The sequence below is a fragment of the Poromitra crassiceps genome, assembly GCF_964638095.1.
Source record: "Poromitra crassiceps genome assembly, chromosome: 7".
NCBI lineage: Eukaryota > Metazoa > Chordata > Actinopteri > Beryciformes > Melamphaidae > Poromitra > Poromitra crassiceps.
The window spans coordinates 47475307-47619485 of NC_139628.1; the positions used below are offsets into that span (position 1 = coordinate 47475307).

The window sequence follows — 144179 nt, forward strand, 5'->3', positions numbered from 1 at the left end:
ACAGTTTTACTAGTACAAACCTGTCAAATGAAAAACCATGTGAAATGACATGCATTACTTTACAATGTCATGAAAAGCCAGCCCCTCCCCTCCCCTCATGTCTGTTGGTCCAGCATGATTTCACAGGTCCGTCCTAGTTCTCCCAGTTTGACCTTGGCATACTCTGCTCTGTTCAGTGCCATCTGACAGTCCTTCCTGGCTGAGTATGTGGAGCCTTCATGAGGCTGACCAGTAGCCACCTGTGGAGAAGACAAGAAACGTATCAACTCATAGACCGAGTTTCATGTGTAGGATGTGTTTACTGTCAGTGTGTAGGATATGTGTGTGTGTGTGTTTTATTGTCTTTGACCTGTGTGAGGTAGCGGATCTGGCCGCTCAGCTCGTTCTCCACTCTGTTGACAGAGCTCTGGAACTGGACCATCTGTCTGTCCAGGAAGCTGGCGTTGTGCTTGTCTTTGGAAAGCTCCAGAACAATATTACCTGCAGGACAGGCATGGTACAGTACATCCTAATTCAATATACTGTATTTCAAAAAGGGGTAACACTTCATTTGGATAGTCTGCCTACAGAGAGTCTATATAGAGTATTTGTAACATTTAAAGTATTTGTTGACATTCAAGAATTCAACTGTTTACCTAGAGTAGGCCTACTGATAATGAATGAAAATACCTACATAAACTAGGTGCAGGTGTGTGGAACGGGAAGCAAACCATTTGTTGAATCTCAACTAATAATCTGTTCTACAAAGACAAACAGTTAAATTGTTGAATGTCAACAATGCCCCACCCCCACTGTAGACAGACACAACAAAATATGAGCCCCCGCAAGTCTCCCCCCACTGTTGCCACGTTAGGGATAGATAGATAGATAGATAGATAGATAGATAGATAGATAGATAGATAGATAGATAGATAGATAGATAGATAGATAGATAGATAGAGACACATACAGAGTCTGTTGTTAGCTATGAAAACGGGTCGTCCCAATGTGTTAAAAGCTCACCGGCACACTGGAGGGTCGTCGCTATCTCCTTCTCCACCTCCTCCAGAGCTCGGAGTCGCTCGTTAGCCATCACAAGTCAGAGAAGACAGCTAACGTTAGCATCTGCTACACACACGTTCCTGCTTTATAAATTATAATGCTATGCATTAACACATGGGTAACAGGTAATTATGTCTATCTGACTGAGGTCGTTCAAGACGCATAACAAAGCGCACCAGTTACCAGCATGGATCTGTCATATTAACGGTTACCACATGAAAACTGCAATATAATAACAAGCTCACAAATATACTGTCATCCCGTCGCGGCGCGCACTGATGACGTTCAGATGGTGCTGGGGGCGTGATTTCTAACCCCACATAGGATAAGCAATAACCACGCCCTGTGGCGCCGGGATTGGCCAGGAGCAACACTGGAGGGCACGCAGCCCAGCGATTTCATAAACAAACTGAATAGCTCTTGAGAACAGACAGCGATATTGAGAGCGGACATTGAAATGAATTATGGTCACCTACCTTCCTTAGCATAGTAATAATAATAATAAGCATAATAATTGTAATCTACACAACGCCAGTTTAGGTAGATACTTATCAATGAATCACAAAACGCAACTGTGTGCAGCAGTAACTGTGTTTAGTGAAAGACGAACACGGAGGGAATACAGACAGGCAAAATGGCCGACCAACAACTTAGACACATGGCACTGACGTTCACGTCACATGGTTGTCATAACAACCAACAACAACATTCCTGGCGCTACCCTCTTTTCTCCAAAATAAACTCCCCCTCCCCAACCCTTTAGCAAACCACACACAATGACCAGGGCAATGCAATACCGTCCCACCACCAAACATCAATCCAATAATGCACAATGTCCAACACATGTATGTCACCCCCACAAAACATCTGTCTAATAAAGTTCAAACCCCTCCAGTCTCTTCGACAACTGCCGGTGGCGCCCTGAGCGCCGAGGAGTAGCACCTGGGGCAGGGGCAGGGACAAGCGAGCCGTGGGACTCTTCCCCCGGCCCAGCGGGAGGCACCGCCCCACTCGCCAGGTCCATATCAGCATAAGACGGGCTCGGCATCGGAGGCGGCTCACATATGGCTGGTGGTATGTCAGGACCATGTGGACGAGAGTCGTCCGGGTCCTCATCAGACGCATGGCAATCGTCGAGCGGATCCGAGCCAGCAGGGGGACCCTCCACCTTGTAGCAGTCACTCAATCTGACCCTGTAGGAGGTGCGACGAAGTTGAGTACCCGTGAACTTCCGGATATTGCACCAGGCTCCCTCGACAGCAGTGACCAAGTATCTGTCACGAGCTCTTGACTTGTTCCGGTCCCCATAAAGGTACACAAGGTCACCAGGGTGGAGGTCGGGTGGCACAGCTGCACGACCAGAGGGCACCTTTGACCTTACACTGTGTGGGTGATTAGCGACACGTTGTGAGTGCTGCCTCATTATGAGATCTTGGTCGTCAACGGGCAACTGCCTGTGGGAGAATTGGTCACGCTGAATCAGCATCTCACGGGCAGACAACCCACGTGACCTCACGCGGCTGTTCAAGCGGGCCGTGGCGACGGAGAGCAGCAGGGGGGTCACAGCTCTGCAATTCGGCTCGAGACGAAGAATCTCACTTTGCAGCTCCTGAACAGCCTTTTCAGCAACTGGGTTCTTATTGACATTTTTGGCATTCCCCACCTCGACAGCCAGCCTATGTCTCGCGAGGGCCTCATTCCCCGCCAGTGCAGCAAACCCGGGGGCTGGATCAGTCCTGATCACTGCAAACGGGCCATCGAGGGGGCACAGGCCCAGGCATAGACGGATCAAAGTGTCTCTGAGTGTCTCACGGCGCTCGTCCTCGATGAGAGAAGACAGTGTGAATGACGTAACACACTCACGAACAACCAGGATGCACTGGCGGTCCCGCCTGAACACATCAGCGGCAAAAGCGGCCCCAACCACTTCCGGCGGATCGCCCGTAGACTGGTCACTCACGAACACAGGGGCCTTCCTCAAAGCTGCACACTGATGGCAGCCATTGGTGACACGCTGAATGGCAGCATCCATGTCTAGCGCATAGAAGTAGCGCTGCACAACAGTCTTCAACTGGGTGACAGTAGGATGGTCAAGTTTGATATGAAGGGAGGTGAGCAGGCCATCAAGGGAGAACCTAGGTACCACAATGCAGTCCGTTGAGGCTGCGAGCGGGGTGTGGCGACGCACGACCAGGAGGCCGTCCCTGGCCACCGTGGTGACGTTCAGGTAACGCTTCACATCACGAATGTTAGTCAGTCTTTTGGACGGGCGAGTGCCTTGGCGGAGATGAGCACAGGTCCGCCTGAGATCAGAGCACTCTGACTGTAGAGCCAGCCACGCAGCCCTGCTAGTGAAGGGTAACTTCTGGGCCCCGGACATAACATCTGCGGCAGTAACCTGGCGTACAACTGAGTCAGCGGTGATGCGGATGAAGGTACAGACCTGGCAGGTCGGGTTGTCACACTCTGGTGCGTTGCGGCTAGCAAAGTCAGATGGCAGGATAGCCGCCCCCGCCACATGACGGATTAGCACCTGGAACCGGCTGGCTGTAGACAAGAAGGAGGTGACACGAGGGCTTGCCGAAAATTCTCCCCTGCACAGCTTCTCAAAGGCCTGGACGCAGGGCTTGCTGTCCGTCAAAACACAAGCCCTCTGAGAAGATTGGATTATGTAGGGAGCAAAGTGTTTCACCGCCGCTGCTATAGACAACGCCTCGACCTCACAGGGCAGCCATGAGTTCTGGTTCTTGCGCAACTTCGCGCTGAAGTAGCTAGCCACCTTCACTGTGTCCTTGCAGGTGATGTACAGTGTTGCTCCCAAGCCAGGCTCTCTGACTGCACCATCGGTAACAATCCACAGCTGGTCCGCAGGCCGTGGCAAGGTGACAGCATGAGTTGATGACAAGGCCCTCTGAGCACAACTGAAGGCACCCAGTAGCTCGTCTGACCACTGGATCATGTCCTTCGACTCGCGCCCAGCAACCACATCGTCAAGCGGGGCAAGCATGGTAGCACAGTTCTTGAGTACACGAGCTAGCACCTTGTACGCACCGATGAATGAGCGCAGACCAGTCACAGTTTTCGGAGGGGGACATGCAGCCAGAACAGACACACGGTGAGGGCTGGCCTGGATGGTTCCTTGACGCCAGACCCAGCCCAATATAGAGGTCTGCACAGGAGCTATGGTGGTTTTTGTGGCAGAGAGGTTCAAGCTGCAGCGCTGCAGTGCAGAGAGAACCCTCCTCCAGACAGCTAGCAGCTCCTCCAGAGTGTCAGCTCTGCAGTATAGATCGTCTGCTACCTTCGCCACGTGGCCCTGCTCAAGAAGATCTCCAAACACCCTGCATGTCATCTCCTCCAATGCAGTCTCGGACCCCGGCATGCCCATAGCACTCCGCACGTACACACGAACACCCTTGAAAGGCGTGACAACCCCACAGTATTTCCATGAGTCTCTGGACAGGGGTATCTGGTAAAAGGCTTTGGTGAGGTCCGTAGCGACGACATATTTCCACTGAGCTATCAAGCGCAGGGTGGAGTCGACGTCGGGCATCAGGGAGGGTTGAGGCTTACTATAACGGCCAACATCTGCAAACGCCGTGACAAGGCGGAAGCCACCTGTGGGCTTTTTTATAAGGAATGAAGGATTGACGTATTCCACTGAGACGCCTACATCTTCAGGCTTCCTGAAGACGCCCATCCCCTCCAAGATGTCAAACTGTGCCTGGAGTTCCTGTAACTGACCTCTGGAGTACTGTGGGACCCTGCCCTTGCGCTGTGGGGGTTGGACAGGCCCCATATTTACCTTGGCTTGAAATGGGCCCATAGCACCATTATAACCCTTAAACTGGGGGTCAAACACCTCATCAAACTCTCTGTGCAGGGCACGAAACTTGTCCTTGATGTCAGATGGCATTATGTTGTCAGGGTCCAAGGTCACAAGGTCTGAGGGAAGGGCAGACTTAATTGTAGGGGCAGGCTTGGGCGGATCTGCCGACAGTGTGTCGTCAGTGTGTGTGGGGACATACGTGGCACGGACACGACACAAATGATGACTCTTCTGGACCAGTTGCGGCCCATCCGTAAGATTAGGAACACGGATCTTTCCTGCCACGCCCCGTAGCAAGGCCGGAGCAGGCCATTGGTGGGCGCCTGCCTGGTCACATAAGGCATCAACATGTGGCTCAACGGCCAGCTCACTGTCCATTTCACACAGTTCTGGTGGCAAATCCAGCTCAATGTATTCTCCCGGCCACACAATAGATTTAGTTGGTGCGCGAAGCACATGTGCACGTCGCACTGCATGTCTGTCCATAGGTGTGCAGTAGGTGCCGTAGCGGTAGACGTCTTCCCCCAAGCAGACCTGGTGTTTGGCTGGCCTGATGGAGACGTCATTCTTTTCCATAAACGGAATCCCAGCGAGAATGTCAGAATCGAGATCCTCCACGACAAGCCCCTCAAAGTAGAGCTTGTGACCATCTCTTTGAAAATATGTCCGTGTCTCTCCCAATACCTTCAACAGGGATGAGCCATCTGCCTGATGAGCCGACTGTGTGCTGCCTGTAATGGTGATACCCAGTCGGGTTGCGTATGAGGCCTTCATCATGTTCCCCGTTGCACCACTGTCAATGGTGAGCCGCACAGGAAGGTGATCGTGGAAGGCATCGAGGTATGGGGACTGTTTAATGAGCACACGCTGTACTGCAGTGGACACCGTTGCTTCACCGGCAGCGCCATCATCTGACTCGCTGTCTGCCTCGCCGTGCTCACCCACCACCTGGCGTGTCTTTGCCAGATACATTCTGTCTTGGGGGGGCAGGAATGAGCATTTACTGAGGAAGTGATCATCTGACCTCCCAGCTCCCTTACAGAGGGGGCACGACTTCCTCGTCCGGGCGGGATACGCCTGCCGGGCGGGATACGCTTGCTTTGACTTAGGGAGCACAGACACGGCTGCACGCATAGCCCTGGCATCCTCTGAGGTCTGCAGTTCATCCAGTAACGATCCAAGAGCCTGTGAGATTTCCGGCTTAATGGATGCTAACGTGCGGGACCGCAGCTCCGTGCCGTATCGCTGTTTGATGAGTTTTGGTAACTCAGCATGTATGAGGCGGAGCCACGTGAGCACAACAAAGTTCTCCAAAGAGGGTGTTAACTCCTCATCCTCAGTCACAGTTGCTCCCATGTGGCTGATGCCAGCATCTTTGCTCAGTAAATTGTCCTCCATGAAGGCCATTAGACGCTGATACAAATCCTCCGGTCTCTTATTAGGCTCCAACTTAATAGCAGCAAAGTCAATGAAATGGGCACCTGTGCACTGAAAGCCATAGTGCAGGCGGATAGACTGCCATATAATGTCAATGGATGTGGAGTTTCTCACTATGCTGTGACGGGAGATCACGGGACAATAATTGGCTATTTGTCCCAGCATTAGCTCCAACATGCTCACCTTCTGTTCCCTTGTGCGGCGCCGTGCAGCGGCGACGGCCTCACCATCATTAGTGAAGCCCCTGTGTGGAGATGCTCTAGACTTCTTCTCCCAAACCACACCGTCAATCAGGAACGGGGCAAACTCTTGGTCGAGCGACAGCGTATACAGAAGATTCTGACGCCAGTTTTCAAAGGAATTCACAGTCTCAATTTTGGTTAAGCACCACTGCTTCGGGGCTCTGTGTGAACTCGCCATACTGCTCACTTAATCCAGTCGCGTTCTGACGGTAGAATAAAATCCACAGAGTGACTCTTTTTGAAGGAATATCCACTGAACTCTGAGTGTAATCCGTCTTCGGGTTTCCACGTGAGTATGGTAAACGCTGCCACCACGCCAGTTTAGGTAGATACTTATCAATGAATCACAAAACGCAACTGTGTGCAGCAGTAACTGTGTTTAGTGAAAGACGAACATGGAGGGAATACAGACAGGCAAAATGGCCGACCAACAACTTAGACACATGGCACTGACGTTCACGTCACATGGTTGTCATAACAACCAACAACAACATTCCTGGCGCAATGTACACAATCTACAAAAACATGCAATAATATAAACGGTGTTGTGTTCACGTTCATAGCTCATATAATATAATGTATTGTAACGTATCGGTGATACGCCAAAGAACGGAGAGTTGTAGTTGGTACAGGTTCTTTATTCACAGGCTTCTTTAGCTCCTAGCAGCTAGCTTCACAACGCTAGCTCTAGACACAACAACCGGTCTCGCTCACTCCATAGCTTGACTGACCACCGGCACTCCGGCCGCTGGTCCTATATACCCCGTTTCCCCTAGGAACACACCCGCACACATTAGTTCCTAGCTACAATCCAGACACTTAGGTTGCACATCACATTACAGGTAATACTTGGATTACCTGAACACGTTACAGTATCGTTAATTTCAAGCTCAATTCTTACCCAGAGAAAAGGTACAGCACTGAAAATGTAACAAGCAATAGTTTTTTAAACATCTTTATTTTAAAAGATGAAAACCCCCAGGTGCTTTAGTCCCAAACTTCAATGCTCCTGGCCAATCCCGGCGCCATAGGGCGTGGTTATTGCTTATCCTATGTGGGGTTAGAAATCACGCGTGGTGCGTGGACGACCCTACTCTGCCTCTGATTGGCTAACCTCGCGTCACCAGGCTCTTCTCGGCGAGAGTTCGTTCCTAGCTTGGGCTCACGGAAGGTGGAACCCCTCCATCACATAAATCGTTGTTTTAACGAACTTGCGCGTAAAGTAACTTGGCATGCACTGAACACGTGTTGTGCCCATGGATTGACATTATGCGTGCCAACTCAGTGCAGTTACCAACATGAGTGCATTGTATTTGTGCTCAGCGCAGTAGCTACCACACAGAAGTACAATGCTGTGTTGATAATAAGATTGGCTATTTGTTACAGTACCACACAGAAGTACAACGCTGTGTTGATAATAACTGACGATTTGTTTACAGCACGTACAGCCGTCATGTAAAACACATGACAAAAAAGTGATTTGGAGGATGCGGGCATCGATCCCGCTACCTCCCGTATGCTAAACGGGCGCTCTACCATTTGAGCTAATCCCCCATCCTAAAACTATAGGTGCAGGGTCAATTTGACCGCGACCATCGCGACTGGGGTCAACTGAGCCGTCGTTTGCGAAACCACAGTCAAGCCAGACGCCACTTGGTTTTTGATGCGCGTCTATTCGTGCTGTAATACCGTTACAGCTGCTGCTTCACCGGTGTTCGGAGCGGGCTGAAAAGTCGAGTGTCACAATTCAGCGATCCTTTCTCACATTTACTTTACCACACTAGATCGACATTACAACAAACTGTATTGAATGACTGTTGTTGAATATGTCACAAAAGTCCTACCTTATTGACCAATCGTAGCAGGAGTTCTGAACAAGATGGGGAAAAACAGGCATTTCCGCGACTGGTTTTTCAAAATAAAAGCACGATTCGACTCCAGTCTAGACCACACAGATTTGGTGTTTTTTCCGACTTTCTAAGTACTGTACAATCGCATAACTCCATAATCCCACACCATGACTGACATATTTGTGTACACTACACCCCTGGGTATACACTGTCATGAAACTAGCCCTTTTCACGGTGCCATTTTGGAGAAATTGATAGTCAAAGTCTCAATACTGACCTTGAAAAAGCTGTTTTTTCAGACTTTCTAAGTACTGTACAATCACATAACTCCATAATCCCACACCATGACTGACATAGTTGTGTACACTACAGCCCTGGGTATACACTGTCATGAAATTAGCCATTTTCACTATCAATTTCTCCAAAATGGCACCGTGAAAAGGACTAGTGTATCCTGTCAACTTCGCTATTGTAAGCCCAAAGTAAGCTCAAAGTAAGCCCACATCAGCCAGTCATGTTTCTCCCCTGTGGCTTACTTTTGACGAATCACGTTCGTCACCTGTGTGGCTTACTTGAAGTTGACAGGATACAGGAAGCGCAAAACAAACACTGTGAGTTGACATGTATGTGTATATATATATTTAATAGGGATAAACAGGAAGCGCAAAACAACGTTAGCATCGCTAGGTTCATTAATTTGCCATGTGTTTGGATGGGGCAGGTGCTATTAAAAAATCACGCACTAAATGATGGTGAGTTGAAATGTCTATGTCTTTATCTTTATATATATTTAATAGGGATAAAAAGTTGTTTCTGTCACATTTGTTTTGATGACCTCAGATGTTCTCCATCTGCCATTTGAGACATTGAATGAATGAGGGGCAGAAGCAAACGCTTATGAAAGCCCCCCAGCCCCCCTTTTCTTAGTTAATTTTTTTTTCATACGTCTGACATTTTTGGACGTTGTTCAGAGGTTTTCAAAGTGGGAGGCGGGCCTCCCCATGGGGGCTCCAAACAGTTTCAGGGGAGGCGCAGAGAATGGAACTGAAAAACAACATTAGTTATTACACGAGTTATCAAATGGAAATAACATAATAGCCTATGTGATTTGTTAAAGAAATACAGTAGTTGGGGGGGAATTTTACTGTTTTTCCCACTTTCCCAGAGTCAGAAGCAAATAAATGCCTTCAGACAGACATTTTTTATGTATTTGGTGTCATCTGAAGTATGTCAAACAGAAATATCAGGCTATCTTGATATTGTTGAGTGTCTATGGGATCAAATAACAAGCACGTTCCCATAGGCATCCAGGAATTGAGCGCAACTAAGCAAGTAAACTGGGGGGGGGGGGGGGGGGCTTTGTCTGAGGGGAGGCCCACAGTCTCAGACTTTGAAAACCCCTGACCTATATAATATAACAGACTCTTGGATGCAACAATATATCGGCCATATATCGTATCGGCTATCAGCAAATTAGATGACATTCACCGATGGCAGTGGCCTATGTTTACGATACGATACATTATGATATGACTATTGTGAGACAAGTCTGATTATTTTCTTGCTAAAATTATCTATTATTGTGTTGTTGTTATATTATTATTACTATTATTAATCATGTGAAAGAAGGTTATATTAATACCATTCCCCTGACCACTGCCAATATCAGATGCATTATTTGAACAGAAATCATCTGTTACCCGCATCATCTGTATCACCGTTTACCATCTATCTGAGAATAAACCTGGCCTCCGTACACAATTGATTTTGTCACCCTGTCTGGTTCCGGCTAGGTTCCGGCCGAGAGCCCGCACTAGACAGGGGAAGTAACAGCGGATATAGCTCGTCAACTTTTACGTTAACTTGACAATACAACGTATCAGAACGGCAAACAACAAAACAAAAGATGGACGTACCGAACGAAGATTTTGAAGAAGTTCTTGTAGAAACATTGCGGATTCACAATCTCACATCTTTTAAGCCAATAGGCTACAGGAGCTTTGCATCAGACAATTAATCGAGGAAAGAGACGTCAAGCTAACGGCAACAAATACGTTTTTTTGGCGCACTTTCTTCCGGTGTTCATTCTGGTTCCGTGGTTTACGCCCCCATGACAAAAAGCGGGGTGAAAGGTGCCCAGACTACTGATTGGCTAACCATGATATTTTGCCCTAACCTTAACCAATCATCATTTCTCATGCCTAAACCCAACCAATCATCACTCCCCATGCCTAAACCCAACCAGAGCCATGTAGATAGACACTAAACCCAACCAATCACCACTCATTATGCCTAAACCCAACCAATCACCACTCCTTATGCCTAAACCCAGCCAATCACCACTCCTGCTGGTACTGGGCAAAACTAAATGGTAGCATTCAGACATTCCCAGCTAGGTGTCTCTTGCAAGAGGCAGTTACAGGGGGCAAGGCCAAATACAAAAATTTCTTCCAAAATATAAATCAGTGGGCCAGGAAATTGAGTTTAGAACAGGTAAGAATTGCAGAACATTTACGTTGGGGATCAGTTCCTTATTGGGTAATGGCTGACCGGGATATCGAGTTTAGTTTTTTGAAAGAGAAAGATAAAAGTGAGATATTAGTAAAAATAGAGGAGTATCTTAAGATTTCTGGAAATCTTTACGGACGGGTCTATGGATCCACAAAGTGGGAAAGCGGGATTTGGGATGTGTATTCCTAAATTGGGAATAAAATCGGGTCAAAGAATCACAAATGGAAGTTCTGTCTTTGTAACAGAGTTGGGGGCTATAATGTGGGCTTTATGGTGGGTAGAGGAAGTAAAACCAAGGCAGGTAATTATATGTTCTGATTCAGCTGCTGCTCTGTTTGCTTTAAGAGCAGGGAAGTCAAAAGCTCGACCTGATCTAGTGAATGAAATTTTGTTATTATTATATAGAATTGAGAAGAATGATTGTGTTGTAAAGTTTTGCTGGGTTCCGGGACACGTGGGAATAGAGGGAAATGAATCAGCAGACTCTGTAGCCAAAGAAAGCCTGAAAAGGGATGATATAGATGAAAATATTTCCCTGGGAAGAGTAGAACTCAGAGAGAAAATCAAGGGTGGAGTGGATGGAGAGTGGCAGGGTTATGGGAAAAGGAGGTGAAGGGGAGACATTTATTTTCATTACAAGCTCAGGTTAAAAAAACAAGTTTTTATTATTATGGATCCAGAAGGGATAGTGTTAAGATTTGCAGACTGAGGATCGGACACTGTGGGTAGAATCAGTGTTTGTACATTGTGGGAAAACATCCTAGTGGATTATGTGAGTGTGGATTGCAAGAAACAGTTAAGCATGTTTTCCTGGAATGTGCTAAGTATAAAAAAGAAAGGGAAATTTTGTTTAAAAGTTTGACAAGTCTAGGAGTAGCTTCCTTTTCCATTAAAGTTTTCTTTGGTCATAATAAGAGCCACCAGTTGATAATTAAAGCAGTGTTGCAGTTTCTGCATGAATCAGGACTGTATCAGAGAATATGAAGTGTGATTGAATTAGTTTGACCTGCGGAGGGCAGTAATACGCCTAGTAGCGTCCACACTGCCGGAAATCTAAAAGAAGAAGAAGAAGTTCGCGGACAGGCAAGGCAAGATGGCTACGTCTTGGTTGCATGGACCCTCCAGCATGCGACTTACAGAGGGTTTGGTGTCGGTTCTGAAAGAGCAGCGTCCAGAGTATTTGCCCTCTCTGTTGGCGAACTACAGAGAGCATGGCGTCTTCTCCACACAGGTACCGTAAGGTTCAGTAGAGCTGCTAACTGGGGAGGGGAGCTAACTTACCTGTTAGCTTACAGTCGCTGCACGGCTTTGTTGCTTTATATCCAGTGATGCTCAGCCCTTTTCATATCAAGGCCGCTCATTCCTTGTATGTGTGAATTATACTTGTCCAATAAAGCTGATTCTGATGAACGATACCGTCTTTCTTTATCAATCTGCAGGGTGCGAGTGCCGCCGGGGGTCTCGTGGGTTTCAGCAATGCCAAATTGGGCTCGAGCAAGACAAAGTGAGAAAATTCATGTTTAATCTTGTATTATCTTAATATTATGAAGTATTATCCTTTTACTTTTAATTATGTACTTATATGTTCATGTTTTAACATTTTGTGTTTTATGTTCATGTTATCCTCCTCACCGTCATTGACCTTTATGAGAACAGGTAATGTTGGCGTTCATAGCCATATGGATGGAGAGAACATGCCAAATTCTATTCAAAATTAATTCCATTTAATGTGACCTTGCTTATCAGCAAGTACACCTCATCAAATATGGACTTTCTCTTCAACTGGGCATCAGTTTCGCACAAGTTACTCAGGAAGTTATTACTTATTCAAAAAGTAATAAAATAACTTTACTTATGAAATAATTAGTTGCATTACTCATTACATTGTATTATTTTTGCTACCCCCTTCCGAAAAAGTGACATAAACCCAACCTGTTTAGCCAGCTCCTTTTAGAACTGAATCCACTTCATAATAAAGTGTATATTTCAACAATAATTAACCTTAGAGGAGGAGTCAACAATCAGCCAAACTGCATACTTTTTATTTATTTGCCTGCCTAGGGCAAAAAACGAATCGCGTTCTGGCAATGCAGTAGTATCGTATAGCCAGACCTATCTCCACGCTTTGTTTTAGCTCTGTGCCAGCACTGGAGAAAGTAATGCAGTAACTTGAAGTTACTTGGATTAACTGTAATATAATTACTGTTTTGGAAATTGTAATCTCTTACAATACTAGTTACTGGGGAAAGTAATACAATGACGGTAATGCATTACTGCCCAACACTGTTGGGCATACAACCGAGTGGCGCTCATCTTGAAATTTTATTGGAATTAGATTATATTACACGAGTGACAGTCAGAAGTCATGTTTTGCCAGGGTACCATTGCTGATGAGTAAAGCCACAATTCTGACTCTTCATGTCAGTCAGACATTTGAACGAAGTTTGGTGTGACTCTCTCTCTTCATACTAAAGAGGGGAACTTACCGGAGCCAGCCACCAGTGTTATGCAGAGAGGAGTGTGTATCATATCTCCCTCTGTGTGTGTGTGTGTGTGTGTCTGTATGTAGGTTTGAAGGTCTGTGCCTGCTCTCCATGCTTGTTAAGGACAGTTCCAGTGATCTGTTCCAACAGCACTGCCTCTCCTGGCTGCGTTCACTGCAGCAGGTCATACAGGTAAGAAGTTACTGCAATAGATGCTCCATTATTAAGCGGTGCAGCCACTTCTATTAAAGAGATGTGTGTGTTCGTCCGTGAGCACAGGAAGTAGCTTATATTAAAGTGAGGGGAAAAAACAACTTTTTTTCTTTTTGTGAAATCAGACATTCAGCACCCCCATATAGCCGGAATGGAACGATCCTTGTTTCATAACCACATTTTGCGACTATTCGACTGTGAGATTGGCAGTCAAATCAGGCTCCTTCTAACGAATCGTCGGGTAATTGGGGTCACCCCTAGCCTATTGTAATTCTGAATAGCAGAACTGCTTGGTTTGTCCAAGTAAAGCTCTTTAAATAAGGATTTTAATAAACATCTATGGGGAAATGAATAAAGAATTCACTTCCTCATGGGCAATCTCGCGATGACACACTATGGAGAGAGCGTCTCAAAGTTGAAACATGTACGTCCGCATAAAAAAAGTCTCCTTGCTTAGCCTCAACAGACGCCATCTAGTGTACTAAACCTGCAGCGCTTACTTGAAACTTCACGACCTGGGTGTGATTTTTATTACTTTCCCATTGCTGCTGCCAATCCCTCTGCTCTGCTCTCCTCTGTCCATCTCTTCTCTCCTCTGATCATCTCCTCTGTCCATCTCTTCTCTCCTCTGATCATCTCCTCTGTCCATCTCTTCTCTCCTCTGATAATCTCCTCTGTCCATCTCTTCTCTCCTCTGATCATCTCCTCTGTCCATCTCCATCCTGTCCTCCAGTCCCAGGCTCCCGTCCAGACCATCCAGCTAGCGGTGAGCATTCTGAGGGACTTGCTGCAGTACTCGGCCCAGCTAGCCGAGCTGGCCAGGGATGTCGGCATGAACTCCATCCTGGGCATCCTCACCTCTCTGCTGGGCCTCAAGACTGAGGTGAGCCACTAACTATGGACATGGCAAGATGGAGGCTTCATAATTAAGGCTGTCGTATGTAGGGAAGGGAATCGAGAAGCGGAACCATTTAGAACCGGTTTCAAATTGTCCAATTACTCTGAATCGTATGCCTCAGAACTGATCAATTCCTTTTATCAATGCCAGCATGTTTTTATGACAGTTGCGCGTTGCAAAAACTCAAGCGTCAAACTCTGCATCGACGCTGCTGGAAAACTTGGAAGGATAGCAAAAAGCAAGAAATGGTCCAAAGCGGGGCTTCAGTTCACAAAGAAAGATGACAACAGTGCTACTGTAACGGCTGTATTCAGTGGAATCATATGATCTATGTAGTATCCAAAAATTGGCACCAACCACCAGCCAAATGTTGGTAAAATATACAAGTGGCTGGTAGATTTGCTTCACTCACCAGCCAAAACAAAACAATGGTCTTATCTATGTATTGAGTGGCTGGTAACATTTGAACATTCACTAGCCAATCGGCCGGGGGACAAAAAAGTACATTTTGGACCGTGGATCTATAATACTAACTGCTATTTTCTGCTTGTCTGCCTGTGACCACAGTGTGAGCTGACAGCCATGGAGGGCATGACTGCCTGTATGACCTACTATCCCAGAGCTTGTGGATCCCTCAAGGTAAGAGAGACAGACAGACACTGTATACATACAGTATATCTATTTAGTTGTAGTCGTATATATTATATTTATACCATGGAGCTGGGTGAATACTCGATTCTCATTGGCTGCAGGGTGTCCATTATCTTTTGATAATGTACACCTAACTTAAGTAGTTACAGTCAAACGGTCTCTTCATTGTTCATAATCAATGCGCACATCAAATCAATCAATGGGGGGGGGGGGGGGGATCAAATTTTTTATCCCCCCGTTCCCCCATTTTTATTTTTTGTTTTTGCTCCAGGTGAAATGTTTTATGCTCACTCACGATTCAGCAGGTTGACTTGGTTCCAGGCTTAAAACTCGTTTATATGAGGATTTTTCTAACGGCGCTTTCACACCTACCCCGTTTGGTCCAGACTTTCGGACTTTTCAGTTTGGTCCGAACCAAAATGTCAGGTTTATATAAAATATAAAATACATTCTAATGTTCCTCTGAATGTATTCTTTTTTACATAGTATATTTTTAAAAAGAAATGATTTAGTAATGAAAAAGAACCAATAAGAGTACACCAAACCAATAAGGAGTATTGATAAGTGAGGGCTGCAAACAAGCTTCGCTGCACACCCTGGACAGCAGTAAAAAAAAAGTTCTGTCCAAACCCCCCCACCTGTGTGTGTGTGTGTGTGTGTGTGTGTGCGCTGTGTAGCAGTAGACCGTAGAACATGCCTTTTTACAAGTTAGTTATTATTTAGGGAAGAAGCCACTAAGTGACCATGTAAGGAATGTGCTGTCTTCCCTTATAGGACAAACTGGGAGCATACTTCCTCTCCAAAATGGACAGTTCCAACCAGAAGACACAAGAGGTTTGTGATCATCAGTTCAGATACATTTCTTGGCATGTTTTATTATATTTTCCTGATTAAAACTAACTATAACTTTCTTTCTTTCTCTCTCTCTCTCCCTCTCAGATGGCCTGTCAGTGTTATGGTCGCCTGCCCTGTCTTGGGGGAGTGTTGGAGAGAGGGGTGGGTGCCGGCAGAGCAGAGGCCTGGGCCAATCAGATTCACTGCTTGCTGGCCTCAGCCAATGGCCTGCTGGCTCAGATATACCAGGGTTCCGAATCAGGTACACTTTGGTATCAGGGAGTATGTATACGGCAATAAGTAAATGTTAACCCGACTAAGGCAATACTTTTATTAAGACACTGTCAGGTAAAGAACGTTTTCTCATGACCTTAACCGGAATAAGGTCCTAGTTGGAGTAAGCGTTAGTCGCATTATGGAAGTGCATTGTAGACCAGACATGAACTTCACCTGCAAAGATTGTAAATAATGTCCCGTCCTGACCGCAGCTGGCTGGTTCAAGTAGCTGCATGCATCAATGGTCTCAACAAAGACGTCCTCTAGCAGACAACCTCCAGCCTCTGTTAAAAAATAAGTCCCAACGTTTTGTCCCGAAACCAGTAGGAACATGAGAAAGGCTTTCAGGTTCAATTCAGGAGGGAAACTCCGACGTAGAACGTCATGTTGGGTGTGTCTGACGTAGAACGTCATGTGGGTTAGGGTTAGGGACTTCGTGTGGGTGTGCGTTTTCAGTCATTAATCAGACTATGCTCTGTATAACATGTCAAGCGTTTTCAAAAAATCTGGATTTTTAAAAATCATATTTACGCTTCAAAAATCATAAAAGTGGTCCTCATTTGTGAAGATTATCTTGCCGACTGACCACAAAGTTCGCCGTTTCATAAACCTTTGTTAGCCACCAACCTTATTTCAACCATTTAACCAAAAACCCCATTGACTTTTAAGACGAGGGGACCGGAAGTGCTAACATCCAAATCTTCCAGTACTCTATATCTGCTGCTAACCTGTAATGTGTTCAGCCAACAGGTGTTACCGTTGTAGCGCCACACAAAGACGCTCCCTCTTCATTTTGACATACAGTGTAAACAGTGCCAACTTGAACCAGTTGTTTTTGTTGCAGTTGTGTTCGGTGATGGAACGGTGACGACACAGTCAGAGTTGAAATATTAATTGAAGTTTGTGGTGACAGGTGGAACGGTGACGACACAGTCGGATTTGAAATATTAATTGAAGTTTGTGGTGACAGGTGGAACGGTGACGACACAGTCGGATTTGAAATATTAATTGATGTTTGCTGTGACAGATGCAACGGTGCAGTATGAGGGTCCGGGGGTGGAGCTGCCCTTCCGTTCTCTCGAACAATCGGATCCTCTCCTGCTGCTGCAGTTTCAGCAAAGATACACGGCCGTCTGCCTGGCACTCAAACACACACTCAGGTAGATCACACACACACACACACACACACACACACACACACACACACACACACACACACACACACACACACACACACACACACATCGATTTACAATGAAGATCCAGGAGCTAGACACATGTACTGTAGATGTAAGCCCTATTTTGTGTAGCCTGGTTAAAATCATCCTGATTTTGTGATCTCACATCCTGTTTCGCTCTACGTATCATTCTGGACCCCAAGCCTTCCACAGTGATTTCAGTGGGGCGGGAGACGGAGTACTTGCCCAACTCCTTCAGCCAATCAGCATCGCCAAATCCAGTCCCTCAACCAATCAGCGTTGTCTTTTCTACCGCGAAACTCTGCTGGTGCACACTCTTGTTCATGTTTATTGTTATTGTTTCTGCAATAACTGCACTTATGGCTGTGTACACTCTACAAACGTTAACATCCGTTAACATAACGTGAACATGGCGTCCTGATTGGCCGATTACGATGTCAACTACGAGGCAGGTCTCTGATTGGCCCGTGGACTTTGTTATTTCTGACAACACCTGCTGGAGGCCAGACGGATCCACGCAACCAAACAGAATTTGAGTTCATATGATCTAGATGGTTGACCAGGCTACATTTTGTGTGCTGTGGGGCAGTAACAATTTAGCTTATTAACACCTTTAAGTACCGGTAGTTGGTATTGAATAATGTTCCATGGCATTTAATGTCACCGCCTGCTTTGACCATTCCACCATTAGTGAGTATTGCAAAAATAATTGTACATAAGAGAATATAAAACGGGATGAACACCAAACCTACACGCATACATATGCAGAACTAGCTGAACATTTAAAAAGTTGAACAATGTTGATTAGGGATGCGCAATGATCAGCCTTAGAGCTGCTGGCTGCAGCTAAAAACAAACATGCAAGACTGTTCAGTGTTGTGATTAGAAACAGAAGCCAGTCCATCACTTGTTTCTGCTTGTGTCATCAGAGAGGATCCAGCCTCAGCTGTCCGCCTGCCAGTCAGACCACTACTCAACCTCGTGTGTCGAGCACTCGCCGTCAGCTGCAGGAGCATAGTGAGCGCACACGCACGCACACACACACACACACACACACACACACAGAGACACACACACACACACACGCAAACAAATACATATATATGAGACATTGAGAGCTATAAAGCAGTGGTTCTCAAAGTGGGGTCCGTGGACCTCCAGGGGTTCCAGGGCGTCCCCAGCAAAAAGGGGAATAGTTTATTTTAGTTATAATTCCATCCATAAGTAACACAATGACAGAATGTATGACTGTTTTGCTCATGGGTTTCATACACTTTCTGTAACAAAACATCTAAAAGCAAGAATCTTATCAGATGGGACAAATGATCATCCTACTTAAAACAAGCGTGAATTCGCTATTATGTCAGGCAGCATGTGTGTTACTGATGACATCACTGATGACGTCATCTGGCCGCCAGGCAGCTGGCTGCCGGCCACTGATAACGCCAGCCTTCGCCCGAGTGATTGTGATGTCATCAGTGAGCGATGTCATCAGTGATGATGTCACACTTTGTCCTCAGGGTTGTTAGACAGAGCCAGATGTAGGCCGACAGCCACTGCCTGCCTTTTTCTTTTAAATTTGCATGCAGTTCCTTCGACCTCATGGTGTGTGCGTGTGTGTGTGTGTGTGCGTCTGTCAGAATGTAACAGGAGACGGAGGTTTGAGGCTTCTGGTGTTGCCCTCCATACACACCAACACACTGGAGGTGCTGTCAGCTCTCATCACAGCGTGAGTAACTGACACACACACGTTTTCTGAGATCATGAAAGTGATGCCAAAACATTACAGTATATGTTTTAACTGCACATTAGTACTAGAAGTGCGCTTAGAGAGCGCAGCCCCTCCGCCAATACCCCACCACACTTGTTTACAGTTATGTTGCTAGCAGAAACAGACATAATTGCTTATTCAAATATTTGTTGCAAATGCAGAATATAACAATGTCAGTGGTGTGTGTGTGTGTGTGTTGCAGTGTGCGTAGTGGTATGGTCCAGTACTCCACTGTGCTCCAGAGGCTGTTGTCCCAAACACTGTCTGCCTGGACGCCCCTCAATGAAGCCACCCTGGGACAGCAGAGAGCCTTCAGGTACATCGGGCTTATAGTCCGTAACATTTATTTTTTGCACCAAATTATGGAGAGTAGTATCGATAAGATTATCGATAAGTATCGAGAAACAGTACCGGTACCGGAACCGATATATCGATAAAATCCAAACGATACCCATCCCTACCTGACCATTGACTGTATATAATCCCAGCACGCAAAATTTCTAGTTCTTATAATAAGCTGAAATATCCTTTTGGGAATTACATTTTACACTTGACATTTTATTGACATTTTGTTTCGTTTTAACAAAATGTAACGGCTCCCTTCCTCCCACAGCTCAGTGCGGGTATCGGTCTACAGAACCTTAGAGGTCTGGGTCCAGGTGGGCGGAGCCTCCACCAGCATCCTTCACGGAAGCCACACCCACTCAGAACTCCTGTTTGGCCACCTCCTGGGTGACATCACGCCAGGGGCCGAGTCTGTCAAGGTGAGCTCACCCGGAGTTTGTCCGTGCAAGGGCCAAGTCTCTGAAGATGTATGTGCGTCAATACATGAACCCCTTTACCTGTGCCCGTACCCGTGAATTTATAGAAGCATATTTTGAACCTGTTCGTTCTTTGTGATTGGCTGTTCCTCCAGCTCCGGCCGGGCCTGTCGGCTGATTTGCTGGTGCCTCAGCATGTGAAGCCCGGCCCTCGTAGTCGGACAAAGGCATTGGCTACAGTGGATGGGCCTTCACTGCAGAGGAAAGGAGATCTTTTGGCCAATCAGGACACTTGCTTGTCAGCCCTCAGCGGTGAGATGTGGCTTAGACCTATATAGTTTGCAACACTGCTTTTTCACCTAATATTTATTTTGTGAGTGCAACATTTCTAGTCAATCTAATTCATGTTGTGTTATTGCATGTTGAATAATTGAATTTGAGCTGGTTTCTTTAAATCTTCACATCTTTCTATCTTTACAGCATTGAGACAGATCATATTGACCAGTGGTACACTACTGAAGGATGACATACACAAGGTACTTTGAGAGAGAGATAGTGTGTGTGTGTGTGTGTGTGTGTGTGTGTGTGTGTGTGACGTGCGTGCGACGTGCGTGCATGGGCTCCAGTGTAACATACCTCTCTTCTCCACAGCGTCTGCATGACGTGGTGCTGCCGCTGTGTGTGCGTCTGCAGCAGCAGGCCAGCAGCAGCGCCGCATGGGACTCTGCGGGCGGGGTCAGCGGTCCGTACAGCAGCGCCCCCGCTCGACGAGGACTCTACAGGTATTACCTTTTCCAATTTAGGTTGTCATTCATTTCGGCAGGAATTATATTTTCCACATTTTCTTCCTCCATACCAATCACACCCCTGAACTCAGATTCTTGGCTCCTTTAGATTAGATGAAACATTATAGTTCGCTAAGAGTAAATTAGGTCATTGCATTAGCAAACAGTAATAGGCTAAAGCAAAATAAAATCTAAATAAGAATATTATATGCACAGCACATATGAGCACATTTTCTGCAGGTTGATGTTGTAATTGTCTTTCTGTGTGGATCTGCAGACTGCTGCTTGCTCTGGTCCTGGTACCTTCACCCCGGTGGCCGCCACCACTGACCTGTGCTGTGTCCATCCTCAGCCGCGGACGCACCGACCGAAGCGTCAAGGTAGGTGACTGACAGAGAGAGAGAGAAAGGGCGTGTGTGTGTAGAGCTGCAAGGATTAGTTGATCGTCAGAAAATTAATCGACTACTAGTTTGATAACCGAGTTGTGAGTCATTTTTAAAGATTAAAAAAAGCCCAAATTCTCTGATTCCAGCTTGTAAAATGTAGCCTTATGTAGGTTATTCAGGACTGTCCGGGATGCTTGATTTGCTGGTCGATGTAGGCGGCAGGACTAATCCAACCAATAGGGCTGTCCCGTCATCGACTACCTAATTGTGTCTATTTGCATAATGTGCATTGATGCGGTTGTGGAAATCAAAAGGAAGAGGCGGAAGCACACAAAAAACGAGAAACCACACTAAATAGGTGATGTCATGTTTTTTTTTTGCCTGGTGAGGGGTTCTCATTGGCCTGCCAGGCTTGCACAATTACAGGGGAAACACAATCGTGTTTGACCGTTAACTAGCTGTTCAAAGTTTTACGCTCAGACCACAACTGCATGATACTGATTGAATGTGTCTGTGCCTCCCCCTCCCAGGTCTCTTCATTCTGCACCGAGGCTCTGACTGTCTGCAACGGCCTCCTCCATCCCCGTACTCCCTCCATCTGCCTGCCCTTACCACCTCTCACCATCAAACCCACCCCTACTGCCCCGGGCCAGGGCCCCTCCTCTGGACTCAGTCTGCCCACCCTGCTGGGGGGGCCCTCCTCTGCCTCCCCCTTTCCCACTCGGCACTCCCTCAGCCTGGGCCCCGGTGCCCTGCTCGGATCCCTTGACAACCACCTGTCCCTGGTTCCTGGAGGGCTGTCAGGCCAGGCACCCACCCCAGGAGAGATGCTCCTGTCCCCCCACGCCCACCACCAGGCGGACCTAGCCGGGCTGGGCCCTCCGGAGGGGAAGAGACCCGTGTTCGTCCGCTACGATAAGGAAGAACCAGAGGATGTGGAGCTCTCGCTGGGCAGTGACTCGGACGACAGCGTGGTCATCGTTCCTCCAGGGTTCATCCGGGATTACTTGGCATCACGCAGCCAGCAGGACGAACCGGCCGTGACGACACACTCAACACAGAACATCTCCATTACACCAGGTGGCACTAGCGCCCCGTTACCCATCATTACGTCAGTGGAATCCGTAGTGACCGGGGTTTCCACCACAACGCCTACGGCGACAATGGACGGGGTCTCTCTCCCAAACGACCTCCCCAGCTCTTCCTCCCTCCTCACCGCGTCCACCACAGGCCCTGTCAACTCCTTCCCTCCTTCCAGCACCCCTCTGGTCTCCCTCGTTCCACCTCTGAACTCCACCACCGGTCTTGCAGCTCCACCCGCTGGCGCGGGGGAGTCGTTGCCGGGCGGAGCCCAACTCCAGCAGATGCTGATGCAGCCTTCCGCGCCGGCCCAGCCCAGTTCCATGGGTCTCCAGCTGCCAGCGTACATGTTGAACCAGCAGGGGAGAACTCACATGCACCAGCCGCCGCCCGCCAAAGAAGACTCGGCCATCATCAACATCAACAGCTCAGACGACGAAGAGGAGGAGGAGGAGGACATAGAAGATGAAGATGAGCTGGGTGAGGAAGAAGAGGAGGAGGAGGGGTTGGAGGAAGATGAGGATGAGGAAGAGGTTGGTTGTTAATACTGTTGTTTATATCCTTATATCTGTTAATATCTTTGATTTGTTTTATATAATTTATATCAGAGTTTTTCCAAAGTGGGAGGCGGGCCTCCCCAGCGGGGCTCCAAGCAGTTTCAGGGGAGGCTCAGTGAATGGAAGTGAAAAAATCTTACATTAGTTGGTTATCAAAAGGAGATCACAAAGAATAGCCTAAATGTGTGTGATTTGGTTATAGATATTTCAGAAATACAGTAGTTTTGGAGAATTCTTCCCACTTTCCCAGAGTCGGAGACAGATCTTTTTCATGCATTTGATGTAGGCTGAAGTATGTGAAACAGCAATATCAGGCTATCTTGGCTCAATTGTTTAGTGTCTATGGGATCAAATATCATAATCAAGATCCCCTAGGCATCCAGGAATTGAGCGAGAGGAGCGCCTTTTTCCAAGCTTTGTTGGCCCACAGTCTCAGACTTTGAAAAACCCTGCTTTCTACTGTATCTTATATTTGTTTATATCTTGTATATTTCTTCTAATTCATCATATGTACGTTACTTGTGCACCAACCACACCAAGTCAATTTCCTTGTACAATATGCGCAAACATACCTTGGCGAAATAAATAATTCTGATTCTGATTCAGGAAGGGAGCGATTTTCCCGAAGAAGAGTTTTACGACGAGTTTGAGGACGAGTACGACGAAGACGCGGACGAGCTGGAGGACGAGGACGAAGAGGAGGACGGGGACATTCCTCCACTAGAGGGAGCCGAGGACAGGTATAAGATGTCTTATACTGTGTGTTTAATATCCATGCAAAACTGCTATCTATGCTTATGCACTTCAATATTTTGCACTTTAAATTTGAGCCAGATGATTCTCGGTCCTATCCACACGTGTATTTGACTATTTTTATTCTTTACTTTTCTTTTTATTCTTTTTTTACCTAAATACCTTTACGTGTGGTCTGTGTGATTTTTTGTGTTTTTCTAAGGGACACCCCACTGTACAACAATGCTGATTTATTTGACACATAATCTCCCCACATATCCGAAAACTGTAAACCCTTTTGCAGACATTTATTTCAGTTTGACAGTTATTGAAAGTTGATTTGAGGACCAGTGATGTCATTCATGCACAAATGGCATCACTGGTCCACAGCTTAAATCAAATCAACCCTCAATAGAGAGCCAAAGTCTCCGCCTACTTCCTGCTTCTGCTACGAACCAGACGCGGAAAAAATATGAATTGTGGTGAACGGCGTTTATCCCGTTTGAATTGTGCCATGAAGTCCACATGTAAATTTGGTCAATTTAAAAGATAACTTTGCATGTCAAGAAAGTCGCAGTTTGTTGTAAAGCCGAAACATAACGTTTAGTTTTGTATGAAACCGCTCAATCAACATGTCTCGCACGACAATACGTCACACCAACACCAACATGGCCTGACGGGAGAGATGTCTCTTATGCGACTGGTTGTGTCGTCTTTCTGATTTATAACAAACATCATGTGTACCTCGTGGCGCAATTCAAATGGGATCAAAACATTTTTGTCTCTTGCCATTAACCACCATGTTTTTTCCCCCGCGGCTGGTTTGCATAGGGCCCAACCGGAAGAGGGAGGACTTTGGCTGTCTAGAACCGTCAAACTAAATGAATGTCTGCAGATCTGTTTGCAGTTTTCAGATATGCGGGGAGATTATGTGCAAAATAAACCAGCATTGTTTTTCGGTGGACTTCTCCTTTAAGCTCTTGCACCCCAATTCCAGTGTAGTTTCTACTGCAAATGCTAGATAAACTGACTCTGAATTCACCGACTCCTGACAGGAGGGGAGAGGAGGTGAAGGCTCTCCGGGGGGCGGCGGCTAACGGAGGCGCGGAGGGGGGCATCGAGGAGCTCCAGGCCAACAGGTCTCTGCTGAGGCTGCAGGAGGTGGAGAGCATCGGCGTCCTGGAGGAGGCCAGGGAGGGAGAGGAGGACGAGGAGGAGGAGGAGAGTGAGAGGATGGACGACCCCTCCATGCCCCAGGTCAGATAACAAAGAGAAAGTGTTCTGTGACTTGTGCGAGACGAGAGATGCAGTTGATTGAGCTCGAAACATCAGTGTCTGGTTGGCTGACAACAAATTGCCCTTACACCTGGGCAAAATGCAAGCAATTTTATTTGGTTCTAAATTTAAAATGAGAAGATCTGTTTTTATCGTCACAGCACAGGGGTCTGTTATAATGTCTATAATGTCCACAGTAAAATACCTGGGCTGCAGACGTGATAGTGTCCTGTCACGGGAGGACATGGCACTTCAAGTTTTAGAAAATGTGCATAAAATAAATCTAGTTCTTAGCCAGGAAATCAAAGTCTCTGGATGTCTCTACCTTGAAGACACTGGCAGTGGCTCTGAATCCAATTCCAAAGTAATTTTGACTATGCCTGCACAAGCTTTTTTTTTTATATATATATAATTTTGCTCCATGACCTTTTGGATCTTATATTTATCTTGTAACACTATGACATTTTCTTGTCATCCATTTTATGTAAAGTACTTTGAATTGCCTCTGTGCGTGAGATGTGCTATATACCAATAAACTTGCCTTGGCCAGATCCTGTGCGTCACCGGAGAGAGCGAGAGGATGGACGACCCCACCATGCCCCAGATCCTGTGTGTCACCGGGGGGGCGCTGGAGGAGAGAGAGGACACAGAGGAGGAGGAGGTGGAGGGAGGTGGAGGGAGAGGAGAAGGTAGGTCTAGGCAATGTAAGGGCTCATGTACAGCCAGCTGGTCCTTATTGGAAAATAACCCCACGACAGGCTGACTCAGGCCCCGACGCGATAGCGGAGATGCCTGCCTGAAGGGGGTTCTTTTCCAATAACGACCAGCTACGGCTACTTAACTAAAGTGTGATCACTGTAAATTGATGTCTTTTTCTGATCTTACCAGACTGTTCTAGCTGTTCTATTATTTGCCTTTACCCACTTAGTCATTCCTGATGAAAATCTCATTGTGTAAATATTTTGTGAAAACACCAACAGTCAGGGAAAGAAACCTGTCTTTGCATTTTATTTAATTTTTTTGATCACGGTTTAAAAAAAATTGCTTGTGACATCTCATATGTGACTTTGACTTATCGTGTGTATCACCATTTAGCCTAACAATACCGAGATATATATCATGTGTATCACCTTTAGCCTAAGAATAGCGAGATATATATCATGTGTATCGCCTTTAGCCTAACAATAGTGAGATATATATCGTGTGTATCACCTTTAGCCTAACAATAGTGAGATATATATCGTGTGTATCACCTTTAGCCTAACAATAGTGAGATATATATCATGTGTATCGCCTTTAGCCTAACAATAGTGAGATATATATCGTGTGTATCACCTTTAGCCTAACAATAGGGAGATATATATCATGTGTATCGCCTTTAGCCTAACAATAGTGAGATATATATCGTGTGTATCACCTTTAGCCTAACAATAGTGAGATATATATCGTGTGTATCACCTTTAGCCTAACAATAGTGAGATATATATCGTGTGTATCACCTTTAGCCTAACAATACCAAGATATATATCATGTGTATCACCTTTAGCCTAACAATAGTGAGATATATATCATGTGTATTACCTTTAGCCTAACAATACCGAGATATATATCATGTGTATCACCTTTAGCCTAACAATACTGAGATATATATCATGTGTATCACCTTTAGCCTAACAATAGTGAGATATATATCATGTGTATCACCTTTAGCCTAACAATACCAAGATATATATCATGTGTATTACCTTTAGCCTAACAATACCGAGATATATATCATGTGTATTACCTTTAGCCTAACAATACCGAGATATATATCATGTGTATCACCTTTAGCCTAACAATAGTGAGATATATATCATGTGTATCACCTTTAGCCTAACAATAGTGAGATATATATCATGTGTATTACCTTTAGCCTAACAATACCGAGATATATATCATGTGTATTACCTTTAGCCTAACAATACCGAGATATATATCATGTGTATCACCTTTAGCCTAACAATACTGAGATATATATCATGTGTATCACCTTTAGCCTAACAATAGTGAGATATATATCATGTGTATCACCTTTAGCCTAACAATACCGAGATATATATCATGTGTATTACCTTTAGCCTAACAATAGTGAGATATATATCATGTGTATTACCTTTAGCCTAACAATACCGAGATATATATCATGTGTATCACCTTTAGCCTAACAATAGTGAGATATATATCATGTGTATCACCTTTAGCCTAACAATAGCGAGATATATATCATGTGTATCACCTTTAGCCTAACAATAGCGAGATATATATCATGTGTATCACCTTTAGCCTAACAATAGTGAGATATATATCATGTGTATCACCTTTAGCCTAACAATAGTGAGATATATATCATGTGTATCACCTTTAGCCTAACAATAGTGAGATATATATCATGTGTATCACCTTTAGCCTAACAATAGTGAGATATATATCATGTGTATCACCTTTAGCCTAACAATAGTGAGATATATATCATGTGTATCACCTTTAGCCTAACAATAGTGAGATATATATCATGTGTATCACCTTTAGCCTAACAATAGCGAGATATATATCATGTGTATCACCTTTAGCCTAACAATACCGAGATATATATCATGTGTATCACCTTTAGCCTAACAATAGTGAGATATATATCATGTGTATCACCTTTAGCCTAACAATAGCGAGATATATATCGTGTGTATCACCTTTAGCCTAACAATAGCAAGATCTGATTTTGGATCTGTATGGCCCAGCCCTAGAAGAAGGAGCACCGCAGGAGGAGCAGGGACCATGGGAGCAGGAAGCCAGTGAGACTGAGCTGACTGCCTCAGAGGAAAATCCAGCCAATCAGAAACAACAGGTAGGTCCAAATGTACTGCACTTAGACTACCGTCGTGTGTAAGATTTTGCCAGAAACTTTGCTTAAAAAACATAAAAAAAGTAACTAAAATGATCAATTCACCTTATGCAGCCCCGCCCACTTGACCCATTGTATCATGACTTCCTGTTCAAAATGCCGGCTGTTTTCTTTAACAGGAGCAGGTGACCGAACCTACACAGGAAGCCAGTGTGAGTGACAGCCAGCCGTCCAATCAGGAAGAGGAACAACCTGTGGCCAAGCGAGACAGCGACTCACCACACACCGATCCAGAAACCTCCACAGCCCTCAGTGAGAAAGAGGGAGAGGAGACGGATGGAGAGAAGAGGGGAGGAGAGGAGAGAGAGGCAGAGCAGCTGCAGGAGGGAGGAGGAGGAGGAGAGGGGGAGGGAGGAGATGGGCAAGGAGTGAAGAGGAAGCGAGAGGAGGAGCAGAAGGAGGAAGAGGTGGAGCAAGGCACTGAGAAGAAAAAGGTAAGTCTTTCCTGCACAATCAGCCATGGGCTTGCTAGACTTACTCTTCTAAGGGTGTGTTCACACCCTGTGTCACAACATACCAATAAATGCAGCATTGTGGTGCTACAGAGATGCCCCGGGCTACAAATCATATTCTCCAGACAATGCTTATTTGGTACAGACCCCAGCAAAAATCACATCACATTTGATATGTATTATATTTGTTTCAGTGAAAATGAAATACAATTACCATTCCCACTAAAATCGTATCGCAATATCTGTCAGTATAATCGCAATATGACGTCTTTCTTTTTTTGCATATCGTGCAGCTACACAGCGTATTTTTCCTGCAGTTTGTTAAGTTGTCATCCTCTCCTTGTGATCACTTTGTTTTAAAGCAGCTACGAGCAACTTTTTCGATTGTTATTAAACAGTATAAATTTAATATCAATGCATCACATCTTACCTCTAATAGTCGACGAGACCAAAGCCGTGTGTATCTGAGATTGCTCCCTTAGGTGATTATTAAGTCTATAGTCTGTCTAAACTCGCGCCAACAGGGGGCTCTCTAGAGCGACCGGACCGGGTAACCCGGAAGTGAAACGCGGAAGTGAAACCAGGAAGTGAAACGCAGCTGCCTTCCTACGCCGTTTACGCTGCCTAGCAACATAACATAAACAATGTGAACGCCACGCATACTCGCGGGAACATCTCTCGTTATATTCTAACAGGTTTTTTGGAAGTTATTTTGTGGTTATGGCCGAAGTGGCTGCTGCAAACCGTTTCATTTCACTTCCTGATCTGCCCTGGCTACAGACACACTAACACTGGCCGATTCACTCGGGGTTCAAGCGAGACTACTCTGCGTTGGTCCGCGGAGACTATTAGAGGTAAGATGTGATGCATTGATATTAAATTTATACTGTTTAATAACAATCGAAAAAGTTGCTCGTAGCTGCTTTAAGTCTTGATCTCTTGAATGTACCGAGCAAAGAAAAATGTGAACGCTATTATAAATTACAGAGCACCTGCTGCGCCTGCACCATCTGACCGAAGCCGACTGTGCCCATAGGTCATCCTACGGCCTCGTCTGTTTATTTATTTTTATTTTGATGTTTTCGGTGCGTACCACCATGCCTGAAAAAAGTTCTAGTGGAAACACTGCAGTGTTTTTCGTTGTGTTTTTTCATTATTTCTTACCAATGTCCTCTGTCTGTCTGTGTGTGTGTGTCTCGTCTCAGCGTGGTGAAGAAGAAATGGCCGTAATGTTAGCCGATTTTATCGCCTGTCCGCCTGATGATGAAGACGGTGCCTCCGGATCCAACCGCTCATAAACAAGGCCGAGCCAAACCGGGCCGATCCACTCGCCACTGGCCTGGGAACAGGAGCTCTACACTCGTCTATTCTGGCCTGAGAACGGAAGACTTTTCAATAGAGAGACACCTCAACTTCCAGTCACTTCCTGTATCTGTTTCGCCACTACCACGCCCCCCTTAGGAGACTGGTCAGTCAATGAAGTTCCATACCATTGACAGACAGCTAATCACAAGCTGATAGCCACGCCCATTTAGGAGACCAGAAGAGTATCATTTCTTACTTTTTTTTACGCAGCCTGTGAGTGGCATGTGTCTAAATGATCCGTCTCTGGATAGATCAACTGTGCAGAGAGCCAAAATCACACCCTCTTCCTGGTTGGGCATACGAACCAAGGGAGTTCATCCGCCATTTATTTTTCAGACAATTTGTAAAATGCTTATGAAAATAGTTTTACTTGGTCAAAGCTTGCAAATATAGCTGAATCGCTTGGACCAAGTAAAACTATTTTATAAGCATTTTACAAAATGTCTATGGTAAATAAAATGGCGGGTGAAATCCCTCGGTTCGTATGCCTTACCCCGCAAGTGGGTGTGACTTTGGACTCTCTCTGTTTCAGCTGGCCTCAGCATCTTAATGTGTACACCCATCCTCTCAGTCACACCTTGTCTCTGATGATGCCTTATTTGCATCCAGGCTGTCTGGTATTGCAGTGAAAATTTGCATTCATAGAGTAGAGTCCCGCCCCCTTTTTGCTCTTTGCTCCAATAACAGTTGAGTCAAGCTTGCAGCAGCCTATGGAGCCGGCCTAGAGTGCGTGATGTCACAATTCACTCTAGCAGACTTCCCAGGCTGCACTTACTAAATTCACACATTCACTAGATACATCACACCCTTTAGCTACTTCTGCTGCTCACATTACCCAGCAGTAGCAACAGTAACTAACTATGGGGGAGGGACTTGGGATCACTCAATTAAGTCCTAATTTCTGCTCTGCTCTTTGAACAGCAAACTCTTTTCTTTGAGCCTCAACCTCGTTAAGGCCACTGTCTAAAATGAAAGAAAAAACACTTGAGTGTTTTTTTCTTTCATTTAGACAGTGGCTGGTAGGAACAAATATTTCATGTTCATCGTTCAAATAACGATTTGCCTTTAGTGATTGGAGAAACATAATTATGTGAGTTAGTGTATATCTTGACATTTAAACATTCTAACACTCGGCAACATTCTAGAACTATCTTGTATCTCCTTGTTCATTCTTTGGATCTTGGTCTTTGATCACAATGTTGATATTACACTTGTAAAAACGTGGCCTACAGTTTTTGTTCCTTTCAAAATTTTTGCCAACTTCCTTTCTGGGCTGTTGTGATATTTGGTGATTTTCTTTTCAGTTGGTTTAAATGTGTCAAAAGTCAGAATTCTGAGAATAAATTCTGACTTTAATCTCTGAATTCTGACTTTGAACTCAGAATTCTGAGTTTGAGTTCTGAGTTTGAACTCAGAATTCTGACTTTGAACTGGGAACTCGGATACATTTTTCACATGGCCCTATCCTCTTCCGTACTGAAGGAAACTGGCTACTGGGAGGTTTTTCGTCTTTATCACTACCCCTAGCACTAGTCTTTGTGTGCAGCAGCACATACTAACTGACAGTTGGTGTTTGAAGGAGATCTATTTGTGTTGATACGGTTTGGTCTCTTCTTATAACATCTTGTATGCTTTTTGTTTTTGCCATTTTGTCATTATCCTTTGTTACAAAAGACATAAACGACATGTACACCAAACTGTTGAGACGTTTCTTCACACTTCACATCTGCTTTCATCATGTTTTAAATGCTACTTTCAAGTTGGTTTGCTGTGGTCTTGATCTACGTTGTTGCACCACCTTCTGGCTTTTCTTCTTGTTAGATGTACTTTATCTATCTAGTTTTGCCTTCAATTCATCAGAGTATGAATGCAGACTTTTTCAGTTTGATATGAGCTCTTTAAGCCCTTGGGGAAAGAAATTCATACATGCCTTTTTTCCCTTGTTTTCTTTTGACCACTGCCACTCTCTTCCTGTCTCAAAAGTGTAATCCTGGCTTCCTTAACACCGGTGCTTCTCAATCTTTTTCACATCAGCAACCCCTAAACTGACACAAATTAGACCACGGACCCCCATTTGATCCGATTTTGTCCCAGGGTCCCCCATCTGATAAGACTTATGCTTTTAGATGTTTTATGACAGAAAGTGTATGAAACCCCATGACCAAAATAATCATACATTCTGTCATTGTGTTACTTGGATGGGATTATAGTGGGGGGAAGAGATTCCCCTTTTACCTGGGGATCCCCTGGACTCCCCTCAAAGACCCCACTTCGAGAACCACTAACCACGAGATGGTTAGTGAGTGTTTTATATTGTTTGATAAATACCTATTAATGCTACAGTTCATGTTTATATAATGTATTTAGAAAGCGTTTAGTTATGCGGTATTTTGTGTGATCTCATCTAAAGTGAGGACTGTCAAAGCATTTACAAATGAGATTGAAAGGCTAGCAATACCTAAAGTACCATCCCATTCCCAACAGTATCTCAAGACAATAAAGCCCCCCCCCCCCCAATATACTGTATATATAACCCCATATGAGCAAGAACCCACCCTGTGACCCCTGGCAGTGGCGCCGGAACGAGTTTGCAATTAGGGGGACAAAAGCAGGAAGGGAGTCTTGCCGGCGCCCGTAAAAAAAATTATATTTAGAGGAATATCTCATTTTAAATTGACATTAGGTATGTAGTAGTGATGTCATTATTCAATATTTTCTCCTTTTCTCACTCACTTGGTGACCTGCTCTCTATTTAGGTCGTTTTACAATTACACTACAACAGACAGCAACACAGGCAGAAACACTGAACAGAGTCTGTCTCTCAGGTGTAATAATCCCACAACGATCATGGCTTTAACAAGCATCACAGGCTGTGTAAACAGTGTAAAGTGGGCTCTCTGTAACTTGATCCCCAGAAGCTGCCGAAAGCGAAAGCCGAGCAGCGGGTGGGGGCGGGGGGGAGTGCTCTCGTGCACTGCTGCGGATTCTCCTTTTTTCCCCCACTCTCATATTTAGGGGGACAAAATGTCCCCTTGTCCCCCTGCTTCCGGCGCCCGTGATCCTTGGGCTCTTCTGGCTGCTCCTCTGTCTAGACTGAAAGGAAAAGATGATTGGGATTTTGAGTGGTTGACCAGTTATATTTACTCTGAAACTAACAACTGGACCCAAATTTCATCAATAAATAAACCCAAAATACTTGAATCAAGGGGGCATATACCTTTTATATCCACTGTATATCCCACCTTTTCAGTGACGGCACAGACTATTCAAGTCCATTTGAGCCAATACCTTAGACTCTTTCCTTATACACTGATGGTACACTTTGATACTATACATAGGGATCAATAAGGACAGCTGAAATTGGGATAAATGTCTGTATTCTGGTTTTTGCAGTGTGGGAAGTAGTAGCCCCAGGCCTCCAAGGCAGAGGAGGGTCCAACCTCCAGGCCTCCAAGGCAGAGGAGGGTCCAACCTCCAAGGCAGAGGAGGGTCCAACCTCCAGGCCTCCAAGGCAGGGGAGGGTCCAACCTCCAGGCCTCCAAGGCAGAGGAGGGTCCAACCTCCAGGCCTCCAAGGCAGAGGAGGGTCCAACCTCCAGGCCTCCAAGGCAGGGGAGGGTCCAACCACCAGGCCTCCAAGGCAGAGGAGGGTCCAACCTCCAGGCCTCCAAGGCAGAGGAGGGTCCAACCTCCAGGCCTCCAAGGCAGAAGAGGGTCCAACCACCAGTGAGAATGAAATTCAACACATTCTCGACCTGCAGGCACACCTTGACTCAACTTCTTCTGCCCTCTATCTGCTGTGCAGATCAGATCAGGTAGCAGATGGGCTTTTCTGCAGGCAGAAGAATGTAGGTGAGACATTTCTCACTGGGAGACGACCTGCTTGCAGTTTCTCCCCACTTCTACTCCAAATGACTTGTGGTATTTGGAAAGCAATCTTATTTACTCTTATCAACCTTTTTGCCTCCAATATTATATATATTATATTATAATACTTTCTTCATTGATGGCATCTGTATGCTCTTTAAAGTGTGATTTGACTTCCTTCCATGCTTATATAAATGATGTTCTTGTGCCATCAAGTTCAACATGGAGTGTAGCACCAAGCACTCAAGTCGTATGAGAGGATAGCCTTGTACAACATTCTTTGTAAAGTCCACTGATAACAACCTTCTGCACGCTAATATTTTTTACACACAATGGCGTTAAAACAGACTTAGACATATAGACCATTTTAAGCTTTAGAAGAATCTGTACAAAATTAGATTGTATTGTTTGCTCAACTCAGACTTATAGAGCTCGGTTATGCACTGAAAGCACAGGAGGACAAATTATACAATCTCAACACATTTTACATGCTTGCCTATAGCACTACTAGGCCTATAAAATAACCAAGTCAAGAACTGGTACAGTACCGGTATATATATCTGTTGATGATATTGGAAAGGATATTTTTAAGAATATATCAGGGAGAAATAATAGACATGATGGTCCATGCAGACATCACTCCAGCATGATGGGTTTGGGAGAGGAGAAAACTGCAGATGCCCTCCAGGCTTTTCCCACAGCGCAGCCGAGGGCATCACGAGGCACATTCAGGTTAGTCAATCTGTCAGTCAGGGACACTGTTGGCATTGAACCTGCTATCTGTACCTACTGTCTCAACAGTGACTGCTAAAGTGTTGTATACGTGGAGCGCCCAACCGCCGGGGACACATGGACCACCAAGCCAAAAAAACTTAACGTAAGTAGGCTATTTATCCAATTCTTTAAATGTTGTTTTCTTCTATTAAGGTCAACTTAAGTTTCTGTTTACATTCCAATGACAGTGTTTTTACGTGTCGCAGCTGCTGTCACTGACATGGCGGAGATAAAGCTTCATAATGTGGTCTTATCGGACACTGAGTCCCATATACTATATACAGTATATGAGCCCAACTTCCCCTTTGCGCGTGTGTGTAGAGGGGCGAGGTGACAGTGCGGCCATAAACAAATGACTGCTGTGTGTGAGACAGAGAAGTCAGTTGAGTTTATAGTGTGTGCAGACAGACTGGTTGAGTTCATAGTGTGTGCAGACAGACTGGACAGGATATTTTGCAAGCATTTTGAAATGCCAAAAACCACGGTGTGATGACAGGAGCAATGGCTGAGTGCGGAGAGCTGCAGTGACTTTTAATAACAGAGGAATGGAGAGTATAGGGGAGGAGAGGAAGAGGGAGGTGTCATAATACAAACTGTTGGAGAAGAAAGAGAGGGGGAATAGTTTGACCCAGAAACAGGAGAGGAGAGAGAGAGAGAGCAGAGAAACAGATACTCTGTTGTACTGAACACTCGGGACTAAGGTGAGCCCTTTCTTTTTACTTTCTGGTTTCTGATTTACAGTGGAATTTGGATTCATCTCAATCTGCAAAGTAACCAGTAACTACAGCTGTTCAATAAAGGCAGTGGAGTGAAAAGTACATTTCCTTCTGAAATGTAGTGGAGTAGAAGTATGGAGTAGCATTAAATGGAAACACTCAAGTAAAGTACAAGAACTTGTACATTATAGTTAAGTACAGTAGGCTACTTCAGACTGTAACAGTAGATGTACTGATTCAACGTTTAAGTACAATAAAAGTAATACAGGCTGTGAAATGTAATAAAGTAGGCTGTTTCTGTGTAAAGCTGAAGCCAGAGATTCTTCTGATTCTGACTTTGTCAAATATTGGCCAGTGTAAGTGATGTGCTGTGATGCAGATGCGGGCGTGCGTGTGGTTATGTAATTATTTACATAAGGCCTGCTGCTCTTGTGCTATTCAAATGCAGAGTGGAGGAAATGCCCAGTGTAACTGTTTGGAGCAACACTAGGGTCATTGTCTCATATGTTGCTTCAGTAATTGACAATTACTAATTGTGTAGCCTATACATTTAACAGGAAAAGTATGGTTCCATTGACGTGGAGTTTTGAATTGTTTCCAAGTTCAGGGCTTCCCCAGAATTGCATCCTACTTTCAAGCTTGTGAAACAGCATTTACAGTATAGCACGAGACAGTCAAACTCTCCATTCAAACCCAGGGTTATAATGATCATATTTGCAATGTAGACTCTTTAAAATCTCAAAATGTCTCGGTAGTCAATTCACGTTAAAGGCTTTCCACAGACAGACAGTGGTCGATTCTACAACTGCATCATATCAGACTGGAGATCCCATTTTAATCAAACAACAAAGGTAACATAATATTTGCATGCATTTGCATGTGTGGTAAAGCTCCCACCGCTGACAAAACAAGTGTGCTTTTATAAAACAGTAGTATGCAGAACAGTAGCTTGTTTGTAACCAAATGGGTTAACACCTTACAATAAGGGTCAGTAAATTAATGCTTATACGCATTAACTAACCCTTAGTTAATGTGTATTAAAACCCTAACCATGAACTAACCCAATACTATTAAATAATGCATACATACCTAGTTAACATGAATGATTACTAGACGCATTAGTTAACTGTTAATTAGGGTTTAATTAATGCTGCTTAATTAGTGACCCTTGTTGTGAAGTGTTACCCCAGTTTGAGTGGCACTATGATCATTTGCATTTGTCCCTATCAAATAAACCCCCCCCCCCCCTTCATTATTATAATTTTTTGTTATTTCGAAATGAAGGAGTTCGTAGTTGTGTAATTTCCTGTAGTGTTTGCAAATCTGGGGGCCTTCGAGGCAGAGTTACACTAAATCCTGGTCCTACAGTTTTTAGAAGAGAGACCAGATATTTCATTAGATTTTGATATTTGCCTGGGAAGAGGATGAGGTGAAAAATGTATTTGAGTTGTGTCCGAAATCTGAGGAAAAAAGTCAAAACTCAGAATTTTGACTTTAAACTCAGAATTGGGACTATTATTTTCAGATTGTTTCCTGAGCATATGCTAACACATTAGCATATTAGTATGTTACAGTAAGTGCCTGTAAGCTTATAAGGAGATAGACCTTTTACTAATGCAGAGTTTGTGTTGTTTTTTTCTGCTAGGATCTGCCAACCCTCTGGCGCACACACTGAAGCATACAGGATCATCCAAGTCACAAAGTAATTACCGTATGTCTTTTTATTGTTCATTAACTAGGTCTATATTCATCATTTCAATGGTCATTTTCATCATTATTGTACAACATTCAAATGCACTTGACATTGTGACATCCCCCGGCTTAAGTGAGTATGCTCAGTCCGAGTGACATCACTGATAAGGGGATGTACGTGTGTGTGTGTGTGTGTGTGTGTGTGTGTGTGTGTGTGTGTGTGTGTGTGTGTGTGTGTGTGTGTGTGTGCGTGCGTGCGTGCGTGCGTGCGTGGGTGTGGAAACCCTGTGACCATGACTGGGACTTGAACATGGGTCTCCAGTGTGAAAGGTGTTTACGCTCTCCGTCCACCTTGACCACAACACCCTTACTGGCCACCATACTTTTGCAATAGCAGACTCTCTGACGTGTAGAACGTTGATATTCACGTATCTAGAAACGTGATATGCAACATATGTGTGGATTGCAGAAACGTGCAATGCCGACATTTTATTCTGGTCGAGCAGGCTGTTGTATTGTGGCTCTCTGTGTTTTATTCTGGTGAGCAGGCTGTGAAGACAGCCAATAGCTTGTTCTAGTGTGGCTCTCTGTGTGTTATTCTTGTCCACACTTGTCTTGGGACTCGTTATCTGATCTGGTTCACCTGAGGCAGGTCCTATACGTCAAGGACACAGACACACACACACACACACACACACACACACACACACACACACACACACGCACACAGACACACACACACACACACACACAGACACACACACACACACACACACACACACACAGACACACACACGCACACACACAAGTCTCCATTCATTACTTCTGATAGGCTACTTGCCGAGAGTTTTCCCAAGCCATTACAATTGTTGACATTCCTCCCGCATCGGGGCTGCTGTCATCAACTCAGTGCCCGAGATGACTTTTTGTTTGTTTTACCCGCACTGCACCATGACGACTAGTCCACTCTACTTGATTGGTATAAATAAAGGTTGGACTTGAAAAAAATCCGGAGTCGTGCACCCCCTCTCACACAGCCTGATATGTGTTCCCCAGGAAAAAAGAGAACATATATTTACATTTGTGTATCATCATTCTTGCATCCTGCCGGTGAAACCCCTCGCTGTCAGGTGAAGAGAAGCGGCTGGCGACTGCACATGTATTGGAGGAAGCCTGTGCTAGTCTACAACTCTCCTCAGATCGGCTGAGGGGGTGGAGCAACATTATATATATATATATATATCTATATATATATATATAGATATATATATATGCTACTTTTGAGTTTACGTTTCAAAAGTCAGAAAAGTGTCCCATGTGTGTGAAGATTATCTTGCTGAACACAAACCACTCCCATGAACTTTTGTTAACCACAGACCTTATTTGATGCATTTAAGCAAAATCCCCATTCTAAAACCCCATAGACTTTTCCCCTGATGAAGTAACCCAAGTGCTACTTCCGGACTCATTCCTGCGGTGCTCTATTGGTCCGTGACCGGCAAGCTGCGTGTTCACTGGACAGGCGACCTGTCAATCACACCTCAAGCATAGCCTGCCTTATCGTCTATTTGACTCTAAATGGGGCCATCATTTACCAAATGACTGTCATGATGTGTTGAAGAAGACTTGAAACTAGTGATTGAGACATAAAGTCATTAGGATAGTGTTTACTGAGGTCATAAATCAAGTCAGAAGTAGGGTCATTTTCCCATTGACTTCTATACAATCTGACTTCTCTTTGCAGCCACAGACTGTATAAATGGGTGTTATATAAAGATTCACCCCCCAGTTGCCAAGAATAGTGGAATAGAGACCAACATCTTTTTTGTAGCAGGCTGTAAACATGTTTATTTCTGCTGTAGTCATGAATTTAACAAGGGGATCTATATGGGGAATAACTTGCTTTTGGAGCCTGCCTCAAGTGGCCATTCGAGGACCTGTTGTTTTTGGCACTTCCACATTGAGTTCATTTTTGCAAGATGGAGGTTGCTCCTTGGTTTCGCTCCTCCAAAGCCCATTGGCATCAGTTGAACTGTGCTTACATGCTGTGTGTGTGTGTGTGTGTGTGTGTGTGTGTGTGTGTGTGTGTGTGTGTGTGTGTGTGTGTGTGTGTGTGTGTGTGTGTGTGTGTGCGTGCGTGCGTGCGTGCGTGTGTGCGCGTGTGCGTGTGCGTGCATGCATGTTTGTCTCTGTCTAGATGGAAGTCTACACTGTAACCGTGGCAACTGGTACATCAGAATATTCGGGCACCAACAACTACATCTATGTGACCCTGGTGGGGGAGAGAGGGGAGAGTAAGCGCACCCTGCTGGACAACCCTGGACTGGACTTCTGTAGAGGAGCAGTAAGTGTGCGTGCGTGCCTCAGTGCTTCAGAATCCGAAATACTTTATTCATCCCAGAGGCTAAATTTGGTAATGCTGCAGTTGCTCACATTCAAGTAGGGAAATATGTAGGCATTATAAGAAGACTACAAATAAGACAATAACATCGAATACAAATTAAAATTAAATATGTAAATTCAAAAAGTAAGTGTTAACCCAAATATATATAGAGATATGTATAAATACTGTACTAAGTACAGAGTTAAATGCAATAAGTAAGTTGCAGTTGGGTAAATTGTACATAAGTAGCAGTATGGATGATTATTGCACACGCACACGTTCTTTGCTATATTTCTTTCCCTTCTCCCCGTCCCTCCATCTCTGTCAGGTCGATGAGTACAAGGTGTGTAGCCCCGCCCCTCTGGGCTCTGTGCTGCTGGTTCGACTGGAGAAGCAGAGGTACTGGGTGGAGGATAACTGGTTCTGTCGCTATGTCACTGTGGAGCCTCCAGAGGGAGACAGGGTGCTGACCTTCCCCTGTTACCGCTGGCTCGTAGGAGACATCAAGGTGGAACTGAGAGAGGGAACAGGTAAGACTGGTTTTATGGTCGCCATAGAGACACTGCGTCACGCGTCATCATTCAGAAGCCACGCCCAAGACGGGGGAAAACAGAAACCCCCCCTCCAATCCTGGCGTTCTCCTATGTCACGTGCATTGTTGCGTGTTGCACAAAAAGATCGTATATACGGAAGATGAACACTCCAACTTACTTCCTTGACAGCTAGATCCACATTTTTCGTCTCGCTCAATGGCTTCCTTGTTTTGCTCAGGAATACAAAAAAACTTTAACTGGCGATTTTTTTTACATTTGTTGTCTGCGCAGCCCACCACACAACAGCTTTTAGCTATGTTTAATTCAAGGAAAATGCGCAAGTGAGCGCAAATATGACGTCATCACGCTGGTCGCGCAAGCCTGGCGCGTACCTGAAGATTTTCTTCTCTTTCTTTTTTTTTACACCACACACAATTTAACACTACCAAAGAGGATTAGGGTCAGATGTGTGTTTAACACACATGAGTTTAAGTCAGGATTCATGAGAATAAAGTCAGAGTTCTGAAAATAAAGTTAGAATTCTGAGTTTAATGTCAGAATTCGCAGAGAAAATAAGTCAGAAGTCTGAGGAAAAAGTCAGAAGACTTCTGAGATTAAAGGAGAATTTTGTTTTTTTTAACCTGGAGCCCTCTCCTCACATTAATTATTATCTGACGACTCACCCAGTGTTCTCCGCAGCGATTTGGAGCGTCGTAGGCGTTGTCACTACACAGGCCAGCCGGCAGGAAAGTCTCGCGGGACTTGACGAGAGTTGGTGAAACTCACCCCAAATGAGGAAATTAGATCCCTGTAAAGACTAGTGGAAATAGCCCGGGGGTGAATAGCAGTCTGATGTTTCTTTAGGGATAATATAATGATGATATGGGTAGAACACAGGAAGAAAACTGTCTTATTTACATGGCGTAAGAGCACGCTGCCATGTGGCCCAGACGGAGCACATTCAAGGACTGGCTTGGAGTACTATTTAGATCACAACAACGCCTACGATGCTCCAAATCGCACCGGAGAACACTGGGTGAGTCGTCAGATAATAATTAATGTGAGGAGAGGGCTCCAGGTAAAAAAAAAAAAACGAAATTCTCCTTTAATGCCAGAATTTTGAGAGATAAAAAAGTCAGAATTCTCTGATTAAAGTCAGAATTCTGTGGGGGGGGGGGAAAGTCAGCATCCATGTGATCATATTACCGATGTACCGAAATGTGAATGTGTGGGGTCCCTCGATTTCCGTGACATCAAAGTGGGGTCACAAGCCAAAAAAGGTTGGAAAGCCCTACCCCCCGCCCCCCCTCACTCATGCCATGCCTGATTCTCCTACATTTGTTCTATAACGTTTAGTTCAATATGCAGTCATATAAGTAAATCCATACAAAATATATTTTTCACTGAACTGCCACTGTGTGGGCATGGCCTCTTTTTTCCTTTTGTCACCGGACTCCCCTAAAGCTGAATCTGGAGTGACAGCAACTGGACGTTTTCCATCCCTTTATCAGCATCGTAACAGTGTAACAGTGTAACAGCGTAACAGCGTAACAGCGTAACAGTGTAACAGCGTAACAGTGTAACAGTGTAACAGTGTAACAGTGTAACAGTGTAACAGTGTAACAGCGTAACAGCGTAACAGCGTAACAGCGTAACAGCGTAACAGTGTAACAGCGTAACAGTGTAACAGTGTAACAGTTGACACCTGCCGGCGGAACTAGTTCTCACTTCCTGTCTCTCTCACTTTCCTGTCTCTCTCCAGCGAAGAGATGCAGGGATGACTCCATACCTCAGCTGCTGGCACACAGAAAGGCAGAACTACAGGAGAGACAGAACACATACAGGTCTAACGCACACACACACACACACACACACACACACACACACACACACACACACAGACACACACACACACACAGACACACACACACACACACACACTCACACGCACACACACACACACACACACTCACGCACGCACGCACGCACACACACGCACGCGCACACACACACACACACACACACTCACGCACGCACACTCACACACACACACACACACACACTCACACGCACAATGACCCATCTCTTTTTGGAGGGACTACTCGCGCTCGATTCCTAGGGTGGAGACCCTGGAGATGATGCACCATGGCTGCACTTATGGAAATTGCCCACTCCCCGGGCTCCCAAAGTAGTGACTGACAGACAAACACTGCCCAGTGCCCACCCACCTAGACACCATCGTGCAACTGTGCGCCAACTGTGCGCTCATACTACATCACAGTTGCACGAGGGACATCACTGATGACATCACAATTGGTCAAGTGACATCACTGACGACATCACTGATGACATCATAATTGCTCAAGTGACATCACTGAAGACATCACAATCGTGACAGACGACGACGCCCGCCCACTTAGCCAATTTTAACTAAGAGAAGAAGGATGATGGATGATGACATGTATTTGTGTATATCAATATTTTGTTTATCATATTGTGTGTGTGTGTGTGTGTGTGTGTGTGTGTGTGTGTGCGCGTGTGTGTGTGTGTGTGTGTGTGTGTGTGTGTGTGTAGATGGGTGGCGTGGGCTCCAGGTATTCCTAAATGCATCGATGCTAAAACAGAAGCAGATTTACCTCCAGATGTTCGATTCGACAACGAGAAGAGGAGCGACTTTGAGGGATCCTTACACTATGCGTAGGTGATGCGCAAAATACACACTGACACACTTCCATTCAGTTCCGTTCAATTCAAAACAAATATGAAAAAATAATCTGTCTATATAAAGACAACACATATAAAGACAACACATAAGCAAAGGGTTAATATGTCATGAATTATTATCAAGATAAGAACAGGGTGCAACAATTCATGAACTGATAATAATAATGGTCAAAATTTAATAAAGAAAATACTGTAAATGGTACAGTATCTGCCAGTTATTTGTCAGTGAAAGTTATTACAGCATTACAGTATTTGGCGGGACAGGTTATTAGTTTACATTTTGAACATTTCTTCCATTAGTAGCTACATGCCGCTACGACTCTTATCTCGCCTCGCATTTCTCTCAGCTTGCTGGAGTTGTCTCTGAAGAAGCTGGTCATCAAATTTGGGAAGTCTTGGGATGATCTGGAGGATTTCAAACGGATCTTCTGGAAACTGCGAAGCCCCATAGCTGGTACGTATGCATACTGTAGAAGCCCCATAGCTGGTAGGCATGGCCGTAGCCAGGATTTGAGAAACGCAGAGGTCATTTTATCACGTCGTGGGGGCCGGTTAGAAAATCTTGTCCATTTTAACTCATTGAGTGCCAGCCACTTTTGGAGAACGGACAGTGCCAGAGTTTTCAGAGCGTTTTCAGTGATTTCTCGAGGCCCACAGAATATTGTGTGATATTACTATGTAAACATCGAACACGCACAAAGAACGAGCTGGCTCTATTGTATCATCAGCAAAAAAAATTGTATTGATACCATTTTCCGTTCTTTAGTTATGAGCCGGAGAAGATAGGTCGTTTTGAGCAAATACAGGCGTTTCAAATTATTAGCTGAGATATTCCGCCTTTTGTGAAATGAAGCATTTCAAGCACATTCACTGAGTCTGAAGATAATATTTTCTGATGTAGTGACGTGGTGTAGTTGTGTGATGCCCTGCGTGCCCCACCCCCCTCTCCCCCCCTCTCCCCCCCTCCCCCCCTCAGCTGCAAACTCCTCCCCACACTAACACACAGCCAACACGCACCCACTCTATTTTCGGAGCACTCCGTTTTTGTTCCCAGCGCGATACGGAAATGCCAAACCGGACTGCAGGGAAAGGTTTGGCCCTTCGGCGTCGGGTGCTGCCTTTCTGGCGGCTAATCATGTGGATAAACTATGCAGACAGACAGACAGACAGAGGCAGAGGGGGGGCTCAGTTGTGGGAGCGGATTGACTGCTGTGCGCAGCCAACGTCAGTTGCAGACAGAGCAATCTATATGGCTCTGGCTGCAGCATGCATCGGTTTCTCTTTGATCACGGCTTTTTCCAGCTGTTTTCCGGACCTTTCTGTAATCTGGAGAGCACTGTCGCCACCTAATGAGTCCGTAAAATAGGTTATACACCTTCAATAGCTCCCATATTTGTACAGGAGATGCCCGAGGCTTTGATCCACGTCCCACCGTCAAAAAACGCATTTGACGTCGATCGACGTCCTTGGCACTCTACGTCACTATTTACTTTGACGTCGATCGACGTCCTTGGCACTCAATGAGTTAAAGTAAAATTCTTCAATCTGGTGCACTTTGAGAGCAAAATTAAGAGGCTAGATCTATAAAGAACTACAGACATCATATTATGGCCCAATTCCACCGCAGGTAGTAACGCGGTCCCGCTCCGCTCGACTCGATAAATGGTCTCATTCCACCGTTACAAACCGGCCCAGCCCGGTTTGATTTGGGGCTGAGTCATGCTACTTTTAGTACCTGCCTCGTCGGGGTTCTATTCTGCGAACCCGGGTTCATACGGTGACGTGAAAACATTGTAGACGACTGATTGGTCAGGCAGAATCGTGTTTACTGTCTATCCTACTGACTGTCGATGCAGCGCTGCATACCAGTTTAGTGGGGGCTTACCTTCTCTTCTATTATGTTATTTCCATCAGTCTTTTGTGTTGCTGCCTTCGGCGCTGGTGAAATAAAATCGATCTCCTTTATCGAGCTATCGATCAGCTTTAACATGCACTCCTCGGGAAGCCCTTTGTAGTTGGCTCCGCTAGGCCGCAGGCGAAGCCGCGGGTCTTGCCTGTTGAGCTGCCGCTGGGGCTGCCGCCTCGTAGCGCCTCTCCCGTCCCACGCAGTGCATGCATGTGAGTTTGAGTAACAACAAAGTGATATCCATTCTCCTAGCCGATTGTCACATTTGCCCATGTACACTGTAGGTCATTTAGAGGCACCAGTATTTCATAATCAGTTTAAAAGTTCTGTGTATTGATTTCATTTTAACGTTATACTTATAGCCTACTTCGGCAATGGGCGGAGGGCAGATATGCGGTCCCATTGACGACCAGGTGTGGGCGAAGGCAAGTAAACTTGCTATGGAAACAGAGTCTACCGTAATTTCCGCACTATAAGCCGCACCGGAGTATAAGCCGCAGCAGCAAAATTGCCTGTTTGTTACATATATAAGCCGCACCGGACTATAAGCCGCAGGTGTTTTAATGTTGTTGTTTTTTTTTTTAATTGTGTTTTAATGTTTAATTACCATATGTAAGGGTTCATGCACAGAGGGGATTGTCGGGAAAGAGATGGCTGTTTGAGGAAGCTCCCATTTATTAACATTTCAACAAAACAACATAACACAACACCACCTGTGTTTTTTTTTACAGTGCACACAGTGTCCGCGGTGTGGTGAAAAGAGGGCAAGAGAGGAAATTAAAACAGAAGTGGATTTATAGTTAGAAAGAGTGCTAAAAAAGAGAGAATTCCGTTTTTTTTTTTTTTTAATCCATAGATAAGCCGCACCCAGTAGCGGAGCGTACGCCGGGGCAGAGGGTGCGGCCGCCACGGGCCCACTCGTCAGGGGGGCCCATCAAAAAAAAAAAAAAAAAAAAAAATTTTTTTTTTTTTTTTGCAGGCCAGGCCACCTGGCTGGCAACCTGTGTTTTTATTTTTCTTCTTCAGAACAAGCTTGTCTGTAAAGTGGCTTCACTGTAGTCTTTCTTGGACATAATATTACTTGGCTCAATGAGTGACAAATTGTGTTTTTGGATATAGGGGCTATCAGCTATTTTACAGTTGTGACTTAAAATGACTTTATTTAATAAAGTCAGTGGTGTGAGTCTGAGAGGAATTCAATCAATAGACAATAACATTGGTGTGTTTAAAATGAGATATTCCACTAAATATGGCTAAAACCGATTCAAACATGCAAAAAAGGCACATTTTTCTTCGCGGCCTGGCAGGCCCGGTTCTACGGGGGTGCAAAAGCATGCATTGCACCCTTATTTGTCTGCATGCTCAGTTGAAAAGTAAAAAAAAAAAAAAAAAAAAAATTTTTTTTATAAATGCTACAGCTGCACACTTACTGTTTAAACTTGAATTATAGTTGTTGTTTTTCTTTGTTCTTTGATGTGATTTTATGGCTTTTTGGCACCTATATGTAACCTTTTAAGGTTGAGATAATTGTATTATCATTATATGGTCCAAATATTTCAGTAAAGCACTTGAAACACTTGAAATATTCTTGCTTGGGTGGTATCATTCTACTTGAAATGATGGTCAAATGCATTATTTTTAGTAAAATAACATGTCAAATTTTTCGGGCGGCTGGCCTTTGGCCGGCCACCCGAGTGGGCCCGGCCTTCGGCCGGGCATCTGCACCCCTTCCTATCTAGGATGCACCCCTAGTCATCTTGTTCTGGAACCGACCCTGCGGCCTGGCCTGGCCTTCAAAAAAAAATAAAAAATAATAATATTTTTTTTTTTTTTTTTTTTGATGGGGCCCCCCTAAGAGCTTTGCCCCCTCTGGGCTGATAGGGTCGCTCCGCCCCTGGCCGCACCGTTATATAAGCCGCAGGGCCAAAAAACGGGGGGAAAGCAGCGGCTTATAGTCCGAAATTTACGGTATATCAAGTAGAGCCGAGTAATACCAGATAGAGTGGAGCTGTACTGTGCTGTTATATGTGGTGGAAATGAGCCATTAGATTAATATCCTCTTTACTGTGCTGTTGCTTTACACTGATACAAAAAATAAATGTCTCTAATAATGTCTTTAATATATATTCTGCATACAGGTCACATAATGGTAGAATACTGCTCAATTGAATACAATGGCCTATCTACACATACATCACTTACAGGGGAGTTACTTACCCATTCATGTCAATAGAACTGTCCCCAAAGTCTAGCCCCAATGCAAAATGTGAACGTTGGTGGTGAGTTAGGTCTCTTCCTTCTATATAGCACACAGAGAGGAAGCAAATTGTTGCATTTCTGATCAACTATGTCATATATCATGTTATTTATGAGGGCTTTAAAACATCAATGACAGATGAATAGATCTGGGGGCCAGGGCTACTTTTTCTTTTTCTTTTTCCCTTTTTTTCTAAAAGAAAATACCGAGGTCATGACCTCGGTGCCTCAATGGTAGTTACGGCCATGCTGGTAGGTATGCATACTGTAGAAGCCCAATAGCTGCTAGGTATGCAGCATACTGTAGAGCAGGCCGGCGTCAGCAACCTAGGGCATAGGGGTGCCACCACGCGAAGAGTTAACCAGAGGCACAGCAGCACACAGTAGAGCTATAAGTGCGCAATTCCGGTTTCTTTTGTTGACATTTTTAAATGCCCTCCCAAATGACGTACTTCACAGGCTTTCGGATTTGCGCGACCTGCTATTTAGGATATTTATGGTAGTGACCCAAGCTACTCCGCCACTGATGAGTTAGCCTCACTTAGCTTCCTTGCTTTCCATGCATTCCACAGCAGTAGATCAGAGCTTGGGCACTGATTGAGATTGTAACCAGACCACTGAGCCACCGTCATAGGTGTAGTCCCGGTAGAACGCGGGGGAACGGCGTTCCCATACTTCTCCAAGGGGTGTTTTGTGTGTGTCAGTGTGTGTGTGCATGTCGAGCCAATAAACGAGTGAAACTTGACAACGTTGTCATTCGTCCTATATTTAAGGTGGGCTGAATTATTCACACAGCATCAACTGCTGCGTGAACGTTAGCGTGTGTGCGTGCGCGTGCACCAGATGTGTCACAGTATAGTGTTTGTGAAGCTGGAGTCAACAACACCAGCCACACACTGTCACACACTGTCACACACTGTCACACACTGCCACACACTGTCACACACTGCCACACACTGTCACGGCTGCTAACAAATGTATTCTCTTTATCTGTAGTTTCCTCCATGGTTCGTCTATAGCAGACCTCGTGCTATTCTGTCTGCTTTTTAGGTGAAAGATTTGTAAACTAGGTTTCAATTAAGTTTGTAATGATTACTGAACCAGTAGGCCTATGTGTGTCTTGAACCCAGAGTACTGTATGGAACACTGGAAGGAGGACTCGTTCTTTGGCTACCAGTGTATGAATGGGTCCAATCCGAGGATGATCCAGAGGTGCAAGGAGGTGCCGGGGAACTTCCCCGTCACAGCAGATATGCTGCAGGGCTTCCTGGATCCAAGGACCAGCCTGGACAAGGAACTCAAGGTGGAGCTGAAATAATGAAACCGTGCCTTATCTGTGTAGACTAGAGGTCTATAAATGTCTACATACAGCCTCCACACACAATGTAAAAAGATTGTTGTGGTGTGGTTGTACTTGTACAGCCATTCAATAAATAACATTAGAAGTAAAAATGAATAGTCTGATAAGGTAGATTTGCTTCTTATCTTTAATCTTTAGCCTCTGCTCCAAACCATGTAGCTTGAGAATATCCGCTCAGTTAAACTGTTGTTTTTTTGCTTTATTAGCCAACAGGCTAATTTAGCAGAGCAGCTAATGTTTGCATACAACTATAATAGATACCACTAGCCTCAATGTGAGTGTTGGAGCCATTGCATGTTAGTGCTGCCCCTTACCGTTGGCCTGGGGAAATAGCATCTTCATTTACCTTAATCAAGATGATTAAAGGTAACGTTTACCTGCTAATGTTCTATTCCTGCTCTCTTGTCCAGGCAGGTAACATCTACTTGATGGACTACGCCATCATGGATGGGCTTCCCACCAATGTGATCAGGGGTAAACCTCAGTACATCGCTGCTCCCCTCTGCCTTCTTTACCAACACCCAGACCAAGGACTCATACCTATCGCCATACAGGTGCGTTCCATCCACAGCCTCATATGCTTGCGGCCTGTGCCAATACAGGAATACTGCTGTCACAATGTGTCAGATACCTGCATGTATATAAACACACACATGCACAGATAAGATTGCATGAAACTTTAATGATAGCACTGTTGCGGAAGCAGATACAAAAAAGAAGTAAAAGTGACATTGATATTTCTAGAAAAATATGAGGAAAAAAAGAATAAATAAAAATACATGAAATCTTTTATTCAGAGTTAGGCATACGAACCAAGGGATTTCAGCCACAATTTATTTTTCCCAAAAATGCTTTTAAAAATAGTTTTACTTGGTCAAGCCAAGCGATTCAGCTATACTGTATTTAGAATCAGGAGAGACCATAGAACATTTCACTCAGACTCAAAAAAATAAAAAAAATAAATGGGGCGTCCGGGGTAGTGTAGCGGTAGGTTCCCAGCCCACCAACGCGAGGGGCGCAGGTTCGCATCCTCGTGTTACCTCCGGCTTGGTCGGTCATCCATACAGGCACGATTGGCTGGTGTCTGCGGGAGGGAAGCCAGATTGAGGGTATTTGTCTTGGTTGCTGCACTAGCGCCTCCTCTGGTCGGTTGGGGCGCCTGTTCAGGGTGGAGGGGAACTGGTGGGAATAGTGTGATCCTCCCATGTACTACGTCCTGCCGGTGAAGCTCCCGCTGTTGGGTGAAAAGAAGCGGCTGGCTACTGCGCATGTCTCAGAGGAAGCATGGTGCTAGTCTCGGCTCTCCCCAGATCAGCATAGGGTGGAGCGACCGGGGCAGCAGGGGGAAATTGGCCAAGTACAATTGGGGAGAAAATGTGGGGGAAATCTGAAAAATAATAATAATAATAATAATAAATTATTAAAACGTTTTGGTCCAAGTGAAATGTATGGTGTCTCCTGATTTGAAATATAGCTGAATCGCTTGGTTTGACCAAGTAAAACTATTTTTTTACCCATGGAATAATAAATGATGGATAAAATCCCTTGGTTTGTATGCCTAACCAGGAAGACTGTGGCACTCTATACTGTATATCTTCCATCCTCCCCAGTTAGGGCAGACTCCTGGCCTGGACACGCCCATCTTCCTGCCCAGAGACCCGCCCCTGGCCTGGCTGTTGGCTAAGACCTGGGTCCGTCACTCGGAGTTCCAGATCTTTCAGGTGCTGTCTCACCTGCTCAGGACTCACCTGGTGGTGGAGGTCTTCTGTATGGCTACGCTAAGACAGCTACCTGCTGTACACCCTGTATATAAGGTACAAACACGCACGCGCGCGTGTGCGCGCACACACACACACACACACACACACACACACACACACACACACACACACACACACACACACACAATAGTATGTGACACGGTCTGGTGAAAAGGGTAACAAGTTAGCAACCGTGAAATCGCACAAATCAAGATCAAATTTAGTTTTTAAAATTATGCAAATTTAGATGTTGAAGAATGCACTCAATATAACAAACAACAGTACATACAACAAAAAAATACATACAAATACAAAAGTACATTTGAAAAATGTAACCGCAATGTCTCTTTCCAGAAATCATGCCCTGGTTACACAGACATTTTTTTGAGCAGTTTCATGTTGGAAGTATTTTATTTTGGCCAAACTAGGAACTAGATAACAGCTAGCGGGTGTAGTTCGGTAGCACTACAGGTAAGAGGAAAAATATATATTTAGGATTTGAGGGTGAGCTGTCCCTTTAAAGGGATAGTTCACTTTTTTCAAGTCCACCCCTATTTGCTACTCACCGATGATGATGTTGATTGGTAGAGTTATTTCTCAGCACAGTCCATGCTGTTCCTCATAATAGCTCTCAAAAGTTGGGAAAAAATGAATGCAAGGTCAATGGGGTCACACTCCTGTATGTACAAGCTGACTGAGGCTCACTGAAATGTCATCCACAGTCACACAAAGTACATTTCACTGAGCTTCAGTCAGCTTGTACATACAGGAGCGTGACCCCTTTGACCTTGCATTCGTTTTTCTCCAACTTCCCAGAGCTACTGTGAGGAACAGCATGGATTGAGCTGAGAAAGAACTCTACCAATCAACATCATGATTGGTAAGTACCAATATAGGGCTGGACTTAAAAAAAAGTGAACTATCCCTTTAAGCGGTAGTTTGCTTTGGCTGTAGGCTGTGGAGCAGTAGCCTACACACACATGTGGTAGCCTGAATAGTTTTCTGTGTCCTTCCTTCTGTAGATCCTGGCCCCTCATCTGCGCTACACTTTGGAGATCAACTGTAGGGGGCGCACTCAGCTCATCTCTGCTGATGGCATCTTTAAACGGGTCTGTCATTCTTTTTTCTTTTTTACTATTATCTTAAAATGTTTGAACAGATAACGCTAGCAAACGTTTATTTATTTAATTTGAGAGCAGATTACCCCACAATATGAATACATTTGGATGATATATACTGTATTTACTTTCTTGGTAACCCCCGACTAGGGGAAACACTGAATGGGCACTGCACCAATAATCTTAATGACAATGACTCTGTGTGTGTGTGTGTGTGTGTGTGTGCGCGCGCATGTGTACTGTAGGTGGTATCTACAGGAGGTGAAGGTCTGATGGTGCTGGCCCAGAGGGAGTACAAGGTGCTGACGTACCGCTCCCTCCAGCCCGTCCATGACTTCACTGACAGAGGAGCCTCCCAGCTACCAGGCTACTTCTACAGGGAGCACAGCCTGATGCTGTGGGAGGCCATACACAGGTAGACTACACACACCGTCACACAGGTAGACTACACACATCCTTACACAGGTAGACTACTACACACATCCTCACACAGGTAGACTACACCCCATCCTCACACAGGCTACAGAGACCTGGCTACACACTGAATACACACACATGGCATAGACATGGCTAACACAGAGACCTGGCTAACACGGTTTTCTGTATTCCTGTTTTTTTTTTTTTTTTTGTAATCAAGTCAGTCAGTATCTCTGAACATGTTTCTGTCCATGTCTCTTGTCAGTTTTGTGTCAGCGATGCTAGGGCTGTTCTACCAGTCAGACGCTGAGGTGCTGGAGGACCTGGAGCTCCAGGCCTGGATCAGAGATATCACAGAGGAAGGCTTTACACAGCTGCCCAGCTTTGGTCAGTCGTCACCACCAAGCCTTTCAATCCTAAACACTAAACTGACGGAAGGCTGTAACCACCTGACCAAATTCATCATTATCTGAAAATCAAACATTTCAGATTGTCCCACTAGACCTAATCCTCATAAATACACAGCTCCTTCTATATTTGCTAATAAATGACGTTAATAACCACTCACCACTGTGCCGTTGCCACAAAAGTTCCCAAATCCAAGACACACATCATTATAAAGCGTGACATGAAATATTTTATGGAGCTTTGAAGTTTTTTTTTTGCATGACCTGTTTTACCTTGATTGGGAGAAAGTTAACCTAATTTCTGACAAACATTCTAACCTGAGATTATTACAGAGTAAAAGGCCGAAGCAATGCATGGTTCGATGGTTATGCGTTATAGTTTCTAATCTTATGCTCAGAATTGTGTGCCTCCCGCCCAGGCACTACTGATGCAAATGCACTTTTAGCTATTTCTGGCGTAATATTTATTGTACATTGTCCCTGTCAAATAAACAATAAAGTAAAGATAAAGATTGCCCTGAAGCTTTTAGACAGACAATGGGCAGGTCCTGATAACTACTTTGTAAAGCTGGCAGCTGATTTCATCCTAGCACCTTTGACAAATCTTTTTCATCTCTCCGTGGACACAACTAGCCACGTGATGTAAATGAATGGACACGTCTGGTCTATCTTTACATGAAGTGAAAATGCTGAATCTGTGATGGCATGTTGAAAGTCTGTGTATGGTGGTATGTATTTCAGGTCTGTCCAGTGAGCTCAGAACCAGAGAGGAACTCTGCACCCTGGTGGCAGTCAGCATCTTCATCAGCACAGCGCAGCACGCTGCTACTAACAATGGACAGGTGGCAACACTCGTGTGCACGCACAAACACATATTCACACACACACACACACACACACACACACACACACACACACACACACACAATACACAATACACACACACACACACACACACACACACACACACACACATACACCAGCTTCCACAGTCCATATAATGTACTTAAATCCTGCCATCGTAAGATTGCCCATGGGGCCTAGGTAGTGAAATTCTCCATTAATTTCTTTCTAGACTTTCCGTAAACGGTGAATAAACTGCCGTTATGTTTGTGTACGAGGTGCTCTTGGTGGGTAGCCTTGAACGCAGCTCTGACGTAAGGTTACTTGGTGAGCGGGGGGGATTTGACAATAAATGTGCAAAAGAGACCTGTTTTTTACATGTTGTCTCGTCTCTCCTGATTGTAAATATCAAAAAACAGAAAATCAGAAATATCAGAAAAACGAGTTGTTTTTGTACAGTATGTATTTTGTTTTGTTTTTTAGTTTGATTGGTGCGCCTGGGTACCCAATACCCCCTGCACAATGAGACAACCCCCACCCACAGATAAGGATGCTGTTACCATGGAGATGATCATGGCCACCCTTCCAGATGTCAGCCAATCCTGTGTGGAGATGGCGATCACATGGCATCTGGGACGACTACAGCCAGATGCAGTAAGTCCTTCTTTGTCTGGTTTGTAGTCTTACACATCAAATGACTTGGACAAGGTTGTAGTCGTACTACTACTTGGTACTTCTTAGACACAGCGCGTGGCCTTGCCCGCCCTGCAGCTCGCCCGCTGCGGGGGCTCGCATACGCAACTCGGCAGCTGCGCATCCTTGCCCGCAGCTCGGCTGCTGCGTGGCCTTGCCCGCAGCTCGGCTGCTGCGTGGCCTTGCCTGCTCTATTGGCATGCGCGGCGCACAATTGCTCTACTTCGCATCACTGAAGACATCACAATCGCTCGAGTGACCATCACTGATCACATCATGGAGTGCTCGAGGGACGTCACTCAGCGCACAATTGGTCAACTTCGGCCTCGCCCGCAACTCGGCTGCTGCGTGGCCTCGCCTGCCCTATTGGCATGCGCAGGGCACAATTGCCCAACTTCGCATCACTGATGACATCACCATTGCTCTTATGACATCAGTGATGATGTCACAATGCCTATGACCTCATCAGTGATGTCACAATGCCTATGACCTCATCCAGTGGGACAACAATTGAAAACAAACAGAAATATAGTCACAAGCGGCCATGAAAGGAGATCAATGCTTTCCTGAATGATGCTGACATGTAAATTGAAATTGATTACTTTTATTTATTTACAAAGAAAACAAATCACACATCAACCTCCTGTTCTTGACTGTAGTGTTTGTTTAAAAATCAGACTAAAAATGTTATGCATACAGTACAAGATATCACTGCGGACTCACCGTTTGACCGTTCTGAACACCCTTTGAAAAACTACCATAGAGCAGTCAATGCCAAAAACTAGGTTGGGACTCACAGGAGATTTTATTTGGGTCGCCCAATAATTTTGCAGAATTTCTTCCATAGCCTTTTATTTAAAATGTCTGTATTGTTTTACTGAGAAATGCACTTATTTGGTCTCATTTCTAAAGTATTTAACAACATGTTTTCAATAACAAGTGCATGAAACGAAATTGTGATTTATCAAATGTATCTTCAAAATGTCTGTGACAATTTGAATGAAGACTTGTGGAGATATAGATGTTAATTGATTTTGACTTGAACCCCTAATAATATAGCTGCAAGCAGCACATTTTGAAAAGAGACACAGACAGTTTCAACATGTCTCCAACCTCTTTCTGTTTCCCCCCTCCTCATTGGCTTCTGCCTAGGTGCCTTTGGGCCAATACACTGAGCACTACTTCACAGAGGGGCGGGCCCAGGAAGTGATTGACAGATTCAGAACGGAGCTGAAGGAGATCGAGGAGCACATCCTCAGTCAGAATGAAGGAGTCAAGCTCCCCTACCTGTACCTCCTGCCCAGCCGCGTGGAAAACAGCATAACTATATAGAAACCAGCGTCATTGTAGTTTTGTATCTTTCATTATTATTATTTTTTGTATTTTTTGTATTTTTTTTCAATTCACTTAAGTTTCAGTTAGTTTCCAGAATGGGTTTGTTTGCTCATTTGAGTTATTGTTTTAAAAATGTTTATTTTAAAACAGATTTTTCTTCTACTTTTATAATATTGATCAGGGGCAGATTGAAGAAGTTCAAAATAGGTAACAAACACTTTGTGAAGGCAGTTGACTCAGTCATGTCGACATCTCAGTCTCAATAAACATACAGCAACTCACCCTCATGCTTGTGTGTTGACAAACTTGACCAAATTAAAGACATTTACTTTATATATTTTATAAGTTCGTTTTTTAAGGACACAATATTGTTTCAGTTTGAGTTTTTTCTAGTTTTTATTTCTATTTCAGTTAACTAAAATACTCCCCTCATGCTATAGTTTTAGTTTTTAGTTTAGTTCTAGTTCAAGTTAACTATAATAACCTTTTTAGTTTTCTAAAAAAAAAAAAAAATTCTAATGAGACCAGTTTACAACCAAGACAGAGAAATATGCTGGTGAGAGATGAGAAATCAGCGCGATCAGTTCTTTATATCATCAATTCAAGCTGCTGACTGGTTAAAACCATTGACATCATAGGATATCAAGTAGGATATGTAGAAAAATGTGTAGGCTCCAATATGCCAATGGGATTTTCTTTGCACACCCTAAAATACTGTTCCCTATGCAACAGCAGATATGTCAATCATTATTTAGCAACGTTACCTAGCTAGTTAGCATAGCACATTAGCCAGTGTAAGTTCAACTTTACATTTCCAATTTATATTTAACCATTTGCCACACTGCAGTTTTGATGGATCTGAGCTTATGTGATGCTGAAAATCAAACTTAAGTGTATTTTCAGGATTATTATGACTAAGTTAAAAGTAATACAGGTTCAATGGTCAATGGAACTTGAATTTGTCCGAAAATATGAGTACCAAAATATCAGCTTGTTTAAATGAACAGAATTTAGCCCATTCGTGCACAACACTGTAAACCCAGGCTATTACTGATGTACACAAGAACACTTTGCAGCGGATCTCAGACAAGACCTCCTCAATCTCTAGTTGGCATCAAATATTAATGGTACATATTCTGATTTCTCAAAGTACCGTTTGCACTCAAGAACTAATTTTTTAACATGGAACATTTCTGCAATATTGTCCAAAACAGAGGATAAGTTGATAAGATGATGTTATTGTTGTAATTTTCCCTATGTGACTCCCACAATTATACATTTGGTAGCTGTACCTGTAGAAAAAGTGGTATCATGTGATACATGCGGTCATTTAATTTTGTTTCATTCTTATTTATTTATATTTTTACCTATTTGTTTACATTTTTGCTTGTAACATGCACTTGTGTGTTCAGTAAAGTGTAAAGCTTAAAGCCAATAAACATGTATTTTATATACTGTGCATTAAAAAAATTATACAGTATATTCCACCATATTGACATTATGTATATCTCAGAAAGTGTTTGAGAAATCATAACTGAGTTTGGACTTTTGAATCCAACTGGAAGGATCATGCCATTGAGTCTTTAGTAAGAGCTGGAATGTGACTTTAAAATGCCTACAGCATCAGCACCCACCCATATAGAAAACAGTAACGTTACAGTGGTACGCAAAATACACCTTTGCAAGAGCCATAATCCAAAAAAGTCCCTTTCATCCATGTATTTTTTTTTTTTTTTTTTTTGAAGTAGGACTTAAGAGCCACAATTACCCATAAAGGAGCTGCATGTGGCTCTAGACCCTCGGGTTGAGTATCACTACGTTAGATAAAAATCAGATCCATAGATTGACCAGATAGATTGTAGTTGGATTTGATTGAACACCCAGGTCATAGTATACATACCATTAATGATGGTTCCTTTCCATTTAGGTGTTCCAGTCCCAGGGCCCTCATTAATGTTATTGGTTATAGCTGCTTTACCACTTCGAAACAGTTGCTGTGAAAAGGGCCCATAAACCGTTTTTCCTCTTTTTCATGCATCAGGAGCCAAATTCAGGTCAGGCAGTCAGCCTACATCTGTCCAACCTGATCTAACAGAAAAACCTGAAATGGTGGTGTTTAATTTACGTTTTCCAACCACCAAATAGTTACGTAAAGAAGACGACTATAAAAAGGGAGTAGTGTGTGTGCCACTTCCAAATGTTACATGACTCAAGGTTTGTTACACAGAACCATCTGAAACTTCGTCCTTGGGAAACTGTTTGGAAAAGGGCAACCGTGTTTAAAAAAAACCTGGCAGGTGATTGGATGAACCACCTGTCTATCATTGTCTAGCTCTCTTCTCGTTGTCGTCACACCGAAAGCCCACCCGTAGCTGCCTCTGGACGCTGATTGGTCTGGCCCACACTGCTGGGATGGAGTTGGACCAATAAGAGCACCGCAAGATGGATTTCTCGCCTGATTGTGATCTCACAAATCCAGCTGCCTCACAAGCAAGGTTATAGTTAGAGAATTTTTAGCAAAATGCTTGGACCATCTGTGAAAAAATTTACTACCAATAGCTTTCTTCACCAATGTGTTCTTATAGGTGTCTAGAATCACCTCTCAATTAGTGCAAACCCAAATCCTCGTGGAAAATGATGATTATACACTGCTTTACATAACAATAACCAATATACCAATATCATATGGTCAGGGAGACATTTTTACTCAAAAATAATGTTTGGAATGGATTCAGCACCCCTGAAAACCCCTAGTTAGACACCCCACAAGTTCATTTTAGACTTTTAATTTTTATCATATTTTTCACCCAAGCCCTTTTCCACGAGGATTTGGGTTTGCACTAATTGAGAGGTGATTCTAGACACCTATAAGAACACATTGGTGAAGAAAGCTATTGGTAGTAAATTTTTTCACAGATGGTCCAAGCATTTTGCTAAAATTCTCTAACTATTAGGCATGCGTTTGCACTTCAATGCCAGTGAGCCTTGGTTCAATAGACCCTTTTCACGGGGCCATTTTGTGTCGAAAAGGCAGGATAAACACAGGTGCAAGCAAAACACTAATGAGGGTTTCCAAATTCCAATCATGGAAGTTTGAAACCCTCATTAGTGTTTTGCTTGCCCCTGTGTTTACCCTGCCTTTTTCGACACAAAATGGCCCCCGTGAGAAGGGTCTATTGCCAGTGTTTACAAAGGACATTCACATAAAAAAAATATATATATACTGTACTTTTCTCATTTAATAATGACCAAACCACTTCTCTAACCGTCTGTAACCAGGTTGTTTTAGTTGCTGAACCATAAGCTATCACTTTATTAATCCCCTTGCAGAAATTCCAGTTCCACAACAGCAACTGGCAGAACAGTACCAGGGAAAAATAAGTACACAAGATAATTCAGATAAAAAAGGTAACGCATAATAGAAAACTGTGGAGACACTGCAAAAATGCAAATAATAAATGCAGCAACTGTGGTTATTCTTTTTGATCTTTTGAAATATCAATATGCATACAAGAGAAGATGCATGTGTAGAAATCCATACAGGATTTTTTTGTAAGAATGTAGAGTATTTACTGAGAGAAATTGTTCACAGTATTGCAATTTGTATCACAGACCACATTAGTTTTTGTGCACATGAATGTGTAATTGTGTTGTCATATAGATTGTGCAATTCATCATTTGTATAACATTTTTATTGACTAAAAAGACACTCGGGTACAAAGTTCTTAACCTGGATTCCTTGAGGCACCGTACAGACAAACAGAACAACTGAACAACTTGATCTGATGACAGATCTAAACAGGCATTGCTGGAATTAACAGGAATACAGTACTGTAGCAATACAGTTCTCTTATTCTCCATTAGGCAGTGCATTGGAAGAACAAATATCCACCAATTTTACAATAAGAAGAGAAGTGTTTTAAGCGGTTTTGAGAATAACTACTTTTTTTAAATCAGGTTTTGCATTTGGCACTTGTGATCAAGAGGTAGACTTAATTTAATGGCAAATAAATTAACATAGAGGATCAGTCAAATACCCTCAGGCTGCATCCAGATAAGCCGTGACCATCCCCGTCCCTGAAGCCTCTGCTTAGACATTTAAAATCCAAAGACCATTGAAATGCAGTCCCCCTTGTTGCTCCTCAGGAGTCACTAGTGCACCAGGTACTCCTAAATAGGCAGAGAACATTAAAATTAGTTACATCAAAACTCTACCAATATTTGCCATGTTGATAAAATAGATTATTTGAGAAAAATAGGACTGTACCCCAATTACGCTACGTCCCCCCCCTTCCCCCCTCTAATTGTACTTTGCCAATTCTCCCTGTTCCACCCCCTCTTCCAATCTGGGGAGAGTTGTAGACTAGCACATGCTTCCTCTGATACATGTGCAGTTGCCAGCTGCTTCTTTTCCCCTGACAGCGAGGAGTTCGATAATAATGCGAGAATCGATAATGGTCTTACTCCAATATCGACTACCGTAGATTATCACTTAGTGACCTGATAATCTAGTTTGCTGGGACTCCGGCATGGTATTGTGTTGTGTGTGTTGTGTGTAAGGTATTGGTAGGTAGCGCTATGCCGAATTGCATGAACTCAGTCAAGTCCCCCTAAGCGCACTCCCTGAGTTTGAAGTCGATCCGACAAAATGGTTCTCGAGATAAACCACTTTTTGTGTTGCCAGTAGGTGGCGCTATGCCTAATAGCACAAAATTCGGGCACTACAATCAATCAGGTCCCCCTAAGCGCAGAGATAAACAGTTTTGTGTTTGCCAGTCTGTGTGTGTGGGGGGGGGAGGCGTGGTATAGGTCGTCACGCAGCCCGATGTCACTTTCGTGACACAAAATTTGACGCAAATCGTGACTGACAGACAGACACTGCCCGCCTAGGCAATGTTATTATAGGATAAGTTAATGTGGAATCAGTTGGAGTGAAACGTCCTGAACGCTTGGGTCAAAAAAACAGAAATGACGCTCAATTCAAATGAACGTAATGAATCACCTTGCGCTTGTTGAGTTTGACTTGGCAGAAGGAGAAGCCTCCCACCAAAACGTAGATCCCAGCTGCTATGAAACAGTTGTAGCCGACCTTGTTGTAGAGGCTGTGGACTCTCTGGGGACTGAGGGGACAAAGGTCAGAGGTCACACCCTTTACTGTACAAAAGCATCACAATTTACAAAGACAACAAGGTTCACATCATAATACAGCAGCTTCTCAAACTTTTTCACCTCAAGGACAAAACTGACACAAATAGAGTACTGCTAAACATGGCTGCTAACACTTCCTGTTCCTTTTATTTATGCGTGTGTGTGTGTGAGAGAGAGAGAGAGAGAGAGAGAGAGAGAGAGAGAGAGAGAGAGAGAGAGAGAGAGAGAGAGAGAGAGAGAGAGAGAGAGAGAGAGAGAGAGAGAGAGAATCGCAGGCTCCTGTGATTTGGATATTGCACTTGGCCATATTGTGATTTTGATGATTCATTCTGCAGCCCTAGTTTAAAGGGCGTGTCTGGAACACCCCCCCCCCCCCCCCCCCCCCGATCTTTGTGTGTTGTCATGTGAGGCTGACATGTGTGATGCTACTGTTCCACTGTGAGTCAGTCACACGGTCAAATGTGTGTGTATCTTTCTGCAGATACAGTATAGGTCAGCAGTGTTGGGCAAGTTACTATAAAATGTAACTTTACTTATTACTCCTTTGAAAATTAATCAAATTACTTTACTTATTACTTGGTATCAATTGGTTACATTACCTGTTACATTACTATATTACTTTTGCTACCCCCGCCCCCCCCCCCCCCCCCTCCGTAAAGTGACGTACAGTCAATAATCAGCCTTACTCTGAATGCATGTCTTCTTCAGTCATGGGCACATCTTCTATCAGCATTGCTGAATGTGTTTGGAAGAATATCCCCAGCATTGCCTGAGAATCAGAGAGGGGAAAAGTACACACATTCTTTAGAAGTAGGCTACAGTTACTTGTGTAAAAAAAAGACTGGTAAAAGTAGAAGTACTGATTCAACTTGTTTTGTCTAGTAAACTTAAAAAAGTAGGCTACAGGCTCTGAAGTGTAATAAAGTATCAAAGTAAAAACTAAAAGTATTTCTACTGGCTGTTTCTGTGCTGCAAAGCTAACTGAAACACATAGCCTACTACTGTATTAATAATTCGAAGACTATAGATCCCCTCCAAACATGTTAGGCTACTTTGATTAATAATGTGTGATGTTTTTTATGCACATAATGTAATGTGTGAAACTTGGGGTAGCGTGAGAGATCTTTACATTGTCTATATGTCTGTCGTGCATTAATAAATAATTGACTAGCCTGTTTTGAAAATGTAAGGAGTAGAAAGGAGTAGCCTATTTTGTGTTAAAATGTAGGGAGTAAATTAAAACGTTTTCAGAAAAATACTCAGTACAGATACCTGAAAAGTAGGTTACGTATTTGTAGAGTTTTAGGCTACTTCACATCACATCTCTGGTGAGAAAAGCGCCCGGCTAGCATCGTACGCAGAACTTTATTTCAATACAATTTCAATTCAATAATTTCAACGTTCTCACTTAAAGTGAACAATTAACATGCGGACTAGTTAAAAGATGCAATTTCGTTTATTAAGCTTTGATTGGTCGAACATGTTTGCCGAATCCGAAAAGCAAGCCAGCACTAAATTGCCATGTTTTTGAATGGGGTTTGGTGTACAGTTACCTCTACACCACACAAGAGAAAGGGATCAACGGGGATCGAACGGTTGCGAAGTTTCTAAAGTCAAGCTTACCAACATGACGACTCCCCATATGCTGATGACAATCCCACAAGTAGCAAGTTTGGGTCCACAAATCAAAAACGCCATTACGTAAACACTTTAAAGGGATAAAAAAAAAAAGTAGCTGTACTAGCCTACTGGAGTTGAGCTGAATTGAGTTGGTTGATTTGGTCAGACTGCTGTCACCAGTTCAGTCAGGTGACTTCTGGTCTGGACAACGGAACCAAAGTCACGCTCTCTTCCGTATTCAGCACAGGAACCAAGGCTTAGGGATTTCTACTTCCTGTTGCAGTGACTAGCCACAATATATATCAAGAAAATCATAAATAAAACACACACACACACACACACACACACACACACACACACACACACACACACACACACACACACACACACACACACACACACACACACACACACACACACACACACACACACACACACACACACACACACACACACACACACACACACACACACACACACACACACACACACACACACTGACAGAGAGAGAGAGGGTTCCACTGGTTAGTACGTTTTAGCAATACAGTAGGTGGCGGTAATGCACTGTTTAATTAGGATCTCAACCGCCATGAAACCCGACAGAAGAAGATGAAGAAGAAGACACACTCCGATCCGGGGGTGGCGGTATTGCACCCGCCAATGCCAAAAAGAAATATGTAGACTACTTGGATATTGGGAATTTACGAGGAGACAGCGAAGGCATCGTCACATCAGCCACTCTGTTGTATTTCTGTCTTTATGTTGTGCAGCTGTAGCTTAATGTAAACAGTGGAAAGCCGGGCCAGGCTGTAGCCATGCACCGGACTACTGACATGTAGGCTGTTTGCAGGCATCAACACTGTTAGTGGAGGAACAGCACAACATTTAGCTGCTAGTAGGCTAGCTGCTGCATCAGGAGGAACGGCGAATGCTAAGCTAGCTAGCTTAGCTAGTTAGCGCTTAGCTGTGGGTCCTGTTCGAGGCATCATTCACTTCTATCAAGTTTAGCATAATGACGTCAGCCTCCACCAAAGTAAGTCATTATTAGCACATGAAGCACTGCTCTGTTGGTTGTCACCGTAGAGTTTCTATAATCATTCTATAATCTATAAACCTCCAAAATGGTTCCAGGTCTCTGAAAGCCTCAGAACTGATGCCAGCCTTGAATATCACCGTTTTTAGAGGTGTATTCGGGAAAGTCAAGGTATTTGTTGAATTTTTTGGAGAAGGAATCTAGGAAATTTTCAGACAGCACGCATTTCTCAATTTGTGTCACATAACGTTAGGCATCACTGCATAAAGGTTTTCAGTCCAACTCACACATTTTTCTTCTATCTCATTTCTTTCTTTTAACACACACACACACACACACAAACAAACTATACCAACATCTGACTTCCCTGCCCCCTCGCCCATAACTTAATCTTCCCCATCAGTGCTATTTCAGTTTCAAGTGTTATTTTTGTTGCATTACAATTTTCTCTTATCCCTGTATTTATCACTTCATTCATATGTTTGATCAATGCACCTATAGTAGTGGCAGTCCGAATATATATAGCCATAGCAGATGGGAGCAGTGGATAGTAAATTAGTTGATTGACTCTAGTTGTCTTGTGTTTATTCTTCAGGTTGGGGAGATCTTCTCTGCAGCAGGAGCAGCCTTCACCAAACTAGGAGAGCTCACCATGCAGCTGCACCCTGTGGCTGACTCCAGTCCTGCAAGGTAAAGCCCCAGATGCACTGGGAGTACTAGAAAGGACTAGCAGCAACTAAAGGCTGACCGATGCGTCACCTCATGTCTGCTGTGTCGGGGCCAAAAAGTTGTACTCATTTTCCAACTTCATCTGATCATTCCAAAACACAGATATTTTCACAACAACGTGCCTTTGGGAAAGTCTCTTGAGCCTCACTGCATGATCAGCCATTTAGTTTCTCCTTATTTTTCACCTCCGCCTCTTCCTTTGTTCTTCCACAAGTAAAAATACCAGACAAGGGCTGACATACGCCAGTGCCATTTGCAACTTTTTAGCAGACATATTCTCGATTAGAAGTAGCGGTATTACGAAACCGTTTAAGTGAGCGAAACGGTAGGCAAATGATATCTGCTCCTGCACGGAAAAATGGTGCATGTATACAAACGCTACTTTGTTTCATGAATCAGGTCTCATGCTAGTTGCCCATCGGCGGTGTGTAAATGCGACTTTTTGGCCCTGACATAGGAGACGTGAGGTCTCTAGAGCGGCCTCTATTTTCAGCCTCTAGCGCAGATCGCGCGAGGCTTTCATGGTCAGAGCGCTGATGAGCGCTGCTCAGAGCATGGCTGTTTACATTGTACAGTGATCAGTGAGATGAGAAATGGCCCATGAAAAGTCAGCCCCTATTGAAACAGCTAACTTTTCTATATGAAACAGGCTAAAAGTCTACTGACTTCTTACCTACATCAGCAGATGAGACCGCTTTTGTCCACAGGCGGCGCCACAATCAACACAAGATGAAAGTTCCCCCGTAGCTGCTTTAACAGGTGTAAAGTTCTTAGCAAAGTCAGTTCAGATGTCGTCTGTGTGTCTGCACTGCAGTGGTCCTGTGAAGAGCACGGTGAAGAGGAAGTTGTATGAGGAAGGTGGTCTGCCCATCTCCTCTGCTGATGGGCCCAAGAAGGTCGTCAAGAAGGCCACCGCTGCCGTGGCCATGGTAACCCAGGGCACCCCAACCGTCATCTCCGTGCCAAAAGCTCAGGTTGTGGTCCAGGGCCCCCCGTCTCGCCAGCCCCCCATGAAGAAACAGAAGACTGCAGGTGAGCCTCACATACACATACACACACACACACACACACACACACACACGCACACTCACTCACTCACTCACACACACACACATACACGTCTCAGGGCATCATGCTCATCTCCATGGGGGCTGGTGAGAAAAAAACAATTTGACTGAACCTTTTTTATTGGTGTCCAAGGACCTTAAAAAGAAGGATGAGACAACACTCACGTCAGCGTTCAAATATTGAAGTGAATGGGGAGGGCAGGGTAAGTCCCACTATTCATAGCTTTCAAGGGGCGTTACGTGCTGCCGGGAACGCCCATCTGACGGTCAAAAAAAAAACTTGTTCATTCTGCTGCCCGCCGAGTCGACTAGTTTCTCACGCTGTTTGTTTTAGAGCTGCACGCTTTGCATATTAAGGACACGTCAATTGACATGCAGCCGCCCCGTGAAGTACTGTTTGAGCGGACGACAGCCCAGGCATCACTTTTTAGCAATAGTCTCACTAATCCCACAGTGGTTTACCTGCTTTTGAGATCTGCAAAAAATAGTTTGCTTCTGTCTCACCCGTTCTCCCTCTCTCTTCACACGCGACGAGGGCTGGGCTCCACAACATTATAAAAAACGAGTCCGCACTCCGCACGCAGTCTCTTGTTGTGAAACAATTTCCCCCGAACTGCCATGTGTTGGACAGTAACGTTAACGATAGTTCGGTTTGTTTGAAGTGCCCAAAACGTGTAGTTTGTTTAGATATCGTTCTTTTTCAACGCTTGATAGATGGTCTAAATATTCCTGACTGGAAACTGGTGGAAAAAAGACCGCTTTTTGCTGCAGCTGCGTCTGGAGTGTTCAGCGCCATTGATGTTTTGAGTTTTGACCGCCAGAAGGGGCGTTCCTTGTACTTACGTAACGCCCCTTGAAAGCTATGAATACACCATCTGTGTCATTTCACCTTTGAGTGAAAAATGCTTCCACCAGATTAAAGGCTGAGATAATACTTCTGTTTCCGCCTCGACTTGGAGCCTTGCTGACGGCAGCTAGTCCTAAATACTCGAAGGGCAGCTTGACGAGGGGGTCACAGGCGAGTCCCCAGCAAAATGAGTAATTGTGTGATTTCACTAGGATTTCAATGACTAGAAGTTCGCCCAAGGAGAGAATGTGGTGCATATACTTGCTAATAGCTTTCACTCTCTCCTGTTATCTTTCCATCTAGTATAGTATATTATATTATACTCGCGCTGTTCGCATCAGCTGCGTTGAGTCACATTTTCGAGGAGCTGCATGCAGGCTGTGCCGGCAGGCTTGCTGACCGTGGTGCGGTGCACCCCCCTCGGCCCTCGGTCCATTCGGCGAGGGGTTTGACGCGGAAGTATGTCACGGCCTTAAAGAAAACACATTATGTGATGTTGACTGATGTTTTTTTTGTTTTTTGTTTTTTTTCTAAATGTGTTTTCCTTATTACTGGTCTCCAAACATATCATGGCTCTGTCCAGCAGCTGCATATAACTCAACTCAAGTCCCTGTTTGGTCCAAAATAGAGCTAACTAGATTAGCTAAATACACCATGATACATGGGCATCAGTCAACATCACATGTGTTTTCTTTAATCTGATGGAAGCATTTTTCAATCAAAGGTGAAACGACACAGATATGATGGTTTATAGTGGGACTTAGCCTGCCCTCCTCATTCACTTCAATAGCACTGACCCCAAAGCCTGGCCCCAATGCAACATGTGAATGCTGTGACCGTGTGACGTGAGTGATGTCATCTCCTTTATTTCAGGCTCCTTGCTGGTGTCCAGGTTGTGCAGCGAAGCAAAATTTTGGTGTTGCAAACATGGAAACCGAATTGTCAAACGAATAAACTAAAATGACTCTAAGCTACTCTTATCAATACTCCTTATTGGGTCGGTTCTTTATCGATATTACTTGATTATACTTTATACCGTGTGTTTTATGGTCACTCAAGATTCTCTGGAAGACTTTTTGGCTTTGGTTTTAAGGCTCGAACCAAGTTGGTTCGAGCCTTAAAACTCATTATATTTGGATTTATCGAAATGTCTATGGAGAAAATGGACGCGGAACTTACTTCCGGGGCAAATGACGTCACGAAAAGTCACGTGACTGTTGAGCTCTATGCTACAACTAACATCTATCTGTGTGTGTGTGTGTGTGTGTGTGTGTGTGTGTGTGTGTGTGTGTGTGTGTGTGTGTGTGTGTGTGTGTGTGTGTGTGTGTGTGTGTGTGTGTGTGTGTGTGTGTGTGTGTGTGTGTGTGTGTGTGTGTGTGTGTGTGTGTGTGTGTGTGTGTGTGTGTGTGTGTGTGTGTGTGTGTGTGTGTGTCTAGATGTGACCCTCAGTGCTCTGAATGACTCAGATGTGAACAGTGACCTGGTGGACATTGAGGGACTCGGTGACGGTTCCAACTCCAAAAAACTCAACAACTTTGATCAAGGTGAGGCTGTCATTCATGAACACACACAGAATAACTCAAATCGACGTGAAAGAGAAGTGACTTTTTACCGTACACCTTCCTGTTGTGCAACAAGAAGATTGGTAACGCTTTTACCTTGGGATGCTGATGTTGAGCTGAAGGTTACGAAGACTAGAGTTGGGTACCAAAACCTGATATCACTATGGCACCAGTTCCTTTATAACCGGTACTTCCGGACCGAAGTAGATTTCGGTGCGCTCACGAGCTTCCGATTGAAATATGTGTCCTCCAGTGCTCCGAAACCGTCACAAACACCTTGATTAACATTATTGCTGGGAGCGCGTCGCCTGAAGTCCTCTGTAGTGCTTACCACCGCTGCGCTCTCCTCTCCCGTGAGACTCGCCTTCGAACTTTTGGTCGAGAGCCAATCAGCAGCGGCACTCATCACATTATGGTTGCTTAGCCAATCGGATAAAAGAAGAGGTTTTCACTACCACTAAAGAAGAGGTTTTCACTACCACTAACGTGTGAAAAGTAATGGACAGATGGGTTTAGTTCATTTATTTTATTTTCTATTATTGGTTTTGACAGGGACAGTGCATATGAATGAACATTGCTGTAAATATGCCAGAATTAACACTAGTTTACATCTGTAGTCTCTGGCCAGATGTTATAATAAAATCCCCCCCAAAAACAAAAAAGAAGTGAAGATAAAACACAATTATTGGAATGGGATGTAAACAGCAACTTGTGATAAGACAAAATTGACATGCTATAGAAAATGTTGATGTTGTTGAGGATGATAATAATACAACAAAAAAATGTTATGACAACATTGGTAGCAGCAGGCAGTAGCAAAAGCAGCATACGATACAAGAAGCAAGCGACAGAACAAATGACATGACAACATTGAAGCAAGCAAGCAGTAGCAGCTGAAGCATAATGAAGCAAGCAACAGGACAACACTTAAGCAACATATTAGCAGTTCTAGGTGATACGATCCCTTGTTTGATTCACGACCTACTTGAGATGTGAGTGAGGACGATGCTGCCACCCTGTGGTGATGTGTGAGTGGGGACGATGCTGCCATCCGAGGGGTTTCCAAGCGGGAGCTGTGGTGATGTGTGTGTGTGTGTGTGGCGGGGGAGGGTTAAAAGCTTCATTGGAGTCATCAGGTGGGCACCCTCCTTCACCGGTGTTTCGATGATAGGCCCACAGCAGAACTCTCTAGTCACGGCTTTATAGACGTTTATTTCTGTCTCCACAGATAATCTGAACCTAGACTCTGGTCTCATCATGAACCCCAGTGACCTCCCTCTCCTCTCCCGCTGACCTCTCACCTCCTCTGGCTCGGTGTTCTCGGGGCTGTCCTGCACTGTGGGGGGTCTACCCGGGCTGCGTTCACATCATCACAACATTTAGACTGTCAACTGTTTTCCTTCTTTCTTTATTTCCATTTATCTGCCTCATAGTCTTTTGCTTTCTGGAAAATCCAGGAAATCTCAGAGGTAGGGCTGTAAGAATACAATGGTGTTCGTACTGAAATGTTTCGGTACGAACTGAAGCTTTAGGTTCAATCAGTCGCTCCAGGAAATTGCTATTTTGCGATCACAATAATGAATGCAAATTCAACCTATTTTTGCGGGGGCTTGCAATTTTTTTAAATTCCTGTCATTTCTAAAAAAAACAAAATCGCAAAACAGGTTCCTCAACTTCCAATTTTTGCCAGATCCCACAATTTTACTGCGAAAAATGACATAAAACTTCACAAACTGCATTGCAATTTTTGAGAAAAGCCGCTGCAAAATTAAGCATTTTTGATCTCAACTACTTGGCAGGTGATCGGATGAACCATCTGTCTATCACCGTCTTATCACATGCTAACTTCCACCACTTAGGACCGCCTCCTCCTTCCTCGGACGCTGATTGGTCCGAACCACCCAAACCAATAGATTGGAGCGTGGCAAGATGGATTTGTCTCGCTCCCTCGCAAAGTTAAACGAAACCAAGTAGAATAATTACAAATGTTAGAATAAAGGACATTTCTCTGGCATTTCTACTTTTTTTGCTGTATAGAAAACGTCCCGAACCATGACACCATTGTGTCGTACGGAAGCGCTCTAAGATTCATTCTTCCTGTGTATTTAAAGAAAAGCCAGAAAGCAAACGCAGTGAAGCAGAGAAACGTCTGGAGGTCTTCCATGTTCCATCTAGAAGATAAAACCTTCCTGCTTCCTCATCCAAACACATTCATGTTGCATAGAGAAAGGTCTTCAATAGGAAAAGGCAGATGTTGGTCTTCCTTATGTAAATAGTTCTATTTAATAATGTGTTTCTGTTTTGTTTAATTCAATCAGTTGGCACATTTTGCAAACTTATTGTACTGGCTCAACATAACACAAGAGAGCAGAACAATTTCAATTTAGCATACACATTGCACTGCAGAGACTCGAGAATATTGTGATGATTTATGTTTTGTAGGTGAATTCCTTCCTTTCTCTGATCTTGCCAGCAAAAGTCTTTTTGAGGTTACAAGAAAGGATATTTTATTATTATTATTTGTCATACAGTTTTGAAGAGTTGTAATAATCTGTTTGAGAGCCAGTGTGGTATGGTGCAACCAAATAACCATCTAATAAGGATATATCATCCAACTGTGGTGTTCAAGTCACAGGCATTTGTACATTTAGGGTTAACCATGAACATAATAATGGTTATTAAGGACACTTCACATAATGTCAAATAATGTTGATAAATGGCATTTGAAAATGTTAATTTTTGGTACTTTGCTACCAGTATATCATGACATGAATTCATGCGTGTGATGCAGGAGTCAAATTTAAGATGGTATACGTTTCTGTTGCCAAAATGTCTTCTGTTCTTATCTGACATTTCCAGCCATCCGGCGGCCTCCCGGGCAGTTATTTTTTCTACAACAGTTTCAAGAGATCTTACAGTAATAAACCGTATTCACACCGGACTTACCAGTGTTGTATTATATAATGATGAGGCCAGTCAAGTAATTTGTTCCTTCTCTTTTTATAAGATAAAAAATACTGTTAGGTTTGGTTCCTATAAAAGTGTACAACTCCATCATAAACCAGACTAGGGCTGGGCGATATGGTTGAAATCAATATCATGATAATCAGGATTTTTCTTGATATCAATAGATATATGGTTCATATATGCAAAATCATGTTAAATATAAATTAATATTCATCTCATTGAACCGAATGGTAATGTTACAGTAGGTGTGATGTCAAATAAAACTAGTCAAATCATACTCCTACCCAATAGCTCAATTTGATCAGTTTAAGTAAATGTTGCTTGTCATCAATTTAGACAGCAGAAATGTGTTGTGATATTAAAATATCTTCATGATATGAACCGATTGAAAGACGGGAAAGATCATATTGAATTATCGCCCAGCCTTAATTACCAGACCATTGTAGTTGAGTATGTAGACCTTGGAGGAGTGGCTGTGGAGCTGCTGTTAATATGCTGAACACTGTTTAATAAAGTGGACACTTAGATTTGACTAAGCATTTCATCTCGGTGTGGGTCCAGTACTCCTTCAACTTTGTTCTGCTGCTGAAGACATGTCCAAAATAACCACTACTCCTGCTGTGGTCTTAAAATATGAATAGCAACACAAAAGGCTAGTGATGGATGTGTGCAGAAAACTGACTAATTTCAGCATCATTGGGGTATAAAAGCATAACATGGTGCATATTTGAAACATTTAATAATCTTAAAGTGAGTGGGTATTGCTCACTTAAATATAGAGATGTTATGGATAATGACAGAACAGAATGAATAAAAATAAAAAATTCTCCCAATTATATCAACACAGTATAACGGTGCAATCTCCATATTATCAATAGATGAGAACAAAGTACAGCTGTTTCTTAGTCCCTTTTTCAGACATGTTTATTGGCTTTATTATGAGCATGTATGGAATGTGTAAAGGGCTACCTTGGTGTATTTGTGAATTAAGAATCTGATATGAATCCACCTCTGATGTGATGAAGTCTTCTGCCTGAAACAGTCTAGAAAACTTGACATGACAGTTGATTTATTTTTGCACATTTTATTTATTAATTTAATTGCCCAATAATACACAGTATAATTTGTACATAATGCATCCCAGAGTTCCCCTGCCATTAAACAGGTGTTGGTGGGTCAGACTGTAAAATAATGTCATTAGTCTGGCTTTCAAAGGACGGTTTTAGGGCTTTTCTACCATGACAAGAATAAAATTCCAGGGAAACAGTGAATACTTGGAATTATTTGCCATAAAAATGGTAAAATTGTAGCTTGAATACAAAAATATTATCGGTCGTCAAAAACCCATACTGATTGAACGCTAATTGGGACTGGGCAATATGGACAAAATCAAATATCACAATATTCTTGACCAAATACCTCTATCAATATTGCAACAATATTGTAGGGATGACTATTGGTGCTTTCACAAAATATTTACACAATGAGATTTTTGATAAAATAATCATCAGTAATGTGGATATAATGACTAAGTGGGTAAAGGCAAATAATAGAACAGCTAGAACAGTCTGCTTAAGTTCAGAAAATGACATCACTTTACTGTAATGCAGCCTTTAAAACCAGGAAAAGACAACTCTTATGCCATATCACCACATTACAATATTACAATATCTAGTCTCATATCACAATGTCGACATATCGCCCAGCCCTAACACTATAGGTAATATTCAATGAATGAGTGTACAAAATACAAGATTTTCTTGGTCACGCATAATTGACAAGGCACAAATATGTTTTCGTGTGCACAGGAGGAGTGTGTGTGTGTGTCTGACTGAAGCAGCACAAACCATACTGGCAGCCAGAGACCAATACCAGTAATGATGTGCTGCTACTGCTTGGCACACTGACTGGTAGCATCATCACACATGCACACATGCACGCACACACACACACACTGAAGAATGGAGGCAGAGGGTGACAGGGCATGTACTGTAACTAACGATTATCTTCGTTGTCGATCAATCTGTCGTTTATTTTCTCGACTAATCGATTAGTTGTTTGGTCTATAAAATGTCACAAAATGGTGAAAAAAGTCAATCATTTTCTCCCCAAAGTCCAAGATGACGTCCTCAAATGTCTTCTTTTTTCCAGTCCACAACCCAGAGATAATCAGTTTACTGTCATAGAATACTAAAGAAAACTAAATATTCACATTTTAAAAGCTGGAACAAGCGATTTTATTAAATTTTTATTTTTTTGTAAACCAGTCAACCCAAGGCTCCTTTATGGGTAGTTACGGTTCTTTTAAGTCCAAATAAAGTAAAAAATAAAAATGTCAGCAGACATCAAAATTTCATTCTTATTCTCAGGTCACATCCATGATCTATTTTATGCCCCAATCCCTCAGCTGTCTGAAGAACCAATCACAATTGATCTCAGGTCTGGCGCTCTGTTTTGCAGGTGCGCGAGACAAGTGCAAACTCCGTCCCACTGGGAAAAGTAGCTTAGCATGAACCTAAAATGGCTAAAGAATGTAACAAATGCAAATATGAAGAGGAAAATCAAACATTTACAGAGGACTGGGACCTGGAGTTTTTCTCTGTGTCCATGGGTTCAGGGAAAATCATCTATCTGCTTTGTGATAACGTCATTTCACAATTCAAAAGCACCCAAGGTTCAGTAGTGATTTCCAGAAAGGTGGGGAGCTAAGGGCTGGAGAGACTCAAACAGAACCAAACTAGTTTCAGGAGGAAAGGGATGTTTTTGGATTGTGGCTCTTGCAAAAATATTTCTTGTCAATGTGGCTCCTGAGTAGGACAAGGTTGAGTACCACTGGTCTGGTCTAAACCATTCATCAATTATTAAAAATAAATAAAAAATGTGGTGATTATTTAATTTCCTGACGATCGACTGACTAATGGTTGCAGGTTTCCATCCCTGCAGCTTTTGTTAATAATTCAGGTTTGAATGAATGTCCAAGATTGAAGATTTAATTAATTAATTCAATATTCAAAAATGAGAAAAGCTAAATGAAACCATGTGATAGAGACGGGCACACATTTGTCTAATAATTTATAAATAATGTAGGCCTGGTGCAACTGTCTCAGTGTCATTGGACAACATTGGACAACAAAGGTGGCTATGTCTTTGGGCTTTCTGAAATGTCTGTCAAATATTTGTGTGTGCATGGTTGTATGAGCAGGACTTGGTGCATTAGAATAGCAAATGTATTGTTTCTAACATGCATAAGTCTCCACTGTGGTTGGATAACCAGTAGTTTGTAGATTAGAATATTGCAAAGGTCATGTGTTTGTTGTTGTCTTCAGATGAAAGCAGGAATTATGAGCAACATCAGTCCACATCTTGCCAAGTACCATATTCTATATTCTATATTCTAAACTATATCAGTTCTTGAAAGACTTTTATCCCTGGGTGTTTTGTGAGATTGTGACCTTCAGGAAGCCAATTTCTTCACACCAACCTAACCAATACTGAAAGACTTCTTAGATTCTTCTAGCTTGGTATGTTTTCTGATTTTTAGGAAGCTGATTTTATTCACTTCAACCCAGCTGATGGAATCATACCTAATTCACTATTAATTTTTTGAGACATTTATATTTTTTATTTCACAAAATTTAATCGATTGGACAGTTGCATGGAAATATATCTTATGATTAACTAAAGAGAGGCAGCTGTCCTGTAGGACAACATATTTCAGCATGTGACCTGGTTATCCTCTGGTTATGTGTGATGGGTGACAGGCTATGATTGGTTGTCCTCTGGTTATGTCTGGTGGGTGACAGGCTGTGATTGGTTGTCCTCTGGTTATGTGTGGTGAGTGACAGGCTGTGATTGGTTGTCCTCTGGTTATGTGTAGTGGGTGACAGGCTGTGATTGGTTGTCCTCTGGTTATGTGTGGTGAGTGACAGGCTGTGATTGGTTGTCCTCTGGTTATGTGTGGTGGGTGACATGCTGTGATTGGTTGTCCTCTGGTTATGTGTGGTGAGTGACAGGCTGTGATTGGTTGTCCTCTGGGTATGTGTAGTGAGGGACAGATTGTGATTGGTTATGGCCATGTGTGGTGGGTGACGCTGTGATTGGTTATCCTCTGGTTGTGTGGTGGGTGACAGGCTGTGATTGGTTATCCTCTGGTTATGTGTGGTGGGTGACAGACTCTGATTGGTTGTCCTCTGGCTATCGGGTGGTTGACAGACTGTGATTGGTTGTCCTCTGGTTGTGTGGTGGGTGACAGACTGTGATTGGTTGTCCTCTGGTTGTGTGGCGGGTGACAGACTGTGATTGGTTGTCCTCTGGTTCAGTTTGGCGGGTGACAGGTTCTGATTGGTTGGCGGTGGGGAGGCCATGGCTCACGGTGGCAGCACATAATGATTTGGAGGCATCAGTTATCTGCAAAACATGATGTGCTGCTAGAGCGAACCCTGCACACACTGACTGACCCCAGACCAGCCACAGGGGACTCACATGGGGCCATTCTCCATCACGTATACTGCTGTATACTGGGTACAACTGGAAAGATCAAGTGGGAAAAACACATTAGGTCAACATCCAAAGAGATCAATGTCAGTTAAGGTACATTGGTATTTTTTTCCTCAATTTCTCTGTGTAATATTTAGTTACAATGTGTGTGTTTTTGGCTGATTTACATAAAACCTGTCTTAACGCAGACCTTCACCTAAACACAAATTGTCAGATACAAAGTAAGAGAGGAAAACACTTTCTGAGAGGAATCGGAGTTAACAGCTCACCAATAAGACATAATTTAATAAAATGTACATGATTGTATAACAAGTTAGTTAAATAATAGCGACATAAAAAAGTGAGGTAATTCAATATTGACATGCGCAGTTAAAATATTCCACATTATGTCACCAAGGCACTTAGTAAAGTGAATCTCCACCATACAAAATGGATGGAGGGTGAGAGGACAACATGGAGGAAACAGGAGTGAAGAGGAGTCCTGAATGAAGACTATCTTATCTGCTGAAGGAGCACTGTAGAAAAAAATATATTACTACAGAATACTGTCTGCAAAAATATCCACACCTTTTTAGGAAAATTGTTTGATTTTGTTCAATCATATTGTCTGGTGTGGCAGCTCATTTTCCCCACTTTCTTTTTTTTAAGATATTTTTTTAAGAAATCTATTATTTTTCCTCAATATGCAAAAATGTTTACAGAGCAAAAAAACTATTGCTAAATTTAATTGTTGTCAATTAAACTAGGTTTCATTTCTTCATAAGGCCAATTCCACATACTATCATTTCTCCTATTTACACTCCAATATATTGTGGGGAGCAAAATAGCTAAAACAATCCAGACACAGGAAATTATGCATAATTAAATTAAATAATTACAAAAATGAAATTTCAATATATTTTGCCTGTGATAAAACAATGTGCCATTGCCAACTGCTAAGAACATAGGAGTGGGGATTACAGTTGATGCAACATTCTGAGCACAACTCAAAAGCCAGAGAAACTAATGGCACAAACAATAAAGAAAAAGCTATGGCAGGATATACAGGCAGGGATATATATAAGTTTCACTCTATAGGTGAAAAATATTCTTCATTAAGCAACAATATCAGAATATGTGAGATGGCAAGAGTCTAAAACCGCAGAAAATGTCTAGCTGCATGCATATTGGGAATGAACAGTAATATCTTTACATACTTTTCTGTGCTATTTCCACATTTTTCAAGACCCGATTTTTTTTAACTTATTATTATTTTATTTATTTTTTACAAAATTGGCAGACTTTCTAGGCCTGTGTAAGAACAACCCTGCAAAAGGGGAGTATTTGAACTTTTGCTATTAATGGAAAGAGGCAAATGGTTGGGGAAAGCCTGGGGTGATGTATATATATCATAATGTATATCTACATTATGTCACTATTTAAATTCTGTTTTTTTTTAAGTTAACCAAGAGAAACAGTGACAAAAGTGCTAAAATGAAGAATGAGGCCAGAGGAAGAGATAGAAAAATAGAGAAGAGAGAGAGAAGAGAGAGGGAGAAGGCATCGTCAGCTGCAATGACCTTGACAGTGACATCATACGACCTTGACGTGACATCATACTGAAACACCTGAACAGCATCCTGACCTCCACGCGGGTGGGCGAGTTTACAGACTGAGGAAAGAGTGAGATCAACGAGAGAGAGAGAGAGAGAGGGAGAAAGAGAGAGAGAAGGAGAAAGAGAGAGAGAGAGAGAGAGAACAGTTGAAGGTGGGGGATGGGGGTCCTTGGCAGTTGATATTGCTGATGTGGCCCTTAGTAATATGTACAGTAATACTTAGCGTGTGTCTGGATTATTTCCTGTTTGTCTGCTTTGGTTCAGTGGCTCTCTACTCCATCTCTACACAAATCACAAAAGCTTATTTAAAAAATAAACTATATTCCAAAAATATTTAACCATTTCAGTGCTGGGTGAAGGTAGTTATATGGAGCTTGTAGGCCATCATGTGGAAGAGCAGAGAGAGAGTACATGAAAATATGAACTGGTGCTGGAGCAAGAACAAGCTAGGGCCTGACCGATATACTGGGTTTTTGGGGCCGATATTCTTACATAATTTATATACCAACTTTTTTCTTTTCTTTTCTTTATTTTGCAATGATCCCTCAAATATCTTATGACAAAGATATGTCATGTGGCCAAGATATTTTACAGTTTAACAACTAAATGTATTGTCCAAAACGATATCAGGGAAAGACTAAACACTGGAAATGACTCATTATAAATTAAAACTATAAATAAATAACTATAAATAAAAAACAAATAGAACAAATATATAACTTGCATTAAGAAAAAGGATCTAATATACATAAAATGCTGCTAATATATATCTTAAAATTAAAGATATCGGCGCATATCGGTCAGACAACATACAGTCTGCCAATATCGGCCGAGAATATCGGTCAACCGATATAACGGTCGGGGTCTATACAAACTATATTTATATAGAAGTCAGGGTGGAGGAATGATCATACTAGCCTGCACTTTCATCAAAATGATGTAAACATGAATGAATACAAATACTTCTAGTCCACTCTGTGACATTTTGTCTTTAGCAAACTGAAGACAAGGCGGGTTTTAGCAGATCTGTGTTAAGAGGAAGTGATGCTGGTGGAGATTAAACGACAGTCACCTTAGTGAGTAGCGGAAATATTAAATCCTCTGACACAAATTAGACCACGGACCCCCAACAGATAAGAATTTGTCCCAGGGTCCCCCACCTGATAAGATTTTTGCTTTTAGATGTTTTATTACAGAAAGTGTATGAAACCCATGAGCAAAACAGTCATACATTCTGTCATTCTGTTACTTATGGATGCAATTATATTGTTACAATTGTAAAAATATTTTCTTTGCTGGGGACCCCCTGGAACCCCATCAAGGCCCCCAGGGGGTCCCCACACCCCACTTTGAGAACCAGTGGTATGTATAAAGTGTTTTTAGTTTCATCAACACTTCCAATGTGTTCCGATCTGTAAACAGGTGTGTGTGTGTGTGTGTGTGTGTTTGTGTGTGTGTGTGTGTGTGTTTGTGTGTGTGTGTGTGTGTGTGTGTGTGTGTGTGTGTCTGTGTGTGTGTGTGTGTGTGTGTGTGTGTGTGTGTGTGTGTGTGTGTGTGTGTGTTTGAACAAGCTGAATGAAATATTGTCGCTTTGAATACAAGAATACATTACTCTAGTCCACAGCAAATCTACATTTCTATAATCTACAAGTCTATATTTAGGGTGTAATTGCAAAACTGCAGAAATATGGTATCTATAGGCTACTGACACTTTGTTTGATGAGTTTAATATGGTATCTATAGGCTACTGACACTTTGATGAGTTTAATATGGTATCTATAGACTACCGACACTTTGATGAGTTTAATATGGTATCTATAGGCTACTGACACTTTGATGAGTTTAATATGGTATAGGCTACTGACACTTTGTTTGATGAGTTTAATATGGTATCTATAGGCTACTGACACTTTGATGAGTTTAATATGGTATATATAGGCTACTGACACTTTGATGAGTTTAATATGGTATCTATAGGCTACTGACACTTTGATGAGTTTAATATGGTATCTATAGGCTACTGACACTTTGTTTGATGAGTTTAATATGGTATCTAGGCTACTGACACTTTGATGAGTTTAATATGGTATCTATAGGCTACTGACACTTTGATGAGTTTAATATGGTATCTATAGGCTACTGACACTTTGATGAGTTTAATATGGTATCTATAGGCTACTGACACTTTGATGAGTTTAATATGGTATCTATAGGCTACTGACACTTTGATGAGTTTAATATGGTATCTATAGGCTACTGACACTTTGTTTGATGAGTTTAATATGGTATCTATAGGCTACTGACACTTTGATGAGTTTAATATGGTATCTATAGGCTACTGACACTTTGATGAGTTTAATATGGTATCTATAGGCTACTGACACTTTGATGAGTTTAATATGGTATCTATAGGCTACTGACACTTTGTTTGATGAGTTTAATATGGTATCTATAGGCTACTGACACTTTGTTTGATGAGTTTAATATGGTATCTATAGGCTACTGACACTTTGATGAGTTTAATGTGGTATCTATAGGCTACTGACACTTTCTGTTTGATGAGTTTAATATGGTATCTATAGGCTACTGACACTTCTTGTTTGATGAGTTTAATATGGTATCTATAGGCTACTGACACTTTCTGTTTGATGAGTTTGAAAAAGTTTCCAGGGAAGAGGGGGGAAATGGCCTGTAAGCACCACGCCCGCCCTGCCTGGTCTACTTCAACTCTTCACAGAAGTTGGATTTAAGAGGCAAAAGCGCTCAACGGTTTTGCCACAAATAAAATATTAGGACATCAAATGTGTCTATTGACAATGTTTTCTCTCACTTTTCAAAAAACACTTCAAAGCCGAGTCAAGAATGAGGGAAGCAAGGCCAAGGTCAAAAAGACTGCATTTGAGCTGGACTAACTGTACTAACTATAGCACATTGGCCCTATAGCACATTGGCCGAGCACATTGAACTGCATACATGACGTTAAAGGGGCTTTGGTGAGGGGAGATGATTGCATTTGAAGCAGCTTGTGTGTCAGTATTGTAAGAGCAGCGACAGGCATTCAACCCAGACCCAAACTGCCAGCCTCATAAAAAACCCAGAGAGAGAGAGAGAGAGAGAGAGAGAGAGAGAGAGAGAGGGGAGGGAGAGAGAGAGAGGTAGAAAGGCAGAGGGGGGGAGACAGAGAGAGAGAGAGAGAGAGACAGAGAGAGGTAGAAAGACAGAAGGGGGAAGACAGAGAGAGAGAGAGACATAGGTAGAAAGACAGAGGGGGGAGAGAGACAGAGAGAGGTAGAAAGACAGAGGGGGGAGAGAGAGAGGTAGAAAGACAGGAGGGGGGCAGAGAGAGAGGGGTAAAAAGACACAGAGAGAGAGAGAGGTAGAAAGACAGAGGGGGGAGAGAGACAGAGAGAGAGAGGAAAGAAAAGCAGAGGATGTGGCCTGTTGGTTTCCCCATTCAAAGCAACAGAGGCCATTTTAAAAGCTTTAAATAAAAATCACTTACCGTAGCTGCTGGCTGGGCCATGACATTCTAAACCAGTGACTAACTAACCAGCCCTAACTCCTAACTAACCACCAGTGACTAACTAGCCCTGAGTTCACTACTAACTAACCACCCCTCCACAGAGGACACTGTAGTTACCTAACTTCTTCTCTCCCCTCTTGTTGTGTGGATGCTCTTCTTACAAAAAGGCCAACATACCTTCTGACTGTCACTAAGTCAAACTACACAGACACTAAGTTCACAATCTAAAAAACAGCTAAAAAAAACACAGAACATTTAGACTACTGCATGACACAAAGATATTCAAAATGACAAAAAAGACGTAATTAAAACACGCACGCACACACGCACACGCACGCACACACACACACACACACACACACACACACACACACACACACACACACACCACGCACCCAGTACAAACACATATGGGAATATACCCAGTCTACTATGATGAGAGGGAGAGAGGAGGGAAAAAAAGGCCTGGTTGTGAGGGCTTTCTGGTTGCTGGTTCCTGCTTCTCTTCCTAGTTGGGGGGGGCCCTCTGGTCCCAAAAATTGGCCCCCAAAAGCTGCATGTCCTCCCTCACCCTTCCTCCCCCTAGCCCCTCACCTCTCCCCCCACAGCTCTGTGGAAGTGTCTCCCCCAGTCCTGCTCAGTGCTGCTGCCTCCCTCGCTACACAGACTGAGACAAGCGAGCAGGCTCGGGTAGGCATCAAAACCTTACAGGGCTGCAGCCTTTTTCCCCGGCCATCACTTTCTACAATACAAATCAACATTTTCGGAGGCAGAGAAAAATCTGAAAAAAAATCGGGGCGTCCCCGCGGGCGTGTGCGAGACGTGTGTGAAATTTGGGGTCCGCCGGTGCCCCCGTTGGCGGGCAAAAAATTAATTTGTGGAAGGCGAGGGGGCTGCCTGCGCTGTGCTGACACCTTGCCAAGCTGCTCGGGCCGTCGGACTGGAAGAAAGAGCGCGGAGGGAGGGAGGGGGGGGGGGGGGGAGGGAGGGGGGAGAGGGGGTGGAGAAATAGAGAAAGTGTGGCTAGGAGAGTCAGTTCTCTACTCTTTTTCAAACAGAGTCGACTCCCATAACGCACACCATAAACCACAGCAAAGAAACAGAGTCAACTCCCATAACGCACACCATGAACCACAGCAAAGACATGAGAGAGAGCACTAGAGCTGCAACTAACCATTATTTTCATTATTGATTAATCTGTCGATTATTTTCTCGATTAGTTGTTTGGTCTATAAAATGTCAGAAAATGGTGAAAAATGTCGATCAGTGTTTGCCAAAGCCCAGGATAACGACAGACAACCCAAAGATATATAGGAGTAAAGAAACCAGAAAAGAATCACATTTAAGAAGCTGGAATCAGAGAATTCGGACTTTTTTTTCTTAAAAAAAAATCAAAACGATGAATTGATTATCAAAATAGTTGTCGATTAATTTTCCGTCAATCGACTAACTGATTAATCGTTGGCGCTCTAGAAATGAGAGAGAGAGAGAGAGCATAACAGGCCGATGTGTACGTCCTTTTTCAGGTTGCCATTGTAAATAATAATTTGTTCTTAATGACTTACCTGGTTAAATAAAGGTTAAATAAAAATAAATAAAAAATAAAAGTCCTGAGACAGAGTCAGAAGTGCACTGAGGGCTTTGTGCAGCGTGTGTCGGGGCATAACAGAGAGATATGTTGTAAAGTGCACTGACGGCTTTGTGCAGCGTGTGTCGGGGCATAACAGAGAGATATGTTGTAAAGTGCACTGAGGGCTTTGTGCAGAGTGTGTCGGGGCATAACAGAGAGATATGTTGTAAAGTGCACTGAGGGCTTTGTGCAGCGTGTGTAGGAGCATAACAGAGAGATATGTAAAGTGCACTGAGGGCTTTGTGCAGCGTGTGTAGGAGCATAACAGAGAGATATCTTGTAAAATGCACTGAGGGCTTTGTGCAGCGTGCGTAGGGGCATAACAGAGAGATATGTAAAGTACACTGAGGGCTTTGTGCAGAGTGTGTAGTGGCATAACAGAGAGATCTGTTGTAAAGTGGCATAACAGAGAGATATGTAAAGTGCACTGAGGGCTTTGTGCAGCATGTGTAGGAGCATAACAGAGAGATATGTAAAGTGCACTGAGGGCTTTGTGCAGAGTGTGTAGGAGCATAACAGAGAGATATGTTGTCAAATGCAGTGAGGGCTTTGTGCAGCGTGTGGTGATCTCGACTGGCCAGGCATGTCCTGAGAGGGGAGCTAGGAGGAGGCCGGCCCTCACACTGCAGAAAGTGCTGATCCCAAACTACACGGCTTTACCAAGACACATGAGACAGCTGCTCCCACCCACTTTCTGTTACACATGCACGCACACACACACACACACGCACGCACGCACGCACGCACGCACGCATGCATGCACGCACACACACACAATATCAGAAGATTATTTAGGTACTGTCTTGAACCTAAAGGGTTAGGTTTATAGGCGTTAGGTTATGGAGGAAGTAAGGAATTAAGTAATGGGTTCCCCTTTAAGATATTTTACAAGTAAAAACTTTGAAGTGACCAAATTAAAATATACAGTCAAGTTTTAATTAGGCTAGTGAATTTGGGACAGCATCAGTTCACTACCTCCTGCCCCTTTACAATACTAGTTAGCCTGCTATGGGGTCCAGGGACACCCAGGGGTCCCCAGCAATTATACGAGGAATAGGCTCGTTTAATTTGTGCATCATATTCATTCAAAATAAATCAGCTCAATTAGAGAAGGTATAGGGATGACTTCTGTAATCCTTGATTTCACTCTCACCGACCACTGTCAACTCGCCACGCACGGTGTCGACCGTTGTACAATTCACGAATTTCACTGCTGCTAATTCAACCACTAAAATCTTCCCATCTGGGACTAAATATGATGGGTCTGTGTGGTCTTACATGACTCTATTTGACATATGAAACCATTGGAGGAGTGCTGCTGTCCAGTAACACTGGGACACCGCATTTAGCATCACACCCTAGAACAGAGGTTCTCAAACGTTTTCATATCAAAGACCCCAAAACTGACACAAATTAGACCACGGACCACAATTGGATAAGATTGCGCCCCAGGGTCCCCCCCATCTGATAAGACTTTTGCTTTTAGATGCTTTATTACAGAAAGTGTATGATGAGCAAAACAGTCACACATTCGGTCATTGTGTTACTTATGGATGGAATTATTGTGAAAATAAATGATTCGCCTTTTTGCTGGGGAGTCTGTGGAACCCCCTCAAGGACCCCTGGGGGTCCCCGGACCCCACTATGAGAGCCACCGCCCTAGAAAGCAATATATATAGCCTAGTCTTTTTGAAACACCTCTGTAAAGTTCATACAATATCATACATGATTGTGTAGACTGCTGTAACACTGTTAGAATAGTGCTGAATAGTCACTGCAGAATACACATAGTGGTCTTTATTTTATGTTATAGTCCTTCTCAGCCCTTTGGCATCTGATGTAATGTATGAAATGAGAATAGAATTTAATAGAATAGAACAAAATCATGAGTATACTTGCTTTGCTAAATGTCACTTTGTGTAGGAACTTTTTTTTTTACTCTGATTAATATCTATATGCGAGGTTATCCGAAAAATTGCATATGACAACACAATCAATATTCGGTGGACTAATTGAGTTACACCTTAACTATAACTATACACTAAACACTACAGAATTCAAATCAGGGTTAAATCAACAAGCCCAGCAGCCACTAGCTACAACTCATAATTCCAATAATTTGTGAAAATAGATAGGGGACATTAATAGGTGTTTAACTGGATTTTTTTGCTTATTTTCCTGACTTATCTGAGATGTTAGATTAGCTTTTATTAGGGCCATTTGATGTTAGAAATAGGCTAAATGGCTGCTGGGGAGAAGTGGGAGGGAGAAATACATGCACAGCTGCATACGGCACCAAGTACATGCTAAACTATCACTTAGATCAGGGCTTGCAATACATTATCATATCACAGAACTCCAGATAGACCAATATACCGATTTAATCGCATTATATGGCAATTTTTGAGTTGTTTGTGCTGATGTAGACTTGTCAGCACTGTATGGAGACATACAAGTAGTGAGAGTGAAACCTAGGATTAGTCATTTTATACATTCTAATGTGTTAAATCTCTAGTTAATTAAATTGTAGTGAAATTAAAATATTCCTCATTTTGCCAGGGACCATTGGAAGCCTCTGATGGACCCCTGAATGTCCCCAGTCCACACTTTGAGAACCACTGACCTAGATAAAAAAAAATAAAAAAAATAACACACTCTAGCTCTTACAGATGAGATAGCATTATCTTTTATAGTCTATTATCACGAGCACGAACCTCTCTGCGTTTTAAAAACTCGTGCATTAGGCTAATTGGCCTGTTATGAATGTATTATTACAACTATTTCAAATAAAGCGAAGGCATCTCTAACCCGGTGGGTATGTGGCGGTGATCTAGTAATATCGGTATAACGATTTGAACATGCTGTAATATTTAGCGACGTTAACGCCGAATTCTCAAATAATCGGAGGAAACGGCTAGATATCAACCGTGAATTCACACGAGTTCACTCGTAATACTGCGTCTGTACGAATAGTGGCGATATTTCTCTCTGAACAGTAACGTGATGGCAAGATGGCAGAGCTGACATGTCTTCAGCCGAATCTGCTGACTCAGCCAAAGGCGCTTTCGACAGTTAACACAGACGGTGACTACTAGACTACACTTCGTCGAACCTTTTTTTTTTAACGAATCGTCTGAACTATCTTTAATCATTCGCCCTTGGTTTTTAGTTCCTAATGTAGTTGTTTTGGTTGGTTTTGAACGCGGTTACAGTCAGATCCTGAGTGTATTTAGTGAGGCTATTGACGGGGTGGGCTGGGATCTGTGGGGAGGGGGCTGGTGCTAACTGGGGGAGTGTCCGCTCCGCGCGACACAGACTTATCTTCTAAAGGCTCTTTTGTCGAGAAATATAAAACAATTCCTCCGATGTTATGTAGCCAAATAGGCTACAACTTATTCAGCCGGGCCACCCGAAGCAGACAAAGGAGACGGTAGCAGCTGGCCGACAGAAAGGCAAATTAGTTACAATGTTGCAGCCATGGAGGAGAACACACGGTTACAATGTAATGTCGCCACACAAACATGTATCCACTCCCTTAGAACACGCCGCATTATTACTAACGTTCTTTTCAAATCCCTCAACTAATATCCGTGTAGAAAAATAACTCAAATAATATCTTAACTATTAAACAATGTTTCATGGTCGAAATGCTTACCTTTGAAGGGTGGGGGGAAATATCCCAAAGAGAACAAAAAAAGCGTGTAAAAGTATTCCTCTTCTAAATGTCATAAAGAGAGGAAAAATGTGGAATAAAAGTGTGTGTCATGTAATGGCAGGTATAGTGCTGCGCCGGGCGGGCTCTCGCTCTGTCAGTGTGGGTTTGAGTTTGAAAGTGGCGCCAGGCGGCTCGTGCTCACACAGCCGTCACACACTAGAAAAAATCAGCAGAAATCCAAACGGCCACGCAGCGTTATTTCACCTATTGCAAAATGTGCCTGTCGTTCAGACCAATCGATATTGGTGGTCGGTTTCGTGTAATATAGCTCCTGTGATTTTTATTTATTTTTTATGTTTCATTAAAATAACCGTCAGAGGGCTGTTTCATGCGCGGTGCAGGACGGGAGATTTCCACAGGCGGTTGTGTTGTTTTGAATTTCCAAAACCCGGATGTCAGCGGAGAGGAGGGCGCTGTTTTTGTGTCTGTGTGTCATGGTGTGTGTGTGTGTGTGTGTGTGTGTGTGTGTGTGTGTGTGTGTGTGTGTGTGTGTGTGTGTGTGTGTGTGTGTGTGTGTGTGTGTGTGTGTGTGCGCAGTGTGTGCGTGCGTGTGTGTGTGTGTGTGTGTGTGTGTGTGCGTGCGTGCGTGTGTGTGTGTGTGCGCGTAACATTTTGGACATTTCTGTCTGTATCTTGGAACTCTTTGAAGCCATGCAGTGCATTCAAAATGTAATACAAACTAGTTACATGTATCTGCTATTAAATCGTGTAGTTATCTCTGCCACAAGAACAAAAAAATTGTGGTTTCCGTCTCAAACACAAGAAGTGAAATGTTACAACCCCCCCCCCCCCCCCCATCTAGTTAGTTATAACATTATGAAATAAGGATTAAGACAAAAGATGTTGAAAGCTTTTTATTCAACAGTTAAATGACTTATTATCTTACAGCTAACAACTCAAACATTTGCAGCACTAACAACTTGCATGAAAGATATCTACATATAGACACATAATTAACATGATGAGTTTTGCTACTGGCATCTGGTAAGGGTGCCACCTGGTGGCTGCCCTAAGGAGGTGTTCCAGGCACATCCAACTGGGAGGAGACCACGGGGCAGACCGAGGGCGAGGTGGAGAGATGATATCTCCACGCTGGCCTGGGAACGCCTCGGGATCCCCGGCCCCAGTCAGAGCTGGCTAATGTGGCCAGGGAAAGGGAAGTTTGGGCTCCCCTGCTGGAACTGCTAGCTCCACGACCCGATCCTGGATAAGCGGTGATGGTGAAGATGAAGAGTTTAGCTGCAGATCAGGCAATGCTATCACAAAAGTAAATGAAGTGAGGCATCACGGTGGCTCAGCTGGTATAGCGGTTACCACAAAGGCTTAGTCCTTCACCCGGCTGACCCGGGTTCGAATCCGACCCATGGTCCTTTGCTGCATGTCATCTCCTCTCTCTCCCCACCCTTCCTGTCTGCCTGCCTATACTGTCCTATCAAATAAAGGCAAAATGCCCCAAAAAATAATCTTAAAAAAAGTAAATTAAGTAACAAAACAAACAAATCTAAATTAGTTACTGCTACTTACTATTACTAGGCCTAATGGTACTACTACTGCTGCTAGTGATATGTTTTTCTTTTAACCACAGGGAGGGCAATTGAGAGCAAGCTCTCTTTTTCAAGGATGCCCAGATAAAGCATGTATGAAATAATTGCCAATTACAGTACATATCAAAGAATATAATCACATGAAGATCGCAGCACACATCAACCAATTCAGTTGGTTGTCAATCAACACAACAAACAGGCCAAGGACATGAACACAAGGGACAACATCAAATTCAAAGAAAAACACCTGCAATCATGCTTCTCCAAGTTGTCACAAGACATCTCAATAGATTAAAAGGGACCAGTCTGTCCAATGTCATGTGATGTCATTACATTTACATGCTAACGTGTAGCATAGTATCTGAACCCCACTCCTTCCAACTACTGTGTCAACAAGAGGCACAGCCAGTGTCAACATGTCCTGTGTAATGATGATAATGATGATAATAATATTAATAATAATAATACTACAGGTGACTCTGTATGTCACCATAGGCGTCAAACACTTCCTGAATATCTATATGTTTATGATCCTATACTTACTTCCTGAAGAGCTATATATTAATCAGGCAGAATGTGGATGGCCGACTAGAGTTTCCACCAGGTCACTTTATTGCAACACTGTAACTGAACTTAATCATTCACAACCAAAAAGATCAAAAGCTAAAAGCTAAGCAGCGACATTTTGGAGGCGGAAGTCTTCATGCTTCATTGGACACCTGCTCATCCGAGTTAACAGCTTATTTTCTCACCATAAGCACTTCTTTATTAAGACAATAATACGCGCTCTTTTATTGAGACAGTAAGAATTGAGAGTTCACTGAAACAGTTGAATTTAGGGGGAACCCTTGGGGAGTCAAAGGGGAGAGGGTCACGCTGGAATTTGAGGCCAATACAGTCTACTCTATATGGTCAAATGTGGCTCTCTGCGCCTATTTTACATCCCACCTCAAGCAGCCATTTTGTGTCGAAAATGCAGGAAGTAACACGATATGAAAACTAACACCCATGCACACAATCAGTCTCACAATCATTAGCATATCCAACTCCTTTTTTGATTTGATTTGATTGCACTTGCAACTTTGTGATTGTCTTTAGTTATCTCTGTGTATTGATGTGACCGCTACGCTGCATACAGACACTAAGACAAATTCCTTGTATGTAACTTGCATACTGTGGCAATAAAAGTGATTCTGATTTATAATCAAAGAGGCAAGGAAAATACAGTCACAATAAAGGACTTTCAATTGAAATCGGTTTCAGTGGCATTGACCTTTCAAAACAGTGTTGTTCAGTTTGGCCATACCGGGTGCCATGTTTCTGCCCCTTCTCTAGGCCTAAAAGAATTGTTGGCTGTAAACATGTGTTAACATGTAACAATTCACTTCACTCATCCGGCATGGCCACCATTTCTGATGTTGTGATAGTTCAGGTGGGAAACCCAGTCAGTCAGTCAGTCAGTCAGTCAGTGACAGACATTCACGCTTATAGTTGTAACTGTTACATTTAATTCAAATGCAATTAGAATGCCCGCCCCCTCAGCATTGTAGGTAGGATAACCACATTTTTGCAGAATAAAGAGCAATAATTCCAGATTAAAATGAATGAGAAACATTTCGTTCTAATATTTAATTTTACACGAGGTGGCTCATCATTTCAGTTCACACTTGTAGCAATCACTCTTAAACTCAATCAATCCATTTGAGGCCTTCATATAGCTTCCATCATAATTCTCCATATGCTGCTCAGCGATAATGTAAGAAAAATAATAATAATATAATGTTCAGAATTTTCATAAAAGGATATAATCAATCAAACAGACAAAAGAACAAATTAAAATGATAATTTGGTGTTCACCAATGTGTGATGGTTCTCAATGTGGGGTCTGGGGACCACCAGGGGTCCTTGAGGGGGTTCCACGGGGTTCCCAGCAACCCGATGAATTGTTAAACTTTACCATTATTTCGTTTACAATAAGTTAATACTATAATAATAATAGCATGAAGAACGACTTTCACAGATGTCTTTATCTACAACACAGACAGTCATGGAATTCTGGACAAAATTATATCTGACAATAAAAATGTTGTCAGATTTGGGTCCAAAAGACAAAATCTCATCAAATGGCGGTCTGTGGCTCTAATGTGGACTAAATTAGAGGCAGTGTTGAGGAAACTACTTTGAAACTGTAGTTTACCAAACTACTAGTAGCTACATACTGTACATCACAATGAAAAGTAGTTCAATTACATTTTAACTCGTCCAAAACAAAAACATAAAAGGCTTTTCAAACTGAAACTACTTTCAAAAAGTGGCTCACCTACACCCAAACTACATCACAGGAAATGATCTAGAGTCTAGATCATTTCCTACAGTCTAGATTCTAGACTGTATGTTGAGACACTGCTCTAGAGCCGTTCGTTTTGCTTATCAGACCACAAAATAACTACAGGGAAGCTGATCTTAAGCACTTCTACACTACAATTAATAAATAGACCCAATACGACACTAACAGATGTCTGCCATGGTGAGATATGCTGCATTCATCCACTTCACAGATAACATTTCAAAGTAAAGACAATTCACAATGCAGTCATTATTGCAGCCACTGCAGGACTTGAGCATATAAAAAAAGCCTAATATGAGGCTACCTGCTTGGGTCCTCTTGAATCATTATATTTGCTACATTCTGTTATATGATTAACCACTTTTTTCTTCATTAAAAGACACAGTGTACCTGAATTCATTAATTCATCCCCTCCCCCATTCCCCCCCGCAATTGTATTCGACCAATTCCCCCTGCTGTCCCGGTCGTTGCTCCGCCCCCTCTGCCGATCTGGGCAGAGTTGTAGACTAGCACATGCTTCCTCCGACACATGTCGCCAGCCGCTTCTTTTCACCTGACACTGACAGCGAGGAGTTTAACCGGCAGGACATAGTTTCATCGGGGGATCCTCCCCCCGAACAGGCGCCCCGACCGACCAGAGGAGGCACTAGTGCATCGACCAAGACACATACCCTTAATCCAGCTTCCCACCCACAGACATGGCCAATAGACTACTTGCACAACTCCACTACTTCCTGAAATGAGTAGGGCATCTTGGTTTCCTGTCCTACACTATTGGATGAACTGATTAATGTCAGGTGTGCCTGATCACTGTTGTTGTGACTGCAGCAGTCAGGCACACCTGACATTAATCAGTTCATCCTATAGAGGGTATGCACACCCACTGAAACACGCCCCCTCAATCAGGAATGAGTGTCAAAATGAGTGTCAAGTTCCTCCCTGAGCAGCAGGTGTCAGTTATCTAGGCTGATTACTGCATTCAAGCTCAGTCTTGCTGTGACTCAGTGGGCGTGACCCCACAGTGACTTCTGCCTCTGTGACATCACATGCATACCCTCTATAGTGTAGGACAGGAAACCAAGATGCCCTACTCATTTCAGGAAGTAGTGGAGTTGTGCAAGTAGTCTATTGTGGCTGTATGGACGCCCGGCTATGCCGGAGGTAACACGGGGGCTCGAACCTGCGAACCTCATGTTGGCATTCATTCATTCATTCATTCACTCACTCACTCATCATGAAGACAAACTCATTCCACTGTATATCTGACTGTTGGCAGTCCTCTGTGTATGCACCCTGGAGTGTTTATCATGTCTTTGTCCTCCTTATCGTCAATCTCTCCTTCTATTCCTCCCTCCTCCACATCCCCTGCTTTTCCCATCATCCTCAGCGGCCACAGCAGCCCACCATGCTGTTGACCGTTGTTGTCCGCCGCCTGGCAACAGTGGCCCCCGGCCTTCTCCTTGGTCAGGAAGTAGAGGAGCGCATTGAGCCAAGCGTTGAAGGAGGCCAGGGGCCTGGTGATCTTATAGCACATGGACACCATGGTCATCGTGTGGCAGGGGACTCCTCTGGTCACTTTGAGGACCAGGAAGATGGTCCTGGTGACGTGGAAGGGGAAGAAGCAGAGAGCGAACAGGAGGGTGATGGTGACGATGGTCCTGATGGATTTGCGTCGGCGATGGGCGTAAGGGGAGTGGGCACCGAGGTACACCGAGAGCCCCGCGTCTCTCCCCAGGACGGCGTCTAGTCTACCACCTCCTTTTCTGCCTCGTCCTCCAACCGTCCCAGCTCGACTGCCTCTCCCCCCACCCACTCCTCCACTCTCCACTCCTTCGTTATCGCCCCCTCTCTGACCCCTCTGGGACACCGGCTGCGAATGCAGTGTCCTAAATATGGTCAGAACCACATGGGAGTAACACCAAGCGATGATGGAAAATGGCAGGAAGAAGCCCAGCAGGTGGAGTATGATTCCATAGGGCACGTAGTCAGAAAACTCCTTATCTATGGCATCGTCCCAGCAGTTCTGGTACTCCTCGACCACGCCTCCCCAGTCACCACCATGGCTGCCATTGCCATTGATGGATGACAGCTCGAGGTTCACGCCGTCGACACCGGCCCGCCGAGTCACGTTGCTGGTCTGGGCGAAGCGGAAGATAGGGCAGGTCAAGGCGAAGACCACACCCCAGACCAGGACACAAGTCCACTTCACCGCCCTCTTGCTTTCCATTGTGACCGTCTTCATCGGGTGGCAAATACCCAGATACCTGTAACAGCCACAAGATGCATTATTGTTCAATGTCCTTTAAAGAATCGTTCACTATCCTTATTTTGATGTGTGTTCAGTTATCTTGCATGTCTTTACCTGATTTAACGAGTTTAATGATTTTTTCCCTTCATTGCCGTAATATGATTGGCTGCTGAGCTTCGGGACGCATCTTAACTGAGATGCATCTCTTTTGATTGATGAAGATTGAAAAGCTGTTAAAGCTGTTGAGGTTTTTATCATCTGTACATGTTGTGATATTTCTCTCAATCATTTTCTATACAGCCATTTTCTATAGCTACTCAGTCATTTGTGTGGGATTTTGATTTGTCAATCTCTTCTACTCTATCCAGATTATAAATAATTTCCGCTTTTGCTGAGAAGAAATTGCTGTTAGGAACGTGTGTTTGTAAATCAAGTGTCTCCTGCTTACACCAATGTGGCATAGTCGGTTTTGGTGGGACGCACCGATATGAACATTTTGATACTGATAACGATATTAACCTTGCTGTTATGCCAATAACCAATATACCAATGTTGATATGATCTGTATAAAAACAAGTTTCTGTGACAATGCAATTTTGTATACTGAAAAGTCCTGTAAACACTGTGGATTGGAAAAAGTGATGTCTTTCTTTATTTCCAAAACATTTAAGCCCATAAATCATAGATTTACTGCATTGTTTCCTCTCAATATGACAATTTTGGCCGATACACTAATTGATATTAACATAGCTGCTGTTACATCATCGGCCGATACCGATATGACTGCCGAGTTCTTCTTTAAGGAAGGCTTTGCCGATGTTCAACCCGCTTTGTATCATTACAATGTCAGTAATATGCAGATGGAAAGCCTTTACCTCGTCTTCATGTTTTCCTGCACCGAGAGCTCTGCAGTTTATTCCAGGCACTCCCGTCTCAGAATGACGCAAGACGCGTCATTTTGAGACGGAAGTGAACAGACGTTGCTCGAGGGCGCTGTTCCAACTACAGATTGTTTATTTTTTATTTTTTTCTGTATGCACACATCCGTGGAGAATCGAATCGAGAGCCATGCCAGCTGGCGGGGGCAGAGTTTCTGCAGGCAGACGAATGGGGATTTCTCGATGCAGAAATCATATAGAGAAGGTAAACACCGTTCATCTGCTTATATTACTGGGATTAGAATGATACACAGCAGGTTGGAAATCGGCAAAGCCTTGCTTTAAATCATAGCCTTGCTTACATACCTATGGACAGAGATGCAGGTGAGGAAGAAGATGGAGCAGTACAGGTTAAAGTAGAACAGGAAACGGACCAGGCGGCACATGAAGTCCCCAAACAGCCAGCGGTCGTGCATGACGTAGCTGGCCACCAGGAAGGGCAGCGACAGGCCGTACATGAAGTCTGTGGAGGCCAGGTTCACCATGTAGATCAGAGAGGCGTTCCAGCGCTTGGTGCGTCTGAAGGAGCGGAACAGGACCACAGAGTTGAGCGAGATGCTGAAGAGGAACGTGAAGGAGTAGCAAATGGGGAGGAAGATGTACTTGTAGGACTCGTCGATGCTGCAGGATGGGGGTGCAGAGAGGGAGGGGTGAGGGGACAAGGAGGTGTTGAGGAGAGCTTGGAGGAGGGTGACGTTGATGGGAGGAGGAGGTCCACCCCCGGGGGCCATGGCGAGGGACTGGGTGGTTTTCATGGTCGTGGATTTGGGATTCCTTCACTGGTGCAGAGGGACTTCATCCTCACGCTCTTTGTGATCTTCTGCTTGATTTGGGATCATCTGTGGTCGAGTTTAGAAGGTCAGATCCATCCACCTAGTGAAAGAGAGATTAGTCATCCATCCACGATCATTCACAAGTTCAGCAGATCTCATCAAATAATGATCTCAGCTTCAGATCACGTATGTCTTGTCAAAATCTCCTGGAAGTTATATTCATTTAAAATGTATTTCCTTGGTTCCTAGTGAGCGGAAGGAAGGGAAACAACACGTCCTCATACCGCAACAACAGAATAAGTTGATTTCCAATGACACTAACGAAACACTGCATGCAGGTGATACGCCTCACGTCAGTTAATTTGTTTCGTCAACTAAAACAACTTGGTTAAGGTTAGGCAACTAAAACAACTTGGTTAAAGGTAGGGTAGTCTCACGTGGTCAGACCATCTTACGTGAGCACGCTTCTAGCGACGGAGTGTCTGGCGAAATCTGATTGGCTGCGCTGTTACAGAAGTCCGGCTTGCCATAGTTGGTCAATTCGTCTGTCACGCATTTTATTTTGGTCTTAGGGAGCAGTTTTTAACCAAGAGTTGTTGTGCACCAGACGTAGAAGACATCTACGGCTGGCTAATGCGAAACTAGGTTAGGGTTAAGGTTCAAAACAAAACACGTTGGAAGGCGAACTGGGTCTCACGACGAGGAAGTTAAAAGATCTAGACGCTACGATCCACCGAGCTATTTCAATATCAGACTGTTGTAGCGTTAAAGACGGTCAGAGGTCGCCGCTACTTCCTGGTTACAGCCCCCGACTCTGGCGTATGCACTGCACGCATGCACTTACTCACACGCACCGTGACAATCAACCAATGTTTTCCTTGTGAGGACGGCCTGAACGGAAAGCATTATTGCTAGCCAAGTTTATCATTCATCTCCCTTCCCACCTCCCCAATTTCTCCCCTTGTGACCCCTGGCCCCTTGTTGACTTGCCCCTTGTTGACTGGCCCCTGGCCTTACACAACTTCCTCGGGTTGTTTGCCCTCCTTCTGTACGCGGGTGATTCCCACTGGTTGTTTGCCTTCCTGTGTACAAGTGTATCTGCTGAATCAGTCTCTTCTCACCCCATTAACTCAGCAATAAGTAACCACACTTCCCCAGATCTCTCTCTCCATGCATCCCTCAGTACAGCTCTCTATCTCTCCTTCAATGCCTCTCCTCACTTGTCACATCATCACCCTACCTACCTACCTACCTACCTACCTACCTACCTACCTACCTACCTACCTATAGTACCTATCTACTTACTTGGTACCCTTGGGCCTTTTTTCAACCTTTATTTATTGAGGGGAGTCTCACTCAGAGCAATGCACTCTTTTTCAGGAGCGCCCTGTTCACATTCACACACACATTCACACCTGGAAGCTGACCAGTAGCCTACAACCACAGTCTGATCTGCTGGCCACTGAGCAGCGACTGGTGCGTTTGGGGTTAAGGGCCTTGCTCAAGGGCACCTACATGGTGGTAATGAGGGAGGGGCAAGGGCTGCCTTTTCACTTTCCCCAACCAGATTTATCCTGCCAGTCCCATGGATTGACGACCTTCTGGTCACAAGCTTGCTTCTCTAACCACTGGGCCGCCTGTGTACCTACCTAGTACCTACCAACCTATACCTACAGTAGTACCTACCTACCTACCTACCTACCTACCTATACCTACCTACATACCTACCTAGTACCTACCTAACTACCTAGTACCTATCTATCTACCTAGTACCTACCGACCTACCTACCTAGCTGTCTCACCACTGACCTTCTTAACTCCTTTTCACCCTCCTTTCACACTTGACATTCTTTTCTCCTTTTTGTTATATTGTTGACGATTCTAAGCCTTATTGCAGCCAAATAAGCTAATTTCATTCAATTGTAACTGAAAAGTTGTATGAATGGAATTTGCTGATCTTATATTGACAGAATGAGAAGAAGCATATTACTAGCCTATGATTTTTGCATGCAATTTTTCCATCTCGTTCATTGTGATATTTTTGGCACATTTTGACATTGTACATCATTTCTACGTTCATTCTTTCATTGGCTCAGCTCTACTGCTGTCATATCTGTCCACTTAATCTGACAAACCATACTTTTCTCAACACTTTCTAGCATTGAGGTAATTGGTTGTGTATATAGTATATTTATATACGTCTTATTTGCTCTATTCTTAGTTATATTCTATTTTTGTTATTTCCACTTATTATTTTCTGCTGCAATGATCCAATTTCCACACAGGGCTCATCAATAACGTTTCACCTAATCCAGTCGTATGTCAGTTATATGGGAACTATAGCAAATATCCAAACCAATCAAATATCAATATCCAATCACAATCAATCTTTCTCAACTTAACACCATTCATTTAGGCAACGTCTCTTGGTCGAATGCTTTGCTGTCACCCTCCCCCTCCCTATTAGGGTCATCACCGTGTGTGTGTGTGTGTGTGTGTGTGTGTGTGTGTGTGTGTGTGTGTGTGTGTGTGTGTGCGTGTGTGTGTGTGTGTGTGTGTGTGTGTCATCACTTCACACCTGAGTTAAAGTAAATATGGGTCATGTGTGAAGCAACAACATGATGTAAAACGACACGGCCTCTGTCACACAGTCTACAGACTGGGACAATTGGATCGATATTTGTGAAGTTTAACAATTCTCTCCCAAAGCTAGAGACAAGAAGAAAGCTAAAACCATGGTGTGCGATGTCACCAAGCAGCACCTGTGACAGTGAATATGAGACTGCATTGTATTTTCATGCATTAGTTCTATATAGCAAACTGCATTATGCTAATAATTTGCAGAAATGGGTGTAATACTAATTTTAACTTAATATGCTTTATGTTTGACCTAAGATTAATGTAATAACTTTTTCCAGACTTAATTACACAACCAAAGGCTGAAACAATAAATACAAATTTAAAATAGACAAACAAGGTTAACATTTTCAGTTTTCAAAAATGTAATAACTGAACTGATGATCTATTTATTAATCAGATTTCAATACAGAACCGTCACCTATTTGGTGCTACATCTGAAAATCAGACATTTCAACCTTCCTGTTTATGTAAACACAGTAATGTATAATGTTAAAAGGAAAAGGTGATTATGTTACTGGTAGGTAACCTATTACATTGCAGTCAAATGTATTACATTAACATGATTATTACCCTACTTGGTTAGTATTAATGGTTTAATACAGTGGTTTTCAACATGGGGTCCGGGGACCACAAGGGGTCTTTGAAGGGGTTCCAGGAGGTCCCCAGCATATTGATTGATTGTTCAACTTCACCATCATATGATTTACAAGAAGTTAACACAGTTTATAATGTAGAATGACTATAGTTTCACTGTTATCTTTGCCTACAATACTATAGTCATAGAATTCTGGACAAAATCATATCTAAAAATAATAATAATAATCTCAGATTAGTGTTGGAGAGACAAATAGGAGTCCATGACTCTAATGTTTAACTTAGCTAACAGCTTCTGAAGCACCTTTTTGATTGTCCCAAAAACCCAGTAATATCCACAAACTACCAGCTTTTTCTTCAGCCTAAAAGTGACAAAGACGCAACAAAGAACAGACTCCAGCCTCATGTATTAGCCTATCTGCTGTGAGCTACACTGTCACTGTAGTCATATTCAATCTCAATAAAAAAAATGTTTAAAGATAATATTTTCTTTTGAAGTCTTAGGTTTTCAATTTAATGTCTAAACATGACCCCCAGTTATTTGCTTTCCAAATTCTTGACCACTTAAAAAAGCATGTTGTCTAACACACTAAATGTAGGCTATTGTCTTTTTTTTTTGTACTTTTGCAAAGGCTCTGGACCAAAATAGCAATGCGTCGTGGATGCATTAGGACTTTACAGTGGGTGTAAAAGGGGGCTACACCTATAAATAAAACTCATAAATACCTGCATCACTGCAATCTGGTGCTGGTGAGAGGCCGACTTACCTGTGCAAGCAATGTGTTTTGTTCCATATGGCTCCTGTTCTATCTGGTCCCCATCACAAGAAGCAGCACAAAACACTTTAAAAAGTCAAATGATAGGATTCAGTGTGATATGTCAGGAGCTCCAAAAGGTGGACGAAAAATCAGGCTTTTCTAGATCACGTCCTATTGGGGAAAAAAAACAAACATCAGTTGCAGTCGGTGATGATCTTGTCATGGAGAATCTGCCTGCTCAGTGACCTTGACAGTTTGAACACTTCAGCGCTCACCTGTCTTTAACGTCCAGCCAAGCCCTGCCTGCAGTTCCTATGGTAATACAGTCCCTCCCTCTGTCCCTCACTGTCATCCAATTTGTGTGTGTGTGTGTGTGTGTGTGATCCAGAGTCCCTCCCTCTACACCTTGTAGACACCAATAATGTAATAACTGCCAATAACATATTTGTTTCTATTCTTTATGTAATAACAGTTGATAATGTAATAACTTACCAACAATATGTTTTTGTTATTACGTTATTTTCTCGTTATTACATTATTAGCTGTGTTATAAAATGTTTAAAATGTAATAACTGCTATATAAAGTTGTCATAACACACATTGAGAGGTTATGTTCATAACATTGACTGTATATCATAATGAAGAAATCTCAAACAATGTCAACTTTGCATTAACAATGGCATAATTTACCGAATGACACTTAATGGCAACAGTCATAAACATTGATAAAGTCTCCTTCATGTTCATGACAGGTGTCAGTCATGTCATGGTTATGATAGTCTTATGCACACCCCTTCAAATAAAGTGGTACCCACCTACTACAACATTCATTCCCTAAACCATCCTAAACTAATGTTGGCGTTAATCCTTAATTTAACCCATTGACTGTATTAACCTAAACCTTATCCTAAAGTTGTCCCCTTAAAAACGTGACATTTGCTTCTCATAAATATAGAAATACAAGAACACACATTCACTAGTAAAGATGAATCCATACAAACAGTGCCTCAATGCCACATGCAGACACATGACGTGATTGAGACACAGATTGATGAGTTTATTTATTCATTGATTGGTTCTGAACATGACACCACACTGGTCAGCATGATAATGGTGATAAATAGTCAAAACACATTTTCTCTTCTGAAATGGACATTTATGATTGGACGAGTCTTCGGTTTCTACTGGGAGACACCTTTCTTACTGTTTGATAACATGATTTTCATGAGGCTCCTCCTAACACCACACAGTGCATTTTGTGTTAAGGTCTTTCTTGTTACAGACCCTCAAATTAGACCACAAACCACTATTACTAATTACATTTCATCTGTTTGTCATGGAATTAGTATTGAAGAACTGTCTGCATTGTATGTGAGGAGATAATACTCGTGAGAGTGAAACCTAGGATTACAATAGCCAGTCTTATACATTCTCTGAATGGGGATCAATTCTAGTGCATCAAATTAAAGTAAAATTAAACTATCCCTTATCATGCTGGGGACCCTGGACCCCCCTTTCCAGGAAATCCTGGACGTACCTCTCTCATAAAACCATTGGCAATTAACAGCAAAGGCAACTGGGGCCTAAATCAAGGTCTTGTTTCAGTTTAGTAAATTATTTATAATATATGTGTACTACAGTATATGATGTGATTCCCCTTCATCTATCCTTAGGGAAAGTGAGAGAAATTTCACTTAAGTATAAATAATGTTTTATACAGCATTTATGTGGCTAACGAAGGGACGGACATGTGCTCAGGACAGGTCCACAGGTTTAGGGGCTGTCAGTTGTTTATGGGGCATAGTATAGGCATGTTGTGAATGAAAAATATCCAAACCGTGTGCCAGTGTGACACAAGACAAGACAATCAAATCAACAGATTAAAAAAAAAATCCCTTATAATGTAAAAAGCACTTTGGTGAAGAATCAGCTCCATTTTGCCTAGATAGTTCAGTTCTTTTCAAACTTCACAACCCCCCACCCCCCCCCCCCCCCCAAAAAAAACAAAAACAAAAAAACAAGACAAGATCAGAGATCATCATTAAACATGAAACATGAAAGTAGAGCACAACAAACAGAGATTGTTCAATTGACAATTAGCAGGAGGCGTCTGGGAAGTGTGGAGGTAAAACACTCGCCTACCACCGTGGAGACCAGGGTTCAATTCCCGGTAGCGTACTTCCGGCTTGGTCAGGTCAGACGTTCCTAAACACACAATTACGAGTCCTGGTCGCTGCACTAGCGCCTCCTCTGGTTGGTCGGGGTGCCGGACTAGAGGGAATAGTCCTGCCGGTGATACTCCTCTATGTCAGGTGAAAAGAAGCGGCTGGCGATTGCACATATATCGAAGGAAGCATGTGCTAGTCTATAGCTCTCCCCAGATCGGCAGAGGGGGCGGAGCAACGACCGGGACAGCAGGGGGAATAGGGCAAGTACAGCTGGGAGAAGAATGGAGAAAAATCTGAAGAAAAGGCAATTAGCAGCGTGTTAATAGGAATCCCTTTTCAGTTTGATCAGATCTGGTGAGAATCCAGCTGGCTTAGTTGCAAGGTTGCCAGTTTTAACCCTTAAGAAAATATGCTAATCACTACAACATGTATTAGTAAGACATAGACAATATCACAATGTCACAATGCCTCATAAAAACACAAGACAGAAAATAATATTACAAATATTGAAACAAAAATACTGTGCAATAGGATGTCCAAAAGTCCTTTCAGGGAGTGATTGTCTCTTCACAGTGATTTGTTGGTCAAACCAGCAGCGTCCGGCTTCCCATCAGAGTGATTGGTTGTGATGTCACTGTAATCCGCGGTGACATCATTTTGTGATTGTGACTTGACTGGGGGTTTATCTGTTGAGGGTGATACCTAGGGCTGCAACTACTGATTATTTTTTATTTAGAATAATCAGTCAAATCTTGCATTGGATATTCTAATAATCTATGACAATTAAAGAACACTTTCCCCCCAACATTACAGTGTAATAAAATTAAATAAAAAATGTCAATGATCAACTCCCGGCAGCGGTACTTCCAGCTTGGTCAGACACTCCTACAGGCACACTTGGCCATTTCTGCGGGTGGGAAGCCGGATTAAGGGTAGATTATATGTCATGGTCACTTCACTAGCGCCTCCTCTGGTCGGTCGGGGCGCCTGTTCGGGAGAGGGGGGGGGGGTCTCTACGCAGAATGGTGTGACCCTCCTACACGCTACGTCCTGCCGGTGAAAGTCCTTGCCGTCAGGTGACAAGAAGCGGCTGGCGACTGCACATGTATCAGAGGAAGCATGGTGCTAGTCTACAACTCTCCCCAGATCGGCAGAGGGGGGGTGGAGCAATGACCGGGACAGCAGAGGGAATTGGCCAAGTACAATTGGGGAGAAAATGGTGTTAAGGCCCTGACATGCCGAAAACACTCGAAAGGGCCAGCGGCAAATAAGATACCAGCCGATACGTCAGCTCACGTCTCCTGTGTCGTGTCTCCTGTGTCGTGTCTCCTGTGTCGTGTCGGGGGCAAAAAGGTTGCATTTGAACACAGCGCAAACACGACAGCTGACGGGCAAGCAGCGCGTACGTTCTGCGCCTGCGTGAGGGCTGATTCATGAAACATTAAATAGAAAGTAGTGTTTGCCTACCATTTCGCTCACTTAAACGGCTTCATAATATAGCTACTTCCAATCGAGAATATGTCCGCGGATATGTGTAACCGAGGGACTTTCCCAAAGGCACGTCGTCGTGAAAATAGCCGTGTATTGGAATTATCAGGTGAGATAAGTTGGAAAAATGAGCAGAGCATTTTGTGTGCACTCTCTCCTGCTTCGCTACCCCTGACCAGCCAATCAGAGTGCTTTCTCTGACCGACGACGACACGACGCTGAGATGTTGAATCGGCCAGAAAAGCCGCCGACAAAGCAGACTAGAGCCAACGGTGTGGGACACGCCACAAATATCTGGAGCGACAGTCGCCCAGACATGGCCAGACCAGACCAGACATGGCCAGACCAGACCAGACCAGACATGGCCAGACCAGACCAGACCAGACATGGCCAGACCAGACCAGACATGGCCAGGACCAGACATGGTCAGAAAAGATATGGCCGACCACGACGAATCGGCTTAGTGTGTCATGGGCTTTTAAGTACGGAGACAAAAATAAATACGAAAAAATGTCAATGACACAGGTTCACTGTGCTGTGCAGTAAATAAATGATTTCATACTACATCCTTTTTCTTATCCTCTAAATTATTGGCAGATTGACCATGGAGGTAATCAGTGCCAAATCACAATATAGAGAGAAAAGAGAAATTATTTTCCAAGAAAAAGAACATCTTCCGATTTTTAAAAATGTATGAAATATTGGTTGCAGCCCTAGGTACATAAGCAGTTCCAGCAGTGCGTGGACAGGTGAGTCTGTGTGGAGGGGTCAGTGAGTCAGAGTGAGGTGAGGTCTTGGACCTCCAGCAGCATGGCATCCTGCTCCGTCCTCAGCTGGTCCCGAACCTGGAGACGCCCCACCAGCTCTGAGCTCAGGTCTGTGGAGGACACAGGCAGAAACATGAACAGTCAGGTCTGTGGAGGACACAGGCAGACACATGAACAGTCAGGTCTGTAGAGGACACAGGCAGAAACATTAACAGTCAGGTCTGTAGAGGACACAGGCAGAAACATTAACAGTCAGGTCTGTGGAGGACACAGGCAGAAACATGAACAGTCAGGTCTGTGGAGGACACAGGCAGAAACATTAACAGTCAGGTCTGTAGAGGACACAGACAGAAACATTAACAGTCAGGTCTGTAGAGGACACAGGCAGAAACATTAACAGTCAGGTCTGTAGAGGACACAGGCAGAAACATGAACAGTCAGGTCTGTGGAGGACACAGGCAGAAACATGAACAGTCAGGTCTGTAGAGGACACAGGCAGAAACATTAACAGTCAGGTCTGTAGAGGACACAGGCAGAAACATGAACAGTCAGGTCTGTAGAGGACACAGGCAGAAACATGAACAGTCAGGTATGTGGAGGACACAGGCAGAAACATGAACAGTCAGGTCTGTGGAGGACACAGGCAGAAACATGAACAGTCAGGTCTGTGGAGGACACAGGCAGAAACATTAACAGTCAGGTCTGTAGAGGACACAGGCAGACACATGAACAGTCAGGTCTGTAGAGGACACAGGCAGAAACATTAACAGTCAGGTCTGTGGAGGACACAGGCAGAAACATTAACAGTCAATTCTGTGGAGGACACAGGCAGAAACATTAACAGTCAATTCTGTGGAGGACACAGGCAGAAACATGAACAGTCAATTCTGTGGAGGACACAGGCAGAAACATGAACAGTCAGGTCTGTGGAGGACACAGGCAGAAACATTAACAGTCAGGTCTGTGGAGGACACAGGCAGAAACATTAACAGTCAGGTCTTTAGAGGACACAGGCAGAAACATGAACAGTCAGGTCTGTAGAGGACACAGACAGAAACATGAACAGTCAGGTCTGTAGAGGACACAGGCAGAAACATGAACAGTCAATTCTGTGGAGGACACAGGCAGAAACATTAACAGTCAGGTCTGTGGAGGACACAGGCAGAAACATTAACAGTCAATTATGTGGAGGACACAGGCAGAAACATGAACAGTCAGGTCTGTAGAGGACACAGGCAGAAACATTAACAGTCAGGTCTGTAGAGGACACAGGCAGAAACATGAACAGTCAGGTCTGTGGAGGACACAGGCAGAAACATTAACAGTCAGGTCTGTGGAGGACACAGGCAGAAACATGAACAGTCAGGTCTGTAGAGGACACAGGCAGAAACATGAACAGTCAGGTCTGTAGAGGACACAGGCAGATACATTAACAGTCAGGTCTTTAGAGGACACAGGCAGAAACATGAACAGTCAGGTCTGTGGAGGACACAGGCAGAAACATGAACAGTCAGGTCTGTAGAGGACACAGGCAGAAACATGAACAGTCAGGTCTGTAGAGGACACAGGCAGAAACATGAACAGTCAGGTCTGTGGAGGACACAGGCAGAAACATGAACAGTCAGGTATGTAGAGGACACAGGCAGAAACATGAACAGTCAGGTCTGTGGAGGACACAGGCAGAAACATTAACAGTCAGGTCTGTGGAGGACACAGGCAGAAACATGAACAGTCAGGTCTGTAGAGGACACAGGCAGAAACATTAACAGGTCTGTGGAGGACACAGGCAGAAACATTAACAGTCAGGGCTTGGAATCCCGTGGGAAGACCTAGACTCGTCATTTTCAATAATTCGATGATTCGACAATGAACCAGACAAAGCCAAGTGTGCAGACTTGCTTGAAAACTACCACCGTTATGGAAGCTAACCCTGCTAAGATTGGTGCTACTTTGAGCGGCGTGGCGAATGGATCTACAGCTACACCACAACCATCTTTTTCAGGTGTCTCTTTTTTTCTAGTCTGGTTGTTTATTTCTCGCTGTTATGGTCCCGGCAGGTTGTAGCGCGACGGAGGATCACGCTATTCCCCCCAGTTCTGCCTGTTCTCCTCCGAACAGGCGTCCCGAGCAACCGGAGGAGGCGCTAGTGCGGTGACCAGGACTCATACTCCGCTGGCTTCCCACCCGCAGACATGGCCAGCTGTGTCTATAGGAACATCTAATAAAGCCAGAAGTACCGCTGCCGGGAATTGAGCCTGAAACACTTCAGGGATGTATCCTGCAGTCTTTGATATGTAGCCTGGACCAGATCTTGCCAGGTACTAAATTGGCTGGGATCCGGTAGATCTGGATGCTGTGTGAGGTCAGGAAACAGGTTTCCTCAAGTCAGGGAGTGGATCATGGGTGTGGTGAACAGGTCAGGTCAGGTCAGGTCGGGTCAGGTCAGGTCAGGTCAGGTTTAGAGGCCATAACCAGATAAACCTGTCTCAGTGCCTCAGAGAGTTGGATTACTGCCCAGCAGTACTGAGCTTGTGGGTTCGAGCCTCAGTCATTTTTGAATGGCGACAGGCAGCCGGAAGAAAGAGTGAAATGTAACATTTTGACTGTAAGGGAGCCGGTGTTAACAACAGGTATTGTGTCCACCCTGTTTCCCGTAGTGGTGACCTTCACAGTTGGCTTTAGGTTTAGCTTTAGGTTTAGGTTAAGCATAAGGTAAAGGTAAAGTCCCACTGATTGTCACACACAATGTGTGAAATTTGTTCTCCGCATTTGACCCATCCCCTGGGGTTGCGGTGAGCGGCAGCGTGCGCTGCGCTCGGGAATCATATGGTGATTTAACCCCCCAATTCCAACCCTTTGATGCTGAGTGCCAAGCAGGGAGGCAAATGGGTCCCATTTTTATAGTCTTTGGTATGACTCGGCGGGGATCGAACTCATGACCTCCCAGTCTCAGGGCGGACACTCAGCGGAGCCTGGCGGAGATCTGCACTCTAATCTACTGAGCGCACCTTTCTAGTTTACTTTATTTATACAATAATGCTGCTATTGCCAAGACAACAGTTCACACTTTGCTGTATCAGAATCAGTATCGGGAAGGGAATTTTTTCTACTGCAGCCGTTACCACTGAAGAAGGAGGAGACAATGCGGTTGTTGCGCCCACGACCACCCAGGGTGGGGGAGCTTAGTGATCCAGTGTAAACAGAACTTGAGAACATCTTGAAGATCTTTCATGGAGCTGTGTGAACTACTGTGTGTCCCCAGCATGTCACTGTCTGTGCTCCCGTACTCCTCACCATTTGCACTGTATCAAATTGGAATGACCTAGAGAGGTATAGACAAACACGTTTGTATACATATTTGTCAGAGCCTGACGCAGGCTGTGATTGAAGCCTGCATTTTGATGAGGCATGTGTCATTGACATGCCCCTCAAATTAGAGGCAGCAGGCACGTAGCCATCCTGCTGCCTTCGGGTGACTGTAGGAATTTAATCAAGTGAAAAGGAAGGCCCTTGTACATCCTACAAACAAGGTGACAAGGAAGGGAAGACATGGCTATTAATCTCGGAGATTGCTTTTCGTGTTCAACTGTTGGCCCTGTTGGATTGTATTGGAGATCAGCGCTCCTTGCAAACTGAACAGTGAAGTTATTGACAAAAGTTTGATTAGATCGGCATGATGGCAAAAACCAGGCTCAGGTTAAGAATTCTACTTTTAGGTTTGCGGTTAGGATAGACCCCTCTCACGTGTTGAAAAGGCAGGGTAAACACAGGTGCAAAACACTAATGAGGGTTTCAAATTTCCATGATTGGAATTTGGGAAACCCTCATTAGTGTTTTGCTTGCACCTGTGTTTATTATGCCTTTTTGACACAAAATGGCCCCCGTGAAAAGGGTCTAATTGGTTACATCTTAAAATGTAGTGAGGAGATAGAGCACAATCATTGTGTGCATGTGTGTGTGTGTGTTGTGTTTGTGTGTGTCTCTACCTTGTATGGCTTGGCTGAGGGAGGTACATAGAGCATTTAGCTCCTTGATACTGAAGGTTTGTAAATCACTGAGCTCCAAACGCCTCCTCTTTGCTAGAGGATCACCACAGGCTGGAACCTGGGAGAGGAGGAGAGGAGAGAAGAGGAGAGAGGAGAGGAGGAGAGGAGAGGAGAGGAGGAGAGAGAAGAGGAGTGGAGAGGGGAGAGAGGATGCTATGTTAAACTACAGTTGCCAACCAATCCGTCACATTGTTTGCACATATAGACAGGAGATACAAAAGAAAAAACCTTGATTAAAAACCAAAATACATCGTATTCAGTGGGCAGCTGTTCCTGCACAGAGCCAAAACAATCATGGACAGTGTTGATCTTCACATCTGGTCTGTAACTGGATGCTACAGCCAGCAGTAAAGCTACTTGGAGCCCATGTCGTTTTGCTGTCACGACGCGTCCTGAACACAACGTTTCACCGTGCGCTGTAAGAGTGTGTGTCTCGAGACTGGCAGGATCAGAACACTATGAAGGACAGATAGAACCCACTGAGCAGGAAGGATCAGAACACTATAAAGGACAGATAGAACCCACTGAGCAGGAAGGATCAGAACACTATAAAGGACAGATAGAACCCACTGAGCAGGAGCAGGCACAGCACTATAAAGGACAGATAGAACCCACTGAGCAGGAGAAGGCACAGCAGCACTATAAAGGACAGATAGAACACACTGAGCAGGAGCAGGCACAGCACTATAAAGGACAGATAGAACACACTGAGCAGGCTATAAAGGACAGATAGAACACACTGAGCAGGCTATAAAGGACAGATAGAACACACTGAGCAGGCTATAAAGGACAGATAGAACACACTGAGCAGGCTATAAAGGACAGATAGAACACACTGAGCAGGAGCAGGCACAGCACTATAAAGGACAGATAGAACACACTGAGCAGGAGAAGGCACAGCAGCACTATAAAGGACAGATAGAACACACTGAGCAGGCTATAAAGGACAGATAGAACACACTGAGCAGGCTATAAAGGACAGATAGAACACACTGAGCAGGCTATAAAGGACAGATAGAACACACTGAGCAGGCTATAAAGGACAGATAGAACACACTGAGCAGGCTATAAAGGACAGATAGAACACACTGAGCAGGCTATAAAGGACAGATAGAACACACTGAGCAGGCACAGCCCTATAAAGGACAGATAGAACACACTGAGCAGGAGAAGGCACAGCACTATAAAGGACAGATAGAACACACTGAGCAGGAGAAGGCACAGCCCTATAAAGGACAGATAGAACACACTGAGCAGGAGCAGGCACAGCCCTATAAAGGACAGATAGAACACACTGAGCAGGAGAAGGCACAGCAGCACTATAAAGGACAGATAGAACACACTGAGCAGGCTATAAAGGACAGATAGAACACACTGAGCAGGCTATAAAGGACAGATAGAACACACTGAGCAGGCTATAAAGGACAGATAGAACACACTGAGCAGGCTATAAAGGACAGATAGAACACACTGAGCAGGCTATAAAGGACAGATAGAACACACTGAGCAGGCTATAAAGGACAGATAGAACACACTGAGCAGGCACAGCCCTATAAAGGACAGATAGAACACACTGAGCAGGAGAAGGCACAGCACTATAAAGGACAGATAGAACACACTGAGCAGGAGAAGGCACAGCACTATAAAGGACAGATAGAACACACTGAGCAGGCTATAAAGGACAGATAGAACACACTGAGCAGGCTATAAAGGACAGATAGAACACACTGAGCAGGAGAAGGCACAGCCCTATAAAGGACAGATAGAACACACTGAGCAGGCTATAAAGGACAGATAGAACACACTGAGCAGGAGAAGGCACAGCACTATAAAGGACAGATAGAACACACTGAGCAGGAGAAGGCACAGCACTATAAAGGACAGATAGAACACACTGAGCAGGCTATAAAGGACAGATAGAACACACTGAGCAGGAGAAGGCACAGCCCTATAAAGGACAGATAGAACACACTGAGCAGGCTATAAAGGACAGATAGAACACACTGAGCAGGAGAAGGCACAGCCCTATAAAGGACAGATAGAACACACTGAGCAGGAGAAGGCACAGCCCTATAAAGGACAGATAGAACACACTGAGCAGGCTATAAAGGACAGATAGAACACACTGAGCAGGAGAAGGCACAGCCCTATAAAGGACAGATAGAACACACTGAGCAGGAGAAGGCACAGCCCTATAAAGGACAGATAGAACACACTGAGCAGGAGAAGGCACAGCACTATAAAGGACAAATAGAACACACTGAGCAGGAGAAGGCACAGCACTATAAAGGACAGATAGAACACACTGAGCAGGCTATAAAGGACAGATAGAACACACTGAGCAGGAGAAGGCACAGCACTATAAAGGACAGATAGAACACACTGAGCAGGCTATAAAGGACAGATAGAACATACTGAGCAGGAGAAGGCACAGCACTATAAAGGACAGATAGAACACACTGAGCAGGCTATAAAGGACAGATAGAACATACTGAGCAGGAGCAGGCACAGCACTATAAAGGACAGATAGAACACACTGAGCAGGCTATAAAGGACAGATAGAACACACTGAGCAGGAGAAGGCACAGCACTATAAAGGGCAGATAGAACACACTGAGCAGGCTATAAAGGACAGATAGAACACACTGAGCAGGAGCAGGCACAGCACTATAAAGGACAGATGGAACACACTGAGCAGGAAGCAAGCAGGACATTCGTCCCCAAAGTGGATTATAAGCCAGCAGCTGCCTGCGTCTCCCAGTCAGTCACATCTAATTGAATGATTCTTCAGCACCAGTGTTTGTATGTTAAATCCAATCAAGTCACATGGAAACAAATGTGGTGTCTGCATGTGAGCCAGGGATGCACCAACATCACTTATTACATCAGATCACATCAGATCACATCACATCACATCACATCACATCACATCACTTATTACATCACGTATTTACTTTTGAAGAAGACTTTTGGAGCAAACACACAGATCTTGCTGCTGTTTTTTCAATCAATTGTGCAGAGTGTTATGCTGTATGGGAGTAGTGCATGGTATAGCTGTCTGTCTGTGCAGCTTAAAACTAGACTAGGCAGGTTAATCCAAATTATGCTCGAAAAGTGTCGGACAAACACTTGAAACAAACTTTCAAGAAGCACACACAAGAAGAATGTTGTCTCTAGCGGGTAGCATAATATGTGACCCAACTCACATTGTTTTTAATGAATTTGAGCTGTTGTCCTCAAACAGAAGATTCAGAGTTCCACAGGCTCGCTTAAACAGACTGAGAAACTCTGTTGTGCCCCAGTCTGTCAAACTGTTCAATCAGGTTCGAGGCTCTAGGTAGGGACTAAGGAAGCACTGCAGCCACTTTTCTTGTCTCGTGTTTGTTTTTTGTCGTCGATTACGTGTATTGAAGTTCCACAGTATGTAGCACTTTGATGATGGTGATGGTGTTGTTGTGTGTATTGTACACCTGTATGTATTTATGAGAAACAAGTGTCTTAGAATGCAAGACAAATTTCGGACTCTGACAATAAAGTGATATCTTATCTTATATTATCTTATCTTATTCACTGCTGATATTCCAATTCAGGCACAGGCAACCCTCCATTCATGGATGTCCACGAGTGTACGGGTTTTAATTCGAAACAAACACTATGACATCTTTAATTTAATTATATGTTATTCCATCCCCCCCCCCCACACACACATTTACAAATGATGTTTACATTTCTTGTTTAAAGCCCCAATATGTAACTTTTTATTTAACAGCTTTTAAATAATTTTGATGGTGCACCGACTTCTAAATAGGGAGAATGGTGCCTCTATCATCCCCACTCTGCACCCTGAACGGCTGTTACTGCACCAGGTAACTCTGAGGCTCCGTCCTGGAGGAGCATGTCAAGTTGCCTGGTTGTAAGTTCATTTCCTACTGCTGCTCCTTCAAATTAAATGTTTTCCGCCGGCAAACTAACGGGACGAACGTATAGGAAGTTAAAGGAGTTTATCGTGAGCTAGCTAGGTTGATTAGCGGCGCGATTAGCGACTTGTTCAAAATAAAACAATTCGACACATCGTTTGGGGACATTTGGAGCTATCCCCCCCCCCCCCCCCCCCCCCCCCCAGTGAATCAGTTATAAATACAGCAGAAAGGTTAACAAAGACTACAAGCAGAAACAGTCAAATAAAGCTGATATTTGAACATACAAACAGGGAAGTGTAGCATTTATTAGCATCTGTATTTATCACTTGTGGCAGCAGAGGCCGCTGTTGCTGCTGCATAAAGTTACATGTTAGGGCTTTAATGTTGATGAAGTGGCAAGGTAATGCCACTTATGCATGAGTATGCAATTTCCTAATAATTTCCTAGAAAGGACCTGACAATTTCTTACGATGTTTCCTGGAAAGAACCATTAAATGACGTCATAGTCTACAGAAAACGGAAGCAGTCTGGTGGAATCGATAAGATAAAGTCAATTTCTAAAAGAATGTCCTGGAAAGAACTGCAAAACTATTTATTGGAAAAATAATAGGCAGAGGTCAATTCTAAGAAGTCATTAAACATATACCGGTAATTACATAATATAGTTATTTGTTGATTTCTTATTAATTAATTTGAGTTATTTTCTTGTTGTCTATATAACTAAACAATTATCATTGATCATGGTGCTGTCTTGGGAACAACAGAAGAAATTGAAGGAACTTATCAATTACCAACTAGCATTGAACTCTTTATTAGAACATCATTTTATGGCTCATTTCAGGAAACTTCCTAACAAATTCCCAGTTCAATTTGAGGAAATTATCGACCCGGAAAATAAAGCATTACCCAAAAAGAAAACAAATATTTACACACACACACACAACTTGGCGACTTGACGGAGTGTCCTCACTTTCAGTTTGGCCTGAGTCAATCTCCGACTGTGTAAATACACTTGTGAGTTCACCTGGGCTCACCAACCTAAAAGCCTCTTGTATTCAAACAATAGAGGAATGAGTCTGGAAGTATAGACCTTATTCGCTAACCCTGGACGGCACCATATTGTTGACATACCGTCCTGCGCGCACACAGCGCTGCAGCTGACAACTAGTAACAGCCTTATTGTCGTTTCTGTTCCATTACAAAATAGCGATGGTAATGACAGCAATAAAAACCCCACAGTTATTTGTATGCTGCCGTTAATGCCTGTAATAATAAACAAAAAAACGAGGTGAACAGACTTTGTTGTGAGGAGCTGTCAGAAAGTTTCACCTGTCTCAACCAACTAACTATCCACACACCTCTCCTGTGCTGCTGACGTATCCCCAGTCTCGCTCCCTTCATGTCTGAGGACGGTAGAGATAGAAACAAACCACGGGGACTTTATTGCTGTCATTACTACAGCCATGCCTAACGCAGGTCACCATCCGAACACAATTGGAACGATACAGGTAAAGCTGCGTTCACACCGACCTATTAAAGTTTTTCGCTGGCATTGAGTTTACATACAAAGTCAATGCAAACGAGCGATTGAGCGTATATTCGCCTGGGAGAAAAATCGCTGGGCGTCCGAGCGGCAGAGACAGAGCGATAGGGCGAAAATATGCTCGTCGCCCCAGATGAAATATCCCAACTCGAGCGAAAATACACTGGCATCAGTCGCTCGCTGTTCAACGCTGATTGGCTGCCGTGTGAGAGCGAGTCAAGGATCACACTGGCTTGGAACAAACCACTGGTTTATTGTGTGGCAACAAACCGCATTGACAGGCTGACAGCTGACATGAAGTGAAGTCTGTCCTACCGGTATGGAGCTCGCATTAGGAGCATGCTGATAGGCTTTAGCTTGTAAACAATGACGGTGGCTCGTAGTGGACATTGCGTAACGTTATAGCCCCCACATGTCCGTCAATTCGTGTGCCTGTTGATGAGCGATTTAAACAGAGCGACAGAGCGATTCCAAAGGGTTGAATCAAGTGACAGAGCGAAAAATAAATATCTCGGTGTGAACACAGCTTAACGCTAACAGCGGCTAGATTCCTATAAACGCTGCTCCACATAGGCTGTCACTTGAGAGCTGCTGCGTTATGTCGACAATATGGCGGCGGTGGGCGTGCCCGTAGGTGAGTGACGTCAATCGAATAAGGTCCATACTTCCTGTTTCGTAAGAGGAAAAGTGAATGGGATTTCACTTAAATGCATGAAATAAAATCTGTGGTTAACAAAGGTTTATCTTCACAAACGTGAATAACTTTTATAACTTTTGGAACGTAAATGCGATTTTTTTAACGAGTTTTTTAGAAAACGCTTCAAAAGGCATAAAAGTTAACATTAACATTCGTGAAGATGATCCTACTGAACCCAAATGCACTTTCAGTCGAAATCCCACCAGCTTCCGATTTAAGCCACCCCCCCCCCCCTAATATGTCCTGTTGCCTTGTGTCTTCTCGGTCTGTCTCTTACCTGCGGCTTGTGGTCCGTCCTCAGCTTGTCTCGCAGGTTCCTCAGAGCGTTCCTGAAGCCTCTTCTCGTTTTCTCCGGCTTGGCGGGAGGCGGAGCCTGAGGATGCTTGGGAACCTGGACCGTCCCTCTCTTCATCACCAGGGATGGATAGATCAAATAAAAAATAAAATAGAGACAAAAGATACAATTATTAATAGTCAAGTCAAGTCAAGTTTATTTGTATAGCCCTAATTCACAACCATGTCTCACACTGCATGCATTCTATTTCACTCATCAGATCGTATGCATTCTAGTTGCCTAAAGCGGCTGGGTGAGAGCATGCGTTAGTACTTACCTTCTTGCTGTTTTCTTCCTCCTTCTCCTCATCTTCCTCACTTTCACTGTTGTTGATGAAGCAAAGCTGCAGATTCATCTGTGTCTGAAGGCTGAAGGCAGAGACTCTGTGTTAGTCTACAGCCTCAGGGCAGGAGAATTCACAAAGAATTAAGAGCAAAAATCTCTAACGGTATGACGTCGCAACCTACAACAGTGAAACGTTTTCAGTCTAGGTTAACTGAATAATATTTTTCAAAATGTTGTCTCTATCTGATTGGAAAGTGTGTGTTCATCATATCCATTTTAAACTTCCCTTTTAGACTTAATTTCACCTTATAGAGTACCACAGGAATAAGTCCGCAAGACCTGGATGTTAGTACTTCCGGCTCTTGTGTGTCAATGGGATTTTTGTATGGAGATTTTGGTTAAATGCCTGAAATAAAGTCTGTGGTGAACAAAGTTTATGAAACAGCGAGTTCAGCAAGATAATCTTCACAAATGAGGACCACTTTTATGATTTTAGAAGCCTAAGTGCCTTTTCTTTAGATGCCATTTTCAGAAAAAGCTTCAAAAGTCATACAAGTGGTCCTCATGCCCATGCCCTCTGTAATAACAGTTTCATAACTGATGTCCATGTCCTCTGTTATAACAGTTTCATAACTGATGTCTGTGCCCTCTGTAATAACAGTTTCATAACTGATGTCCATGTCCTCTGTTATAACCGTTTCATAACTGATGTCTATGCCCTCTGTAATAACAGTTTCATAACTGATGTCCATGTCTTCTGTTATAACCGTTTCATAACTGATGTCTATGCCCTCTGTTATAACAGTTTCATAACTGATGTCTATGCCCTCTGTTATAACAGTTTCATAACTGATGTCCATGTCCTCTCTTATAACAGTTTCATAACTGATGTCTATGCCCTCTGTTATAACAGTTTCATAACTGATGTCTATGCCCTCTGTTATAACAGTTTCCTAGGTAAGAGTGAAGCGCTGCCGTTTTACCGGGATGTGAGTGCCATCACATGGCTGTTGCAGTCATCGTCTCCATCCCCCCAGCTCTCTCTTCTCCTCCCTCGTTCTTCTCTCCAGCTGACCGGAGCTCTGCCTCGCTCCAGAGAAACACCACTCTAACAGAAAGCCATACAAACCATAGCATTAAAAGATGCAAGAAGTTAGAGTTAGGGTTTAGGATGCTCAATTTCTAGTTTTTCTAGTTGTTCTAAAAGCTGTTTTATGTATGGATTCAATGTTAGTGGATCTGACAGGGCTGGATTTGAATACTCAAAAAGAAGCAAGCCCGTGATAGACAGTTGGTTCATCCAATCACCTGCCATTTGTTTTGATCAAGTTTTCTCTCCATTTTCTCCACCATTGTACTTGGCCAATTCCCCCTGCTGTCCCAGTGATTGCTCCACCCCCTCTGCTGATTTGGGGACAGTTGTAGACTAGCACATGTTTCCTCCGATACATGTGCAGTCGCCAGCCGCTACTGTTCACCTGACAGCGAGGATGTCACCGGCGGGACGTAGCACGTGGGAGGATCATGCTGTCCACGCAGGAGATACGATCGGTCATCCAGTGGACCGTCTTCAGATGGGACCGGCCCGTCCGGGAATGAATCCACAGCAACGTCCAGGCAGGCTCGTTTTTTAGAGACAACGCAACGCACCGGCCGTACCAAGACGGCTACAAGAGGAAACCAACACGGCGGGGCGGCAGGCGGCACAGACAGGTACCTATTGAGGGGAAGACCTCCAATATAATTAATTTGTCAAAAAGGCAGCTTGATGACTTTGAGACTTCTGTGCTATCCAAGGGCCTGTCCTTTGTGCCTTCGAAAGAGGCTGATGGATTTACTACTAAGATTGAACTGTTCAAGTTTTTCCGTATACTTAAATTAAAGACATTTTTCTGTAGAGACATTGGACAAAGTAACTCTCCCCATAACGCTCTGGGACACGACTCTCCTGAGATGAGCTCGGAGCACCACGGCGAGGTAGAAGCGACCGAGCTTTGTACTGGCAAAAAGTTTAAACCTAGGAGTTCTTTTGTTCCCCCAGTGACTAATGCCTCTGTACTTACATTTTGTCGACTTGTGGATAATGATGTTTCTCTTCTTGTCTCATCGTCTGATGTCAATAAATGTCACTCTAACCTATCCCCACAGGAGAGACGAGCACTTTATAATCTGTCTAAAGATGATTCTGTTGTAATACGTAAAGCTGACAAAGGGGGTGCAGTTGTACTGCAAAACAGGGACTCTTATTGCACTGAGATTATGAATCAGTTAAGTAATGCGGACTTTTACATACCTTTAAGTTATGATCCTACTCTGGTATTTTCTGGTGAAATTAGTAACATTTTAGACTGGGCAGCAAGTAATCAATATATATCACAGGATGAATATAAGTTTTTGTCTCAAGTGCATCCAATACGTCCAATATTTTACACCTTACCGAAAATCCACAAGAGCTGTCAGGAACCGGTCCCAGGGCGCCCCATAGTGTCCGGGATTGGGTCCCTGACTGAGCCCATCTCCCAATTTATAGATTGTCATATTAAAGCTTTGGTAACTCAGTTACCCTCTTATGTACGAGACACCTCTGATTTTTTGAGAAAGTTAACATCTGTGGGTGGGATCAGTGACTCCGATTGGCTGTGCACGATGGACGTGGCGAGCTTATATACCAATGTGCCCCATAAAGAGGGTTTGGAGGCTCTACAGTATTATCTGAATTCTAGGTCAACACAACTTCCTTCCACTGAATTGTTATCTAAATTGTCTGAACTTGTCCTTACTAAGAATTATTTCAGATTTAACAATGACTTTTATTTACAGAGACAGGGCGTCTCGATGGGTAGTCCATTTAGCCCTAATTATGCAAACCTGTTTATGGGGAAGTTTGAGGAAGATCATGTGTACAAAAATAATCCATATTTGTCTCTTATCAAATGCTGGTTTAGATATATCGACGATCTGTTTTTCGTGTTCACAGGTACAGCAGAGGAACTAGAATTGTTTAAGTTACATCTAAATTCTAGAGTCCCCACCATCTCTTTCACTCTGGAGGCAAGCAGAGAAACTGTGCCTTTTTTGGATGTAAGGGTAAATAAATCTGAACTAATACACACGACCGTCTTTAGAAAAAAAACAGATAGGAACAATTATTTACATTTTTCGAGCTATCATCCACATAGCCTAAAAAAGAGTTTACCTTACAGTCAGTTGCTAAGAATTAAAAGGATATGTAGCTCTGGTGATGAATTTGAGAGACAGGCTGATGCCATGTGCACCCGTTTTTTAGAAAAGGGTTATGATCAAAAACTGCTTAATGATTGTATGTCCAAGGTCCGCGATAAAGATAGGGAGAGTCTCTTGAAACCCAACCCTCCTCCTCTCAAACAGCAGCCCCTTGTTTTATCCACAACGTTTTCTCCGATCTCCCAGTCGGTTAAGAATGTCATTAGAAAACATTGGCATATATTGTCCAGTGATCCCGTTGTGGGTCGCGAGTTTGTCAAGTATCCTATATTCGCCACTAAGCGACAAAAAAATGTGAATGACAAGCTTGTAAAGACCGATCTTTATGTGAAACCCACACATTTTTTAAATTCTCTTCCCCCAGGTAATTTTCCGTGTTTGAATTGTGTAAGCTGCAACGCCATGATTAAAGGTAATCAATTCTCACATCCCCATACGGGGAAATCGATGATGGTCAAAGATAGAATCACATGTCGGTCCACTCATGTTGTCTACCTTTTAAAATGCCCGTGTGGTTTGTACTATGTTGGGAAAACAAAAAGACAACTGAGAATTAGAATTTCCGAACATAAGAGCAGCATCAGAAGGGGTGACGAGAAATCTCCGGTTGCCAAACATTTTAATAAATATGACCATGGCGTTTGTAGCTTACGTTTTATGGGGATTGAGTCAGTGGGGCCACTTCTGAGAGGAGGAGACAGGGAGAGAAAACTTCTCCAGAGAGAAGCATATTGGATTCACCACTTACAGACTGAGCATCCTAAGGGTTTAAATGAAGAATTATTGCTCTCTTGTTTCTTGTAAATGGTTTTGATCCCTTGTTTTGATGTGTGTTTTGATATGTGATTGGTCATGCTTACACATTTTGAGATGGGTTTTCTGCTCCTGTCATGCAGTTCGAGACTGAGGAGTTTCCTTAAATTCTTCTCATTTTTCTTATAGGCTACTTCTAATATGCTTCTGGTATTTTTTTATATCATTGTGACAGATACCATTTATACAGATTGAGACTTGTATATATCTACAATTGTCCATATTTATCTATTTTTTTACATTTATTTTGTTCACAGATTTATTTCTTTTAGGATCTGTGAGTGATTTAATCAGTCATGTTGATGTATTCTGATCAGCTGTGCGGTCATCTTATTTATTTGTTATGTAGGTTCTTGACCACTCTGTTTGCTCTAGATATGTTGAAGATTGATTGATTGATTGATGCATGCATTTTCCACAGCTGGTTTGAATCAGCATGGTCCTGGCTCCTACTTATATGGGTCACACCCACTGTTTGTTGCAACGCTGAGGAAAGCCTGTGAGGCTGAAACGTTCGTTGTATATTTGCTGCTGTGCGTATTAAAAGTTTACACTTTACAGATATCTGAGAGTGCTGTTTTTGATTTAATTTTTGAGATGTTTGGATCGGCACCCAGTAACTATCTTTAAAACGTCGGGTTGAGCACGCCAGTTCGTTGATTAGAGGATCATGCTGTCCCCCTACCCCCAATGATGCAGCACATGACCTCTGACCTTAGCCTTCTTCTCTCTCCTCTCCTCTTCCTGCTTCTCCAGCTCGGCGATGCGCAGGCTCAGCGCCTCCCAGTGCATGATGGGAAGGCCCAGGTCGTCCTGGCCGTAGCTCTCCTGCCACACCAGTGCCGCGCCCTCCGCGTCCTCCTCTTCCTCCAGCGCCTCCTCTTCATCCTCAGCATCATCATCATCGCTCCTCCTCTCCTCCTCAGCCTCGTTGCTCTCCTTCTCGTCCCCCTGCTCCCTCTCTCTCTCCTTCTCTCCCTCCATCTCTAGTGGCTGTCACTCGTCCTGGACGGCTGGAAGCAACAGAGCACAGGTGATGTAAAAATAACGAAAGTAAAACTCCTTGAATATTGAATATGATTACATGAGAGGAAGAGATGTAACAACCATCAAGGGTGCATGGATGGATACAATTTCTTTGAAGAGGAAGAGATTGATACAGTACTTGACATGGTGCAATGACGCACAGAGAACTGACATCATAATAGATAAGGTAGCGCTGATGATACAGAGGCATTGTACAGTACAGTAAGCTGTGGTAAACAGATTACATACATGTGTGATGATGATGATGAGACAGCTACATTACTGACATGGCAGGACATTCAGGACAGTTCCTAATAGATTAGGATTTCTGTTTGGAGATGTGAGATCAAATGGTGCACAGAGTTCAAAAGACTGTGATGTGCTCATGAAATAAGTATTGTGTGTATGTATTTAAGTGAATGATTAAGGGTCTGAGGGTTACACTTTTCACATCATCAGGTTTCTGTGTGCAGTATTTGTAAAACTATGATAAACAAGACAAATGACAAATTTATGAATGTATGATGTGAAGCGTCAGTGCTGCCCGTGGTAACTAAGAGTTTACTACAAGAGAGGGTGATACCGTGATAATATGCAAAGTGTATAACATCACTCAGCCAGAATCAATTCTCATCTTCTTCATCAATCTGAATTTAGTACTCTGATGATGATGATGATCCTGACAGGTGAGCCGCGGGGCTCGGATCTGGTGACCCACCATGCCCGCTGCTCTTCACCCACCTGATGGGTGAAGTGTTTGTCACTATCTCTCTGGAGATCTTGAGTAAGAAAAGGCTTTCTTATTCTAGTTCTGTGTGTGGGGATTTTAGATCACCTTGTAGTTATAAACCAGGCGTTATTGGAGAGGCAGTAAGAGAGAGAGAGACCTTTACCCTTTCTTAATTAATTTCCTTATACAGGGACTGAGGGAAGAATACATCTGGTCAATGATTTGTAACATGTTTGCATTGGGCACACTCATAGATAGCTGTGCTGTTTGTGGACTGCTCTAATATACCAAGCTGTCTGTGATCAGTAAACACAGTGCTGTCACGGCCGTTGGAATTTGAGTTCCATCATTTGCTGTCCTCAGAATGAACTGTCTGACGACTTTGGTGGCAAATGGAAAAATATCCATCTATATATATATATATATATATATATATATATATATATATATATATATATATATATATATATATATATATATAGGGGCAGTAATAGTAGCTTTCCCAATACCATCAAGGATTTCACAAATTCCATAACTTTTCCAGGCCTGGAAAATGAGATTTTGAAGCTCCATGACCATGGGAAGTGGGAACCCTGTAACGTTATAGGGTATCGTATGTAACTAACGTTATACAACTTAGAAAACAATAGAAAGAAAAGGAACGCGAAACCAAGTAATGGTCGTAACGTTAGCTTTGATTATGTTTCAAACCGTTTCAAACCTGGGGCCCATAGAAATATCTAAATGCATTCATTATACCCAACATTGATCTGTTGTGAAAGTTACAATAACGTTAACTTACCAAAAATATAAATGGAAATGTGTGGGTGTTGTTGTCAGAGATGCAGAGGACAGATTTGCCACATAGCTTTGCGTCTTCAGCTCCTCCTAGTCTCTCCTTGTTCCCTTCCTTCCCATCAGAAGTTTCACCCCCTCCTTTACCACACTTTAACGACTTTCTGTCCACAAGAAGAGTCGCTCACTTCAAACTCTGCTTCGTTTCCGTCTGTAACATGTCTTAACACAGTGTGCCGGTCAGTCCGCTATCAGCATGCAGTAAAAGCACATGTTTTTGGTACAAATAGTCCAACAAAAGCCTCCAACTTCAGGAATTTCACTTCACGGCGGAGACGGAGAGTAACGGGTTGTAAAAGTTGTAAAAAAAACAAAAAACCGTAATGCTTCCGATCGAAACTTTCAAAAATAAAAGCTTTGTTGACAAGCTAGTCGTAAAGTTTGATTATTAAAAACCTAACTTACTAACCTTAATAAATAGCCTGTATATATTTTTCATTTTATGTCAGTGATAAAGGGATTTGGTTGGTTCTGCTGCAAAATAAAAAATAAAGGGTAAGTGGAAATATAGATTCGTGCTTTTATTTCGAAGTTGAATCGTTTATCTTCCGGTATCATTGGGCCTAGCTGTGGCACTTGACATAGGCAGGAGATGCACTGGAGAAAAGTAGGGAAACCTCCATAGTATCTTATTTCACTGGTTCTGTACAGATTCAAATGGCTGGGAGGCATTATGGTGATTGGATAAAGTTTACTCTGGCCATTAGGAGGTTATGACACAAGTAGGCCTACACTTCAGGCAATGACGTTTTTAGAAATTGTACATTCTCTCTGGAGTTTATTTTCCTCAAGTAGGCTATTAGAGAAGTGACATGGCAACAAGTTGTTACATGTAGGAGACACCATAGATGGGAGACACCCCCCCCCCCCCCACACACACACACACACTCCATTAAAGGATAAGTTAACCCAAAAATGAAAATTCAGTCATTATCAGATAGCTAGCCTACTCACCCCCATGCCAATAGAAGGACTGGTGAAGTTTTTTTTAAGTTTCACAGCAAAACACTGTTGCAGAATTCTCCTAATTCTCCTTTGGGATGTTCTGGGGTGATGTCATTCTGCAATTTACTGCTGTTATTTTGGTGAAAGTAATGCATAAGTATAGTGCAATAAGTAACGAGTTACTCTACACAGACAGTAGGCTAATATTGTAAAGTAACTTATTACTTTCAAATGAAAATAACTAGTAGTATGTAGTAGCCTATATTACATTTTGAAAGTAACTTTCCCAACACTGCTTAAAACATAGTAACCTTACATTTTCATTAATTGACATTCAAATTAAATTAATTGAGTGGGATATTATTATTAATGCATTATTATTAATGCAGCATATCCCATCAAAACCTCTAAACAACCCCTTAACCTTGACTCCTTACTTTCTCATTTAGACAGGAACTTTAACATTAATTAAAATAGCAAAAACGGAATACAATCCCAGAATTATTTATGTAATGGACAAATTGAGTACATTTCAGGTTTCTGGGTTTTGTTTTTGTGCTTCGCTTTCCCATGGTGCCTAGTTTGGTCTGTAATTTCAAAAGCACAGCTGTTGTCTTTTCTGTGTGCTCGCTGCGCCATCCTGTGGCTGAAACAACATACTGCACTTCAGTCCCTGCACACACGCACGCGCGTGCACACCACTGACCTAAATGCACACACACGTCTCATGCACAGGAATATTGTAAGTTTCATACAGTTTCCACCTTCCACACTGCATATTTTCATATTTTAACAGATTTTGTACACCCCCAAAAAGAGTGTTGTTGAAGTAGTTCTAAGTGGGACTATAATGACTTAAAAGAACAGGCCAACATTTTGGGAGACTCACCTGTTTGACATCTTCCCAATAGTAAGACAAGAATATGGAGTCCCTTCTCTTCTCTGTGCGTATATTAGAAAAATAGCGAACGCTGGCTAGCTTAGCACAATGAATGGTAGTCAATGGTACAGCTAGCCTACCCCATTAACATGAGCAAAAACAGAGAAAAAAACACAAAAATGCTTCCATACTGCACACCTGGCATAATCCAAGTCTCCACAAGTCCTGAGATGATCAAGTTGACTTGAAGAGATATCATTTGCACCCCTGTTTTAGCTGATGCAGATGCAGCAGATGAGAGTACGCTCATCGTTGATTTGGACTTGCACAGAGCATGTGTGGTAATAGGTGATGGTGTGTTTGCAGATAGACCATAGACTGTGTGACAGAAGCAGCAGGGAGTCTTTATTTCTGTTGCTATAGCGACCAAGCCGGCATTCCTGATACATAGAGACGTACAGAGACGCTATACAAGCCTTCAACACTTAAAGTACTAGCGACTGGAACACACAACGATGAGGCAGAGGACTGACAACAAACCAATCAAAACAGAAAATAAAACAAAACCTTTAGTAAAATCATATATGGCACTCATTTTTCATTTATATATTGCTTTTAAAATGACAACCTCTATCCAACATCATCGCTTTATCACTATATTATATTTTCACTGTATTTAAATATCACCGAAGTATTTACGTTATTGCTAACATTACATGTACCTAACATCAGAGAATAATACTTACTGTGATAATAGGCATTATATTCAAAAGTACACAGATTTATTTTACAGAAAATAACAGTCCAAGTAGGAGGAGTACAGCGGGGAGGGGGGCGGAGTCAGGACATGCACATATGGATTTGATTGGAGGGAAAGGGAGAGATTTGGGGGGTTTGGGTGGTTCTTCTCATTGGACAAGAAGTGCTGTCACTCACACAGCCAGTCACACATGCATCCTTCTTTAGTATTTCAACATTATTTAACCCTTTTTTCATATTTATTATGTCTTTTTAAAGCTAGACTACGCTACTCCAGTCCATAAATAGGAGCTTTGCATGCCTGGTAAAGTTGACCAATAATAATAATAATAATAATAAATTATAATAATTTCCTTTTCAGTGGTAAAATAAACAAGTAGACACAGGTAAATACATGAGGCACACACAGATAGAATGGGTGTAAATGGAAGAAGACACAAACGGATAACATACTACACACACACACACACACACACACACACACACACACACACACACGCAAGCAAACTGACATGGCAGAAAAGCTCATAAGTCCCTTGTAACAAGTGATAATGCAATAAACTGTCAAACTATAAGTAAGAATGTATTGGGTCTAGGCTTGGGTCAATATTCAATAGTATCGAATATTGCCATATCAAGTCAAGTTGATCTATTTAAAGTGATAATCTCAAAGATTTTCATCTAAATAAATATCTGTTAAGTCACTATCTACATGTATCTGAAAGTGAGTTAACACAATGGTGATTGAGCGTATGGCCCATTGATGGAAGCCTTTGCATTTTTAGTATTGCAGCATTTATGAACTTGGTGTCTGTGGTGACACAGGGTGGGCGGAGCTAACACTATAGATTCACTCTGTAGGTTACTGTAGGTTCCCGTGTGAAGTATGATAACAAGCTACTTGCTAGCATTACGGGTGTTACTATGGCCGAACAAACTGACTAACGTCACATTATGCAACACCGTTTGGATCTCACCTGCAATTACCACTCATCACCACAGGTGTCACCCAAGAGAACAAAACTGAACTAATCCACAGGCAAGTCTCAAAGGGCTTCATGGAAAATAGTCTAGCTAGATCTAGCTCAATAATCTATACCAATAAACAGAAACTGAACAACTTATATAAAACACGCATGACAGGAGAGGGAGAAGAGAGAGAGAAAGAAAGAAAGACAACAAGAGCAGCTTTTAGCAAGACAAACTATTCTACAGCCTATCCTACTCTAGCGGCAGCCCTCAACTTCTATAAAACAAGCAACACAAGGCAAACTATCTAGCTCAGTGCTTCACCAACTTTTCACCTCAAGGACCCCTAAATCGGCACAAGGATCAAAATAAAGTGAAAATAAATGAAATATTGCCATGTTTTGAGAATATTTCCTGAGATATCAAATATCTTTAACATTTCCCTTTTTAAATTCAAGTGGGTTCCCTTGAAATGTTGTATAATTTGGGAAAAAACAAAATAGAATAGCTGACATTATAATTCATTATTACATCAATTGGCATTGGGTTTATTCAATTTTTGGACTCATTTTTGAGAGACAGTTGTTACATCCCTTATATGTGTATAAGCTGTGGTTCATTTGATCATGAGACACGGCACGCACACATGCATGCACACACACACGCACACACACACACACAGGGTTACATAACAGTGTATCTCTGTCCTTTCATCTCTCCCTCAGATCTCCACCTCTCCGTCTGGCTCACCCCTCTCTCCTCCCCCCCGGCCCGAGCTGAGCCAGCGCTCTGTCACATCACGCCGCTGCTGAGTGGATTACTCTGCCTCCATTAGACTAACGAGAAACCAGAGAGAGAGAGAGAGAGAGAGAGGGGGGGGGGGGGGGGAGATGGAGGAGGAGTGATGCAGTGTTTGAGAGATGGGGAGAAGGAGGATGGAGGGAGTGGAGAGACCAGATATGGCGCATATCAACCAAACTCAGAATATGACAGGGTTTCCATTATCTAGTGAGTCTGACACATTTAAATCTCCCTGGTCATAAAGTAATTTTATTAAAATAGGCTAAAATGTATTTTCCGGACCATTATTGGTTATTTAGGCCAAGAAATTACTGTGATGAAGAGTCAACGCAGCCTCAGCCCCTCTCATATCCAACATGCCACGCCCACAAGCACGCAGCGAGATGCCCTCGCTGTCACGACAGCCCCCCGCTGTTATAGATGCATTACTCAACTGCCTGCGTCCTCATCAGAGACAATGGCCTCATCAGGCCTGTGTCCGCATCAGAGACAATGGCCTCATCAGGCCTGTGTCCGCATCAGAGACAATGGCCTCATCAGGCCTGTGTCCTCATCAGGCCTATGGCCTCATCAGGCCTATGTCCTCATCAGGCCTATGTCCTCATCAGGCCTATGTCCTCATCAGGCCTGTGTCCTCATCAGAGACAATGGCCTCATCAGGCCTATGTCCTCATCAGGCCTATGGCCTCATCAGGCCTATGTCCTCATCAGGCCTGTGTCCTCATCAGGCCTGTGTCCTCATCAGAGACAATGGCCTCATCAGTCCTGCGTCCTCATCAGGCCTGTGTCCTCATCAGAGACAATGGCCTCATCAGGCCTGCGTCCTCATCAGAGACAATGGCCTCATCAGGCCTGAGTCCTCATCAGAGACAATGGCCTCATCAGGCCTGAGTCCTCATCAGAGACAATGGCCTCATCAGGCCTGAGTCCTCATCAGAGACAATGGCCTCATCAGGCCTGAGTCCTCATCAGAGACAATGGCCTCATCAGGCCTGCGTCCTCATCAGGGATTTTAGATCAATCTATCCAGAGCGGGCCCAACTGGCCAAGCTAGCCTGCGTGCTCCCTGTCTCTAGTCTGCCAGCAGAGAGAGGGTTCTCTCTGCAAAATGCATCAGAAATGGTCTGTATTCTATATAGAGAATCTTGGAGATATCCAATCATAATATTTAGTAAGATGGAATACGAGGATGGAGACAGAGAAGAGAGGACAGAACAGAGTGAAAAAGCTACAGTGGCTGGAATGAATGAGAAGGGAGGGGTCACACACATGTACACTAACAAAATCAGAAAAACAACAATGAAATCCATTGCAGTTGCACATGAAAGAAAAGTGAAGATCACACACCGCTAGCTAGCTACAATACACGCGCACGCACGCAAACAGTTTGTTTGTGTGATTTTCAGTGCAGTTATACAGAATAATGGCTCACAATTCCTATGTCTGACCAATGGGTTGGGACTGAAACACACACATAACACACACACGTAAAAAGGACACAGGATAAGTTGAGTTTTAGTTGGGTCCTTGTTGTACCGTACGTTAGATTAACAATTTTTTTGAAAAGTCGCAAGAAATAAAATGTGAATTAAGTGCGTTTCCATCAGCTGGGTTGAACATTGAAAAACATCCATCTTTCTTGAAATGATTAATTTTGATTACAACTACAGTAATTCATCTTAACATTTCTGGAGACGATAGTGGACCAAACGAGACTAACTGCAATGAAATTAAACTATTGGCCAGCCTACATCCTTATTTATTTGATGAATGTGTTTCCATAGGTAATTATTACATTTCTTCAGCAACTATAATGTCAACCTAGCATAAAGCCCGCCCCCCTTCCCCCCCCCCCCCAATACTGAGGAAACATGATTGAATTTTGCCATTCCCATGTGGCCTTTTGATTTGGACACGTCCTATTTCTCACATCAGACATGGATGGAAACCCGGCTTGTGGCTTCACCAAATGACACAGACGTACACAGCAGCTGGTTGGTTTAGTGGTCTTCAAAAGGTCAAAGATGCATATTTGATTACAGCAGTTAACAGTAGGTTTGGGCCGATAGTCGATCAAATATTGTCATAATTCTTCAATATCGTGATATTTCCTGCTATATCGAACAGTGGTAGGATAGTAATAAAACAAAAATGTAGCTCCTTAATTCAAGCGATAACAACGTATATCGCGATATTTCGATTTGATATTCGATTTTGGATATTGCCCAAGCAGGGATGTGAATGGGACTAAAAGGCTCAGGAACAGTGAGGCCCACAGGAAATGAACGACAGCGTTGAGTCAGATAAAAAACAAACAAAAACCCGTCCCTGTTGAGTTTATGAGACACACACACACACACACACACACTTCAGAGGTAATGACACACCTTCGACCTATTATTTGTAATATTCCTCCATGTTGATGACCAGTCCCCTCCATAACCCTGAACTACCACAGAGACTACAGCAGCGGAGTATGGTCAAAGTCATTGACAAACACACGCACCCACGCACACGCACGCACGCACGCACGCACACACGCACACACACACACAAATAAATAAATAGCATATAAATAATATAAATAAGTAACAGCAGTGCCTGTGTTTGTGTGTGTAGTGAAACAGAATAGTTAAAACATCATTTTAAAGAAGTTGGACTTCACTGAGGGACTATGGAGGAAAATGGTCATAGCTTCTTTTCTCTGCCCCTCCCCATCCCCACCCCCCTTCTCTCTCTCTCCGTTGTGTCTCTATGTCTCTCTCCCTCAGAGGTCAGTGCAGCGCTCCTGCTTGCTGTAGTGGTCGAACTGGCTCTTCCAGTGCATCATGTAGGAGGACCAGCGGTGAAACTCCACCTTCCACTGCCGCTCCGCCTCGTCTATGTTGTCTAGGGGGGGGGAGGGAGAGAGACACAAGCAGAGAGACATAGAGAGATGGGGAGAGAGAGAGAGAGAGAGAGAGAGAGAAAGAGAAGAGCAGTTAGTTAAGCATTAAACGTAGACTGTGACAGAGACGATTATGTGAAATTTACAACTAAGACATCGCTATGGAAACATGGGCCAAATGCAGTGCCCAAGTCACACCCTCTTCCTGGTGCAATTCCCCATTCTTTTGTGCACCCGTCGATCATACAACTAAATATCAGACCAAATGTACGTTTATGGGCGTTGAATGTTGTCTTCTGTGATTGTAATGTTCTGTTGAATGTATCTTTGTGTCCAGTTTAGGTGGGGTGGGGTAAAAATCGCTTGCCAGCGCAATGCATTGTGGTCCAGTACGACAATCGCGGCTAGGCTAGTGTAGTTTTGTAAACACTGTGACGACAAACACGACGTGTGTTTGAAGTGGGGAAAATTTAAATAAGGACAACTTGACTAGAAACAACTTAACTCATCTGTCTGAACTCAGGACAAAGCTAGCTTAGCTTAGTGGATGTTCTTATCTCAATGGTTCTGAGCTGCTGGACACTGTGTGCGTGTGTGTGTGTGTGACTGCATGACTGCCCATGCTCAACTTTCCTTTGCTAACTTTGCTCCATCTCACCCTGCCAGCCTCCCCCTCTCAGCCTCTCCATCTCTCCCTGCCAGCCTCCCCCCTCTCAGCCTCTCCATCTCTCCCTGCCAGCCTCCCCCCTCTCAGCCTCTCCATCTATCCCTGCCAGCCTCCCCCCTCTCAGCCTCTCCATCTCTCCCTGCCAACCTCCCCCCTCTCAACCTCTCCATCTCTCCCTGCCAGCCTCCCCCCTCTCAGCCTCTCCATCTCTCCCTGCCAGCCTCCCCCCTCTCAGCCTCTCCATCTCTCCCTGCCAGCCTCCCCCCTCTCAGCCTCTCCATCTCTCCCTGCCAACCTCCCCCCTCTCAGCCTCTCCATCTCTCCCTGCCAGCCTCCCCCCTCTCAGCCTCTCCATCTCTCCCTGCCAACCTCCCCCCTCTCAGCCTCTCCATCTCTCCCTGCCAGCCTCCCCCCTCTCAGCCTCTCCAGTCTTTTTATAGTTCACTGCTCTGAAGCACCATGAAGCTGTGGCTGCTTCCCTCACATTCTCCCCTCCCTCTGATAATCCATCTGAATGCAGCAACCCGTTAAATACCTGCTCAAACAGGATCCAATAACCTTATTTGGTTACATGTAAGGTGCAGGGAACAGATGTTTTTGATACTGCTCTTGGACCAATCTTTTGCATGACTTCATTGATTTTGGAACTATATATAATTAGTCTCTTATATGACCTGCCTCACTTGGACACAGATAATATTGGCACCAGATCACAGACTGTATCAAAATATGAACATAGCCACAGTGACTTCACCCACTGGTTTGTGGACTCCTGTTTTGAAGCCTCGATTTTGGCATTTTGAACGTCGCCATCTTGTTTTTTGGGGCGTGAGCCGGACAGAGCTGCAGCGCCGCCTGCTAAGCGAGCTGCACCATCACTGGACAGGCGACCTGTCAATCACGCCTCCAAAGCCTAGTCCGCTTTATAGTCTATTTGACTCTAAACGGGAGTATGATTTTAAACTAGCGATTGAGACCAAAAGGAAGCGGTTCATTGTACCGAGTGGAAGCAGTGGACAGTGTTGTCGTGGTTACCAGTGATGTTGAGGAGGCGGGGCAGGAAGCGGTTTATTGTACCGAGTGGAAGCAGTGGACAGTGTTGTCGTGGTTACCAGTGATGTTGAGGAGGCGGGGCAGGAAGCGGTTTATTGTACCGAGTGGAAGCAGTGGACAGTGTTGTCGTGGTTACCAGTGATGTTGAGGAGGCGGGGCAGGAAGCGGTTCCAGAAGGCACACAGCTGGTTCCTCAGGCCCTTGTGGATCTTCAGCGGCTCGGTGTTCAGGCCCACGTGCTTCTGCTCGCTGACGGTGAACAGAGGCCAGCGCTTCCTGCTCTCCACCGAGCCATCATGGTACACATTGGGGTTTCTGGGAGGGGGTGAGGGAAGGAAGAAGGAAGGGGGACAGGGAAAGATATTGCAAAGAATAGATTAGATGAGATTACACTTTTTTTCTTTATATCCCAGGTCGCCCCCAAGCCTAACCTTTTGTTTGTTTGCTTCGGTCAGAAGCATCACGGAGAAGATTCTTTGTTGAATTTTGTATTTGGTTCATTGACGTCCACACACGGCCCAATTCCAAGCAAACCAGGGCTTGTAAACAAAAGTCACATGGACTCAGAAGTAGCTTGTTTATTGGACAGATTTCTGGTACCCTGTCATCCTGGCAGGTTAGAGATTTTGGCTCCCAGGCGGCATCAAAAGATATCTCATCCCAGCCCTGTAAATGTAGCTGAACATGATGGAATCGTCTTATTCGTCTGTGCTCTCTGACGTAACTCACTTTCTCTGGTGTACATACCAGTTAAGAATGCATGAAGAAATCACTGAACTCCAGAGTTCAAATAAACCTCTCCAAATATTCTTGGAGTGAAATCACCCTCAGTCTATACATAAGTTTTCTGTTTATTCTTTATTTATTTATTTGTATTTGTTGTCATTTCTTTCCCTTATCTGATTATGTATTTTCTTTCTTCTAGACTCCTCACCCAGCCCGGGCAAAGTTGGCCCAATACTTCATCATGCGCCGGCTGAGCTTCTCCTCGTCGGCGGTGTAGTTGAGCCTCTTCTCCAGCGGGAGGCCGAAGACAAACTCTATTTCGTAGCCGTGGATTACGCCCATCCATTCGGGCCAGGCCAGGTTGGACGCCCGGTGGTCAAACAGGTAGAGGTAGACCCCGCCTGGAGGGGAGGGGAGTGTGTGTGTGTGTGGGGGGGGGGGGGGGGGGGGGGGGGGGATAGGAGCAGGAGGAGAGGAGGAGAGCTTATTTTTTTGTCTGCAGTCAGGTTCTGAAATGACCACCCTCCAAACAGATAAATGTTATTATAGTTAAAAACTAAACTAAAACTCTAAAACTAGCTGTGAAAACACATTTTAGTTAACTGAAATAAAAACAAAAACTAGACTTGGGGGGTGGGGAGAAAACGAACTGAAACAAATTTATATTGTCTACTTACAAAACTAACTAAACTAAAATAAAATAAAAAGATGCCAAAAATGTCTTTAGTTTTAGTCTTTGTCAATTTGGTCAGATTTGTGAGCACAATGAGCCTGAGGAGGCACTGGCACATGTTTATTGAGAGTGGGACGTCTCTACATGACCGAGTCAACTGCCTTCACAAAGTGTTGTGTCTGTGTAATACCTATTCTGAACTTAACTTCTTAAATCTGCCCCTAACAAATACCCCCATATTATACAACTAAAAACTAAAACGAATGAATACTCACAAGCACATCCACTCTAGCTAACTGAAACTAAACTGAATTGAAAACAAAAATTAAAAACCAATTAAAATGCCTGCTAAATTCTTTGGTTTACCAGACTACCCTGTCTTTTTCCAGCCAGTGGTAACAATATTATTTAGTCTTGTTTGCCTTTGCAAGACATCACTGTTCTATCCAGTGACAGTGGCATCTCTTCTAATGGCTTTGTATCTTACTAGTCAAGCATGGGAGGAAACAACGACCATTTGGTATAATTTGCTCATTCCTGTTGTTTCCAGAAAAACGGGCTGATTGTGGAAAAGGGAAACCAACTGAATTAAAGATACATTTTTTTATGTATTCTATGATTCTATGATATTTCAATGATTCTTTTTTACTGTCCCACTACTAGTATATTATAGGTTTATAAGTTTAAAAGCTTGTACAATTTGGATCTAAGCAACACACGAGGGGTGGGCGGTGCGATATTCAATATCACGATATTTATGAAATATTGTGATATTCGGCTCGCCCAAGGCTAACTTAAACATATAGATCCACATGTACATCCGCACACACCCTACCCTGTGAGTTTCCTCCACTGTTCATCACCCCAGAGCCAGCCCCTCCCATGTTGGCCCTGAGGGCATTGTACTGGGCGTAGGAGCGGGCGAAGTGGGCCAGTGGGCAGATGACGTTGTGGTCGCCCACGATGTCGTCGAGGCCATCGCGGTTCTTGACCCCGTTGTTCTCGTCCATCCAGTCGGTGTACTGCAGCACCACTGCCTCCAGGCCGATGTCGTTAGCATGGGGCACGCTCAGCTTCACGCCTGCAAGGGAGTTTACAACACACTTCGTCACCACTGATGATGATATACACAACACACACATCTATATCTTGTGTGTGTGTGTGTGTGTGTGTGTGTGTGTGTGTGTGTGTGTGTGTGTGTGTGTGTGTGTGTGTGTGTGTGTGTGTGTGTGTGTATATATATACAGTATATATTTATTTATTATTATTTTCATATTACGCAAATACTTATAATTTGTTAGCAAACTACTGTAGTTGTTCAGGGCAAACCAAGTTCACCAACTTTCAGGGCTTTTTCTGAAAATCGTGATTTAAAAAAAATCCCATTTACGCTTCGAAAATAATAAAAGTGGTCCTCATTTGTGAAGCTTATCTTGCTGACCAGATAGTTCGCCGTTTCATAAACTTTTGTTAACCACCGACCTTATTTCAAGCATTTAACCAAAATCCCCATACAAAAACCCCATCGACTTTGAGACGAGGCAACCGGAAGTGCTAGCATCCAGGTCTTTCGGTCTCATTCCTGCTGTACTCTAAATTAGGAAAGTAGTAAACTTATGAAGTAAAGTAACTTGACCTAATCTACCCTTTACTTTTACTCAAGTAGATCTTTACACCAGCAAGTCTACTTCTACCTAAGTAAAATGTCAGCAAAGTAACAGGACTTGTATTGAATAGGTATTTGGGCACCATTGGTTTGAGCTGAGTGGCCGTTTACCTTCCAGGAAGTCCTCTCTGGAGATGAGGCTCTCGTTGTCTTTGCTGAAGCCCGGTGATCCGTACAGCAGGAAGTAGGAGCCCTCGTCCTGGTTGACCCCCAGGAGGATCTGGGTGTCCTTGAAGTTGCCTGAGTTCAGCATGGCCTCAGGTGTGTCGGGCAGAACCACCCCATCCACAACGGGAACAAACGCAAAACGGAAGAGGGCCGTCCACGGCAGGACCTGCTCAGAAGACCACAACAAGCCAGACATTGACCATGGAGGTCATCTGAGTTATTGTGCAATGAACAAGACATGTGTCAGATAACCTATCAAAGTCACACATGAATGAAAACGAGAAATCAAACACAGAATCCACATGAATTGACTGCAGTGAATCAGAATTGTGAAAACAACACGATCAACAAGTCACCAGAAGTCCATGAGCTCATTGAAACCATGTAATGTTATGAAATGCAAAGCAACACAAATACTGTACATGATTTCATGCATTCATGTATTGCCTTTCCCACCTATTCAAAAATCTGTTGCTGCACGAGACCACTTGTAGATACAACCGGAGCTTCTCATAGAATGACCCGTCAACCAGGTTGCTCGAGTACAACCAGTAGGTGTCATAACACTGTTGCTTTGCAATGTACATGATGTAGTGACATGTGCAGGGTTTTTGAATAGGTAAAAAATGCTAAAACTTTGTGTATGGATTCTCTAATGAGGCATAGTTTCGGTAAAATACAGATAGAGCCCCCCTTCCCCCCCAAAAAAACAAAAAAACAAACTGCATTTGCATTTGAAATTGACTTTGCAATGTGCATCATGGCCTAAAAGAGGATGACTTGAATTGGCCGACTCCTGAGTCTGCATTACCTGCCACTCCTGGTCAATGAGATCCTGTGGAGATTTACTGCGAAGACAATCCACCAGCTCTGTGTCGTTACCCCCGTTGCAGCCGACCAGCTTGCCTAGCAGGGTGGCGCGTCTGCGGCCCTCGGCGGGGCTGACGGAGGCCCAGGGGCAGTTGGGGACCCCACTCTGGAGGATGGCCCTGGTGAAGGTAGGCCGGCTGTCTGGGGACAAGAGGTGGTACCCGACTGAAGCACCACCGGCACTCTCACCAAATATAGTCACCTGTTTTATGGGTGAAGACAGATGGAAGATTTTGTCACCAAATGACACAACACAAAACAACACAACACAACACACCGCAACGCAACGCAACACAACACAACACAACCTATACTCGTTTCATGAAAGCTTTTACATTTGCTTTTCTAAACGGCTTGTATCAGGTAGGTCTTCCCTGGCACATGGGGAGTGTTTTACGTTATGTCGTTTACAGTAGGTCTTCCCTGGCACACAGCACTACATTTAGCATGAGCAGCAGTGATAGCCACCATGGCTGAACAGGAAAAGAAAGAACAGAGCATAAAAAATGATCCCAATCAATAAAATACAGCAAACAAAATGCTGCACAGCCAATTTCCTCAACAGAAGATCCAAGGAAAAGTACCGGCCATGCTGTTTGATTGACAAGTGAAGGATGTGAAGTACACCGCAAAAAAACACAACAGCAATGACCACGGATCAAGGATGTGTATGTTGAATTATTAAAGCAAGATGGCTACCTTGAGCTTGTGGTGATCTGTGCCTTTAAGGATGCACCCCCTATCTCTCTCTCTCACACACACACCCACCCCCACCCTAGGCCTAGACAAATGAATGAGAAGAGCTTAGACTGTCCGTGTCCGTCACTGGCCTGCCTACACCTGGCAGCGCGTCCAAACGGTCCGTCGTTTGCTAGGCAGCCCGTCCCTACAGACCAGATGCAGCATCTCCATTCATCACGCCATTATCCACCAAACCCCACCGCTCATCGCCCCAACCGACTATTCCCGGCCTGCCTCGTCTGCTCTGGAGGACAGGAGGTAACGCCGGGCTACACAGCTGCAACATGAGAGGTATCACTCTACTTGGGGAGCTCAAATGCACCAAGTACCTAACCTGTGGAGGTTGTCAACTGGCTGAGAACTTTGTAGTACATAGCGACACAGACATAAGACTGACACTGCAAACACAGCAGCTCCAAAAGTGCCAGCAAGCATAAATTCAGCTGGAGCAGGAGCCTGGCCATTCACACCACCTCTCTTTTGCTCACAACTTGTACCGTCTTCCTGCCTGGCTTGACACACACAAAAAAACAGATCAGATGGCGAAACCTCCGTTGCAGGTTGTACACGGGTGCCTCCGGTCTGAACGGTCCAATCTGTTAACGCGACAGCGCCGAAAGGAAACTGGCTGCGCTTCCAGGTGCTTCACGGCTATTCGCGGTGCTTCAGCGTCGGGTGTGTTTGCACTGTAAGAGACTGAGAAATTGATGGTGGGTTTGGGTGAAACTGTATATTGAATTGCTGTGTTTGAATTTTGCGCTATCACTGACTATTGATCTTTGCTGTGTTGTGTGCTTTTTGCTTGCACTGTATTTGTGTAGTAAAGGGATTGACATCAAGAAAGTATGTTGTCAGACTACGCTGCCCCCCACAGTCTGAAGACGTATCTGCCTTTAAGGGCTGTCCCATTTTAAAGTCGCAAGATAGCCCTTAACACTTAGTTTTGAGGGCTACTAAGATTGAGGGTTGAGCTTGAGGGTTAAGAAAAGAATTGGGATTGGGCCTAAAGGCTGAATTATGCTCACCCTGCCGTGAAGGGCGCGGGGGTGGAGCGAGGGGCGGGCGCGTCAAATTACGTAAATTTGTTGGCCGTGGTTATTCACTAGCTCCAGCGGCCGCTCGCGTTGCGCCTGACTTTTTTTCTAACAGCGCGAGCTTCTCTCCAAACATGGCCGCATTTAAACCATTGAGCCCTGAACACTGAGCTGTGTTTTCGCCACATTTCTTGACCCATGTGGTAGGCTATAAACTTAGATTTGCAACTGTTCGTTTTTAGTCATTTCACCAAGTAAATGTGTTGTGTTGAGAGCATTATTGAGAGAGATTAAAAGCAGCACAGAGTAGTAGGCTATCAGGGCTGAGTAGTAAAAACGGCTTTCAGTAAAAACAAGTTTGGTGAGTCCTTCATGTGCTGATGTGCGGTCGTTTGAGAGTGAAAGCGCACTCAGTACTGCACAGCGTTTCATTGCGACTTTTCACGGGCTGTTTTCACCATTGTACAATGCACACAATACATGCTGATCACTTTCTGAGTATAATGGCATCTGCCCCAGCGCGAGGTCTGCACGGTGACTCACGGAGACTCGCGGGGCCCCACCCCCACGGAGCTTTGCTCGAGCATAAGAGCACCTTAACACTGACTGGCACCCCGACTTAACAGCTCAGCAGACTACTACATAAAGAGTGGCACAGGTTGACACAGTAGGAACATCGCTCGCTCTCCTCGTCAAAAGCTTTGGGGTGACGGTGTTGAATACTGAGCCGAAATCTAGGATCAGGATCCGTTTAGACCTTTCGATTCACGTTCAGATGACAATGTTGTGATAATGATCAAATTCAATTTGAATGCTTTTGCAGACTTTCCAGACCTGTGTCGGAAGGAATCCTGTCTAGTGTGAGCATGATTGAGGCAAAACAGTCTGTGAAATCCATCGCTGTGTGTGATACAATGTGTTTTCCAAATCGGTTAAGATCATTTTTTAAAGTGGGTTGGTGTGTTCCCAGCCTTACCTGTTTGGGGTTCCCGCCGAAGAAATGGATGTTGTCCTGGACCCACTGCAGCGCCAGCCGCTGGTCCAGGAGACCCACGTTACCGGGAGCCTCAGAGGAGCCGTGCAGAGCCAGGAAGCCGAAGGCACCGATCCGGTAGTTCATAGAAACCACAATGACCGTCTCGCTGTGGGCCAGGTAGCGGCCATCATACACATCCAGTGAAGAGGAACCACTGTAGAAACCTGGAAATGTTGAGTATAGTATTTCGTAACTATATTAATATTATACTATTTGTAATAGAAGCATTGTTTGTCTCAGGCCATAGTCAAGGGAAATGAAATGCACTTGAGTCACTGAATGAGAAATCTGGGCACCCAGAGTCTATCAGTCTGACTCTGGGACAGACAGCTGATATTTCTGGGTTTCCATTGTAGAGCGGACGTCCGTGCCAAGACTTCCGCTTGCGTGCGGTGCCGTCACTGTTGACATGAGAATGGAGTTGGATGATGGGTGATCAAGGTGTTTTAGGTCCAGATGACATTTTGGCGAATCTCTATGAAACAGATAGATACATATGAGACATTGTCAGACTGGAAACAACGACTGAAGCAAAAGTCTTGGAGCGGACGCCTCCTCTCCAACGTGAAACCCCGAAATATCAGCCGTCTGACCCAGACCATGTTCACATTACAGGCAAATCTGATTTGCTGCTAAAGTCATTAATCATCATTATCTTGATTGGTTTCCCAAATCTGATTTGGGGGTGTGTCCGCACTGCCACAAATCTGATTTGGGCAAGTGTTCAAGTCGGATCTGTGTATCCAGATACAATGAGCCAACATACAATGTTTCTGACAGTGTTTGCATGTCTGCTCTCTGCTCTTCAAGTCCCAAGAAAAAGTCATATTGCGATTATTGTGGACAATATTGCGATTGCTGTGATCTAATAAACAAATGTTATCATGAGTCTCTACACTTGCTTGGTTATCAAGGAAAATGCAGAGATTGCTTTATTTTGAATGTGTATTTCTCAACTCAAACATATAAACTTATATTAGCATAAAAAAGAAAAAGAAAAAAAAGTACAGTACTGTTTTCAGTGCCAGTAAAACCAGTAAAGCAATTTTGTTATTGAATGAAATTGCATCCTTTTGCGATTACACTGTACAATTGCACAGGCTGACATTGTGATTCTGATGAGATTAATTGTGCAGCACTCGTTAATATAAAACATTCAATTTTAGCCAAAAGGAAAAAGAATCACTGTCGTAGCGATAAAGGCAGCCTGTGGCACAGCCTCTCCTGTAAAACCAGTGTGCTGTTCTCATTGCTGACTCAGGGCCAGGTTTCTTCATTTACATTTGACCGGCAATAAATCTCCTGCTGTAAACCCTGCCACTGATCTGCTGCTGCTGCTGCTGAGCGAACTGAGACAAATGATGTCTCTAATCGAAGGTTTCCATGCATGAGTATCCTGGCTATATATGATGTTATATTTTCTTTAGGAGTCGTGGTAATGTCCTTTCCGTTTCTCGATACACTTGATTTTTTTTGCATGTATGACCATGATCCACATGGTCAGGACTCAGGACACTCTCATTGACACCATGCTCTTAGCCTGTGATGACATCACCACTGAGGTGGTTGGACCTGTGATGACATCACCACTGAGGCAGCCATGGTTGGACCTGCAGTGACATCACCATTGAGGCAGCCATGGTTGGATACACCGCACAAAGCTATTTCCACTGGGATCATTAAAATGGGAGTTTAATCTCTAATCGCGATTGAATCTAATCTAGAGACATTTTTAAACCACATACCACCGCCGTAGATCCACGCCATGACGGTGAGGTTGTGTGGCCTGGACGAGGAGGGCACCCAGACGTTGAGGTACAGGCAGTCCTCGCTCATCTCCCTGTTGGGGTTCCACATCTCGCTGCCCTGGAAGTAGAGATGCACAATATGATACTGGACTAATAATAATGGATAATAACCGATAATTACCTGCTTCTCATGGCCGATACGATACAATAACCGATAATTACCTGCTTCTCATGGCCGATACGATACAATAACCGATAATTACCTGCTTCTTTATGGCCGATACGATACAATAACCGATAATTACCTGCTTCTTTATGGCCGATACGATACAATAACCGATAATTACCTGCTTCTCATGGCCGATACGATACAATAACCGATAATTACCTGCTTCTCATGGCCGATACGATACAATAACCGATAATTACCTGCTTCTTTATGGCCGATATGATACAATAACCGATAATTACCTGCTTCTTTATGGCCGATATGATACAATAACCGATAATTACCTGCTTCTTTATGGCCGATATGATACAATAACCGATAATTACCTGCTTCTTTATGGCCGATACGATATAATAACCGATAATTACCTGCTTCTCATGGCCGATACGATACAATAACCGATAATTACCTGCTTCTTTATGGCCGATACGATATAATAACCGATAATTACCTGCTTCTCATGGCCGATACGCTACAATAACCGATAATTACCTGCTTCTTTATGGCCGATACGCTACAATAACCGATAATTACCTGCTTCTCATGGCCGATACGATACAATAACCGATAATTACCTGCTTCTTTATGGCCGATATGATACAATAACCGATAATTACCTGCTTCTTTATGGCCGATACGATACAATAACCGATAATTACCTGCTTCTCATGGCCGATACGATACAATAACCGATAATTACCTGCTTCTTTATGGCCGATACGATACAATAACCGATAATTACCTGCTTCTCATGGCCGATACGATACAATAACCGATAATTACCTGCTTCTTTATGGCCGATACGATACAATAACCGATAATTACCTGTTTCTTTATGGCCGATACGATACAATAACCGATAATTACCTGCTTCTCATGGCTGATACGCTACAATAACTGATAATTACCTGCTTCTTTATGGCCGATACGATACAATAACCGATAATTACCTGCTTCTTTATGGCCGATACGATACAATAACCGATAATTACCTGCTTCTCATGGCCGATACGATACAATAACCGATAATTACCTGCTTCTTTATGGCCGATACGATACAATAACCGATAATTACCTGCTTCTCATGGCTGATACGATACAATAACCGATAATTACCTGCTTCTCATGGCTGATACGATACAATAACCGATAATTACCTGCTTCTCATGGCTGATACGATACAATAACCGATAATTACCTGCTTCTTTATGGCCGATACGATACAATAACCGATAATTACCTGCTTCTCATGGCCGATACGATACAATAACTGATAATTACCTGCTTCTTTATGGCCGATACGATACAATAACCGATAATTACCTGCTTCTTTATGGCCGATACGATACAATAACCGATAATTACCTGCTTCTCATGGCCGATACGATACAATAACCGATAATTACCTGCTTCTTTATGGCCGATACGATACAATAACCGATAATTACCTGCTTCTCATGGCTGATACGCTACAATAACTGATAATTACCTGCTTCTTTATGGCCGATACGATACAATAACCGATAATTACCTGCTTCTCATGGCCGATACGATACAATAACTGATAATTACCTGCTTCTTTATGGCCGATACGATACAATAACCGATAATTACCTGCTTCTTTATGGCCGATACGATACAATAACCGATAATTACCTGCTTCTTTATGGCCGATACGATACAATAACCGATAATTACCTGCTTCTCATGGCCGATACGATACAATAACCGATAATTACCTGCTTCTTTATGGCCGATACGATATAATAACCGATAATTACCTGCTTCTCATGGCCGATACGATACAATAACCGATAATTACCTGCTTCTTTATGGCCGATACGATACAATAACCGATAATTACCTGCTTCTCATGGCCGATACGATACAATAACCGATAATTACCTGCTTCTTTATGGCCGATATGATACAATAACCGATAATTACCTGCTTCTCATGGCCGATACGATACAATAACCGATAATTACCTGCTTCTTTATGGCCGATACGATACAATAACCGATAATTACCTGCTTCTTTATGGCCGATATGATACAATAACCGATAATTACCTGCTTCTCATGGCCGATACGATACAATAACCGATAATTACCTGCTTCTTTATGGCCGATACGATACAATAACCGATAATTACCTGCTTCTTTATGGCCGATACGATACAATAACCGATAATTACCTGCTTCTTTATGGCCGATACGATACAATAACCGATAATTACCTGCTTCTTTATGGCCGATACGATACAATAACCGATAATTACCTGCTTCTCATAGCCGATACGATATAATAACCGATAATTACCTGCTTCTCATGGTGGATGCGATATAATAATCGATAATTGTTGTTATATGTGACCTTCCAAGTCCAGGAAGTGTTCCTGAAAGCTGCAGTTCCTCGAATGGCCACTTGAGGCTGGGTGCAGCAGGCATTCGGCCCATGTTAAAATGCCCGACTTTGTAACAGGATTAAACATGTTTCCAGTATGGGGCAAAACACGGTTTTGGTCTATATAGCTATTTTCATAACAACTGTAGGATGGGTGGAGGGGGGCATTTTTTATATAACTTTAACGTTCAACTATAACGCTGGGGGGGGAAACAGATGATAGAAAAGGGGGTGATTGACAGGTCGCCTGTCCAGTGATCGTGCAGCCTGCCGATCACGGACCAATAGCAGGTGGAGCTGTTGCTCTGGGAAACCCCCATCTCACGTGAGCTGTGTAAGGACCCCAAGATGGCGACATACAACACTTTGCTGCAAAACGTGAGTCCAGAAAGTAGTGGATGGCTTTGTCCATATTACAGATCAGTGGCTCCACTCCTGGGCTAGCCCTTAACATGGGAACTGTCAACACAACCCAGGTTACATTTGTATAGATATTATTATAGCCAATATTTATCGTCTATAATAATGCCGATACTGATAATAGCGATAAATATACATTTTCCATTATCGGCCGCTAATTTATCGGCACCGATATATATGGTGCATCCCTACCTGGAAGCCGGGGAAGGAGTTGTCCACGGACTGGAAGCAGGCGTTGGGGTAGCTGGTGGCCTCGTGCACGCCCTGCCAGGGCCGTTTGGGCTCGGCGCGGCGGAAGCGGCGCTTGCCCACCGGCGGCTCGGCAAATGGGATGCCCAGGAAGGCTGTGACGTAGTTGCTGCCCGGCACCGGCAGGCGCACGCCATGGACACGCCCGCCGCGCGTCTGGGCCGTCAGGTCGTCGCTCTCACAGGAGCAGGGCGGGGAGAGGAGGAGGAGGAGGGAGAGGGAGAGGAGCGGGGCGAGGAGGGTGGAGGGCTGCATGATGGAAGAGCCTGTCCGCTCGCTGCTGTTTGCTGCTACGTCCCTGTCCGATCAGGGAGGGCTGGGTCTGCTCTGCTTCACCTCAGAGCTACAGAGAGACAGGGAGAGAGACAGAGAGATGTGATTAGGGGGAGGGAGAGAGAGAGAGACAGGGAGAGAGAGAGAGAAAGAGACAGAGAGATGTGATTAGGGGGAGGGAGAGAGAGAGAGACAGGGAGAGAGAGAGAGAGATGCAGGCAGAGAGAGAGAGAGACAGAGATGTGATTAGGGGGAGGGATGGAGAGAGGCAGAGAGAGAGACAGATGTGATTACGGGGAGGGATAGAGAGGCAGACAGAGCGAGAGAGATGCAGGGAGAGAGAGAGAGAGAGAGACAGATGTGATTAGGGGGAGGGATAGAGAGAGGCAGAGAGAGCGAGAGAGATGCAGGGAGAGAGAGAGAGAGAGACAGATGTGATTAGGGGGAGGGAGAGAGAGAGGCAGAGAGAGCGAGAGAGATGCAGGGAGAGAGAGAGAGAGACAGATGTGATTACGGGGAGGGATAGAGAGAGGCAGAGAGAGCGAGAGAGATGCAGGGAGAGAGAGAGAGAGAGAGACAGATGTGATTAGGGGGAGGGATAGAGAGAGGCAGAGAGAGTGAGAGAGATGCAGGGAGAGAGAGAGAGAAAGAGAGAGACAGATGTGATTAGGGGGAGGGATAGAGAGAGGCAGAGAGAGCGAGAGAGATGCAGAGAGAGAGAGAGAGAGAGAGAGAGAGAGACAGATGTGATTAGGGGGAGGGATAGAGAGAGGCAGAGAGAGCGAGAGAGATGCAGGGAGAGAGAGGCAGAGAGAGAGACAGAGATGTGATTACGGGGAGGGAGAGAGAGAGGCAGAGAGAGAGACAGTTGTGATTAGGGGGAGGGAGAGAGAGAGACAGAGATGTGATTAGGGGGAGGGAGAGAGAGAGGCAGAGAGAGAGACAGATGTGATTAGGGGGAGGGAGAGAGAGAGACAGCTGTGATTAGGGGGAGGGAGAGAGAGAGACAGATGTGATTAGGGGGAGGGAGAGAGAGAGACAGCTGTGATTAGGGGGAGGGAGAGTGATGGAGAACAGATTGAAAGAGGGAGGGATAAATCAGAGGAGAAACAGGGACGGTAGGAGAGGACAGAGGAGGGCTAAAAATAACCTTAGTCATATATACAGGATGTCATCAAAGTCCATCTGAAGCCAGGTTCACACAGGCAGCACAAATCCAATGTTTTGCCATATCCAACTCAGATACTTAGTTTCTATCTGAGCAGCCACAAACTGCATGGATACCAGATTTAAGTCCTAGACGCCCGTCTACCTCTACTGTGACTTAAGGGATTAAGCAATGGCTATACTTGCAGAAAATGTGTCCTTAGTGTGCTTACGCCCTTGTGGTTATAGACGGTGTGTCCTTAGTGTGCTTAGTGTGTGTATCAGTCGGACGATTAATATGACTCTGACCTGAGAACCCAGTGTCTATCAGTCTGACGACTAATATGACTCTGACCTGGGAACCCAGTGTCTATCAGTCTGACGACTAATATGACTCTGACCTGGGAACCCAGTGTCTATCAGTCTGACGACTAATATGACTCTGACCTGAGAACCCAGTGTCTATCAGTCTGATGACTAATATGACTCTGACCTGGGCACCCAGTCTATCAGTCCGACGACTAATATGACTCTGACCTGGGCACCCAGAGTCTATCAGTCTGACGACTAATATGACTCTGATCTGAGCACCCAGAGTCTATCAGTCTGACGACTAATATGACTCTGATCTGAGCACCCAGAGTCTATCAGTCTGACGACTAATATGACTCTGATCTGAGCACCCAGTGTCTATCAGTCTGACGACTAATATGACTCTGACCTGGGAACCCAGTGTCTATCAGTCTGACGATTAATATGACTCTGACCTGAGCACCCAGAGTCTATCAGTCTGACAGCTAATATGACTGTGGGACAGACGGCTGATATGTCATGCTTTCCGCTGTAGAGCGGACGTCCCGCCCCTTCCGTCATTGTTTACAGTCCGACAACGTCTCATATGCAGATATTTTTATTATTATTAACCCAAATGTCATCTGGACCTTCAATCGATCAGCGCCTCCAACTCCATTCTCACGTCAATTAGACTCTAAACAATAACCGCGGCGCACGGAATCAGAGGTCTTGGTGCGGACATCCACTATACAGCGGAAACCCGACAGAGTCATATTAGTCATCAGACTGATAGACTCTGGGTTCCCAGGTCAGAGTCATATTAGTCAGTCTGATAGACTCTGGGTTTCCAGGTCAGAGTCATATTAGTCATCAGACTGATAGACTCTGGGTGCCCCAGGTCAGAGTCATATTAGTCATCAGACTGATAGACTCTGGGTTCCCCAGGTCAGAGTCATTTTAGTCATCAGACTGATAGACTCTGGGTTCCCCAGGTCAGAGTCATTTTACTCATCAAGACTGATAGACTCTGGGTTCCTAGGTTGGGGTCTGCATGACTGTTGCAACTGTTGTCCTCTCAGAGTCTGCCTCTGCAGTCTGCATGACTGGGCTGATTTCTAGACGAGAAGAGAGCAGAGAATGTCACTGATGGATCAAAACAAACACGTCATACACACACACACACCACACGCACACACGCACCCCACACACACACACCACACACACACCACACGCACACACCCCACACACACACCCCACACACACACCCCACACACGCACACACACACACACACACACACACACACACACACACACACACACACACACACAGAGCAGAGGTGATGTTTGGATGCTATTTGCTGTGGCTTGACAGTAATTGTAACAGGGTGGACATGTTGTTTAGAGAAGAGGATATGGAGAGGTGGCCCCTGGCCAGGCCTTTCACATGAGCGTGTGTGTGTGAGTGTGTCTGCACCCGCGTGCGTGTGTGTGAGCGTGTCTGCACGCGCGTGCTTGTGTGTGTGTGTGTGTGTGTGTGTGTGTGTGTGTGTGAGTGTGTGTGTGTGTGTGTGGCCACTGGCCAGGCCTGGACTTTCACATGAGCATCTTTGTCTCTGTGTATCTCAGCAGAGGGAAAGACAATCCATCACAGCAGCCTCCTCTTCCTTCTACTCCATTATGGCCCGTACACACTAGCCGGCCTCCGTTTCTTTCACACGACACAACTGTCTGTCTGTCTCGTCATCAGGAGTCTTTGAGTCGTTTTGGTTTTCACACTAGATGACTGAGCTGTGACAGGAGGTCCCACATTACAAGATATTTCACCGGCAGGAGCCCCCGAACCAGTCCACAACCGCAGTCCCACACCACCAACGGGTGCTGACGTCAGACATTATGTTGTCTAACGAGTGACGTGTCATAGACAAATACCATATTTAATATTACAGTAATCTCTCGAGACAGACTTTCGACTTGCATCGAAAATCTGTCGGCAAGCTCCGTGAAAAGCTGTGCAGGGTGCAGGCTCGCATGCTGGAGTGAGCGTGACCGGTGTGTAGTCAAAACATACCGTTTTCAGCGTCTACTTGCTACTAGCAACGAGCTAGAGTTGTTATTGTTGTTTCATAGCGACGGAGGGATTTGAGAGCGACGCACAGGGAGGGGAAAGGAAATCCATAAATGGTCAGAGCCGGTTGGTTGGAGCCAATGGCAGAGCTTGCAGGGAGTGGAAACAGATTTTCTTCTGCTGCCGGCGGAGCCCCTCAAGTTCCTGTTGCACAGCATTGAAACGAGGCTGCCCCTAGAGGTTAGAGAAAGAAATATACTTTTTTTTTTAACCGATGGGTTCCCAGATTGATATTACAGTGAATCCAATCTGCCGTTAGCTTGGCCGCTACGTTTGCTAACTATTCTGGACATTCGTTCTGGCTCAAAACGCCGCAATACGTCTCTTTTAACCAGTTTGAGTTACGCTCTTTCCATATCTTTTCCATATAAGCCCACCAGCTTTGATATCTGTTGGCTGGTTGTTGATATTTATAACAATATTGTGCCTTTTGGACGAGCTCCACAAACAGCTCGCAGCTCGCCGACGCCCAAATTCCACTGAGTCCGGGTTCGGTCCGTCTGCGCTCCGGTACGGCTTCGGAGCCGATACGTTTCCACTCTAATCAATGTGTCAACTTCCACCAACTCCGCTGCGTTGCGTGTCTACTCCGTCCCAGCTCCGACGATCCGGAGCTCTCCGAAGCAGATACGCAAGGCTTCTATTTTTCACGGATGTCGGAGCAAAGCCGCAGCAAGTTGGGCGGAGCCAGGCCTGGAGTCAACAGGGCAGAGGTGCTTACAGCATTCAAGATCAAGCCAGAGGACAAACATGGATGACGAAAAGTTCATCATTGAAGTGGAAAACCACAAGATAATATATGACACGACACATCCTTTTTACAAGGACAACACCAAGCAAGTCCACCCCTCCTCTGCTTCTCCAGTTGGGAACAATGATCTTCTGCCTGTTTGTTGTTGTATTTATCCCACATACAAATTGTCTTGCGCGATTTCACCGCGAGAACTTGTCGGTCTCGTCACTCCAGCTGTCTGGCGGAGCGGAGCCGTGACGTGCTCTGCACGCAGCCGGTGAGTGTTGGCGGAGCACAGAGCACGTAGTAAAACCGGAGAACAGCCGCAACGCAACGCAAATGCAACCAGTGGAATCCATAATCTGGGGCTTTGGGGGGAAAATGTTTTCACCATTTTGCGATGTTTTATAGGCCAAATGTCGAGAAAGTAATGGTCAGATTAATCGACAATAAAAATAATCGTTAGTTGCCGGCCGCCCTATTAGGCTCTGCATTCAAAAGTGAATTAAAAAACATCACTCCCCTTGAACCAATCGCACTCTGTTTGTGTGTGTGGGACAGAGAGGTGACATCTCCAAAATAGATTCTATGTACAACCAAGAGAGAGGCTGGTCGGAAATAGTACACACACACACACAC

General features: G+C 43.9%; 8 protein-coding genes across 13 annotated transcripts in view; 3 read left to right on the forward strand and 5 right to left on the reverse strand.

Moving 5' to 3' along the window:
• Positions 1 to 95: 95 nt before the first annotated feature.
• med11 (mediator complex subunit 11) lies at positions 96 to 1295 on the reverse strand (the record flags this gene model as incomplete). Its single annotated transcript, XM_083640704.1, has 3 exons — positions 1003 to 1295; positions 350 to 480; positions 96 to 239 (listed from the first exon to the last, which is right to left on the reverse strand). The coding sequence occupies exons 1-3, from the start codon at positions 1070 to 1072 to the stop codon at positions 96 to 98; spliced, it is 345 nt and encodes a 114-aa protein (XP_083496830.1). The 5' UTR covers positions 1073 to 1295.
• Positions 1296 to 12003: 10708 nt separating this feature from the next.
• On the forward strand, positions 12004 to 31255 carry pelp1 (proline, glutamate and leucine rich protein 1; the record flags this gene model as incomplete). The annotated part of the gene is made up of 23 exons (XM_083640153.1): positions 12004 to 12141; positions 12350 to 12414; positions 13480 to 13585; positions 14340 to 14489; positions 15072 to 15143; positions 15930 to 15989; positions 16095 to 16251; positions 17293 to 17425; positions 18394 to 18481; positions 19105 to 19193; positions 19438 to 19551; positions 19849 to 19999; positions 20152 to 20308; positions 20477 to 20532; positions 20648 to 20778; positions 21059 to 21161; positions 21698 to 22780; positions 23411 to 23544; positions 24592 to 24793; positions 25362 to 25463; positions 27558 to 27695; positions 27872 to 28186; positions 29410 to 31255. 23 exons carry the CDS (start codon positions 12004 to 12006, stop codon positions 29500 to 29502), a joined length of 3837 nt encoding a protein of 1278 aa, XP_083496279.1. The 3' UTR covers positions 29503 to 31255.
• Positions 31256 to 34200: 2945 nt separating this feature from the next.
• alox12 (arachidonate 12-lipoxygenase) lies at positions 34201 to 55818 on the forward strand. Of its 5 annotated transcripts, XM_083639745.1 has the most exons (17): positions 34851 to 34910; positions 35708 to 35776; positions 36571 to 36627; positions 38815 to 38961; positions 39329 to 39530; positions 41296 to 41377; positions 42108 to 42230; positions 42605 to 42711; positions 47550 to 47722; positions 48190 to 48333; positions 49390 to 49593; positions 50562 to 50648; positions 50903 to 51072; positions 51340 to 51461; positions 52223 to 52323; positions 52808 to 52978; positions 54170 to 55818. In XM_083639745.1, the coding sequence occupies exons 4-17, from the start codon at positions 38815 to 38817 to the stop codon at positions 54347 to 54349; spliced, it is 2013 nt and encodes a 670-aa protein (XP_083495871.1). In that variant the 5' UTR covers positions 34851 to 34910; positions 35708 to 35776; positions 36571 to 36627; the 3' UTR covers positions 54350 to 55818. The 5 variants fall into 5 exon arrangements, with proteins under 5 accessions (XP_083495874.1, XP_083495872.1, XP_083495870.1 ...); XM_083639748.1 differs by lacking the exons at positions 34851 to 34910; positions 35708 to 35776 and adding an exon at positions 34201 to 34312 and having other exon boundaries at positions 36571 to 36636; XM_083639746.1 differs by lacking the exons at positions 34851 to 34910; positions 35708 to 35776 and adding an exon at positions 34201 to 34312.
• A 2189-nt stretch (positions 55819 to 58007) lies between these two features.
• rnaseka (ribonuclease, RNase K a) lies at positions 58008 to 61362 on the reverse strand. Its single transcript, XM_083640502.1, has 4 exons — positions 61124 to 61362; positions 60187 to 60269; positions 59355 to 59472; positions 58008 to 58522 (listed from the first exon to the last, which is right to left on the reverse strand). The coding sequence occupies exons 1-4, from the start codon at positions 61196 to 61198 to the stop codon at positions 58505 to 58507; spliced, it is 294 nt and encodes a 97-aa protein (XP_083496628.1). The 5' UTR covers positions 61199 to 61362; the 3' UTR covers positions 58008 to 58504.
• A 483-nt stretch (positions 61363 to 61845) lies between these two features.
• LOC310780066 (BPTF-associated chromatin complex component 1) lies at positions 61846 to 69839 on the forward strand. The gene is made up of 5 exons (XM_083640607.1): positions 61846 to 62153; positions 62749 to 62843; positions 63697 to 63914; positions 66233 to 66340; positions 67587 to 69839. Exons 1-5 carry the CDS (start codon positions 62133 to 62135, stop codon positions 67649 to 67651), a joined length of 507 nt encoding a protein of 168 aa, XP_083496733.1. The 5' UTR covers positions 61846 to 62132; the 3' UTR covers positions 67652 to 69839.
• A 19583-nt stretch (positions 69840 to 89422) lies between these two features.
• LOC310779650 (P2Y purinoceptor 3) lies at positions 89423 to 92117 on the reverse strand (the record flags this gene model as incomplete). The annotated part of the gene is made up of 2 exons (XM_083640154.1): positions 89423 to 90440; positions 91669 to 92117. 2 exons carry the CDS (start codon positions 92115 to 92117, stop codon positions 89423 to 89425), a joined length of 1467 nt encoding a protein of 488 aa, XP_083496280.1.
• Positions 92118 to 100230: 8113 nt separating this feature from the next.
• Positions 100231 to 118263, reverse strand: LOC310779216 (schwannomin-interacting protein 1). 2 transcript variants are annotated; one of them, XM_083639724.1, is made up of 7 exons: positions 117990 to 118263; positions 116146 to 116444; positions 112359 to 112483; positions 111368 to 111458; positions 111034 to 111162; positions 104537 to 104654; positions 100231 to 100660 (listed from the first exon to the last, which is right to left on the reverse strand). In XM_083639724.1, the coding sequence occupies exons 2-7, from the start codon at positions 116413 to 116415 to the stop codon at positions 100560 to 100562; spliced, it is 834 nt and encodes a 277-aa protein (XP_083495850.1). In that variant the 5' UTR covers positions 116416 to 116444; positions 117990 to 118263; the 3' UTR covers positions 100231 to 100559. The 2 variants fall into 2 exon arrangements, with proteins under 2 accessions (XP_083495850.1, XP_083495849.1); XM_083639723.1 differs by having other exon boundaries at positions 100231 to 100697.
• A 6900-nt stretch (positions 118264 to 125163) lies between these two features.
• The window catches only part of ache (acetylcholinesterase (Yt blood group)), a gene marked incomplete at both ends in the record, with an annotated part of 26098 nt that continues 7082 nt past the window's right edge, over positions 125164 to 144179 (reverse strand). The window contains 9 exons of the mRNA XM_083640157.1: positions 125164 to 125285; positions 127140 to 127318; positions 127938 to 128130; positions 129238 to 129483; positions 130180 to 130402; positions 131048 to 131308; positions 133858 to 134081; positions 135663 to 135783; positions 138913 to 139267. Of these exons, the coding sequence (XP_083496283.1) occupies positions 125164 to 125285; positions 127140 to 127318; positions 127938 to 128130; positions 129238 to 129483; positions 130180 to 130402; positions 131048 to 131308; positions 133858 to 134081; positions 135663 to 135783; positions 138913 to 139267 (1924 nt within the window). The remainder of the gene's footprint in view (positions 125286 to 127139; positions 127319 to 127937; positions 128131 to 129237; positions 129484 to 130179; positions 130403 to 131047; positions 131309 to 133857; positions 134082 to 135662; positions 135784 to 138912; positions 139268 to 144179) is intronic.

Excerpts from the sequence above, each read along its gene's own strand:
- rnaseka (XM_083640502.1), bottom strand. The coding sequence starts at position 61,198 with ATGGCGTTTTTGATTTGTGGACCCAAACTTGCTACTTGTGGGATTGTC. Across the intron at positions 60,270-61,123 it reads TATGGGGAGTCGTCATGTTG|GCAATGCTGGGGATATTCTT; the intron begins GTAAGCTTGACT and ends TCTGATTCTCAG. Across the intron at positions 59,473-60,186 it reads GAAGAAGACATGCATTCAGA|TCCCCAGAGAGTCCACAGCC; the intron begins GTAAGGCTGATT and ends TTGTCCCCTCAG.
- alox12 (XM_083639748.1), top strand. The coding sequence starts at position 38,815 with ATGGAAGTCTACACTGTAACCGTGGCAACTGGTACATCAGAATATTCG. Across the intron at positions 42,712-47,549 it reads ACTGCGAAGCCCCATAGCTG|AGTACTGTATGGAACACTGG; the intron begins GTACGTATGCAT and ends TCTTGAACCCAG. Across the intron at positions 48,334-49,389 it reads TCATACCTATCGCCATACAG|TTAGGGCAGACTCCTGGCCT; the intron begins GTGCGTTCCATC and ends CATCCTCCCCAG.
- LOC310780066 (XM_083640607.1), top strand. The coding sequence starts at position 62,133 with ATGACGTCAGCCTCCACCAAA. Across the intron at positions 62,154-62,748 it reads TGACGTCAGCCTCCACCAAA|GTTGGGGAGATCTTCTCTGC; the intron begins GTAAGTCATTAT and ends TTTATTCTTCAG. Across the intron at positions 63,915-66,232 it reads GAAGAAACAGAAGACTGCAG|ATGTGACCCTCAGTGCTCTG; the intron begins GTGAGCCTCACA and ends GTGTGTGTCTAG.
- LOC310779216 (XM_083639723.1), bottom strand. The coding sequence starts at position 116,415 with ATGGAGGGAGAGAAGGAGAGAGAGAGGGAGCAGGGGGACGAGAAGGAG. Across the intron at positions 112,484-116,145 it reads GGAGAGAGAAGAAGGCTAAG|AGTGGTGTTTCTCTGGAGCG; the intron begins GTCAGAGGTCAT and ends GCTTTCTGTTAG. Across the intron at positions 100,698-104,536 it reads CCTCAGCCAAGCCATACAAG|ACCTGACTGTTCATGTTTCT; the intron begins GTAGAGACACAC and ends TGTCCTCCACAG.